The following is a 144,179-nucleotide window of genomic DNA, read 5'->3' as shown; positions in this document are numbered from 1 at the left end:
AGCGAGTTTAACTTGTTGCATTTAGGCTACTGTGCATAAGTTTAAATTGTTGCTTTTCCTTTTTATCTAATTATGTATAAAGAAAATTTGAACTTGCACGAGAAGGGAAATATTCACAGTGTTACAACTGTAATAAAAATCTACAATTGGCAGTATTTAAACATCCCCCAAAAATGTCAATTTTCCATTTTTTTTACAAAGAACCAAACTATACAGTTAATGAACTGAAACGAAAGAGCGATGGTTGATGATGGTAGATGGAGTGAGTCTCAATGAGTTTCAATGAGCAAAAAAAAAAAAAAAAAAAAGATTAAGGAGTCTGATAAGCGAAATTCAAACTTGTAATATCACATACTTCTGAAGATTTTTAGAAACATTAAATTTGAATTATTTAGACACAAATGTGTCTTTATAGATAAGATATATGGGCTAGTAGTCACAAGGGCTAGGGCTAGGGCTAGGCTATATCTCAGTATGGTTTTGAGACAAAAGTCCAATTACATAAATTCTGGTTATCTTTTTTTGGATGTTTGGTACCTTGTCTTAATTTATAGGGCTTTTTTGTGTGAATTCTGTCCTCAAATTAAAATAAACACAATAAAACCAGTGCATTCAGACGAGAGTCAACTACGAGTTCATTTAAAGGGATAGTTCACCCAAAAATGAAAATTCTGTCATTATTACTCTCCCTCATGTTCCAAACCTGTAAGACTTTCATTCATCTTCAGATTAAATTAGGCTAAACCGCTCAATTCATATGGATTAGTTTTAGTATCTCTATGAACTATCTGAAGTGACAAACTGGTAGTTGCGTAGCTGTCACTGGATGGACAGAAAGCTCTCAGATTTCATTAAAAAGATCTTCATTTGTGTTCCGAAGATGAACGAAATTTTGGGTTTGGAACGACATGATGTAGGCCTAAATGATGACAGAATTTACATTTTTGGGTGAACTATCCCTTTAAGGTTGGGACAAGTTGAATATGTTTTATTGTAATATTATACAAAAAGTAGGCCTAAATGAACCCTTTCACGCATAGTGGTCACTACAGTGGACAGCTATTCAAAAAGCATTTTTTTGCAAATGCATGGATTTTTATGGCAAAGTTGCACATCAACATACAGTGGACTCTTGTGCATCATCCTATACATTGCCACCAAGTGGCAAGCCTTTGTGTTTCGATGTTTTCCCCCTCCAAACCAGGAGACCACTCAAGTGGACATCTGAAAATCTCTTTGAAAAATTTGTAAAATGAAAAATAAAAAATCAAATCTTGTTTTTCATGCCCTAAGAGCAATAAAAACACATAGGAAAAAATCCTGACTGAGGTTATCATAATTCATGCATGAAAGGGTTAAAAATCACTTTTACATTATTTTCCAAAATCCTTTAAAATATCGTCATTTGACAGTGAGCACCACGTGGTGGCTTTATCCACAAAATAAATGTAAAACTATGAAAGTGACCCCCAAATTTTCTCACTTTCAAGAAGATGTTAAGGTCTATATATATAAAGCCTTGTCTACCCCCTGTAACAAAAAGACTAGGCTACTAAAACTTTGAATGTATGTTCACTTTGTGATGTTTTTGTATAATCTTTTTTTAATATTATTATTTTATGTTTTGTGGGGAGGATTGTTATATAAAAAGACGGAATAATAGCTGTTCGCCTATTCCTTACGACGCCACAAGAGGACACCGTACACACATTCATCAGCGAAACGAAGCAAACTGTTCTGGTTACGTGGCCATAGTGACGTCGACAGAGTTGACGTTTCACAAACATGGCGTCGCAGCAGAATGAAGTGGATGAGCTGTTCGATGTTAAAAATGCCTTTTACATCGGCAGTTATCAACACTGCATTAACGAAGCCCAAAAAGTAAAGGTGAGTGCTCTGAAAATATTCTCCATGGCACGAAAGCATTTCTTACTGAAACGCTTAACGTTATAGATTCTAGAGTAACGTTATGTCTGTTAGCCTTCGGCTAATTCATTATAGTTGCTCTATATTTAAACAAGACTGTAATTAACAAATGACAACCAACCACGTGCAAATGTCTTATATTTCTTTTAGACATCAGGGCCAGAAAAGGATGCAGAGAAGAACATTTTCCTGTACAGAGCATATATTGCTCAGGTAAGTTCTGTTTAGCATCAGTCTGTTGTGCTATATATGCTAACTTATATATATATATATATATATATATATATATACAGTATGTGGTGCCAACATATGTTGGTTTGATGTTGATGAGAATAAACTAATCGAAGTCAAACACCAACCCATGTTAAAAATAAGATTGATTTGCATTTATATTTCGATATATATATGTATGTATGTATGTGTGTGTGTGTGTGTGTATATATATTCACATATACTTATGTTTTTGATTTGGTGCTGTTAATTTTGAGTTGTAACTAAATGATGATTTGTGTTGTCTTCTCAGAGGAAGTATGGTGTGGTTCTGGATGAAATAAAGCCCAGCGCCTCTGAGGAGATGCAGGCTGTTAGGATGTTTGCAGAGTACCTGTCCGATGTAGGCAAGAGGTTTGTGCAGTAAAACTATCACATTTTTATTTATTGTTTCAAGCTATATATAACAAAAAACCTAGATACATACAGGTTTGCCATTTGGTCTATCAATCAAAGGTTTAGGCTAGTTCACCCAAAAATGAAAATTATATCATTAATTTTCTCATGTTGTTCCAAATGCGTAAAGCCATTCGTCCATCTTCGGTAGATTATTTTAATAAAATCTGAGAGCTTTCTGTCCCATTGACAGCCTATGCAACTACAACTTTCAAGCCCCAGAAAGGTAGTAAAGACATTATTAAAGTAATCCATGTGACTACAGTGGTTTAACCTCAATTTTATTAAGTGACGCAAGTGCTTTGTTTGCGAGAAAAAAACCCTGCCACTTTATTTACTTACCACGATGCATGGTTGTTGTGTTGACGTGAGAGCAGACGTTGGCGTGAACTAGAGCCCGACCGATATATCGGCGGGCCGATATTATCGGCCGATATTAGGCATTTTCCAAACTATCGGTATCGACATTTATAATGGCCGATAAATGAATATTTAAAAAATAAAATAAAAGCGGACGAAACACCCTTCAACCATGTTATGAGTGTTGGCGCTGCATAGTTTGTCCACCAGAGGGCACTATACAAGGAAGACTGCTAACATCAATGAGCTTGGAAATCACAACGAACTTATTCTGCCTAAATAAAGTAATGATTACTGTGTTTATAACTAGCATATCTGTAGTTCCAGTCTCTGCATTGTAAAATGTAAGTTAGGCACGCGAGGAGTGAACATTTAGACATAGAGAAAAAGTATCAAACATAGCCTGTGCATAAAAGTTAGCTTTTCTTTTACACGTGTGTGAAATCCATGTGTGCGTTGCTGACTTCGTTTAGCCGCAGCATTAACGAGTCACATAATGTATTTAGTGCATCACTAAGTAGTAGATTTTAGAAGGCAGGCAGCAAATGATGATTGAAAATGGTTTGTTGTAGCTTGATGGAATAGATGGATAGAATTAAAAGAGTGCAGGTAAAGGGATAAGCAAGTTGACATTGTAATTATAAGGTAGCTTATAACATTGACATTTGGCAGACGCTTTTATCAAAAGCGACTTGCATTGCATTTCAAGGTACACATTTACAATCTTATCAGTTCTTCACACACACATTATTACATAATTGAATTATTACTGTCAATATTGATAATAATAGTTGACTTTTTTTTGTTCAAAGGACTTTAAGTTTCATATCTTAAGTTTGTATTTTTATACATTATATTTATCAGAACTTTAATATATTCTGTTCTGTTGTGACAATAAAACAAACAAGTTTATTTTTAAACTGCATTATCATATTATTTTAGTAAGGCTGAGGACTCTTAAATAACGACAAATAACTAATGTTAGGGAAATCTGTTCATGTTTTGTCACGCGTTTCTGGATTTTTTTTTAAAATATATATCGGCCGATATATCGGAATATCGGATTTTTTAATCACCAAATATTTGTATCAGTATCAGCCTTAAAAATCCTTTATCGGTCGGGCTCTAGCGTGAATGCGTGTTGGAGATTGATATTTTTAAAATAAAGTGTTATTTCAACAAAAAAGTTTTTTTTGTGTGTGTAAACCAAGCACTTGCATCGCTTTATAAACTTTATGCTGGGTACACACCAAAAGATAATCGGGCTGATTTTGGGCCGATTTCCCCCCTTCCAACAATCTTAGCAATGTCCCGATTATCTTGATGGTTCAAAAGATTATTTTATCAGATTTTCCCTTGGTGTGAGGTGTGTTAAGATTGTCCGAACCTGCTTGGAAGAACGTCGGAGCCGCCCCGATCGCGAATCGTAAATATTCAACATGTTTAATATTTACGATCAGAAATCCTGATTTGTGGGGGGAACCCCGAGGACAAACGCGCGCGTTCTGGAGATTATCATGTGAAACGAAACAATATCCAATCAGAAAGCGAGATGATGGAAGACACGGTCATTCTCACACACACACACTTGCAGGAAGCTGAGTGTTAAGGGTTCAGTGAGGTTCTATAGAGGGATTAAATAACTTTTTCTAAAGAGACAATAAATCCAATAAAGAATAAATAAAGACAATAAAGAATGAATATATTTCTGTATAAAAGGTTATATATAATGGTGGCTACAATGTTTTTTTTTCACGTGAATTTTCTGTGAAAATCATTCCAAACACTATCATCGCAATTTCTTCCTGCATATCATCCGCCATGCTTATTCTGAAGTCTCGCGAGATTTCCTGTGTTCACAGTCGAGACTCTGGTTGAAAATCTGTTTGTGTGTGGTGTGCTGTCTTTGTCACATAATGGCTCACCACACACTGTAGGAGCAAAATGCTTAAATCTAGGATTTTTTGTCTTCATGTTTGTGGTCTATCGCATTTTGAAAATCTTATAAGATGTAAAAAATCTTTTGGTGTGTACACAGCATTAGGTTAAAACACTGGAGTCCCATCGATTATTTTAATTATGTCTTTTCTACCCTTCTGGGGCTTGTAAGTGAAAGACAAAAATCTCTCGGATTTCATTTAATAAAAAGATCTTCATTTAAGTTCCAAAGATGAACAAAAGACTTGCGTGTTTAGGGCAACATGAGTGTGTGTAATTAATAACAGAATATTCATTTTTTGGTGAACTATCCCCATAAATGATTAGGCATGAAGTGAACTATACCATACAATGCTTTTCTTAGGGATGCAATAGTGGCAGAACTGGACAAAAAGATGGCTAAGAGTGTTGATGTTTCCAACACCACCTTCCTGCTGATGGCGGCTTCCATCTATCTGCATGAGATGAACACAGATGCTGCGTTACGTACCCTGCACCAGGGAGAGAGTCTGGAGTGGTGAGGCCAGAGATTTCATTAATAGTTTATGAGTGGGATTACAAATGTATAAGTTGCTCACTGTCTATTTGTATTTCTCTTATAGCATGGCCATGACTGTCCAGGTACTTCTGAAGTTGGACAGAGTTGATATGGCAAGGTATTGTTTATTGTATTGTTTATTCATTCATTTATTTTTGGGTTTATGTGTGCGCACGCGTGAATGCTTAGCTATTTGCATGTTTTATTAAAAATACCTGCTAAATATTATTTGACAATATATTATATAGCCTAACTTCTGACTTTAAACCACAGATATGTAAGGTTTTTGAATTTAAAATATCCAAAAATCACTAGAACAATGTTATATATTTTGTTGACTTGTATACTTACAGTATACCAAATGTTTCCAGCAATGTATTTATCAAATAAATATACAATTTTAACCAGTGTAACATCCTGTATCATTGCGTCAGTGATGTCATATCTAGGGGTGTGCCGGTTTCAGAATTGGTGATGACGGTTATGACGTGAGTCAGATGTGACGGTTCATAACATAACGTTGCGACGTTCGTCTGTTATAGGACAACTTAGTTTGAATAAATGAGCAGACACTGATTAGATACTTGATCGCCTATTAAACAAATAAAATTAATATCTCATCATCCGCACCAACGTTTTTTTTTCAAAGTCGCACCCGCCCGCCATCCGCTGATTGTTTTGCGGTCTATGGACGATGCAATGCTCTGCTGATGCGAGCCGCAAGAAAGCCCTTGTCTGTTCTAGAAAGGATGCAGCAAAGATATTTAATGCTAATGTATGAGGCATAGGCCTACGCTGAGTTTCATTCATTTACGATGAGATGCGCTCTAGTTCACAATGCAATGTAAGTGAATGCGGCGCGCCCGCGCCTGCATGCTGCGGTTATTATATTGTCTACTATGTTTGCTTTTTATTTATTAAATACATGCAATTGGTTGATGAAACATTTATTAAAATTAAGATACAATTTGTACAAAACGAAATTCGCTTTAAAGAAAGGCTCTTAACAATGCAATGCAAGTGAATGCGGCGCGCCGTCGCCTCAATGCACGGTTATTATAATGTCTGTTATATTTGTTTTTTTATTTATTAAATACATGCAATTGGTTGATGAAACGTTTATTAAAATTAAAATACAATTTGTACAAAACGAAATTCGCTTTAAAGAAAGGCTTTCTACAAAGCAAAACTTAATGAAGTGGTAAAAACCATGTCTGATGATTTACAAAACAAAACTTCATTAAGTGGTAAAAACCATGTCTCCCGAAATATTGCGCATCTTATGATCCTATCTTTTATTACAATTGTTTTTTGAGCTAAAATGTAATACACATCATATATATATATATATATATATATACACACTGTATATGTTTCTTTTATCAAACATGTTTGGGGCCAGTCAAGGGCTAATTAAACTGCACGATCACGGTAATGATACATTTTTTATTATTGCAAATGTTTATTGCTAATGTTTATTATTGCAAATGTTTTTCATTTGTTTAATAAATCTCATAATGAGATTTTATTTTATGTTTTATTTCTGTTTCAAATGATTGGCGGTCGGTCAGGGGGTACTTGGCAAAGAATCAAATACAGTTGGAAACGACATAGATCACTAATAACACAGACTGTTAACAATTGTTTTTAATTAGTATTTAAACATTCTCTATGATAAAAATGTTTGTAAAAAATATTTTAATAACACGGTTTTGGCGGTTATAGAGTTCTAATGATGGTGTTCAACTATAACCGTCGGTCTCACGGTTATATACTAACCGTCACACCCCTAGTCATATCTGGTTTTACTTCCGTAGAAACCATGGAAGATGATTTAATATATTATGTAGGGGTGGGAATCTTTTACCATCTCACGATTCGATTCGATTCCGATTCTTGAGGCCACGATTCGATTCAAAATCGATTTTCGATTCAAAAAGATTTTCGATTCAAAACAATTCGATTTTTTTCATAATGATTTCTAATCAGGTTTCTGATCATGATCTACTCTCATCTGCTTTGCTATACAGAATGACAAACGGAGACATTAAAGTGTCTTTTATTAAGTTCAATTCTCAGGGAAGTGCCTTTTATCAAAAACATTGAAAAAATATTTTTACTTGGTACTTTTAAAGCAAAGTATTTATGATGACCCACAACGAACTTACTTCCAATACTTCCTATATTAATTGTATTAATAAAACAAATGGAAGTGATTTGGCAAGTCAACTGTAAGGTTACATTTGCCAGCATATGTCCCAACATTGCTGAGAACCAACAGGAAAATAAATGTGTGCCTGTACTAGCAGCGTACTTGTAGTAAATTAATACAAACTTCAGCATATTCTGAATCTCTAGCATTTAATAATAGACTTCTAACCAACATCCTCTTGTTATTTCCAATGAGCAATATAATCCTTCAGACAAAAAAACATTTTGCTGTAGCAAATTCACAAACAGTTTTCGTTCAAAAATATAGAATTATGTACCAGAAGCTATCATAACGTATAATGCTTGTGGACTTATGCATATTCTGAATAATTAGTAACATACAAAGTCGCTCTTGACTAATACACAACTAAATAATAAAGAGTTATGACTTGAAATGTTTGCTGTATACCACAATCAAAAATAGCAAAGAAAGTGAATGAACATTCTGCAGAGAGTAACTTACAGTCAAAATGTAACTATTTGTGACTGGCATTGCACATATTGCATACAGATCAGATCGGTTTACACAGCATATTGATGTGAAAACTAAACAATACAGAAATTAGCTCTCATACAAAAAAAATACTAAATAGATCACAATGAAATTGCCAATGTTCCATACGTTAGCTTTTAACGAAGACATTCTCTGGTGCCGTTCGGATTTGGCGCTCAGCCATCATGCGTCTGTTATGTGCGCGTCTCTGATGTGCACGCCACAGACTGTCCGCGCACTGCACGTCCGCTTCAGAGTTCCGCCTTTTGCGTTCCTTCAATGTTACGTTATTAGAATTTTTTTAATTTTTTTTTTATTTTTTTTAGAAAATCGATTTTTGACATTTGTGAATCGATTCAGAATCGTCCACGTCCCGAATCGCGATTCATCTAAGAATCGATTTTTTTTCCCACCCCTAATATTATGTATGTTATTAGACAGGTGAGCAACTGTTTGGATAACTTTATCGACAGAAAACAAATCATCTTTAAATAGCTCAACACTTTTAGTCTTATTGTTTGAATCTCTTGTTTTCTTGACTTACTGCGAGTAACATGTTTGTACCCAAAAAATAAATCAGTCAACATTATTCTGTCAAGTGGCTAACGTAGCATAATCAGACAGAACTTTATTTGTAGTAACAGTAATCCATCATTTTCTCCACCAGACAATGTTTTAAAATGAATTGCATGCCATTTAGCAGCACAAGTCATCCAGCTTTTATTAATATGATACCGATCTAACGCACATATAATGTTATAACATAACATTCAACACACTCAAACATATTTTTGGTATGATTGTTTTGACCAAGTAAAACAGCGCTGTGTTACCCCACAATTTTTATTCGTCAAATAAAGTGACCTATACGAGTAGTAATTCAGCAAAACTTTAATACATTAGCTCATCCATGAACAGGATTTTGCATTCCATCGACTGTGGAGGTGAAGACGACAACTCCCATGATTCCACGCTCATACGTCAAGCTATGCCTTTGATATTGTTTCGAATAAGCGACCTCTAGCGGTGAAAACTTGCATACTGTGCCTTTAATGCCTTTAAATATGTTATTTTCATGGATATGTTGTGTTCACAGAAAGGAGCTAAAGAAGATGCAAGACCAAGATGAAGATGCCACTTTGACTCAGCTTGCTACAGCCTGGGTCAACCTTGCCATGGTGAGTATACAAGTCAATGTGAAATTCAAATAATTGACTTTCTTAATGGGCATTCCTTGGTGGACTGCCAATTTTTTTTCATTAAACTTTCTTTCATCAAAATGTAATAACTTTCCTCTGAAATAATTTTGCAGACTCTTGGGTAAAGTCAACTAATTGCCAAATTGAAATTTAAGCATTATTTTAGCTGATTTTATCTATCTAATCTCTAAAATCTATGATTTTCTTTATTTTTCCCACCAGATGGTCTTGCATGCATTGGATTTTTAATAAATTTGCTATATTTTTGTGTAAACATAAATTAATATTTTGTGTAGACAATTGCTGCATAATTTAGAGGTGATTATGAGGTGAACATGGTTTAGTACCATAAAAGATTTTGCCTCAAAATATTAAAGTAAATATTATTAAAACAAAATATTGTGCATTCATTTCATTAAAAAAATTATTACTTATTGTCTTCAATCTGTTTTGACTGCCGAGGTTCAATAGCCTTAATCATGAATAAATACATTCATGCATGCTATCCAAATACACCCATTTACTGTACATTTTTGCATTTAGACATATGCATTGTTGTAGCGAGCTGAAACATTTGAGATGATTTTGTTTTCTTTAAAATCTCTCTGCATGCTTATTGCCTATTCAGTGTTTGCTGGTTTTGCTGAATGATGTTTTTTCCTAGTCGACTGGGAATTAAATGTCTTTCTCCTTCTTCTGCCAACAGGGGGGAGAGAAACTGCAGGATGCGTTCTACATCTTCCAGGAAATGTCAGACAAGTACTCGCCCACACTGCTGCTGCTGAACGGTCAGGCTGCCAGTCACATGGCTCAGAATAAGTGGGATGAGGCTGAGTCAGTACTACAGGATGCTCTGGACAAAGTAAGAGCCTGGGTTTCAGCACAGCAAATGCCAGGAAGTTTTGTCTCCCAGTGCAAACAAAAGTTTAACTTTGGTCCTGAGAGTCTGCATAGCGAAAATACATTTGACAAGTATAGATTGATGGTTAGACTTTATTTCCATGGTCCACTTTAGACATTCTACGAACTAGAAGTAACTTTGCAACTACATGTCAACTAACTCAGAGCATTAGTAGACTGTTAGGTTAGGGTAAGTAGAATATGTTGACATGTAGTTGTAAAGATACTTAGCAGATATTAAGCAGACAGTCTACTAATACTCTATTGAGAGTCAGGGTGTGTTTACACTTGCCATGTTTGGTTTGATTAAAACAAACCCTGGTGCGATTGCTCTGTTAGTGCGGTTCATTTGAATAAGTGTGAACGCTGCCATCTGAACCCTAGTGGCATCAAACAAGCGGATCGAGACCTCTGAAAAGATGGGTCTCGGTCCGCTTCCAAACCAACTCTGGTGTGGTTTGAATGAAATATGAACACAACACAGACCAAAGACATGTAAACGAACCACAATCAGGACATGATGTCACAAGATGGGACCCTAAAAAGGACAGAATGCTCAAGCAAACCTGTTTTTTCTCATCATTGTCACTGTTGCCCATCACAGTTCAGTACAGGCATCAGAACCGTGTCTCCTCACAGCAGATCTTCATTTGTGTGACGGAGGGATTCCTGCCGCTGTTTTGACTCCTTTACACATTTCACAAGCTCTTCACAAGCTCTCAGCTGGTCAAAATACATTTTGGATGTCCGGTAAGTTTCGTCACAAAATAGGCAATACGTCATAAAAGCCGGTTAATTAGGTTGTGAACGTCCCTATGCTTTTAGGTTCTGTATCTTTAGGTTTGGTGTTAAAATGCCAATATGAACGCTAAGCGGACCAGGACTACCTTCTTTTTTGGTCAGGAGTCAGGACCAAATGAATCAAGTGAACCGAACTACAAGTGTGGACACACCCTTAGTTGACATGTAGTTGCAAAATTACTTTTAGTTAGAAGAATGTCTAAAGTGGACCATCAAAATAAAGTGATACCAGATTGACTTCTTCGCTGAATTCAAGACAACTTTCATGCTGACCAAACATCACAAACTCAATTCTGCTTTATTTTTCCATTAGTCAAGTCACATTTATTTATATAGTGCTTCATCAATTATAAAACACATTCATTTTCAGCTGTCAAGCAGCTCTACAGAAGATAATAGTGTCAGTATTCAAGCTCAATTCAGTTCAATAACAGTGTCAATGTTGCAAAGTTGCTGTCATTATCCAGCTCAATTCAATTCAAATTGTCTTCTCATCTATCAGTGCAGTTACATCGATAATATTATTGAATATACATTTTCTTATAAATCCCATTAGTCTCTTATGCTGACCTATACAAGGTTGTAAATTGGATGCCATGGAGGGAAAACAAGCATTTCCAGTTAAAAACTTCAATCACTGTTAGGCCTAGTCCACACGGACACGGGTATTTTTATAACCGGAGTTTTTCCTCCTGCGTTTAAAAAAAAAATCCCGTCTACACATGCTCGGTTTAAAAGAAATCTCCACCTACATGAAAACGCAAAAAACACGCTATCACGCGCTGTCAAGAGCATGCCACACCAGCAGGCGGCGATTGTAAAGCCACGTTGGCCAATCAGAAGCCTGAATCAGAAGCAAAAACCCCGGTTTTACGACAACACTGCAACCGGCGTTTCTGAAAATCCTCACCCTGGCAGGGGTTTTCAAAAATGTTCGGTTTCAGTGACCTGATACTGCGTTTCCGTGTGACGAACGGCCGAACTGCGTAAAAAAAAAGTCACGGTTATAAAAATACCCGTGTCCGTGTGGACAAGGCCTTAAAGTCCCCCTGTGGTGAATCAAGTTTTTCATTTTGTTTGTCTATGTGGTGTTTTTAATATACTTTAAGACAAACCATGGGCAAATTCATCACCATTGCTGTGTATTTTCTCCTTAAAACTGCAGTGAAAAGTCTTTAAAAGTGCGGTTTGAAATCGCAGGTCTTTCTTACGTCACACCCTCACACTTCTTACGTCACAAACTACTTTGAACCAATCACGTGAACGTACGGACAGGCTTCAGCATATCAATAACTATGCTTTGAAGCAGGGGAGACTCAAGTATATTTTTCTGTTGATATGAAAAATCATGTACATTTAGCAATATATTGGGTGAATTATGTATGTGATGATGTTATGATGAACTATATGCCTTCCACTGACTTTCTAAGTATTTCAAAGCGTTTCTAAGATACTGATTTTTAGAAGTCAGCTCTCTGATTCAATAGCAACACATTATTAGCGGTTTGATAATGTAGTCAATCAAAAGGCTAATCATGGCTAATAATTACCATAACGTGTCCAGATCAGTCAGTGGTCCAGGTTTAACTGCAGAGAAATGTAATGATCTGTCCTTTATCCTCTATAGGACAGCAGCCACCCGGAGACACTCATCAACCTCATTGTGTTGACACAGCATTTGGGCAAACCTCCTGAGGTAAGCTCCATAAATGTAAATGTTAACATGTCAAGATTTTTTTTTTAAATTGCGGTCTTCAATGTATCTGAGTTTCATTTTACACCCTTGAGAAATCAACACAGATACTTATATTGTCTTTGTATTTCTGCACAGGTGACAAATCGATATTTGTCTCAACTGAAAGATGCACACAAATCACATCCTTTTATTAAGGATTATCTTGCTAAGGTAAGGTTATTTAGTGTGTTCTGTTTTTCTATTTTGAAAAATGTATTGTGAGAGCATTATCTAAGTAACTGTGAAAAATAACTACTAAGTTTAATGTAAACTCAATTGTTTCCACAGGAGAATGAATTTGACAGACTTGCCATGCAATATGCACCCAGCGCCTGAAAGAAGAATGGTTTCTATTTATGTCTCCTACGCAGCAACACAATGTTATTTCTCCTCTTCTTTTTTTCAAACTCATTTTGACACTCTACAAACATTCCTGTATCGTGGTTAAATAAAAATGTTTATCTTACATGGTGATGTTTCCTTATTGAATATTCATGTTGTGTTAAAAATAAAAGAAGAGGTGTAAACGGCTTTCATAACACATCAGTTCACCCTATTGATTGCCTGTTCATAGAAAGGGTATATAGTCAGCTGCAAATATGGCTTGACCCCAAAAAAATTCTAACAGAAGTTTTCTCAGTGGTTTACAGTAGTATCAGATGTACTTAAAAACATACTAAAAGTTTACCAAAGTTTGACTCCAAGAAAGGCCCCATTTTCAAAATGGCGGCCATCAGGACCCTTAAAATGACCATTACTCCTTTGTATTCCTCCTAGACCAGGAATACTGGTGCCTGATACATGTCTCGGCCATGTAATATTCTAATTAACATATTTGCATGATAGATAAGTGATTACAAGTACAATTATATATTAAAGCAACTGGTTACAAGCATATTTATGCAAAAAAATAAGTAAAATTTCCCTTAAGGCGAGACACTACAGGTGAATAGGGTAAAATTTTTAACTAGCAGATATCACCATGAAACTTTCCCAGTTGATTGTCTACATTAAGATGAAAAAAAAAAGTATTACAAGTTTTCTGTAATTTAATGTTTAAATATGCAAATTATGCATTATCTAATTAAATATGCGCTTATTTGCATATATATATAAAAAAAACGAAATCTGAGTATTGGATAAAGCCAGGTTCAAAATAATTTGTTCATTGTGTTCACACATTAGATGGGGAAAAAAATGACGGTGTATGTGATGACAGGGTGCAGGGTGCTCCAGCAATCGCGGAGCAGCGGGATGATTTAGAACGCCAACTTTTGTTGAATTTATGAGAAATCTACAGACGCAAACAGACAAAGTGTAGTAAAATAAAGACCTAAATGTGTATTTCAGACTCTTTTTCACCACAAGTCTGAAAGAAGACATGTTATTGAAGACAAATATCCCAAAATCTCAAAATTGACCAGTGAAAAAAAAAAACCCGATGCTTTTGCCTGCCGTGTCTCGCCTTAAGTAATTGCATATTTCTCCTTTCTCATATCGTTTTGCCTAGTGTTGGTGGTTTCTGTGGTTCATAACCATTCTTTTGATTCCAATAAATAATAAATTCATTAGAACTGTGTGGTACTGTCAAATTAGTCAAAACAGGGCTGCCACGTGAAGGCATGTGCTGATTGTCTGAACCTGTATAGAATCACACCAATTCATTGGCTGATGGCGCGGGCGCCTCCTCAGTGGCACCAACTTGAGAGCGGAATGACGTGGACAAAACTTCGGTGACATAACCAGGTCTAGGCCATAGAAACACCTTCACAAGACCTGGGGCAAACTCCATACAAGGCTCACTCACAGACAGAGCCTGCAGATCCCCCACGTGTTTGAGAGAGGCCAACGCTAACAAAAGTGCCACCTTGAGAGTAAGAATCCGTTCCGGAGCTGACTCCAAGGGTTCAAAGGAAGGCTCTAATAGCCCCTCCAGAACAACTGATAAATCCCAGGTGGGGACACTAATAGGATGTGCAGGCCTCAAGTGTCTAACTCCACGCTTAAACGAGGAGACCAGACAGTGTTTACCTAAGGGGACCTCGTCTGACTCCCGATAGGCAGCGATAGCTGACATAAACTCTCAAGGTAGTTGCAGCCACTCCAGCCACAAATTTATCTTGCAGGAATTCCAGCACTGAACCGACCGGGCAGCTGACAGGGTCCACTGCATGAGCCGAACACCAAGACTCAAAAACCTTGCACTTAGAGAAATACAGCAGTCTAGTAGAAGGCGCACAAGCGTTATCAATGGTCTCCCAAACATCAGCGGGAAGACCAGACGCCACTGTCGCTAGCGATTGCCTCTTATCGCCTACAGCCTCCATATGTCACAGTGTCTGGTTTGTGTTCCCTGGGTGTCCACTAGAGGTCCTCTTCCCCACGGTGTCATCCACATTATGAACTGCATTCCCCACAATCCTTGTCTGTACTCATCACTGTTCATTGCACCCAGCTGTTCCCCATCATGATTGTTAGTTTCTGTGTGTATAAATACCCTGCCTGTCACGGGGACACACAGGAAAATAGGTAGATCCAAATGCAGTATGGCAGTAGGTGTTTATTAAAGTGTAATCCATCTCGTAGTCATCCAGGCAAGGTTCAAAGTCCATGTTAGCAATCCAAATACAAATAAACAAAACAAGAAATAGGCAAGGAACACAGAACTCTGAAGTGTGGTGACCATATACAAGGACTCCGTCACAAACACTAAACAGGCAGAAATTTATACACACAGAAACTAACATTCATGATGGGGAACAGCTGGGTGCAATGAACAGTGATGAGTACAGACAAGGATTGTGGGGAATGCATTTCATAATGTGGATGACACCGTGGGGAAGAGGACCTCTAGTGGACACCCAGGGAACACAAACCAGACACTGTGACACCATATCTCGGGTCAAGGATGCCAATTCCTGCCCTGGAGCTGAGACAGCAGATCTCTCCTGATAGGAATCTGCCAAGGGGACTCCTCCACCAGGGAGCTCAGTTCAGAGAACCACGTCTGGGATGGCCAGAATAGAGCTACCAGAAGGAGGCGGATCCCACACTCCCTCACTCTGCAAAGGACTGCAGGGATTCGCCTGACCGGAGGGAATACATACAGTCTCAACTCCAGCCACGGATGAGCGAGGGCATCTATCCACAGAGGTGTCGGATGAGCTGAGACAGGGAAAACCATAGGGGGCACTGTGTCGAGCCCTGCGACGCAAAGAGGTCCGCCTCGCCAAACATGCTCCAAATTAGAGCCACTGTTTAGCAGTGCAACATCCATTCCCCCAACTTGAGCTTCTGTCTCGACAGAAAGTCCGCTGCGATGTTCAGGTCCCCTGGAACGTGAACTGCTCTCAGCGAAAGAAACCTGTCTTGAGCCCAAAGGAGGAGGCGGTGTGCATGCCTGTTGAGGGTGCGCGACCAAGAGCCCCCCTGGCGATTTACATGGGACAACACTGCCATGTTGTCCGTCCTGACAATGACATGAGTCCATCAGGGCCGGGAGAAATTGATCCAGGGCCAGAGAGACAGCTTGCAACTTGAGGCAATTTGTGTGCCACGAGAGAAGCTCGCCTGTCCAAACATCGTACGCCGGTCTGCCCTCGAAGACCGCACCCCAACAAGTCAAAGAGGCGTCCGTCGTGACAACCTGCCAATGGCAAACTACACCCATCTTGACCCCCTGAAGTAAAAAGGGGGAGTCTTTCCACCTCCAAAGAGTGTGAAGGCAACTGCGCGACACTCTCAGCAGGCGGAAGGCAGACCAAGAAGGGCGGATGCCCCTGAGTTTCATCCAGCACAGGAATGGTCTCATATGAGGGAGACCCAAGGGCAGCACAGGAGAGGCTGCTGCCATGAGCCCCAGAAGCCTGTGACATATACCCACCGCTACATGATGGCCGAGCCTGAAACGGGCCAAGCACGCATGGAGACTGGAAACTCGAGCAGGGGCCAGACGGGCCTGCATCGAGAGAGAATCAAGTTGGACACCCAGGAAAGTGGTCTGCTGAGAAGGAGTTAAGACATTCTTCTGAGCATTCAACCTGAGACCAAGAGACCGGAGGTGGTGGAGAATGACGTCCCTGTGACGAAACACCAACTCTCTGGAATGAGCAAGAATGAGCTAGTCGTCTAGTAATTTAGTACACGGATGCCCTGGAGCCTCAAGGGGGCCAGAGCTGCATCCATGCACTTGGAGAATGTCCATGGAGCCAAAGCTGGACCAAATGGAAGGACCCGATACTGATACGCCTTTCTCCCAAAGGTGTATCTAACCTGAGGTTTAGTATAATGCCACCTTTATACTCAAAAACATCTATAGAGGATGTATTACATATGTATTTCCTTATTCAAATTGAAATGAGTGACCATTTTAGAGGGTTCACACACAGGTGTCTGTTCGGGCTAATTCAGAGTTGTTTATGATCAAAGTTATACAACTCCAATTTAAGTTACTTTTGGGTGCAATCACTTTTACATTGAATGTCAAGTCTGTGTTTTAGCAAAAAAAGGGTATGTGTCCAAAAACACGTACTGAGTAGGAGTTACATGACATAGGCTAAATCGTTTACATCTCTGGTTCACCCCAAACAAAGATAAAACCTTACAGTTATCTCACAAAATCATGTATTCCATAAGTATGTAATCATGTCAGTGCAATTTAGACAAGTCCAGTGGATTCATAGACCCAGAAAACATGGGGTTAGACACCAAGATTACTTGGCTAGGTCAAATAATGAAGGAGTTAGGATATTTTAAAGGCTTCCTGCCCATCTTGGACGCCATCTTGAAAATGACACCTTTCTAGTGGTCAAACTTTGGTAAACTTTTAGTATGTTATTAAGGACACCTAATACTACAAAAAACAGCTGCGAAACCTTTTGTTAGAATTTTTTTAGGGTTAGGTGTTTTTTTCCCCATATATGCAGCCGCCTAATATATAAATATGGGGTAACATTTTTTGGTACAGTACAGCCGTGGCCAAAAGTATTAAAATAATTTGGTGTTTTGCAAAGTTTGCTGCTTCAGTATTTGTACATTAGTTTCTGTGGTATACTGGAAAAAAAAGCATTTCATACATTTTAAAGGCTTTTGTTTGCAATAATATTCAATATATATGCAAATAGTCAGTCAATATTACAGTGTTGACCCTTGTTCATAACACCTACAGTGTTGACTTCCTTCTTCAGAATCAGATATCAGATTCTGGAACAAATCCTGACTGATGGCAATCCACTGACTTGCTTGTCAACTCGCCTTTTGAGGATTGACGACAGGCTTTCTATGGGCTCTCCCGGGGAGTTGCCTGGCCACAGTTTCAACATTTTAATGTAATGATCTCAAAGCCACTTCATTATGATTCTTGGCTTGTGACATGGTGCCCCATCATGCTGGAAAATGCATGGGTCATGACCAAAGTGCTCCTGGATTGTTGGGAGGACGTTTTGATGCCATTCTTGATTGCTGGGAGTGTTTTTGGGCCGAATTGTGAGAGAGCCACTCCTTTGAATGAAAGGCAACCCCACACATGGATGGTCTCAGGATGCTTCACTGTTGGCACGACACAGGGCTCATAGTAGTGTTATCAATTTTCCAATTGTCCCAAACAGTCGGAAGGGGGCTTCATCATAGAAACTATGTAAACAATATGCAAACCATAACAATATGCAAAATAAGTGTGACCTTATTTGTAGGCAGAACTGAAAGTGTTATAGGACACAATGCTGACTCAGTTTATCACAATGAGGAGGAAATAACATCTTGTCTTTTTTTATTTATCTAATTTTTGAAGGAAAATCTCTCATATTACAATTTTGTCCAATGTAATCGGATTCCAAAATAGCAAGTTGCCCAAAAATAATTTCCTCTGTTTTGCTGACGTCCAAATCTGTTTCAGACCTCATTCATCACTGATGAAACAAACAATAGTGGTGTCATCAGTAAATTTGATGATGTGGTTGCTGAAGTGGAGACACATTCATAGGTGAATAGTGAGAAGCTATTATTTAGAGCTGAGGCAGCATCTCTGTGCAGTGCAGGTGCTCTGAAATAAATGACCATCTTTTTAGTTTTAGGACTCAGGTTAAAAACAATGCATTTTTATAGTAGTTATTATATTTCAATGAATGTGAATGCAAAATACTTCTCATTTTAGGGTTTGGATGTACAGTGGGGTCCAAACATCCGAGACACAAACACAGCTTAACCCAGTAAAGAGACAAATATGAACAATCACAACCATAAGTCAGAACTGAAGTTCAGTCAATTAACAGCAGGGATTAAAACAAAGTTTCATTCTGAGCAAAAACTGTATATTTTTTTTCCATTCCATTCAAGTGTTCTGAGGTCTTGTTTCCAAGAGGTTGCCGGTTAACTAAATAAAGTACACCAAAAATAACAGTATCGAATAAATCACTGCTGATTTTTTTCTTTCTTTTCATATCTTTGCCTTTGAAGGCTGAGTTTTAAGATTCATTGTCATACAGTATATTAACATATAGAGTAATGCTTATGAAAGAAAGTCACAGAATTTCATTTGGTCTCTGGTTTTTTGACTTTACAGAGGTTATGTACCTCCAGATAAGCAGCTAAAAAGGGAACCGGTGAAGATTTAGCCTATATCAACATTATCCCACAAGTGTTTCTGATTGAGCTTAACTTGTATTGAACCTGGCAGGGTTATTATAACTGAGGCCAAATCTAAAACCATAGAAAAACCTTGAAACAAAAAACGTAAAAAAAAACGTATACAAATGACAAAAACACTCAACAAATTTACTAAACCTTTAAATTAAATCAAAATGAAAATGTAAAGATCTAATTCAAAATAATAAAAAATAATACTGTAGTATCTCGATGATGCTAAAATAACACTAGAACCTGGAAAGACACGTGTCTGTAAGACGAGAATAACTAAATGTCAGGTTATTCTCACCGCGTGGGTCATATTTTAAGTGCTCCTGTGATTATGTTTCCCATATTGACCACCTGGAGGCTGCCTGATAAAAAGTCAAGTGCCCAGTTTCAGATAGATTTACTGAGCTCCGGAAGTTTTAAGGCCGGTTTTGACGTATTTATAATGTTGAAGGTGGAGCTGTAGACAATAAATCAGTACACACATCCCAGAATATGTATGAACAGCTCAAGGGCTGTTTGCAAGGCTGGAGAAGCAGTGTCATGCATTGATTTGTTAGTTCAGTACTGCTGAGTGTCTAAGGGTTCATGAATGATGCGGTCAGTAGAGGACATTACTATTTGTAGTAGTTACATGCTACAGAAGTAAAACTGCAGAAGTAACCACAGTTTGACAGTAGTTACAGTAGTCTGTTTGAAACAGACTGAAACCTCTATGAAAGCTTATTTCCGCCACAGAATAAAAAAATAAAAAAGGTAATTGCTAATTTTTGCAATTTTTTCATTTAGTAGTAAGAACAACAGAAAATCTGCATTAATAGACACAGTTTTAGGTAATAGTGGCCCACAGCTGATTAGCAGAATATTTTGTATTGGCGGTTTAGTTGATTCTTTCTTTTGGGAGACAATAACTTTATTTTTAGTTACAACTTTGCAGAACATTTACATTCACTAACAGCTTTATTACACACTGCATGAAAGGGAATATTCGAAAAACCATAATAGGGGCACTTTAAGTGAACTTAAAACAATCTTCACCAAACCCATTATAATAAATCTCTCATTTACCTGTGCCTTTTAATACACTCACCTAAAGGATTATTAGGAACACCATACTAATACTGTGTTTGACCCCCTTTCGCCTTCAGAACTGCCTTAATTCTACGTGGCATTGATTCAACAAGGTGCTGAAAGCATTCTTTAGAAATGCTGGCCCATATTGATAGGATAGCATCTTGCAGTTGATGGAGATTTGTGGGATGCACATCCAGGGCACGAAGCTCCCGTTCCACCACATCCCAAAGATGCTCTATTGGGTTGAGATTTGGTGACGGTGGGGGACATTTTAGTACAGTGAACTCATTGTCATGTTCAAGAAACCAATTTGAAATGATTCAAGCTTTGTGACATGGTGCATTATCCTGCTGGAAGTAGCCATCAGATGATGGGTACATGGTGGTCATAAAGGGATGGACATGGTCAGAAACAATGCTCAGGTAGGCCGTGGCATTTAAACGATGCCCAATTGGCACTAAGGGGCCTAAAGTGTGTCAAGAAAACTTCCCCCACACCATTACACCACCACCAGCCTGCACAGTGGTAACAAGGCATGATGGATCCATGTTCTCATTCTGTTTACGCCAAATTCTGACTCTACCATCTGAATGTCTCAACAGAAATCGAGACTCATCAGACCAGGCAACATTTTTCCAGTCGTCAACTGTCCAATTTTGGTGAGCTTGTGCAAATTGTAGCCTCTTTTTCCTATTTGTAGTGGAGATGAGTGGTACCCGGTGGGGTCTTCTGCTGTTGTAGCCCATCCACCTCAAGTTTGTGCGTGTTGTGGCTTCACAAATGCTTTTGTAACCCAGACTCAAATTAGTCAAATTAGGAATTTTTTTTTTTTTTTTGCATATGCACCCTTCCAGTTAAACTGTTTATGTGAAAAAAAGATAGTGATAAAAGAAAATTGAGACAAATAAAATGCTTTATTAATCATATTAGTAATATGCAAATTACTGCAGTAAAAAAATATCCAATTAGAGCAGCAATGCTGACTCCGCCCACTGTGAGACGCGGTGGAAACTGATAGAGAGCTGAAACGGAGAAACGCATGTGATCAAAGCTCCAGAAATTTGAAATAAACGATCTAATTTTGAGCAAATATTTAGTATACAACTACTAAACAAAGCATATAAAAGTTATTTTAAGTTGAATTAAGTGTCAATTTGAGAAGTATTGTGAAAGAGCTTACCTGTTATGGCCTTGCTGATCCTGAACGTCGAGCCAAAGTTAGTTGAGTCATCGCTATACTGTAGTTCGTGGTGTAATCTGGAGAAAATATTAACAGAACACTGTTTCTTCCTGAACTCTAATGGACTCAGGTATATTTTTCTGAACTGAGTTTGTTGAATGGACTGAGGGGTGTTAAATCTTTATTTTTGCAGTTTTGTGACCTTGTTTACAATTTGTTTTGTATATCTCTTTAAGAGAAGTGTTATTCGGTATATTGTTCATTTTTTGGGGTAAATTCATGTCAATTTGTTACTCTAATTGAATCATTTGACTCAAAACATTGATTTGAGTGTATTTGAAACAACTGGTTTAAACCACAGTAAAACCAGGAAATTAGGACCTTAAATCAAAACTAACCTTATTAACCTAAACAAATAGTCATAATTGAATTAGAGAAATCAAGAAATTTTAACCTCAGCCGGAAAATAAGAAAGAGGGAATTTATCAACCAGAGAGTCATAGTAGCAGTTAATGTAGTAGTAGAGATTGTAGTAGTAGTTGTGGTTGTAGTTGTAGCAGTTATTGTAGAAGTAGAGATTGTAGTAGTAGTTGTGGTTGTTGAAGTAGTAGTTGTAGTAATAGACGTTGTAGTAGTTTTAGTAGTCACTCCTTACCGCTGATTGATTTCTTTATATTTGTTTTATTTATATCTGTTATTTGTTTTCATATACTGACTTATACATGTTTATGTATGTATGTTTATTTGCATATATATCTTCCTTTTTTTTTTTTCCTCTATCTCTTGTTCTTCAAAGTATGTACTGTGACACGTCCACCCAGTTACCTTTACATGCACACATGCACACACGCACACACACAAACGCACGCATCTGTCAGTTCCTGACTGTATTGGTTTTGTTTTGCTTGTTTGTTTGTTTGTTTATTTGTTTTCCCTGTTTGTGATCCCAATTTATGTACATATTGCATATTCTAATAAAAAAACAAAAAAAACAAAAAAAAAAACCCAGAGAGTCAAGAAAGAAAAAGCTTTGTTGACAAATTTATTTGTTTTCTTTTGGGTTTATCAATTTATTTCAAATCAGAACTTGATCAGGGTTAACCATATTGTATATTTTTTTTTCCCCTTTTGTCAAAAGTTTGACATTTCATTTGGTTTACCTTTGTCATTTATTATCTACTGTTCATTTCATTCATTACATCAATACAAAGAAAAAAATCATAATAGCTAATACAACAAAAAATAAAAAAAAACTCAAACTTGTGTGTTGTGTTTGCTTTGCCTCTTTCGAGCTTGGTATCTTCTGATTGGCCCATTGATCTGGCTCAGTGTATCGAACCCAATTGAAGTTGCTACCTGTTGGCATTCAGTTAATATTATTGTGTATACTTATGACAAGTGGGTGTTACAAATAAAGTGGCGAGCCACCAGCCAGGAGGCAAAGAGAAACACACACATTAACTTCTATTTTTGATTCTAAAATTTCCCTCTCAAGACAAATAAGTGTAAAGTAAAATGGAAGTTATAGAGGAAAAGGGGGTAAGTTCCTAATGCAATCTTAATTAGTGGCATAACTGGAACTGAAGTGGATGAAGAAATACTGGACTTTGTAAAGCAGTATGGGTCAATTAACAGAATCATCCCATTAAGTGATCCTTGCCTAGAATCGCAGAGGTCCTTGATAGTTGAGTTCAACTCTGGATTAGCGGTCCAAACCCTTCAGACAATGCTTCCATATGTCCAGCATGCAAAGAATAATCCTGATGTCTCTTTCCATGTGTCAGCTTTATCGAGTGTCTACGTCAAGAGGCTTGGACGAAACACAACCCAAACTTACCTAAACGAGCTGAAAGAGCTGGCAAGTCGCAGTGGAGAGAATTTCGAGGATGTCTTGATGGGCATGTTGGCTCATATTCACGAGAGCGTGGTACAAAAACCATGTCCTGTACCCGTTCTTTCTGAAGATGACGACACCTTACCTGCTCATTCAGCAAATCCCCTCTTGACTGTTGGCCCAGCTGCATCACCTTCAATTTACATTCAGCTTCTTGATTCTGCTTTCGCGCCCATTGAGGATGGCGATGAGTTATTCGCCAAGTTCCTGAACATATTCCAGAACCCAGGAGAAAAACCATCTGCTTGCAACGATTGCATGTTGCGTTACAGACCACTATGCGCCGTGGTGGAGTCCTTGGCTCTGAAGTTGACAAGCATCTACTCAAGCAGTTTTGCAGAGGATGTTGGGAAAATTCTTTGATTCTAGAGTTACAATTAGAGCAGAAAAAGCATTCACCCCCATCTTTTGCAGAGCTAATGACTTTATTACGAACCGAGGAGAGCAAGCATGCTTCCAAAAGTGTACGAATGAAACAACACCTGGGAAGTGTTAAGCAGCGTGCCGTGATACAGTCTCAAACAGCCACTAGAGATGATGTGATTTAATTCTGTTACTGCTCAGTTAGCAAGTCCGATAACAGAACTCCAAAATCAGCTTGCATTATTAACTTCAAAGCAGTCTAAAGACAAACCAAACCCCAAGTCGAACATGTTCAAATCCTCAAGTAAATAGAGTGCCATCAGTCCTAAAGGAAAAACCAAAGTTCCAGACACATCCCAGACAGCTAGACCAAAACCAGGCTATTGTTTTAGGTGCGGAGAGAATGGGCACATTGTCAGTTCTTGTTACAATGACCCGAATCCAGCCTTGGTGTCAGAGAAGCGAGATGAGCTTGCAAAGAGACAGCGTGAATGGGACTTGCGGAATGAAAGTTCTAAGCCACATTTAAACTGACCGCAGTTCCTGTTGCGGGACGAATGGGAACTGGGATTGAATCAAAGTGTCCCAAGCCTTTTAGGGCACTGTCAGCCCATGCACAAGCAAGGTCACGACAATCTGTCTTACCCAAGGGGTTAATTGGAGCGAAATGCACTGCGCAAGTTGATGTTGGAGGAGTAATGTGTGACTGCTTACTTGACACTGGTTCACAGGTCACAACCATCACAAAATCCTTTTACAATGAGAACCTGTATGATCAGCCAATTCATTCCTTAAATGATCTTTTGGAAGTTGAGGGTGCAAATGGTCAAAACATTCCTTACCTTGGCTATGTTAAGCTGACCATCACTTTTCCCAAGGACTTTGTGGGAGTTGACACAGAGGTACTTATGCTTTGGTTGTCCCTGATCTCCCCTCTACTTCTCAGCCTTCAGTGTTGATTGGGACAAACACCTTGGACAACCTGTACAAAGACTTTTCACAGCAAGGAACTAAATACTTTTCTCCTACCTATGGATATAAGCAAGTGCTAAAGATTTTGGAATTGCGCCAGAAGCAGAATGTAGAAGGGAATGTTAGACTAGTGCGGCTATCTGAAAACTAGTGCTGTCAAACGATTAAAATATTTAATCGCGATTAATCGCATTAATGTCATAGTTAACTCGCGATTAATCGCAATTAATCGCACATTTTTTATCTATTCTAAATGTCTCTTGATTTCTTTTTGTCCCATTATTTTTTCTCATTTTAATGCTCTTATCAACATGGAAAAGTGGATCGGCTTGCTTTGAGCAAATGTTTCTTTTTGAAATCAACATTGGCATACTGTAGTGTTCAATTTCACACTAACATTCTCACTTGGAGCAAATAATCTCTCACACAATGTAACACTGTCCATCAATAAAAGGGTGAAAGAAATACTGACGAGGTCCTAATATTGACGAGGGGGTGGAGAATTCGCATCAGCGAATCAGTGTGCTTGGCCATCAAGTAGTAGGCCATTTCAGACTGGACGTGCTGCAATGATAGCTCAGTTCACAATGACAAAACACACAGATCACTTTGGTCTTGTCAACTGAAACATTTTGGCCACTTTTTTAAAATTAAACTTTCCATTCAGAATCTTATTGGCATCCATTTCGGCGTCTCGCGCTCATCATTCATCCACTCAAAACATAATGTTAAAGGGGGTCGCACACTGGACGAGAAGCGAAGCGCAGCGCCTCGTATTTAAAATTCGAACACATTATTCTCTATGAGTGTACACACACCTTTTATTGCTGGCCATAAACTGAGAAAGTACGCGTCCGATGTGCGATACAAGTTGTCCATAGACGCGGCTTCTCGTCCACTCTTTGGCCGGCTCGCAAGCCCAAACAAGTGTGTGCGGCGTGCCTGTTGTTTTGTTTCCGGTCTAGCTAGATCCGGTGGTGTTGTACTAACGTTACTAGTTGTTGCAAAAGCATGTCAAAAAAAAAAAAAAAAAAAAACTACAAAGTTTGCTAGGCGTTAATCGCGCGATAAAAAAATTGACGCCGTTAAAATGGGTTTGCGTTAACGCCGTTAATAACGCGTTTAACTGACAGCCCTACTGAAAACCTTTCTCAAGTGATACCTGCTGGACAAAGTGCAGTTCTTTGTGGAAAGGCTTATGTTGCTGGATCTCATTTAGATAAATGGGTAGTTGTAGAACATCCATCCTTTTCCCCTCTGCCTTGTGGCCTGATCGCTAAGACATGACTGTCCACGCTTGAAGACGAGAGACGTTGCCACTTACCTGTTGTAGTCGCCAACCCTACCGCACATGACATCACAATTCCTCCTAGATGTGTTTTGGCTGAATTAAAAGCGGTTCAGTCTGTGTATTCAGAGGAGCGTGATGACCATGATAGTAAAACAAGCTCCATTCCAAAGTCCATTCCTGAGTTTAATTTTGGTGATTCTCCCATCTCACCAGAATGGAAGAGTAGGCTTACCAAACGGCTTCAAGGAATGCCAGAAGTGTTTTCCTTACATTCCCAGGACTTTGGATGCACCGATAAGGTCAAGCATCAAATAAATCTTGCAGATGAAACGCCCTTCAAACATCGGGCGAGGCCGAGGCCAGCATTTATCCCCTATAAAGTTACCATAAACTTTGCAGGTTTATCCCTGACCTGTTTTCATGCCTGCTTGATGCAACTGGGTATAGGTGGTTAGCTGCATTCTCGACCTACAATTTCAAATTACAGTACAGGTCAGGAAAGCAGAATATTGATGCAGACGGGCTGTCTCGTCGACCCCACGCAAAGCTTCCGGCTGATGATGTCTCCCTGAAAGAACAAGCCCGAATTCTTGATTTCACTGAACAGCTTACCATGAATTCTGGTAAACAAGAAATTAGTGATGATGTGGTAAAAGCCATCTGTGACAGTCGTCTTATTCAATGGCCGGAGTGTCCAAATGACTTACCTGCTTCCTTTGTCAGTTCTTTGGCAATGCAGGAAACTGCTGTACCTGATGCTTATGCACAGGAGGATCAATGCGGAGGTCTACCGACCATTTCACATCTTTCTCCTTCTGAAATTCAAAATGCACAGTTAGCCGATCCTTGTATCCGAGAGGTTATTGCACAGCTTCGAACTGGAGAAACTCCTCCTAATACCCTACGGACTGCTCTTCCCAGATTACCTTACCTCCTTAGAGAGAAAGACCGCCTGGAGTTTCACGACGGAATCCTATACAGAAGAAGGAACTTTGCTGAGAAAACTGCATACCAACTGGTCCTACCCGAAAAATTGAGCACAAAGTCAAGACTTGTGGACGGTGCATACGAAGGAAGACCTCACCTGAAAAGGCTGCACCCCTTGTGAACATTTCAACTACTCGGCCCTTGCAACTTGTGTGCATAGATTTTCTATCTCTAGAGCCTGACCGTAGTAATACCAAAGATGTGTTAGTAATCACTGACCACTTTACTAAATATGCACTTGCCATTCCAACTCCTAACCAGAAGGCCAAAACTGTTGCGAAGTGCCTGTGGGAGCAGTTCATTTGCCATTATGGTTACCCAGAGCGCCTTCATAGCGATCAAGGCCCTGATTTTGAATCCCATCTAATCAAGGAGTTGTGCGAAGTAGCAGGAGTGCGAAAGGTCAGGACAACCCCATACCACCCGAGGGGAAACCCTGTTGAAAGATTCAATAGGACGTTGTTAAGCATGCTTGGAACTTCAGAGAACACAAAGAAAAGTTGCTGGAAAGAGTACGTAAAACCCCTTGTACATGCTTACAATTGTACTCGCAATGAGACCACAGGGTTCAGCCCTTACGAGTTGATGTTCGGGCGGCAGGCCTGGCTTCCGGTGGATCTAGCTTTTGGATTACCTTTGAAGAGTGAGGGAGAAATGACACATTCACAATATGTGAAGAACCTCAAGTCACATCTTGAAGAAAGTTTCCGTATTGCGAGTGAAAATTCCAAGAAAATGGCTGAAAGGAATAAAACCCGCTATGACAGATGTGTGAAAGCTTCAACATTGCACAAGGGAGATCATGTTTTAGTCAGAAGTGTTCGACTGAGGGGAAAGAACAAACTTGCTGACAAATGGGAAGGAGTAGTTTATGTAGTCATTGACCAACATGGGGATTTGCCAGTGTATAAAGTGTGCCCTGAAACTAAAACAGGACCCATCCGGACATTACATCGGGACTTGTTACTCCCTTGTGGAGCTCTTCCATCTGAAATTCAAGAATGTGAGATCCAGAGTCCAGTTCCCAAGCGTAGAACTCGCAGTGAGACAGCCTGTAGACGTTCTGAGGAAACAGAGGAAATCCCTGACTCTGAGGAAGAGGAACGTTATTGTGTAATGCCTCAACTTAATATTGTGAAGGAATCTTTTGTAGTTCACACTCCTGAAGTGGCTCACCCAAACAGGGAAAGCTCTGTTCCTTTATCTGATGCAAGCTTAGAGGTCCACCTTGGAGTTCAGAATGGCATACCTGAAAGGGGATTTCAGGTCATTGATGAAATATCTGTGACTGAACCTGTGAATTCTAGAACTGACTTACCTGAAAATCCTGAGATCCAACCTGAAAGAGAAAGGGATGCTGATATGAGTTGTTCACCTACCTTGGAGCTGCAGAATCCGAATCATAATGGAGAATCAACCATCCTGGAATCCAGTTCAGCTGAAAAAAAGCTAATTGATGAAGAAACAAATGATGCAGACGAGGATGAAATTAAATTGAGAAGGTCTGTCCGTCATAGAGATAAACCCAAAATTCTGACCTACCCTGAACTGGGGAATCCTCTGGTGACAATAGTTCAATCCCTTCTTCAAGGTCTAAATGTTGCTCTCTCAGAGTCCTTACAGGATTTCTCTCAAGTAGGAAACCCCATAACTCGGGGTTATGCAGCTGTTGGTGATGTGCAAAGGGACTTGCATACTTCTAGGAGGGGAGGGTGTAACCCAGACTCAAATTAGTCAAATTAGGAAAAAAATATTTTTTTTTTGAATATGCACCCTTCCAGTTAAACTGTTTATGTGAAAAAAAGATAGTGATAAAAGAAAATTGAGACAAATAAAATGCTTTATTAATCATATTAGTAATATGCAAATTACTGCAGTAAAAATAACAGTTGAAAATATCCAATTAGAGTTGGAATCTGCACTGCAGATGTAGATTTTCCAATTGAGTGTGATCAGCAGCAATGCTGACTCCGCCCACTGTGAGATGCGGTGGAAACTGATAGAGAGCTGAAACGGAGAAACGCATGTGATCAAAGCTCCAGAAATTTGAGATAAATGATCTAATTTTGAGCAAATATTTAGTATACAACTACTAAACAAAGCATATAAAAGTTATTTTAAAGGTCCCATGACATGCTACTTTTTGTAGGCTTTAATATAGGCCTTAGTGGTCCTTAGTACTGTATCTGAAATCTCTTTCCAAAAATTTAGCCTCGGTGCAGAATTATAGCCACTACAAGCCAGTCCCAGAATGAGCTTCCTTCAGACGGGCCGTTTCGGTGACTGTAGCTTTAAATGCTAATGAGGAGGAGAAAGGCGGCGCAAGGTGGAGGGTGGGTGTGGCCTTGACCATCTTGCGCAACGGTACCATGCATGTTTTATTATGCTGGATATATTGCAATGGCACGAAGACACGCAGTCGTTCAAGCATTTCAGTTTGACCCAGAATCTGATCCAGATGGAGAAGCAACGGATGAAGAAGTTGCAACTCAGCGGCTCCAGCAGGACGTTTCCGAATGGTTAGTTTAAAATATTTTGTCTGGATACGGTACTTTATTCGGATGGTTTACAGTTATTATCATGTAGCTAACGCGAACCTACTGTTGCCTTTTCATGAGAGATCTGTAACGTCTGTAATTTATCTTATTACAATTACATCAAGCTCTGCGATCTTGAAATGCGGATATCGCGCGCGCCATATAACCAACAGGAAAACGGTTATCCAAATAACAAAGAAATGTACAAAACTCGCGTTACAGTGTGTGTAACTTGATGCTGTCTACCTTTACATTAGCGTGAGTGACTGCATAGCTGCATAGCTAATGTGACAGCCACATTCTACGTGTAAGAAGCTAGGTAACCATAAACAGTAAAGCAACAACACACTTATATATCATTTGTTGACTTACTGTGTTGACTGTGTGTACCCTTCGGTGTTCATTTGTACATCCAATTATTGAGCAATTATTATGCTTCGCTCAAAAGCCATGATGTGTCTCGTGGACAAACTAAAATCGCGCGTGCGTTCTACTTCCTAGCTCATTTTCTCATGGGCGAGAAATATTCTCTGGGCGGGCAAAGCAGAGAAAGGGGAGGTAACATTTCTCCTTATAACGTCATAAGGAGGAGATTCAAGATCAGCCCGGTTGAGCTTCCATTTTCTCAAAGGCAGAGAAAAATAGCAAAAGCTCGATTTACACCGTATACAGGCTAGGGGAACTCATATTAATGTTAAAAAACCTCAGAAAGTGGAAATTTCATGTCATGGGACCTTTAAGTTGAATTAAGTGTCAATTTGAGAAGTATTGTGAAAGAGCTTACCTGTTATGGCCTTGTTGATCCTGAACGTCGAGCCAAAGTTAGTTGAGTCATCGCTATAGTTCGTGGTGTAATCTGGAGAAAATATTAACAGAACACTGTTAATTCAGAGGAATCGGTGAGTTGTGGATTTATTTTCATATATGTGATGAATTACAACGGTGTGTTGTATTTCTATGTGTGTTAAAATTAATACTTATGACAAGTGGGTGTTACACTTTGCTGTATACCTCGGTTGTAACGAGTGGTTATTTCAGTCAAAGTTGCTCTTCTATCAGCTTGAATCAGTCGGCCCATTCTCCTCTGACCTCTAGCATCAACAAGGCATTTTCGCCCACAGGACTGCCGCATACTGGATGTTTTTCCCTTTTCACACCATTCTTTGTAAACCCTAGAAATGGTTGTGTGTGAAAATCCCAGTAACTGAGCAGATTGTGAAATACTCAGACTGGCCCGTCTGGCACCAACAACCATGCCACGCTCAAAATTGCTTAAATCACCTTTCTTTCCCATTCTGACATTCAGTTTGGAGTTCAGGAGATTGTCTTGACCAGGACCACACCCCTAAATGCATTGAAGCAACTGCCATGTGATTGGTTGATTAGATAATTGCATTAATGAGAAATTGAACAGGTGTTCCTAATAATCCTTTAGGTGAGTGTATATCAGGGCTCAGTTTTTTCTATTGGCTCAGTTTTTTCTATTGGCCCAGTTTTTTCTATTGGCCCAATTTTTTCTATTGGCCCAGTCAGACCATTTTTACTTGCCCTGTCCAAATGCACAAAAAAAGTAATTGTTTTCATTGTTTTTATTTTGACCCATGTAACCTTGCAAACAGTGCTTTAAGATTTTTAGGTCTAACAGGAAGGATATAGAAATTGAATAAAGTTATCAAACATTTCACAGTCTTCACTGCATAAATTATAAGTTAAATATAGATTAATCCTGTCATAGATTTTTCCCTAAACCTAACTAAGTCCTATCTCATCTGATCTAAGTCTACCTGGGCCTATAATATTTATACTCTAGCACGTCTACACATCGACGTCGGCTGAGTATAACCCTATACCCTAGCGCGTCTACACATCGAAGTCGGCTGGGTGCTAATCCTATACTCTAGCACGTCTACACATCGACATCGGCTGAGTCTAATCCTATACTCTAGCGCGTCTACACATCGACGTCGGCTGAGTCTAATCCTATACTCTAGCGCAGGGGTTCTCAACCTTTTGCAAGCTGGGCCCCTCAAAAGCTGGTTCATTGCAGTTGGGGCCCCAGTGACCCACCCGCCAATTTATGCTTTATTATTGTTATTATTACTAGGCCTAATAGTAGGCATCATCTGCATTTTTTACAGAAGCTTGCAGGTAGGTGATGTTTTGTGAGACCTGAGCCTGCTTTGCCTTGCAAATATCCTCAATTCTTGGCTCAATGTTTGATAAACATAGCCTCAAATCATCCTTGATTTGTGCACGATTGCGGTATTTCATTTTGAGTGTAGTCATTTTTGAGAATCCTGCCTCACACAAATATGTCGACGCGAAAGGAAGGAGAATCTTCAAGGCGACGTCACAGACGTCACAGACACCAGTAAAAGTTGCTGGATTTGTCGCTTTTGACAAAAAAAAAAAAAAAGTCGCCAGGAGGATGATTTGTTTGTGTTATAATCAGTGCTTGAAGTGGGGGGAAAAGGTGGCGGTACTCTCTTTGCATTGGCAAATCATGACATTTTTACAGTGAAAAACAAAACTTGGAGATATTGCTGTTACAACAATTTATTGTTATTTATTTATTAACAACATAAATGTATTTAAACATGTTTGTGTGTGCGTGGCTGCGTGCGTGCGTGTGAGCATTTCACAAAAACTAAAAGAAAAATTTAACTGTAGCCTATATTCTGACTAGATTATTCGTTTTTTATATATAAAACTAAATACGACCTCATGTTTTATACGTTTGCAGCCTCTGAAACTTCCGTCCGTCATAAAAATTAATTCGTTTTTTTTTTTTTTTTTTGCATTTTTCGCATCCGTAGCAAATATTTTGAGGGGTGTTTTTGACAATTGAGAGCCACCAAATGACGAATATGAAAAAACGAATACGACAGTTTCGGACTCAGTCAGGGTGCAAGGACCTTAAACTTTTGAGGCTTGCGCAGCTTCTCGAGGAGAAATCAAACAAATGAGCGCCGTTTTTTTAAAGTCTATGAGCGCAGCACACACAAATAAACTAAATTGACATACTGCAGTTAAATTTCAAAATGTGGTGTTTTTATATTAATAACATTTGAATACAGTTCAGCAACATACATCACACGACCTGACGACCAAGAGAGCTGACAATTGACCATCACTTAATTTACCATCACGATTGAAAATGTGACACTGATTTCATTTGACAGTTCAACAAACAAGTTAATAATATTAAGTCACTTACATTTTAGACGAAATAATAACTGTTTTGGTCTATTTTAGCAGCGAAAATAGATCCGATACATCCAAACAAAGATCACAGCATAGCGCATCTCAATCGTGTTTTGAATGATTCAGTGTTTTGAACGAATCGGTTGAGTCAAAGATTCAATGACCCATTCACAAACATCTCTCATTCTTGATGAATCGGCCGTTTGAACGAATCGTTTGAATGAATGACTCAATGACTCGCTTAATAAAACCGCTTATCACCTGCATTTGCGCTCAGTATCGACAAACCAATCAAATTTGTTCAAAACTTTTTTTTTTAAATCAGTCCAAACACATTTTAAATTTTATTCAGGAGTTATGTATATACAAAACTATAACTTTTTATGACAGTAGTTTAGTGATAAAAAAAAAATTGCAAATTTTTTTTTTCTGTTTTTTTTTTACTCCCATCCTGTAGCCCCACCGGTTGAGAACCACTGCTCTAGCGCGTGCTAATCCTATACTCTAGCACGTCTACACATCGACGTCGGCTGGGTGCTAATCCTGTACTCTAGCGCGTCTACACATCGACGTCGGCTGAGTCTAATCCTGTACTCTTGCGCTTCTACACATCGACGTCAGCTGAGTATAACCCTATACTCTATCGCGTCTACACACATCAACGTCGGCTGGGTACTAATACCTGTTCCCGTAACTAGCTTACTTCCTGCGCAGGAATAATCGACAAACAGACCTTAGCAAATGTCCTTTAAATGCTTTAATCACGGCCGGAGGATCTCTCGAGCAGTCCTCAGAGAATTTCCCCCAAGAAGAAGCAAGGCCGGAGTATCTCAGACAAATTCCATTGAGAATCCCACCAGCTAAAAGAATACAACAGTTTTTTATAGAATAGGGAGGTATGGCAGAATTATATGAATTTGATTGGTTCTTCATATGCAAACCCTTCTGTTACTAGGTAAAGCAAACTTTGTTTTAATGATTACTTCATTGTTAATCACAAGGTTCAAATTTAGTCATCTGTCTAGTTTCAATTCTCAAATGTGTTATTTTTACACTCACACAACCAAAGTAAAAGGGGTATGGCAACACAACATACAACATTCAAAAACACAGGACAGAACGTTTTAGTACATTGTGTTTCAAAGTGTTATCATGTTAGGCCTGAAAAAGGAAGTAAGGTTAGATGTTAGAAACATGGTTGGTCCACCACAAATCCTTATTAAAGCTACAGAATTTATTCAGTCAAGAGCTGTGAGCGATTTTCTCTGTCTTTTGTTCTTTGACTAACATTAATGACAGACATCACTGCAGCAGGTTTATTAGGCTGCTGTCACTTTAAGACCTGCCACACATAGTGGATCTGTGGATCTTTATGTACATTTAAGACTTTATTTAACTCATTTAAGACTGTGCTTGGGAGGATATTTGATAAAACTGACATTTTTGCATAATTTTGTGTTTTCGTCCATGAAACTGAAAAAATGAATCACGTGCATTAACGCATTAATTTTGACAGCACTAAAACACGACATTTGTGAGTTTAAAAGTCAGAATTGTGAGATATAAACTCGCAATTCTGACTTTTTTTTTCTTCCCTTTTTAAAACTTTTTTTACTGTTTATCTTGCAATTCTGACAAACACGTAACTGCGAGTTAGGCCTATAAAGAAAATAAGTCAGTCTTAGAATTGGACTTTATAACTTGTAATTGCGATTTTAGCCTATATCTCACAATTATTAGAAAAGAAGTCAGAATTGCGAGTTTATATCTCGCAATTTTAACATTATAACTTGCTTGTTTATATCATGCAATTCTGAGAAAAAAAGTCTGAATTGTGAGATGTAAACTGGCACGGCCGTAGTGTCGCGCGGCCTTCAAATTCTCATATTTCACGGAAATCATTTTGTTCGTCTAGTATGATGTCACAGGTGATTCATGAAGTTTGTAAGACACCAAGTGTGTGGACTGGAAGCTGATATGACAACTGATTTTGCTTAACAAGGTAGGTTTAGATTTACTTTATATTTACATTTAATCATTTAGCAGCACTTTTATCCAAAGCGACTTACAAATGAAGAGAGCAATGAAGTAGTCAAATCAATTATTAGGGCAACAATATGCAAATGTCGTGACCAGTCTCAGCTAGACCAGCATAGCACACATATCAAGGATTTTTTTAATATAATAGATATAGAATAGTAAGTGTTAGTATTATTACGTCAAATGTTGCCAATAGTAGATATTTGGAGACGACTAAAGACAGCAGTTTGGTAGTTCTAACTCACCCCAGTAGTTAGTAGTTGTGACGTAGACACCTCACCCCTCCATGACACCCTGAAGGACCTACCTGAGAGGTAAGACTTGAACCACTGGAATGCTGTTCCTGAGATGCCTGTCATCTTGATGACAGGAACAGGAGGATCTGGTGGATAACTGTAACTGTAACTATATAAATAAATAACCAAGAGCAGGGCAATCTCAGTTGAGTGTCCGCTTTTAAAACCAGACTGGTAGTTGTCCAGGAGGTTGTTCTGTGTAAGAAAGGCTGTGTAAGTAAGGCCCGGTCAAGTGTTTTAGCAATGAATGGAAGAAAGGATACCGGTCTGTAATTTTCTAGAAGTGCTGGATGTAGAGTGGGTTTCTTAAGCAGTGGGGTTATCTGAGCCTGCTTAAATGCTGTGGGAAATGTACCAGTGTGAAGAGAGGTGTTGATGATGTGAGGTAGTGTGGGTACTGAAAAAGAAATGGCTTGAAGGAGATGAGTGGGTATAGGATCCAATGGTGGCAGAATCTGTCTAAATAAAATGTTAGAGTGGAGAAAAAATTGTCAGTTGCATTAGGGGGAGGAAGTGTGGATGAGACCAAAGAGGATAGGCGGGAGGGTGAGAGTGAACGTAGGTTACGCCGAAAGGTGACTTGTGGAGGAGTGTGAATTGTCCCCTGAGCCAGGTTGAGGTTTAGAGTGAGGAGGGAGTGATCCGAGGTGTGCCGTGTAGTGACGTGTAAATAAGGTCCAGTTGTTTACCTGATTTGTGAATAGCCACAGTAGATACTCGCCTGAGGTCAAACTAGGCAAGCAGAGAATGGAAAAAAGCAGCCAGAGCTTTTTCTATGTGGATGTTGAAGTCTCCAATAATTACAAGAGGAATACTATCCTCAGGGAAGTATTAGAGTAACTCATCCAACTACTCCAAGAAATTGCCATGGTGACCTGGGGGACGATAAATTATTACAAAATGGATTTTAATAGGGCTGGTGATAGTAATTGCATGGGATTCAAATTAGCTATTGTCACACAGAGATGGTAAATGATTAAATTTCCATTCATTGGAGTTGAGCAGACCAGAACCCCCACCCCTTCAAGTTAGGCGAGGGGTGTGTGAAAAAGTGAAATTTGTGGAGTGTGTTGCAGGTGTGGCAGTGTCCTCAGGTCTGATCCAGGGTTGAGACCTGAATGACTAGAAATAGATGTAATGAAGTCTGCTTTGTTTACAACAGACTCGCAGTTCCAGAGACCAATTGAAAAAGAAAGTAATGTACTAGAAGACAGAAGGTTGGCTTAGAGAATAAGATATTCTGTTTAATATGAAATGTAAAAAAAAAAAAAGAAGAAATATTGAAAACTAGAAAAAAATCCACCTTATTGGGCGCCGACTTTAAAAAAAGAAAGAAAAATAAAGTATAGGCCTACTATATCCTCTCATCATTTACTCACCGTCATTCTGTCCCAGATTTATGACTTACTTTCGCCTGTGGAAAAACAAACAGAGTTGATGCCTCTTGCGAAACAATACTAGGCTATGCTATAGGACACACTTATTCTAATCTCACATTTAGGATGGATAGTATGCACATTAGGATGCAGAGCCCTGCTGTCTGGAAAACGCCTGCTGACAGCCACCACAGTAAGTGGGCTTTCCATGGTACTTGCCCTTCTCAAAATATTCAAGAGGGCAGTGTGCTGTTGTCCCTGGATGAAAGAGTATGTCATTTCTATTAGGTCTTCTTCCCACTGTACTCTGACTGAAATGGCATATCATTTTAGGGTATGTTTACACAACAAGGTTGTAGACCTCCGTGAAGTTGGCACCCCATAAAACGAAATCATTTCCAAAACTAGGCCATTCGTTTGTGCTGCGTTTGTGCTGATTTGTGCCGCAAAAACCAACGTTTGTGCTGGTTTTGTGTTTGAGATATTGAACATTATTTTTTGGGTTGCGTGACGTCACTCTCCACCCCATGTCCTTCAAATCGCTCCAAACCGGTGTCATTCGTTTGTGCTCGGTTTGTGCCGTTAAAACAAACACTGTATCTGTTTTCCTTTCGCAGATATAACAAATTTAATTCGGGAGCTGTGACGTCACTCTCCACCCCACCTCATCTAAATCGCTTCAAACCGGTGTCGTTCGTTTGTGCTCGATTTGTGCTGGTTTGTGCCGTTGAAAGAAACAGCCGCAGCTGTCAGTGTTCTTCGTTAGATATGGGAATGTTTTATTTTAGATTTGTGCTATTGACATTTGGTCTTTATAATCACCAATGCACTACGATATGTAATGTATAGGCTACTGTCACTACTCTGGCTGTAAGCTACGTGTGACTGATGCTTAATTTTGTATTAAAATAAATTAAAATAACCAATAAAAAAAAATTATTAAAAAAATTGTGTAGTGTCTTAAGTTTTCTGAATAGGCCTACTTTTGACAGCTTACAGTGCCTGTTTGTGCTGTACAAAAGTTTCGTTTGTGCTGCTTCGGTTTTTTAGATATTAAAATCTATTCATCTATTATAATCTATAAAATCTAAAATATTAAAAATTTGGTCATTCTGAGGGCACTCAGACAAAACCAGCACAAACGGGGGGCGGGGGGGTTCTTTCGTTTTGAATCGACCAAACATTCAGTGATTAATATTTTAAAACCCGATGCAGCATAATAGATTATAGGCTAATTAATAGATTTTAATATCTAAAAAACCGAAGCAGCACAAACAAAACTTTTTACAGCACAAACAGGCACTGTAAGCTGTCAAAAGTAGGCCTATTCAGAAAACTTAAGACACTACACAATTTTTTTAATAATTTTTTTTTATTGGTTATTTTAATTTATTTTAATACAAAATTAAGCATCAGTCACACGTAGCTTACAGCCAGAGTAGTGACAGTAGCCTATACATTACATATCGTAGTGCATTGGTGATTATAAAGACCAAATGTCAATAGCACAAATCTAAAATAAAACATTCCCATATCTAACGAAGAACACTGACAGCTGCGGCCCTGTGCAAGCACAAACGAACCGGACAGGTTTGTAGACGAGATGGATGGAGAGCGCGGCTTGCTTGCGTGACGTTACTACTCCTCCAAAGATTTTGTGATGTCTAAAGAATGGAATAATTTATGATGGTTCTTTCTACGGCACAAAACAGCACAAATCGAGCACAAACAAAAAGCACCGGTTTGGGGCGATTTGGACGGCATGGGGTGGAGAGTGACGTCACTGTCCCGAATCCAATGTGTTATTTCTAAGGAGGGGAAAAAGATACAATGTTCATCGTAACGGCACAAACCGGCACAAATCGAGCACAAACGAGCGGCACAGTTTTGCAACGATTTGGACCATATGGGGTGGACAGTTATGTAACTGCACTTAAAAAGTTTATTTTTTTATGTTTAAGAGGGGATCGTAGTTGCACTGTTTCTTTCAACGGCACAAACCAGCACAAATCGAGCACAAACGAACGACACCGGTTTGAAGCGATTTAGATGAGGTGGGGTGGAGAGTGACGTCACAGCTCCCGAATTAAATTTGTTATATCTGCGAAAGGAAAACAGATACAGTGTTTGTTTTAACGGCACAAACCAGCACAAACCGAGCACAAACGAATGACACCGGTTTGGAGCGATTTGAAGGACATGGGGTGGAGAGTGACGTCACGCAACCCAAAAAATAATGTTCAATATCTCAAACACGAAACCAGCACAAACGTTGGTTTTTGCGGCACAAATCAGCACAAACGCAGCACAAACGAATGGCCTAGTTTTGGAAATGATTTCGTTTTATGGGGTGCCAACTTCACGGAGGTACGATACCTGGCCTACTAAAAAAAATGTAAAAGTTTTTCCTTCGTTTTTTTGAAAAGTTTTGCGTACAGACAACAACTTTGTCAAAACGAGTAAAAGTATGTAAAAACTTGCACTTAGAAACACGTTTTTAAAAGCTTGCGTTTTCAGGCACCCTAAAAGGGCATTGACGTGCAAATGAATGGCAAAACGCATAAAAAAGTTTTCCACCCCTTAGTTTTATTTATCATCATGATCCACCTTTTTTGTCCACTTTATCTCTGGTATAACTAAAACTTTTGTCTACAAACATCTTTGTCAGTCATTTTGTTCATGAGATTAACATAGCTGGTTATGAAAAAAAAAACATCATTACTGTTAGACTCATTTGTGTGTATTAATGTGTAAAAATGTAATGTTTTTAACAATATTTAGAAGCATGATCATATTACAGGTTTGAATTTTGCTAGTCCTGGTTCCCTCTCTTTTTTGGATCTTTGCTTAGGCTACTAATGTAGGCGATCTATTTCGTTTACTTAAAGTGGCTGGTGAAAGTGGTTGTGTTATCTCTCACTGCCACATGAGGGCAGTAGATCTCCCTTTCATGACACTAAAGTCATATCATTAAAGATTTCACAACAAAAGACGTATACCATGAGGGGACATTTTTATACTAAAAGGCATTTTACCATCTAAAAAAGTATTACTATTAATCAGACATCAGAAGGCATGTGGTAGATTGTGTACAAAAGTTTTGATTATGTTGATAGATTTAGAGGCCTTTGAGATTAATGTATCAAATACTGTATGATAGGGTTAAAGCACTTATTCAAAAATTCAGATTCTAAATGTGATTTTGTGTGTTTCAGAAAAAGATACTTATTTTTAACTGCTTTTATAGCAAACTGTTTTGGATTGACCTGGAAGACATTCTTTGAGCCTTTAGGTATGTGAGATTATATTTCTGAATATATATATATATATATATATTGTTGAGATGTGAGTGGAAAAGCTCAGTTGGTCGTCAAACACTACCGCCAGGTTCTTTGCTGTCCTGGATGATGTTAGTGTTGTAGACCCCAGTTGCATAGTGATGTTGTCAGGGATTACAAAGAGCTCTGTCTTCGCAAGGTCGAGCTGCAGGTGACGCTCCTTCATCCAAACAGAGATGTCTGAAAGGCAGGCAGAGAAACGTGTTGAGACAGTCTGGTAATCAGGTTTTTTTTTTTTTTTTTTTTTTTTTTTTTTTAAAAGATAGAGCTGTGTTTCATCTGCATAGCAGTGAAGCCACGTTCCTTTATAATTATGCCCAGCAAGGTTGTGTAGATGGAAAAAAGAAGAGGAGCGAGCACTGAACCTTGAGGCACCCCGGTGATTAGCTGATGTGACTCAGACACTCCTTCTCTCCATGAAACCGTGAAAGATCTGCAAAGTGAAGTTTGACTGAAGCCACTGAAGTGCAGTAAGTTTAATATTATTGCATCCTTTTTGAAACTCCAAAAGTTTAATCCCTATTAAGTTTAAATGCGTGGAAAAGAGTGACCAGCATATTATTCAAAAGTTCTCTATTTGTGTTCCACAGAAGAAAGAAAGTCATACAGGTTTGGAATGACATGAGGGTGAATAGATGGTGACAGAATGTTGTTTGGGTGAACTATCCCTTTAATTGTTGCTGACGGATTAGGGATGCAGTCCTAATTAGTGGATGAATAACTTCAAAGCAAAGTTCAAAGTGATAGTCGCTTACCCTCTTTATCGGATAATCCAGTCTCCAAACATCAAATAAACAACACTATACTTCAGGCCACAAAGTGTCTGATAATGCCTTCACTCAGAATATCCGCTTTATCTCTTTCTGCTATATTACCTGACAAATATGCTGTTTTATGTTATCAGTTGTTTATAATGTATGTTCCTTTATCCAAGAATCCAAACCCATATGAAAACATACACTGTAAAAAAAAGATTTTATTTTATTTTAATTTTACTGGAAAAGACTGTAAAAATGCTACAGTAAAAACCTGTTAATTAGTTAACAGTAAGTTTCATTACTGTATACAGGGAAAAACAGTAATTTAGATAACCTTTCTTTAATGTTTTTTTCCCCCAGTAAAATACCATTAAATGTACAGTTTTGGAAGTAAAAAAATTATCCATCTTATAATTTACACTAAATTGGCATTTCCACCATTCCTTGTGTGATATTTGATGCTTTTTTAATTGTAATAATTAGATTTATTCTTAGTTATGTGCATTAGGTTGTTACATCTTATGTTGTTTAATGTTTTGCACAATTAGTGTTGTGTGTTTTATTTGTGTGTTCAGTATGACACTCTGAACCTTCTATATATTAGTATTTACTTCAACTTGTGGAAAAGCTTGTGATGAACTTTGATTCATCATGTGGTTTTCTCTACCCTCTGTGTTATTATGGAGGTTGTCAGTATATGGTAAAAACACTTATTACACGGCTCTGTGGAATACTTGATTCTGATTGGTCAATCGTGCCATCCAGCCGTATGCCGACAACAACCGGTAAAAGCACAGGCTCATCCGGGATACTGTCACTGAAGTCGGCGCTTTACACTTGCTAGGAATGTTTTTTCCTTGTGAAAGTTTTGCGTTTGGTGAGATGATAAAATATTGAAACTCAAAATCAGTGTTTTGTTATTTAATTATGTCACCCGGTATCACGGACTCGCTCTCGTTTCATACAAACGCAGCTGCTGCCATTTTGCGACGATTGTTTTGTACGCTGTAATAGATATATAAGATAACAACAACAACATTTAAAAGTTTAATCTCATATCAATGTCTCTTATCCCCATAATTATTTATGTGGTGAAATGTTGTGTAATAAGTGGTATGACTGAACCGTATCTTTTAAATGTCTGTCTAGTTTGAACTTGCCGCTTGCTAGCAACTGCTCTCTCAGTGGAAGGTTTGTGTTTAAAGAGCTAATTAAATATTTTGACTCAGATCAATATTTCATGTCTAATTATTTACTTATGTGGCAAGTAGCCGTGTAATAAGCAGCATAATGTACTTCCAGCCGATTGTTATCTCAGAATAAACCCCTTCAGGCTGGTGCAAGACAGTCCTGATCACCCTGTCAGGGTTTATTCTGAGATAACAACCGGCTGGATGTACATAATGCCTTACAAAACAGATTTTAGTAGCAGCGTGGCCCTGCTAATTCAGCAGAAAAGGGCTTTTGGATTTACCGTTTTTAATTTATCTAATGTAAATTACAGTTTTAAATTGAAATTTACAGGTTGTTCTGTAAATATGTGTACTGTATTTTTTTTTTACATAATTATTCTGGCAACCATGTTTTTTTTTGAGTAAAGACAATAACACTTTATTTTAGTGTCCTTGTTACAAGTTACACGTTACACATGTACTTACTATAGTAATAGCAGTAAATTAGGCATAATTGCATGCAACTAACCCTATAGTATATACATGTTATTTATTCTTATTGCTCTGTGTACTTAAATGTATACTTGCACTGTAACACGGATACCTTAAAATAAAGTGTAACCCTTTATTTTAAGGTGTCTTTGTTTCAGTGTAATTATACACCTACATGCACTTTCTATAGAGTTAGAGTTGGAATCAGGGTTTGGTTTAGGGTCAGTTGCATGTAATTATGCATTATTCATAGTTATAATTATAGTAACGTGTAACAAGGTAGGAAGGACACTATAACATAAAATGTTACTGGAAAGCCTAATTTTTTTTTTTATCACAATTTAGATTAAATGTCTGGGTAACACTTTATTTTACAGTGTCTTTGTTACATATGTTACATGTACTTACCATAGTAATAACAGTAAATGATGCATAATTACATGCAACTAACCCTCAACCAAATCCTAATCCTACCCTAACCCTATAGTAAGTACATGTAGATACTTAATATTACTCAGTACTTAAATATATAATTACACTGTAACAATGACACCTTAAAATAAAGTGTAACCAATGTCTGTATTAAAAATGCCTGCATGTAATTATAGCTGTTATTGATTCTGTATTTACATCTGTAATTACACTGTTGACCTTCCCTTCACCTCAACCAACCTTAAACCTACCCATACCCGGTCCCTAACCATACCCTTATCCCACCTCAACAGCAGCAAAAGTATTTTACAATACAACATCAACACAAGAAATACATTGTATCAATTTTTTTTTTTGATGTAAGAGTATTTAAATAAAGACACCTTCTTTTATTAGTTTGTACAATTGCAATATTCTTAAGTTATGTGCTTATATTGCACCCCAAAATGTTGAAATGTACTGCGCAGCTAAAGAGGAAAATGGGACAAGTGTGTGCTAAAACTATAGTCTATCTGTAGTTGATTATAAGAAAGGTGCAGGGTTTAAACTGACTAAACGAGTCTGGCACACGTCACCAGAGAGAAGTCTGTCGTTTCACTGGAAGATCCAGTTATGGCATTTTGATTAAGTAAACCAAGGCGGGACAACCTGCCACTCACATGAGATCGACCAATAGCAAACCACAACCATCCAGTTACCCAATTAATTCCCCATGGACAAAATCCAGTCCCGCCCATTTTTATTTCATTTTTTTTCTTATTCCAGAGGCCGTTTCAGTAGGAAATACGTCACAATATTTGTGACTAAGAAGGGAAGTTTCTCTGGTCTAGCTGCTTTGTTGAGTCTGTCAGTGCAGGCAGAGAATTACAGAGCCCAAGAGAGACCATCATTCAGAATCCATCTCACACAGCCTCACAATGCCCGAATTAACGCAGAGCCAGAGTTGCATTGTGCCGTGCACTTCATGACCTTCAGTGCTGTGTAATCATGTAGAATAAAGCACAGTTCTCACTGTTTCATGTTACTGTGACCTGGTTTAGCCTCAATAAACATTTGCACATTTCATCAAAACTTTCACCATTTTGAGTTATTTTCAGCATGCGTTATAGCTACGCTGTCTTCATATGTAACTGTTTTTAATGGTGCTGGTAAATTTTAGATTCTAGGCACTATTTTCTAGAGAATGATTATCTATACATGATCTATCTTTTATAATACTGATATGCATGTGCCTCAGTGTCATGTTTTATGGGGACTTTCCATAGACATAATGATTTTTATACTGTATTCTCTCATAACCTATCAACCACAGAAAACGTTCTGCATTTTTACATTAAAAATAAATAAATAAATAAATAAATAAAAATTATGATTTTTAGGCTGTTTCCCACATAGGACAAAAAAAGAATTTCCACTCGACATTCCCAAAAAGGTTATGGGAGGTTTTGTCAGGTTTGGTTTTACTTCTGAATACAAATTTGAACAAATTTACAAACACACATTTTTAGATAATGTATTCACATTTTGTATCCACATCTGACAAAACATTTTTGAATATCCTTGTGACATGATGCTTTTGACCTGTAACAATAACTGTTTGTATTTACAAGCAATAACAATGTGAACACATTGGTTTTTCTAACAGCAACAAAATTTTTTGTTATATATGACTATGTTTTCTTGAGTACTGCACAAACACACTCTCTTTGGAACAATAGTGAAGTACATCACTGATCACCCTTACACTGAATAGCACAGGGATGAGAAATCACAGTCACATGATAAAGGGGGCGGGGCTCTCGTAGCCACGAGCCAATAGGAGCGCACGTCAACCCGAGCTCTGTAGATCAGGGAATAGAGCATGAATAACGGTACTCCACAATATTTACTGAAATGTTTCATCGCCTCACCAACGTCGGGCATCCATGGCGCATATAATTAAACCATTAAACAGCCAATACTGGCCTTTTCGCGTGTAGATTGATTCGAGTACTTCAACGCTACGAGCTATTTATTCGGTCTTAAGATGGCCTGGATCTGGAAGGTAAGTCGAGCAGCTGATTGTTTGCCTCGCTTTATATTCAGTAATGTATGAAAGCGCATTAATGTGCTGCTCAGATTATATTATTCGCATTGTTGCTATTTTAAAATCTGAAGTGTGCAGCGAGAAACGTTTTGTTGATGCAAATATCTCGGTGCTTTTTATTGAATGGAACTGAAACATTGTTCAAGTGCGACGACACGTGTGATGTTCCAGTTCACTGCTTACACTTTACAACCACATTTACTTGATGTATGCTGGTTTATGCAATGATGAGACTTAATGTATCCGAAAACACCAATGACTGTCTAATTCTGCAAAGACCATTGTTGTAAGAGGCATCAAATGCAACAAAGTTTCCCCGTTACATGCACTTTATTACAACCAGTGATGTAAAGCCACGCTTTTTATATCGTCTCCTGGAGGTTTTACAACCTTCTATTCTAAAACAAATGAAGACATTCATGGATTATGAGATCATGTTTTGTTAGGGTGAATCATTTTGTCCATTGTGATTTGAAAAAGGACAGTAAAAGCTTCCAGACCGAATCTCTGTTCTTGATTTGTCAGTCTGAAGAAAAAGATTTAAAAAAAAATCACAAAAAAAATCTTTACTTTGTAAAAAAAAAATGTTCTTTGCAAACTGTTAAACTTTAATAAGTTAGTTATTTAATACCAAACAAATGATGATATTCCTTTAAAAAAGAGAAAAGAACATTAATTCAGCTAACGGCTGAAATAAACTACACAACTTTTGCCTGGAGTCTGGACACATCGATGAAACCATACAAAAAAATCGGAATTTTCTGCAGTCGAAGCTGACAGATTTAGCAGAAAAGCATGTGATTTTTTTTTTAATCTTCAGACTATAATTCCACAGTCTGAAAACATTATTATTTTGAGCCGATTTTAGAGCACATTGTCCTGAAATCAAATACTTTCCTACTATATAGTAAAAAACAGTACGCAAAAAGATTCTGAAGTGTGCATTCGATAGACTCTACTATCCCATGAGGCAACGGGAGAGGATTTATGAATGGCGGTGAAGCGACGCAACTGATGCTAGGTCACGTGACAGTAACAACATGGCGGATGAAGTACGTCAGAAATTAATTACTACCAGAGAATGTCTAATAGGAAGAGAATTGGCACTCTCTGCTTACTTCCGGTTTCTGGACTGGCTGCAGTAACACGTCTCTGTCCATGCGGGGGCGCTCGCAGGCGAGTGCAGAATGAATGGAGGTCTATGGCGAAAAACCCTCAAAATCCACTTTTCTCAGGATATAATTTTTTGTCTAGTAATTTGAATGTTGTATTGAGATGCAAAGAAATTACACATTGCTGGGTGTTAGATTTTTTAGAGTCACTTATTTGGTTTAAAAAGTCTTTTAAAATTTCAATGACGTCAGAATGCTGACGTCATTAGCAGAATGCTAGCGTGTTATGGGCAACAACAACTCAACTTGTAAGAAATCGAAAAGAAATAAGTACTCGTTCATTCAACTTTCGACCTATGACACATGTTGAACTTGCAAAACCTACAATAAAATCTGAGATTTCTCAACGGCAATCGGGTGAAAGAGACACATTTAGCCGTCTAGCCCCATAGACTCCCATTCATTCTGCACTCGCCCGCGATCACCTCCAGTGGAATTCTAATGGAACTGCAACCAAGATCGATACAATGGGGCTAATAGGAAGTGCCAAGGCTCTCCGTAGACGGGCTCTGTTACTACCCATATTCATACTATAATGTACTTTGTAACGGTCGTTAAGTAATTAAAATAAAAATTTTGTACCAACTCAGACAGTTCGTGGGTTTGTTGTGTTGGGAACGGCAGTGTGTGATCCTCTGTGATCCTCTGTCGTTTAGTTTACGATGCCCAGTTTTTCTCTGTAACCATTTACAAAGTCGGCAATGATGCCTAGTGTTTTAAAATCTGCTTAGTTCATAAAAGTTGTGTATTCCAGCCTTAAATCCCAACATTGTCACACTTCTAATTCTCTTTTTTATAACCATCTTGTAAAACTTAAAAAAAAATGAAACACTAGTTTTGTTCAGCTAGTATTAAAGCAGAATGTTTTACCATCGTAACAAACAAAGACAACCTTTCATAAGTTTAATTTGTGATAACAAAACATTGCTTTGTTTGAGCATCCCAACCGGCCTGACAACAGTATCATTGACCCATGTTAGGGGCGGAGCTATCTGTGTGTCTGACCAATTGCAGATGAGAGTTGTCTTAAGGAAACTTGTTGGAAAGCAATAATTGTCTTGCGTTTCTTTTTGGTGACACTAGGGGCGCAGAAAATTAATTTTTAGAGAGCCAGCTGTGTAAAATTGTGCAGACTATGCATAGTAATTTTTTGGATTTTGTGATTATTCACAGTGAATGCAAAGCCGTGATTAACAGTTTGAAAGAAGCAGTGATGTCTTGCATGCAAAGGGTTGTTTGCACAGAGCAAGCATGTTCAATAAGTAACGATTTCGGTTTAAATTACAATGTTTTATGCCATTGGTGGAAGCTGAAGACATATAATCAGGAGATTGGTGTGCCTCAGTTGACTGTACTGTCTGATAAAGAGGTGCTTCTGTCAGCGCTTTATCGTCACCCTTAATCTATACGTCTGCATCAGACAGCATTCAGTAAACAGAGAAGAGAGACAGATTAACTATTTAAAGCTGCTCATATAAAATGTATGTTCCTGCTTATGTAGATGTGAAGTGCTGGAGTTCTGTAGGAGCACACTGCTGTACTTCTGGACAGTTTGGACGGTTTTGTGATGGTAATGTAACCTTCAAGAGCTGGTCAGAGTGCAGTGTGCCACTGAGAGCCTCTTTGTAATCGCTGAGAATCAGTGTCGTCCACCTCACATGGCTGCAGTGGTCAGCTCTGCACGTCTGCACAAAAGACCTGCCATCGTGACCTTAAGGAGCAATTTCTACTTTATCTAACCAATTAATTTAGTTTTGTTGGTGTAACTTTAACTTAATATATTTAGCTTGATTCAATAACGATTTTACTGACACATTTGGTCCAGAACAACATATGGTCTCACCCTAGGGTGCGAAATCGTAAAAGCTAGATATGTTCCATCTATCTCTCGTAGGGCTGCTTCGCTGCAATATACTATGAAAGAGGAACTTGGCTCTGTTCCGCTAAGTAACTGCCTAAGAGATTAATTTCTGTACAGGTCAGTCTGTCCTTTGGACTCAGATCTGGCTCTTTTGCAGTCTGTCTTTTCAAAAAGTGATCTCTCAACAACTTTACTTTTCCTTGGGCAAAAATATTATACTCAGAGTGTGACTTACATTTTATTTAGAAATATTAGAAGTGATTTTAACATGTTATGTTTCTTTATTAATCCTCATTATGGATGAACTATTAGTATTTCTCATTTATTTTTTGATCGTCTGCTGCTGAGAAAATAAAATAGATTTTACCATCTGACTGGATCTCCTCCTTGCATCAGTTGTGATAGTTTTTCAGTGCACATTACATTAACACTGGTGTTTTTAAGCCAAAAAAAAAAAAAATAGACTATAATAATACGTAGAATAATTATTACTGTCCATACTTTCAATATTACTATTGAAATACAAATATTTCCTAATATGTATATTAATTATTTTATTTTACACTCTTAAAAATAAAGGTTCTTTATTGGCATCTATGGTTCCATGAAGAACTTCCATTTAACATTTTTATTGCATAAAAGGTTAGTTATAGTGGAAAAACTGTAGATCAATAAAATGTAATTCACACTGAGGGGCTGTTTACACGACACGTAAAAATGTAAAACTTTTTATGCGTTTTGGCCATTCATTTACATGACAACAGCGTTTCGGCTGCCTGAAAACACAAACTTTTGAAAACAGTTTAATAGTGCAAGTTTGAAAATGGTCTCTGTGTAAACAACAAAAACACGAAACGTATTACATGTTCAGTCTATAGCGTTTATCACCATCTACTGGCCTGGCAGCAGAATACAGCGTTTTTAGACGTTTTCACGGATCCATGTGAATGGGGATCGTTTTGACAATGGCCTGTACGCGGAAAACTCAAAGGAAGAACTTCTCAGTTTTAAGCATATCGCTGTCGTATAAACGTACCCCAAGACAACCAATTGTTCTTTTAAGAAGTGTTCACAGAATGTTTTTTTGGGGAACCAAAAATGGTTATTCTATGGAATCACTGAAAAACAAAAAACAACACAAAAAAAAATGTTATTTCGACAGTCTGCTTTAGACATTCTACTAAGTATAAGTAACTTTGCAACTACATGTCAACTACCATTCATTAGAGTATTAGTAGATTGTCTAAAACTTTATTTTGATGCTCCCAAACAGACATTCTACTGACTATAACTTTGCAACTACATAAGCTTGTCAACTTCTACTAACACAAATCCTAACACCTAACTGTCTAATACTATAGTTGACAAAGTTACTTAGTCAGTAGAATGTCTAGTGGACCATCGAAATAAAGTGTAACCAAACCCCTTTTGGAACATTTGTTTTCAAGAGTGTACTTAGCCCTGTATAGCCTAGTTTCTTCTATTTTCTTTCAGCTTTTATTTTGGTGGAAAACACTATCATGAACTGCACAGGTGTAAATGAACACACTGGCACGCTTCACTCTGAAACATGCAGCAAAACAGACTATATTTATTCAACTGAATTAAGTATAATAAACTACAGCCTTTTGTGATTTGATTATTACACTAAGCCATATCGTGATTTCAATTTTAGTTTTTGTGTATATTTTCTGTTTATTATGAAACTGTTATCGTGCAAATGATGTAGGTGATTAATGGGAAACACTGGTGTAGCAAATCCATATTAGATTATTTTCTTAGTGTTTATTCTGACTAATTTGCTTGTAATGACCCACTGATCTTAATCAAAAGATTATGTAGACACAAAAATTGTAATGTGTTTCAAATAGGAAGGATGTCTTGTATGGATCTATCTCTAAACACAATGTTTATCTACTCTGAATAATGTATGCTGCTAGACATGAGTTGTTTTAGGCTTAAACAAAATCAAACTTGTGGTTGCAAACATGTTAAACATTTCAGAAAGTATTAAAGACCCAAAGAATCTCAAGTCCAAAGATTATCAGTAAGATGATGAGAAACAGCCAGTTTGGATGGGATTACACTCAATTCTATTAGGCTAATTTTAAGAGGTTTAACTTGTTTAAGTTGTGCAACAGCCAGAAATAAGCATTGTACTGACCTACACAAGACCAGAGAAATGCAATTTCAGTAAAAACTGTAATATCGTGCAATATTTTTATTTGAAAAATTATTTAGGACGATTCTAAGGGCCCACAGACTTTTGGGGCCCCCAGAGATCGATTTTTATAAATGGAATGGGTGCGATATTCTTTCATAGGGCCCAAAATTGCTAGCAGAGAGTCAGAGTCACATGATCCTTCAGAAATTATCAATACTTTTTTTTTTTAGGATTCTTTGAGAGTTAAATAGAATCTTTACTGTAACTTTGGATCATTTTAATGCTTAAATTGATTAATTTCTTAAATCTTTAAAACTACATAGTTCACCCAAAATGAAAATGTACTCACTTTCATGTTGTCCCAAACCTAAATGCTGTAATATTTTCAGTGGTACACAAAAAAGGCATTTTTAAAAGAACCATTACATAGTTCTTTCCCATGCAGGCTCCATAAATTACAAAAAAAAAAAAAAAAAAAAGACTTTGTGTGCTCTATTAAAATTGATCTGAAGCCAAATGATAGATTTGTGTGATAACCTGAAATTTTATGGTTGTTATTCATGGAAAATAATGTATATTTCAATTATAATTAAATATATTTTTCTCTTTTTTTTATACCTATGATAACATCATACTGTCTTCACCAAAATGTTTGGCCCGTGCAACACTTCAAAGCACTTGTTTAGCCGTTTATCAAAAACAAGCTTAAAAGGTTGCAGGTAAAACGGATTAGCAAGCACTTTACACATTAACCTTCCAAGAAGATGGTTTACCCTTTATTAAGTCCACTTTGGTCCTTCTTTCATTCAGATGTCCAACGAGAACTCTCTGTTGTCTGGATGTGTTTAGTTCTGTAATGGTAGCTCGGCTTTGTTTGTGAGGTGGAGAAAAACAGCTAGGCCAGGAAGTGAATGACATCTCATTTGACTGGTAATCTGGCTTGGAATGGTAACAGTGTTGATGTGGGTAAGTAGCTTAGCAGGAATGTGAGGAGGCCAGGGAGAGATATTGTAGGCATCTGCTTGTGTGGCTTTTTGAGGATTTACACTTCTGATCCATGCGCACACAACAGATGTGAATCCAGACCGAATTTCGTTTACCTTCTTTAATAAAGTTTCATATGTAATGGATAATTTTGGATTGTGATATGCAAATCTGGTGTCATCGTTTAGTGTTGACATTGCAGCTCACTTTTATTGTTTAATAAGATGCAAATCAAATATTAATTTAATAAAAATGAGATTTTAAATATTTCTTCTCCTCCGTGGCTTGACTCAGTTAATCAGCACAGAATTAATCAACCCCATAATATGCAGTGAATGACGCAGATCAGTTATTATTGCTGTTATTATTGTACTGTATTTTTCCATCCACATAATTATAAACAGTATGTGATGAATTATGGTGACATCTTGGACCGTCAACCCAAGTGTCACGTTTGATTTAGATGAATTTGTAAACAGTTTTACTCAATGTCCCTACATGCCTATGATTTGAACAAGGAGTCTTTCAGATAAAAGACAGGCAATGAAAGGCTTTTGGATACCAACAATTTTTTCATTTATGCTAAATCAATGTTTTCTCAAAATCTGGAAGTTTATAAAGCTATTTTGATGAAGTTCATTTTGCCTCAACATTTATTGTAGTAAGTGGTGTAATTAAGTAATCAAGTCTTCTGACTCATAAGACAAGCATCAATGGATCAAAATAAAAAAATACTTTTGATTAACCGGCGAAATACTGGAAGTGACGTATTCCACAGACAAGAATCCATAAACCACATTATTAGACCGTTTTCAAAGGCTGCATGAATCGATATATTAAAACCATTTAGTAAAATCAATTTCTTTTGTCTCAGAGCGTCTCCGTTCACAGTAAGTGCTGCTCCACACAAATTCAGTCTCTGCATGTGCTGTTTGTTTGGGTTCTCAATAACTTGCATTTGGAAACGCATAAGTCTATGTGTTTCATAGTAAAGTGTGGCACTGTTACATGCATGAAGCGCCTCTCAGCAGCTTGGTTATCAAACTCCTTCTCTGCATATGCTGTGAGTTTGGGTTGCTTATGACGTTCATCTGGGAATGCAGTGTGCGCCATTTAATCATATTTGTACGGTAACTATAAACCTACGCCAACACAGGAGAATACATCAATAATATGTTTCTAAATATGCAAACTGTTGTTCATCGTGATTTCAACCCTCACTCTGAGTTTGCATGTTTTGATGTCCACATGTTCTTGTCCAAGAAATTACAGTGGCTGTTGCATTTTTATCGTAAAGAAGTGGCCAAATATTAAAGATTAAGTGGATGTTTGAATTAAATGTTGGTTGGCCAATATTAAACAGGGATTTGATCATGCTCTAAATTGTAACAGCAACAATCACAGTTGGCACCCTCTGCAGGCATTTGTTATAATATGTAATGTACATAAGTTGATTATGTTTGTATTATTTATTATTATATTATGTATTTTAAGTGTTGTTCAATAAAATCATATGATTACTTGCTTTTTATACTTTATCTGAACCTATTATTATTTCCTCATTGTAATTATACGTATGTTGGCCTTTTTTAAGTCATTTTAATGGTTATTGTTCACTTTGGTCTATTTTTACTACCACTAAAAATATCCGTTTCCTCGATTAATTATCAAAATAATCGACCGTTAGTGACAGCCCTATTTCATTAATTTAATTCTTTTCACAATACATATTAGGCGCGTTTCCATTACAGATTTGCGCAAAACTTTTGCGATTTTTTTAAAAATTTCGACAAAAAACTATTTCGAAATGACGGCGTTTCCATAAACCGATGTTATGCAGCTAAAACTTCATTTTTTCCTCTCGCGATAAGTAAAATCATTCCAAACGGACGTTGGTAGGTTTATGTACTAATCCCAGCCATTATTATTAATTGAAGGAGATGTATGTGTGTTTTCAAAGCATTAATGGTAAGGGCCGACCCTTATTATACTTGTGAGCGGCACATATGGTGTTTCTGGGTGTTTCTCCCTCATATCTGCTTCGAGGTCTTGATTGTGGCATTTATTTGAGGTTTAAAATCCATTATTCCTGTAATTCTTTTGTCTTTTATGAATTTAATAAAAGAACTCTGTCTCGTATTCTGTCCAAACACACCGCGTCGTCTACGTCAGCTGACCTGTAAATGAGCAAAAACTGTTTCCATTGCAGTTTTGCGAAATATTTCTTTTTCGAATTGCCTGAAAAACCTCCTCATGCGAGCGGAAAAACTTTTTTGCGATAAATGCGAGTTTTTGCGAAATTGACGTGTTTCCATTGGGCGTATTTTCAATTCGCAATTTCAGTTTGCGCGATTTGAAGGGTAATGGAAACGCGGCTATTGTTTCAAAGCAGCTTTACAGAAAATGTGTTACTTATTCAGTCTCATGTGGTTCCTGTTGAGACGTTGATGTGCCTTTAAAAAAAAATTGATATACGTTCGAGCTTTGTCTGTGAGCTTTGTACTTTTATATTTCTTTCACTGCTATCTGTTCCTGACACAAACGTGTTGTACGGCTTCAGAAGACTTGGAATATTAGTGAGTCATATGGACTACTTTAATTTAGTTATTCATTTAGCAAATGCATTTATCCATAGCAACTTCATTGGGCCTTTAAAATTTCTCATCTTGTTTGTCAGTCCATCATGACCTTTTATTTGTTGATTATGCTCACCTGTTTCTAGTTTGGTTCTTTTTTATCCTGTATATTTTGCCCTGGGTAGCATGGTGGCTCAGTAAGGGTTCCACTGTTGCCTCAGAGCAAAGAAGGTCCCCGGTTCGAGTCCTGGCTGAGTCAGACGGACTTTCTGTGTGGAGTTTGTCTGCCAATCCAGAAACAGTTCTGAAAGTTCCGATCAGAACCGATTTTTAGAAATCACATCATGGTGTTAAACATATTACCTAATGCATTAAAGTTTAAATCTCTTCAGGTACTAAATGTTTTATAGAATATGAGGGAACCTGTCCTTGAGTCCTCAATGAAAGGAGTCTTTTTGGAAGAAAACTATGTGTAATTCTATATTCACAGGGTTAGAAATCTTCATTGACTAGACTGACATCTAATACCCGGACCTTGACAGAGAAAAATGCCAGTTTTGTGTTTGAATTTAACAGTTTGAATTTGAAGTACGTATGCCTAGGTGTTTGTTACTGTGCTGTAGCTCAAGCTCCTAAGTGACATGGCACTATTTTTCAAAGGAATAGTTTGAAATGTCTATTTAAGCAGTGACACCATGTGAATTTTCCAGAACAAATCCAGATGTTGTGGTGTTCAAGCACTAATCTCACCCTCAGAGAATAAATAGATTTACTAACTTGACTTTTCAATCTTTTAGAAGTAAGAAAATAGAAGATTGGCTGGAGCCATTCTTAGTTGATACTCAACCCTCTATTTCACATGTAATATTTAAAAAATATATTTGATTCACTTATCTTGGATAAAATGAGTCTTGACATTTTTACATTTTTGTGAGGGTCATTATGTTGCTAGAAGGCTACATAGTGTGACAATGGGAAGCTAAAATGTTTAAAATGTCTTGTTCACTCAAATTTTCTATATTTCTCGTCATGGAAAAAGTCATAGATTTCAAAACCTGCACTAAAAAGCATTTGAAGCATTTGATATCGCATTGCACTTTGTCAGATATCATACAGTGTTTTCAGTATTGGCTTAGTATCTCTCTGACAGTGTAACTATTTCCTGAACCAGATGGTCATTGCCGGGGACCTGCCTCGAGTACACGGCGTCCTAGATCTAAAAATGTCACGATAATTTCACAAGGCAGCAACTGAGCTGATATATGTGTCCGGGCAAAGTTCCAGGTCATACCAAAACACAAAGCCTAGGAAGTACATCAGTGAACGTGAACCTTTTTTTGTGTGACCGTCACCAGGAATAATGGTGCTCAATTGTTTTAAGTGCAGGGTGTCAGAGAACAGCTCAGTGCTCACATTAATCACACACAGAGCTGACAGACATTGTCTTGGCCTTGGAAAGCACAGCACAGAAATCACTGACTGTGTCGGCTGTAGTAAGTTATAAGGTGACTGAGATTGTTGTAGGTGGTGGATTGACTAAACATCTAACAGAACAAGACATAAAAAGGCTATAGCAAACACTTTCGGATTTCCAATTTGTTTTGTCAAATTTAGACTAAACCCTGAAAATGTCATAGACTGCCAAATGTTTTGTCAGGCAAACTAACATGTGATTCTTATGGTCTAAATTTACTCAAATATTAGCTAAAATGTTATTTAATATGACTAAATCAACCTGACTTCATTAGGCTACACAACCAAAAGTTGCTTTTAAATAAATGCATGAAATAGATAAATTAATAAGCCAATAAATAAATTACACTAATTTGTGAGGACAACCACACATGGAATAATTGTTGCAGAAATTGGGGGAAAAAAAGAAGTTAAAATGCAGTGAATTATATTTAGGGTAAAATGGTGCTTTGCAGGCTGATTCAATCGGGAAATATGTCAATGACTTTTTGCTGCGTATGAAAATGACCATTCAGCCTATATCATTTTACATCACTTTCTTGACACTCAAGGGTGCTGTTGCTTACTAGTGACACAAAAACACAAGATGTGAATTTAAATCGCAGATGCACGCAGATTTCCCCCCATAACGCTCGTCTAAACGCAGAATAAAAAGTGATCACTTTTGCGTTTTCTCTTCAGATCGTTTCCGTGTAAACATAGCCTAAGTTTCTGTTAATAAAACAAGTGGTTACTCTTTATTTTGATGGTCCCCTTTAGATATTCTGTTGACTATACATACCATTGCACCTACATGTCAACTAACTCTTCTTAAGAGTATTAGGTGAGTAGACTTTTAGGGGTAGGATTAGTGTTAGTAGAATAAGGGGTTTAAGGGTTAGTAGAATACGGGGTTAAGAGTTAGTAGAATAAGTTGACATGCCATTGCAAAGATACTTAGTCAGTAGATTGTCTGTTGAGGGAGCAACAAATAAAGAGTTAGCGGATATTAAGCAGACAGTACACTAATACTCTAATAAGTTAACACAACTACTAATAAGTTGCAAAGTGACATGTAGTTGCAAAGTTACTTAAAGTCAACAGAATGTCTAAAGGGGGCCATCATAAAGTGATACCAAACAAGTTTGAAAACAAACATAATTATAGTAGATATTCCAGTGGAAATATCTTTGCCAAATCTACACTGTGGTGGAAATTCACCAATAAAATTAAAGTCAGGCCACTCAATTGGAAAAAAAAATTAATAACATTTATTTTTCTTAAATCAAGATCCAGGGTAGTCTCTCTTACAACCGAAACATATCTCTCTACAAAATGAGCTCTAAGCAAAATAGAGTATTTATTCAGTAAAATCATACATATTTATTTATCATTGAACAAAGTTGATTGGATAAGCAAATTAACAGATTCTCATAAGGCCTCCTCCTACTTACTTTTATCATATATGTACTCTCTACGGTTCACTTTCATCTACATTGGTCTTCCTCAACATCCCATAATATGCCCACCTAACATACTGTACATAAATATTTTTTAATAGAAAACATTTTACTCCCTAGACTGTTCCCAGGCCTACTGACCTTGACTACAGAAAGAAGCAATATTCACAAGTTGTTTCTCGCAACATTTGCAATAAAACTTGAAACGAGAGAGATAAAAAAAAAGAGATAAAAGAGGCAATATATCTGAGTCTTCTACCAAGAGTGTGATGGAAGGAGGGGGCTTGTGTTCGGTAGTTATCTTGCATTTGAGTGCCTCAGATTATTTACATCATCTCCATACTTATCAGTCAGAATATAAACCTTACACGCATGCCTTATCCTCCGATGGGCAGCGACCTTCAGTTTATCCCCTTACATTCTTACGGTAAGCGACTAAAACACTGTATTATTCATGCCAGGCCAGTAGTTGGCGATGTCAATTTGTAAAGAAACAAATGCTCTTTGAAACTTTTTCAAAAGTTTGCGTTTTCAGGCCCCCAAACCGCTGTTGATGTGTAAATTAACATCCAAAATGCATAAAAAGTTTTCCATTTTTAGTTGAAAACGGTGTTGTGTAAATGGGTTAACATTCTCTAAACTTTGTCCTTCTCCTCTAATCCCTCTGTCGAAAACATAATATATTGAGTAGAGTGTCTGTTTTCAAAACATACAATAAAAAAATATTGATTTACACACACATATATATATATATGTCAAAAACTAAATGCATCTTTCATGATTAAAAGTTATGCAAGCAAATCTCGATAACACTTTAGTTTACAGTGTCCTTGTTACATGTTTTATTTAGTTTATGTTGTAATTACTATAAATTGTGCATAATTACACACAACTAACCCTAAACCAAACCCTATTCCTAACCCTAACCCTATAGTAAGTACTTAGTCCAGTAGGTACCACTTTCTATGATGCTTGTATTTATAATGCATTATAATTGTACATTATAATACATGCATAATTCCTTAAAAACACCTTATAATAAGTTGTCTTATCTGATAAATAATCATACAACAGTTACAATACATTATAATACTTACCTCTTTGTGGTTATAACTTTTAAGAGTACAATGGATTATAACACCAGATGAAGCCTGCATTTATGATGCATCATAAGGGTATTCATAATGCGTTATAATGCATAATAAACAACCTCATACACAACATTCACAACACAACATTTAGAGCGTGCATGGAAGACATACAAAATGGATATATGACGCCACTGTTGCAACAGGACAACTAAACTTTTGAAAGAGCATCTCAAGGTTTTTGCCTGGGAATACTGTCTTACCAGGAACAGCCATCACACATTATTGTAACCTAACAAGTCCACACTATAATCGGAATTTTGAATAAGTTTATTTTTAGGCATCTCTTTTATAGGGATTATGCTTTGACGTCAAATACTGTGATGACCCATGACTATGAAACGGTAACAAAATGAGTTATAGTTTATAGTGTTTGATATTTTGAAAGCGTAAAGCCACATACTCTAGTCTTTCTCAATTTCACTTCCCCCAATGAAGTTTTAATTCGGCTGATTGGTGGAGAATTTGTGACAGACTGGCTCAGAGCTCTATAGTGATGTGTCATGTCACCAGGATTACATCTTCAGTGACCTCGTTTATGAAAGCCCTTTAAATGCTAAACAGTTCATGGGTGTCATAGTGAGCTGAGCATTCAGTCTATGAAAGAATGTGATATGAAAAATTGAATAAAGGAAGAAAAATGCATTGGATGACTTCAGTATGTAGGGGTTTGTCACTTTTTACAAGGCTTACATTGGTATAGTTTATTGAATTTATATTGTTTAAAGGTAACATCACTGTTAACAGTATTGCGAATGCAATGTTACCATTAAACACACAATACAGTGTAAAATAAAATAACATTTCTAAACTTTTAATATAGACTGTCTTTTCTTTTATAGTTTGGCCTCCTGGGGTTTTAAAAGGGGTTTAGTGGTCCAAGACACTCTCTTTGATGCAGTCACTGTAGGCAATGTGGTTATAAATAAAAGTATTCATGTATTAATTTTCGTCTTTTGTTGTTTAAAGCACTGGATCACAGTGAACTTAATTAGTTTTTTTGTTTTTTTCTTTATAAAGTGATCTAAAACAAATAATTAACAAAAGGAATAAGTATGACACAGCTGTATATCTAGAACACATACCGTCCTCAAAAACTGAGTGACCGTGTGATAAAGATATTACTGAGAGAGCCACCAATAAACCAATGACATCTCTGTAGAAGACAATTGTTGCTGGATCAGAGGATCTGTATGACATCTAGAATGCATGTAGGAGAAGGGTTCATGGTCTGATGAGACCATAATGTGCTGACCATAATCAGACTAAATATCGAGGATGCTTGTGGAATTCTGCGAGAGTCTTAAACTACAGAAAAATACAATTTGGACAAATTTGCAACTTCATGCAACCTGACTAAGCAGTTGAACAGTTTTGCAAAGAAAAATGGCCAGGACTCGAAGGTTGGAAGATATTCCCGGTGTTTCTGCTGTAATTATGACAAATTATATATATATATATATATATATATTAGTGCTGTCAATCGATTAAAAAAAATAACTTGATTAATCCAAAAAGAATTCTGTGATTAATCGCGATTAATCGCAATTAAAAACACTTACATTTTTATAGGTTTATATTTAGTTTATATATTTTATGGTGTAATAATTTCACAGTTAATCTCCAAATTAATGTAGAGACAACATAAAGACAGTATATTTTAAATACTTGTTTAATGGCATCTTTTTATGAATGAAGCTCAGTATCTGATGCTAATACAGCTATTGATGTCTGGATAAAAAAGACATTTTTTCCCCCAATTGGTCAGTGTAATTGAAAGCTATCAATTTTTTAACATTTATTAGGCTTCAAAAAATATAACAACTTTACATTTAAGTGAGCTTCAAACAATCCTCACATAAACCCATACTAAGTGTTATACCTGTGCCCTTCCTACCTGTCTAACATAATACAGAACAATATAAAGAAATTGAATAAAATGATCAAACAGTCTGCATGGCATAAATTAGAGATTAAATATAGAATTATCTTTATTAAAGCTGCAAAAGTTCTTTAGTCAAGAGCAGTGAGTCATTTTCACTGTTACCTTTGTTCTTTGATTAACTTTACTGACAGACAGCATTATTGGCTGCTGTCACTTTAAAACCAGCCGCTGACGCCGATCTCACACGCGCCATTCTCTCACAACTCTTTACGTTCATTTAAGACTTTATTTAACTAATTTAAGATTGCTCTTATGTTTTGAGGATACTCGACAAAACTGACATTTTGGCATAGTTGTGTGTGTTTTTGAATAAGAGTGGATCATATAATGTAAAGCTAGCCAAAGGAAGACAGAAATTAATGGATGCTGCGTTAATTGCATTAAATAATTTAATGCGTTAAACTGGACAAAAATGTATTGCATGCGTTAACGTTGACAGCTCTAATATATATATATATATATATATATATATATATATATATATATATATATATATATATATATATATATATATATATATATATATATCCAGGTCTATAATAGAACTGGAAGTATTGATTTATTAAATTAACTATGATTTTGTGATTGCAGAAATATCAATAACTGTATGTTCTTCAATAAGAACAATAGTTAAAAAGAAACATATTTGTGTGATTTTATGTATTTTATTTAGCATTTTAATTTAGATTTAAATAAATTACTAACAATGTATTAATTTAAATAATTTTAAGGCCTTCCTGTAGCCTTCGTGTTATGAACCACTGGTGTAAAAAAAAAACCCAAATGAAATCCTTTGTGGTTAAAAATATGAAAAAGTAAATAAAAAAAATAATAATAATCATATACACCTTTTTTGTGCCTCAATGCAATGTGTTGGAGCCGACCAGCTGATTTTTCAATTATTACAGAACACACCACATTAGGCCATTAATTACACAAATACACTATGTTTTCAAATTTGCTAATTTAATTTACGTGAAAAGCGGCATTTCCATCTCACCACTTCCAGGGAAGTTGGCATTAAATAGGAAGTTATAGTCATTGTCTCCTTTATTAAATTTAATACATTTATAGTGCACAGACAAAATACTCAGGGGCTCTTGAGGAGGGCGAGGAACTGGAGAGATACAAAAAGAGTCCAGGGCAAACCACTCAGTCTATGGGGGTGTGGAGTGTGAGTGTGAGGAGCCAGGAGCAGGAGAAGCCAGGTCGTGATCCAGGGAGGGAGGAGCCATGGTGGAGACTTGATGGATGAAACCCTTGGGACGACCGTCGGAGATATAGCTAATGTTGATGGAGACCCAGGCGGAGCTGACGAGCCGCAGAGCTCACACGACACCAATGGTACTGGAGACCGAGGTGGAGATGAGCGTCTGAGGAGTAACCAGGGAGCCAGAGGACTGAGGTGGAGCCGGTGGGAAGGCAGAGCCAGATGGAGCCGAAGGCGCAGGCAGAACGACGCATGACCCGGTGGAGCTGTAAGGCCGATGGTTTCCGGTGAAGCCGAGTAAGGGAGGAGCCAAGGTGGAGCCGATGTGTCAACAGGCCGAGGTGGAGCGATGGGTTCAGAGGCTGGAGGTGGAGCCAGGGTATCCTCTTGGCTAGGCATAGCTGGTTACTTGGAGCACTGCGGCAGATCCGCACAAGATGTTTTAGGAGATGCAGAGAGGCTAGAGGGAAACAGCGGAGACGGGATGAGGAACTGGCAGTTAGAGGAGGCAGGAGAGGGAGGCTGGGTGGGCATTCTGGGGCATCAGGAAACACTGGAAATGCTGGAGAATCAGGAAAATTAGGACTAGGCAGGACCATAGGAAATAGGGATTCACGGGGATTACCTCCTCAAACTAGTCCATAAAATCCTTTAAATAGCTTCCAAATGTCTTATCCATCACGTCCACCGTGGCGGGGTATTGGGCGGGGCTTCCTTCCATCCCTTCAAACTCCACTAATACTCCCTCAATGATCCACGGTGTTGCCGGCTCGCGCACCTGGTCAAACACTTCGAGGGGCTCAGGCTCCGGGGCAATGTCTCCACCCGTCCTCTCCGTGGTCTGGGATCCTCAATAATGGCAGGCCGGTCTCCTGGTCTGCGATGGGCTCATGCAACATCTCTATAGTTTCACTCGCTAGTGGTGGATGGCTGGTCTCTGGCAGTGCTGGAGTGGGGCTGGTGATGATGTAATCTTCAGCGGGGCTGATGGTGTATGCCAAACCGCACTTCACAAGCACCCACTCCACGTACTCAAGGAAATTCCCTCGTGGACCCACACCATGCAGGCTTGCCTTTGTCTTCGTGTTGAGGCTTGAATGGTAGAAGACACTCAGCAATTGGTCAGGGTTGGTTGGCCGATCGAGAAACGCATGGGTGTGAGTCTCGAGGAAATTCTTCTCCTGTCTATTAAGTCCATTTTACAGTTTGATCCGTCTTTCTGTCTCGTGTTAGTTGCAATAAGGAATCGCAAGGCTTTTACTCGGAGAACAATGAGAAAACAACTAAACTCAAGTGGAAGCGAGGACGGACAGAGAATAAGGGAGAACTCAGAGTATTAAATCATTGACCAAACAAAGGGAACTAATGAGATGATTAATTAACACCAAGTGAACTGAATGGCTAATGAAAACAACAATCAAAGGAACAAACTAGAAACTGTGTCAGATGACAAGGAAGACAGACAAACAAACATGTTAAGTATGTTTTACAAGAAAAAAAACTATTTCATTCTTTCTACTTTAAACATTTCATGTTTGATTCAATGTGTTGCTGTTTCTTTGCAATTATTTGTAATGTGAAAAGTTAAGTTTTTGTACGGTTACGTTTTTAATTGTGTGCTCTGTGAAAGTAAACGCCAAAGTTGAGGGCCTTTAACACAATCTTGCAATAAGTTTCATCATTCTACTTTATTCAGCTCCACATGACTCTTTTACTAAAAATGACAAACTTAAATAGCAAAAGTAAACATAGATATTCTTCTCTTTTGTCTCAGATGGAATAAAAACTGAACACTGCTTGTGTTCTCTGGTTAGCAAAGCATGACATACAGGCAGAGCAGGGTTCCCTCTGCTGATCACTGTCAGTACAGCACTCGGGCATTTACTGCACTGTACGCAGCTTTAGAACTGTATTTCAGGGCAGATTTCTCAATACTTAGGTCACTTTTTCAAATCTCTTCACACAGTTAACACAACAGCAGTCTATGTGGGCTAAACTGTGACGATTTTCCATTGCAAATATCGGCAGTGTCCTACTGTGCTACTATTTCTGACATCTATTGTTGTCCAACATATAGGCAAAACAGACACAGTAAAAAGCAGATACCTATTAGTAATGGTGGGCTAAAGACCTACTTTAGTTGTTCTAGTGCGCTGTATTCAAAGTCTTAATATTCACTTTCATTGCATAAAAAAGCAGGATGTCTGGCTTTCTTGGATCCTGAACATCCTCCCTAACTTCTCATTTTGTGGTCCAGAAGAAAGTAAATCTAATAGGTTTGTAATGAAATGAGAGTGTGTATTCGATCAATCTCTGTAATGCAATCACTTCATTAGAAGACGAGTTTTTGTTTGCGAGTTGTGCCATCTCATTTCCTTTGAGGGCTAGTAAGGATTCTTGAGAACTAGCTGGGGACTGGAGGAGAGGATAGTTCAAAAACACTCACTAAATATTTCGAGAATCTATTAATTGAAATTGGACTTCAATGGCTCACTCTGCCGTGGGTGTGGAAACAGTCTGCCGGGTAAACATCTTTGCATTGAAAATGTAATTTCCATGCTTGCTATCGCATTTCTTGCTATCACTGTGAAGAGCTCTGGAAATAGATTCTGTGCAAAGCTTGTGCTCTTTCTTTGTCTAGATATCTAACGTAACACCATGAACCTACTCGAGCAGCTAATTTAATTTAAAATCAACTGTTAGTCAGATGTATTCCATGAATACATTAAAAGAAAAGGATGTGATTAAAAATGGCAAATGACAATAATATAAAAAGTACAAAATGCATCCAACAGGCTTAGACTTTTTATTAATTATGAGCAGAGCAAAGCTGTAAAAGTGTAGAACCTAAACAAAGTAATAAATATACCTAATTAGTTCACCTTTCATTCTCATTATAGCGGCTTTATTAGAAAGATTTGGACTTGTCGTACATAAATATTTCACTATTTCTCCAACACATGATAAAAGAAATATAAATGCACCCGTCAGAATTCCTCTCATGCATTATTAGCATGCACCTCAGCATGCCGTCCATGTTTTTGCTCCTCCAGATGTGTTTAATTTCCCACCGTATATCTGGGAGGAATCCAATTTCTCTCTCTCTCTCTCTCTCTCTCTCTCTCTCTCTCTCTCTCTCTCTCTCTCTCTCTCTCTCTCTCTCTCTCTCTCTCGCTCACTCTCCTTCTCACACATACTTACTAGGCTGACAGGATGATTCTAGTCAGTGTATGGGATTGCTGTGCCGCCTAGTGCTCGGCCTGTGAACGAAGATCAATACTAGGTGAAATGAGTCTGGTCGTGGCTCTAGAAATAGCCCTCAGCAGAGAGATGTTCTACAGAGAAAGCTTTGTTAGCCACAGTGTCAGCTGCAATCTCCAGCACTGTAAAACTCCCTGTCAGACCCAGTCGTAAAGACACTTCATAAAAAGAAACCATACCGAGAGTCCAGCCCTGTAGAGGAACCTTGAATTTTATGGTGTCTCTTCATACTTGGGTGATTGGATATCCCTAGAAATAAGGAATTATTTCTTTAAGGGTGTATTTATACTTCTATAGGTCAACATTTCATGTAAATTTACACATTCACACTAAAGCTGCGCGATTAATCGTTAAAAGATGGCGGTCTCGATTCAAACACCCACTTGATCTCATTCCTAAATGACAACGATTCGCATGTGTCTATTAAACCTTTGACAAAATCACACCGGAACATTCAAATCTGAGTTGGCGCTGCTGCTGATCCAGAGAAAGCAGTTGTCATGTATGAAACCACTTCACAAACAGTCTTTTCAACCACACAGTTACGTTATTTCAGTGTTACAAAAATTCATATTATCACAGAAGTATTGGGATAAAAGTTTATAGTTCGGATATAATCCCTGATATCTACAGAAACAATCAAGATGGAGCAAATCACCTTTTATCGTGGAGCTTCAAATAACAATTGTATTGACTACATTATTACACAATTAGGTGGCGACAAGTGGCTGTTAAAAGAATACATTTGTCATTGAATCATTCATTCAAGAGATTTGTTTAAAAATGCTGATTTATCCAGTATTTATGAGTGAGTCATTGAATCATTCATTTGAATAATTTGGTTATTAATAAGAGTGAATGGGGATGGGGGATGTGCTTTTTTGACTTAAGCAACCAACCACTTAGAAACCGTCCAAAGCACCCTAGCAAACACCTAGCAATGCCTTATAGGGATGGGCGTATCGATACTAAGACGTCGAGTAGCCTATCGAAAGTATCGATACTCAAATAAAAATATCGATAGGCCACCTCAGTGTTTTTTTTTTTTTACCAGTGATTTTGTTTATTTGACAAGAAATCTAAGACAATGTGCATTGAATTGAATGAATAACCTATGTTAGTGAATAATTGGGTAGTAGAACCACTCCCCTGCTCATCTGAACTGAACACACGCAAATGCTGCAAGTCAGAACCAATCAATCACAGAGAGCGTTCACACACTGCCGACAATGCATTCAAACAGGGCTGCGTTTCCCAGAACAATGCTTAACAGAAGACGGAAAAACATATGTTTGAGCTATTTCACAATAAACAAATTGTAAAAAGTTAGTTTTGATTGATAGATTCACTTCATGCATTAAGTGTTCAGTCCAAAGGTATGCGGGTTTGAATATATATGTGCGCAGGCGTGCAGTCCTTCTTTACAAATCAACCCTCAATAAACTACTTGTCTGGCCTTAAAAAATTATAATACAGAAATTCACTATATTCTTCTCCTCTTGTATAACTAATGTCTGTAATAGCTCTCTAGCCTTGGTAGCATTCAGGATTTTTTCTATTAATGATCACTCAGTTGTCCATAATTTGATCATATTGATCCCTTTTATTTTGAGTATCATAATAGTCCTATGATGGCGCTGTTATCCCTCCTCTCTCTCTCTCTCTCTCTCTCTCTCATCTCTTTCTGTTTGTTCCTGCTTTTGAATAATTCCTCTCCACCGAAATGGGTGAGATTGTGCAGAACACAAGGCCTGTGCAATGATTATCCTGATGGATAGTACAACGATGAGATGAGTCATATGCTGTTGCTGATTGAAGTTCTTCGACTTACTCCCTTCTCCCATGAGCCTTTTCCCGAATCTGACACATCACTTTGCCAAGATTTGTGGCCACAGATTCAAATCAAGGTGGAGGGATATTTTCCTTTTATTCCCCCTTGCCATGAGAACAGATGAGATGAGTGGTCAAGCAAATGTTTTTTTTTTCATCTCCTTTCTCTCTCTGTTGGTTGAGTATTGAAGTGCTTTAGGGGGTACATCTGTTTTGCTCTATGACTCCGGATGCTTGGAAGATTGTCAAAACCAAACCAAATCAAATCAAATATATATAAATGCAGAAATCTAGTTCTATGCAAGGTGCATTAAACAGGGATATTGGAAAGTGTTTTAAAATGGTGTTCTTTTTCAAAACACTTTAGTGAGAAATAAATATACACAAATATTTAGATTCTATCCAAGGTGCATCCTTTCCTTTGAATCTTTACTGTTCATCTCAATGACACGACGTGAATGTGAGACCATTGATAATGATGTAACATTCAAGCAATCTATGCAATGCCATTTTTTTTTAGTCTGAGCTTTAAATGGTCATTTTTAGAAATCAACTCTTCATGTTTGATGTCTTCCTGTGAAGTGCAAACCCAAACACCCTCCCTGAGATGTTTGATGTGTCAGATTTGAGCCCCACTGGCTCAGAAAGATTTGCTGACAGCCACCTTATTATTCCAGACACGATTCTATTCTAGATGGCAAATTTCAGGGCCATCAAACTACATCAAAGAACATAGACATCCACACCTTAGCAGTGAAAGAAGGGGCTTTTTGCTTTTATATGTCCCTATTGCATGGAGATGCATCCGTTTCATTGCTTTACACACTAGTTGCTTGAGGCATGATGCAAAGATAAGTACTTAAACCAATAATTCAATAAATTTTAATCCTATTTAAAGATGCAGTCGTATCTAGTGTTGTTTGGTGAATTTTATCTGGGAAAACCAAGTCATTTCAGTAGGAATCCACTGTATCTGGAATTGTCCATGAAAGATTTCACCATGCAGATTTTGCTTGGTGATCGGGTTCAGTTGGTCATGAAAATTTGCAATATTGACAGGCTACTTTGGTTTGAAATGGACTTGTGAGCTGTGCTTCATACATCGCTACACTATTGACAATAGACAATGAATGGACCTTTTTTGTCCTCAGAATGTTGCTAATTAAACGTTCAAATGTCATTTCGCTTTTACTTCATAGGGTTCTTAAAAGTTTAATTACTAAACTTTTATTGTATAAGATGTTTAGACAGTGTTATTTCAAAGAGAAATGATTCAACCCTGTTCATATTACATAATATGTCATGTCTAGCATAGGAATGTCCATAATATTCCAAGTACTTGTCAAGAAACTGTATGCATTCAGTCTAATCGAGATTAATTTTTCTCAGAGTTTTAAACATTTCCCATATGCATTATGTCCGCGGGCACATCATTACGCAGAGACAGCTTTGAAAGTTCTCCATCTTTCACTGTGAAAAGAGAACAGAGAATGTAAATGTGTCATATCAGATAAATGTAAAGGAGGATAATATTCCGTTTTAATGGGCAAAAACTGAACAATTCATTGGCTTGAATTGTCTTCTGTGATCAGTCGAGTGCAAAACAGAGAAAAGAGCTTTAGTTTCTGTCAAGTTTAATCCTCTTTAAGGAATACAGACAGATTTCTGCAGTACTTCTGACCTCTGTTTGCAAGGGTTGAATTTTTGCACTGCTTAGACCATTAGGACATGCACTGAGAAATAAGAGCTTTGTTCTATTAAGATATTATTGATTTGACTTATTATCATTTCACTTGTTTCGTTGTATGGTTGTATAAAGTATTATCTAACATATAAATAAATGTGCATAATAAATAGGTTGTTTTAAATACATTCTTTCTCACCTCTAGGGTATTGAACTTTTCGATGAAATATTCAGCAGTTAATATAATACAACTTTATATTTTTATTAGAATAATCTGATATGAATTGATACAGTATTTAATTTGTATGATCAACAACATAATATTTAGATGTATCCTACATTTTGCATGCAACCCTTTTACCGCATGGCTTTCTCCCTAATTAAAAAGTTAAACATTGACTATACATTACTCCTTTTAACCCTATCATTATTTGTCTTTAATTTGTGGAAAATATATCCCATCATTTACCAACCAACATTTCATCTCAAAAGCTTTGTTGCCATCCATTTTTTTAAAATTTCATTAAAACAGTAACATTTATATCATATATTTAGAGGGAGATACAGATGAATATCATCAGCCTAAAGATGATAGGATTTATTGTGTTTTGGACAAACGTGAGCCAATGGAAGCATATATAAAGAAAATAAACTGGGCCCAACATATGGCCTTGTGGAACACCTCAAGTAATAGATTCAGGGGAATAGGAAACCATTTCCCAATTCTACAGAGAAAGTTATTACATTAAAATAGGAGGGAAACCAATCAAGAAGTTCCTTAAATTCCTGCCCATTGTCATGAATTTACCAGCAAAATTGTATGAGCTATGGTGTCAAATGCACAGTAAGATCAAAAAGAAGTAGAACTGCACACTTTCCTAATTCATCAGCCAGCAACAGGTTGTGACACACTTCAAGAGGGGCTGACTCTGTGCTGTGATGTGCTCTGAACCCAGATTGCAGTTTATCACAAATCCCATTTCCATAAATAAAAAAAAGATGATGATAATCAACCTTTTTTGGGTTTTTGATAAAAAAAACCCAGCTAATAATCTATTTGATTTGAATTCTTGAATTCTATTTAATTGAATTCTTAAACAAGAATCTTGAGACGCCAAGCACTTCTTTTCAAAAAGAAAAACCACGACTTTCTGACTGTGACTATGACTAATTTGCCTGAATGTTTCATTGCTTCATTTTGCCCATGAATCAGAAAAGCTAAATGATCGTGTTTTCTGTTCTTCTTTCCCTCCTCACAGAAGAAGTCAGTGATAGTGACCAGTCTGATTGTGGTGGTGTCTCTGTTTTTGGTGGTGATTAATTACTCAGAGAAACCCTACTTCCTGCTGCAGCCTGTTTTCGGCCAAAGCTTCAGTAGAAACTGGATGTTCTCACGGCCACCGCATAAAGCCTTCAAACCCCACCGCGGCTACCTCAGCGTCCCCAACCAGGAGGTGAGACTAGAGCACACTTAAAATATTTAATGATTTGTCCTTGCTTTACACTTTTGAGCTGCATTATATTTCAAATGGTACAAACTGGCTTGTCTTGCAGTCAAAGCTGCATAAAAATACTGTACATTTCACTTATTTCGCCAATTATTAAACAATTATTAATAAATTACTAGCAGGTTACGAGTTACTCATGCTGAGAGTTTTCATAGGTGATTATTAAAATACTCTTAAAGCCTTTTTACACTTAAAATAAAAGGTTTACAAAAATATATGTTTTTTAGTGCTAATGAGTTTGTTGTAAAGGCTGAATTCTAGTACTAGCATAAATATTTACGAGGATGTTAACAATAGTTTTAGTCTATTTTGCCTCAAGATGTTTTCAAGGATCTGTGGTTGATGAAAGAATCTGCAGAAGTGAAGTTTTGCCAAGTCCTCTATCCCATATCCAAGGTCATTGAAGAGTTTTCCCCACACACAGGCTTTGACTCATAACTGGCAAGTTCATGTAGTTTCAACTGCTCAGGTGATTTATTGGCACAATTAGCGCTGAGAGGCAGGCTTGTTCTCCTACTTACAAAAGTAGAAAAATACTAAAGAAATTAGAGGACAAGTTTATAATTTGAATTTATTGTTCCAGTCTGGTCTCTTAAAAGCATCCAGCTTTTTGAAAGCAATTTAGTATAGATGAAATGCATCAGGAGGGTTGGAATTATTTAGTTGTTTGTGCTTTTGTGCTGCTTTATGCACAGAAACAGGGGCAGAGAAGGTCCTAATGCTAATGCTGTGTTTGTATACTTCTGTCAAGGTTACAAAGTGCTGCTACGACAGCCATGCCTGAATGAAAGATCTTTTAGTTGCTGAGCAGCTTCTCTAACCTCCAACTAATTGAGCTCTTTCACAAGTCACAAAACTCTCCACACCAAAAAAACCCTGTTTATTTTAGACCATAGGAAACCAGAATGAAAATAATATTAATAACTAAAGCTGCTTGAAATCTACACCACTCTAATTTTAAAGACACCAGTGATTTCACCACAGATTGCTACAAGGCAATTTTGAAACGCTTCAGTGAATCAAATCTTAGTGAAATGGGCTTTATTATAGAATGTTTGTTTTTTTTATCCTTGACTGCTCTAAATAAAACTAATAATCTTGAAAACTTCTGAATGTTGATAGTTTTTAAAGGTCACAACTACTTTTTTTATTGTTACTGGTGTAGTGAACAATTCGCTCTGCCTGTCTTTTTGTGTGTGTAATAATGTGTGTTTTATAATGTGTTTGCATGTACATTAGACGTGTCGATATACGTTAATACTATATTACGGTAATGACCATGCACTGCATTGTTATCGTGGGCACTTCAAAATACAGTGAAATACAGAATTATTCTGATTTTCAGAATGCATTTTAAGAATACTTTTTCATCAACCGGTTAAAATGTACAACACAGTGTGTATGCTGCGTCAAAGAGGCATCTGCAATCTGATGTAAACAAGCCCAACATGGATGAGAAGGAGTGAAGGAGAAAAGCACATTCCCTCTCTGACAGCAGATGGCGCTGGTAGAACAGCAGAAATGCAGCCGTTACCCCGGCAACCCCGTAAACAAAGCATCTGCGCTACTTTCTGTTTCTGAACAGTATTTAAATGTTTTAAACAGACATTGACAATGTTTATCACAGCACCAAATACTTAATGCATTAAGTAAGGGATAATGCACATCCAGCCGGTTGTTCTCTCAGAATAAACCATCGACAGGGTGAAGAGGACCCCGACGCAAAGCGGAGGCTCACCTGCAGGCTTGCTTGCCACTTAAGTAAATAATTAGAGACAAAATATTGATCTGAGTTTAAATATTTTATTAGGTCTTTAAAAGCAAAGCTTCCGCGAAGTTGCTAGTATGGCAAGTTCAAACTAGACGGACATTTAAGAGATACGGTATACAGTCTTAGCACTTATTACACAGCATTAAGAAATTATGGAGATAAGAGATATTGATTTCAGATATTGATTTCATAAAATCGTACCTGTTTGTATTTTATAATCCAACAGTGTACAAAACAATAGTCACAAAATGTCAGCAGCTGCGTTTGTATGAAACAAGAGAGAGTGAGTCCTCGATACTGGGTGGCATAATTAAATAACTGTACACAAAATATTGATTCAACTGAATTTTAATATTTTATTAGCTCACCAAATGCAAAACTTTCACGAAGAAAACCGTTCCTAGCAAGCGAATAGCGCGGCTGACTTCAGTAACCTGGATGAGCCTGTGTTATCTGTTTTTAGCGGTTGTTATCTGGGAATAACATACCGCTGGATGGCGCGATTGACCAATCAGAATCATGTATTCCACAGAGCCGTGTAATGACTAACATTAACTAATGAGACCTTATTGTAAAGTGTTACCTATTGTTAAGTAATCAGATTACTTTTTTCAAGTATCAAACAGTTGATGGACCCCATTGACCTCCATAGTATTTTATTTCCTACTATGGAAGTCAGTGGCTACTGTCAACTGTTTGGTTACCAACATTCTTTAAAATATCATCTTTTGTGTTTAACAGAATAAAAAAAAACTTAAAAACAACTAATTTAGGCTTGTAACAACTTGAGGATGAGTAAGTGATGCCAGAGTTTTCATTTGTGGATAAACTATCTCTTTAACCAATGTCTTTGCTGCTGACCTTCAATGATCCAATTCAAACATACTAATAGTACAAATGACTTTAGATTTTAATTAAAACATCCCATTCTTCTTCTATCCAGAATGGCAGCACAGAGGTTTGTAAATTTGGATTTCCTTCAGGCTGGCGCTTATTCATTTCATTTTTTGTGCGAAAGGATCTTTACATTAGCCAAAAAACAAACAAGCAAGCCCAGCCCAGGTGAGAAAAAGTAACGCAAAAGTTACGTAATGCATTACTTTTCATAAAAAGTAACTAATACAATTAGTTACTTTTTTAGGGAGCAATGCAATTTTATACTGCATTACTTTTCAAAGTAACTTTCCCCAACACTGATCATGATAATACTGTATAGTGTGATAAAAGCTTCAGCAATTATCGCAACATGAAAACCATCACAACCCTAATATATATATATATATATATATATATATATATATATATATATATATATATATATATATATATACACTCACCTAAAGGATTATTAGGAACACCATACTAATACTGTGTTTGACCCCCTTTCGCCTTCAGAACTGCCTTAATTCTACGTGGCATTGATTCAACAAGGTGCTGAAAGCATTCTTTAGAAATGTTGGCCCATATTGATAGGGTAGCATCTTGCAGTTGATGGAGATTTATGGGATGCACATCCAGGGCACGAAGCTCCCGTTCCACCACATCCCAAAGATGCTCTATTGGGTTGAGATCTGGTGACTGTGGGGGCCATTTTAGTACAGTGAACTCATTGTCATGTTCAAGAAACCAATTTGAAATGATTCGAGCTTTGTGACATGGTGCATTATCCTGCTGGAAGTAGCCATCAGAGGATGGGTACATGGTGGTCATAAAGGGATGGACATGGTCAGAAACAATGCTCAGGTAGGCCGTGGCATTTAAACGATGTCCAATTGGCACTAAGGGGCCTAAAGTGTGCCAAGAAAACATCCCCCACACCATTACACCACCACCACCAGCCTGCACAGTGGTAACAAGGCATGATGGATCCATGTTCTCATTCTGTTTACGCCAAATTCTGACTCTACCATCTGAATGTCTCAACAGAAATCGAGACTCATCAGACCAGGCAACATTTTTCCAGTCTTCAACTGTCCAATTTTGGTGAGCTTGTGCAAATTGTAGCCTCTTTTTCCTATTTGTAGTGGAGATGAGTGGTACCCGGTGCGGTCTTCTGCTGTTGTAGCCCATCCGCCTCAAGGTTGTGCGTGTTGTGGCTTCACAAATGCTTTGCTGCATACCTCGGTTGTAACGAGTGGTTATTTCAGTCAAAGTTGCTCTTCTATCAGCTTGAATCAGTCGGCCCATTCTCCTCTGACCTCTAGCATCAACAAGGCATTTTCGCCCACAGGACTGCCGCATACTGGATGTTTTTCCATTTTCACACCATTCTTTGTAAACCCTAGAAATGGTTGTGTGTGAAAATCCCAGTAACTGAGCAGATTGTGAAATACTCAGACCGGCCCGTCTGGCACCAACAACCATGCCACGCTCAAAATTGCTTAAATCACCTTTCTTTCCCATTCTGACATTCAGTTTGGAGTTCAGGAGATTGTCTTGACCAGGACCACACCCCTAAATGCATTGAAGCAACTGCCATGTGATTGGTTGATTAGATAATTGCATTAATGAGAAATTGAACAGGTGTTCCTAATAATCCTTTAGGTGAGTGTGTGTATATATATATATATATATATATATATATATATATATATATATATATATATATATATATATATAGTATCTCACAAAAGTGAGTACACCCCTCACATTTCAGCAACCATTTTAGTATCTCAAGGGACAATACTATAGAAATGAACCTTGGATATATTTTAGAGTAGTCAATGTGCTGCTTGTTTAGCAGTATATATTTACAGTCCTCTGAAAATAACTCAACATACAGCCATTATTGTCAAAATAGCTGGCAACAAAAGTGAGTACACCCTAAGTGAACATGTCAAAACTGTGTCCAAAGTGTGACCATTGTTATCTAGCACTGCCTTAATCCCCCTAGGCATGGAGTTCACCAGAGCTGCACTCCTCTTCCACTCCTCCATAATGACATCACGGAGCTAGTTGTTAGACACATGGCGGTTCTCCACCTTCCGCTTGAGGACGCCCCACAGGTGCTCAGTAGGGTTCAGGTCTGGAGACATACTTGGCCACTCCATCACCTTCACCTTCAGCTTCCTCAGCAAGGCAGTTGTCATCTTGGCAGTGTGTTTTGGGTCGTTCTCATGCCGTTCGGCCCAGTTTCTGAAGGGAGGGCATCATGTTCTGCTCCAGAATGTCACAGTACATGTTGGAATCCATGTTTCCCTCAATGAAGCGCAGCTCCCCAGTACCAGCAGCACTCATGCAGCCCCAGACCATGATGCTACCACCACCATGCTCGACTGAAGGCAAGACACAATTTTCTTGGTACTCCTAACCAGGGCATCGCCACACATGCTGGACACCATCTGAGCCAAACAAGTTTATCTTAGTCTCATCAGACCACAGGACATGGTTCCAGTAATTCATGCTCTTGGACAGGTTGCTTTCAGCTTTCTTGTGAGCCAGCTTCAGAAGGGGGACGACGGCCATGCAAACCAACTTGTTGCAGTGTGCGGTGTATGGTCTGAGCACTGACAAGCTGACCTTCCGCTTCTGCGACCTCTAAAGCAATGCTGGCGGCACTCATGCGTCTGTTTTTGAAGCCAGCTTCTGCACCTGACGCACAGCACGAGGACTCAACTTTGATTGACCCTTACGAGGCCTGTTCCAAGTGGAACCCGTCTTGGAAAACCTCTGTGTGACCCTGGCCTGTACTGTAACTCAGTTTCAGGGTGTTACCAATCTTCTTATAGCCTAGGCCATCTTTGTGGAGAGCAACAATTCTAATTTTCAAATCCTTAGAGAGTTCTTTGCCATGAGGTGCCATGTTGATCATCTAGTGGTCAGTATGAGAGAATTGTACTCAAAGCACAAATTTTAACTGCTCTAATACAAGAAACACACACACACACACACACACACACACACACACACACACACACACACACACACACACACACACACATATATATATGTAGAGATAGTGAAGCTAAACATTTCTTGATCTTTTGTTCTTTTAGTACTATAGTACTTTTTGTACTACTGTAGCCCCCCTTTTTTTTACATTTACAAAACTGGCACCCCAACAGACACATCAAAAATACATATTCAGGGCATTCCTTCACCGACACGTTCATTTGCTATAATTCTTGCATCCTTATGATTTTTTGCATTTTTTGGTACTCATAAATAAAACTTAGAAACCGGCTGTATGTTTTGGTCTGAAATGATGGAGTGTGGGCGATGTAGTCGAGCATCTCACATTCACAATGGAGCAAGCTTACCTGTCAGATCAGTGTCTGTCTGTCAGCTCAAAGCGAGATGAATGCCTCTCATCTTCCTGCTGATGTTCTTGTCAATACTTTGCTCTGAACTTCTGCCATACAGTGAAATAGATTGGGTGGGTAAGTTTGTTCCAGCACTCTTATCATTATTCATTGAAATCAAGGCATCTGCTGTAGTATTCATCTAGCACTAGGATAGAATTTCATATTAAGTGTGCAACCCTCAACTCAAATTCCACTTTTATTATTTAATGTTATACTTTCTACTTCCTGTAATATTTCGGCGATAACATATTCTGGATATTGGCAAAAAACAGGATTTCATTAATTCTGCGTTTAAATTTTTCAAACCTTTCCACTTCACAGTTTCAAAGCTTTATGAAATGTGCAAAATGTGTCTGTTTTAATACTTATTGGAGCAGACTGTTTGAGGAGGTATTTCAATTTCCCCCGTGTTTGATGTGCCAATAGTTTCTTTTTATATTTCTCTTTTAATTATTTGCTACTGTACATTAAACTTTGATCATGACTGTGTCTGACAGACTATGTCTGTCTCTTGGCTTATTAAACATTTCTTGGCTTAAGTTAAAATGGACTTTCTGACATCAACTGGAGCAGAGCACATTTTTAAGATGATATTTAGCTGTTGATTAAATTCCTGTAGTTCTAAAGGGATATCAAAATTGTCACAATTTATGCTAAATCTTTATTTTTGGGCGAACTGTCCCTTTAATACTCTTCAGGATTTTTGATTTTACTCTTTGGGCATCATCATTTAGGTTTGGTTTAACTTTAACTCTTTTCCCACCATTGACCATTGAAAGCAATCCATGTTTTCACTGCTATACGGTATTGGGCGGATAGAAGTTTCTTAAACACAAATATGCTAACATGATCACCAAAAATTCAACAGTATATATTTACTGTTTACATATTCATGCAACAAAATATTCAGGGGGACATATTGCTGGTGATGGCTGGCAACTTTAAAAAGCTGGGAGGGAAAGAGTTCAAATTACTAGTGATGCTGAAAACCGTTAATAATAATCAAATTTATTTACTAATCAACACTCAAATTAAAATGGAATATGAATTGTATGTAGTTTCACATCAACTTTTTAATTAAATAATTATGTTTCTACTTAAAGGCATTGTTGAAAAAAAATGGTGTCTGCAATAAAATCGGGTTTTTATGACATATTTATTCAAACATGCATTAAATAATGAAGACAACAGGTTAAGTAATACATATGTAATAAAGTGCATATATTTAGCAAAATGCTCCTTTTTAGATTTTCTTACTAGATTTAGAACTCTATTTTTTCTAGCAACTATACAGTTTATGGTCAGTAAATGTGACATTACGTGACATAGTTTGCAAGCATTTTTATTGACATCTTTCTCTTTCAAGCAGTTGAAACACTTTATAGGTGTAAACACAAGTATAGGACACAATACATTTACACCAGTTGTACAGTTTCATTCAATATACCTTCTGATGTTCATTCACGTTATTTTGTGTTATAGCAAAGAGGACTATTCGCTTAGACTATCGTCTAAACTGAGGCGCTACAGCGATCTGTCACGCCACATTAAAGAACGTCAAAACGTTTATTGGGCCTCATAATATGGAGTAAATTTGGAGTAATTTTTTGCACGTAAAATGGACCTTCCCGAAAACTCTCCTACGAATTTGCAAGCGCTTCGTAAACATCAGATTTGATATTTAAATGTGTGTATGTTAATGAATTCCAATCATTCGGAAATAGGGCGGGTGTGAACGCTCATTCGCAATTAGCATAATCCCCATCTATGAATTACAAAAACTTAATTCACGTGTCCACGCCGTGGAATCTTCAGGATTCCCTTCTCAGGTTTGGCTCCAGTATATTGCATCATGCTAAAGAGACTAATTGGCCAAATGCCTAACAATAAACTTTCAATTAACGTGTGTCTGCCAAAGCATTTTTAGCCAGCTAAAAAAAAAGTCAGGCGCTCTTCTCAAAACGGCCAGCTGGTGGTGATACAGAATATGCCAGTCAGTAATGTGTCACTAGTATCCCATTTTGAAGAATATTACTGAATATAAAAATGCAGTAACCAGCAATAATAACTCCATTGTTATTCAGTTGTTGTACGAGTAGGATGATTGGTCAGTGAGGTATTAGCCCAGCCCCTCCTCCACTGTGATTGGACGGCTGGATGAAAAGTGACAGTGACGAGCACTAGTTGAACAGTTTTCAACTCAGCTACAACAAAAAACAAACAAAAAAAACAGGGCAAACAAACTTGTGAAATATTATTATGGTACATAGTGCATCAAAATTCAGTGTCATCAGAAAAAAAAATGTTCTAATGTTTTATCCACCATTTACATGTGGTAGGGAGCAGGTGTAAATTTCTTTCAGACCAATACCTATTTTAAAAAAACAAACTTTTTCATGAATCCAAAAATTTATGTCAGAACGGCTTTACAAATGATTTACACACAAAATTAGTTTTGCACGTGTTTCATGAATGAGGCCCATTGTTTGAATTTCATGATAAAATTGCTAGAATATGGAAGCTCAGACTATGTTTACTATCAAAAGTAACAAAAATATTGACTTTTTTCATCTTTAGAAAGAAAGCACAGTCCCTCAAAAAATACATTTTTCAAATATTGTTTGTTTGCATGTTCATGCAGTCCTTGACAAAGTGAAGTCGCATATGCAGCATTTTCTTCTTGTTTTTCCTCATCTCAGCTTTAATGAAAAAATGCTGTCTTATTTTCTCTGGGCTGTTGGGCTAATGTGGTGTATCATTCACTTTCTTTCGCGAGTTCCACAATAGCAGCGCCAATGAACATTAACGTATTCTAACATCCGAACCGTCTTCACAGCTGCCCAGAGCCTAACCATATCAATTTGCATTTCAAGCAACTTTGCTTTTCTAGCCCTTAGAAACACACATGAACCACAAGTAACTGATCTGGCTCAACAGGGACCCGGTCCACAATGGCCGATCTGCCACGCAAACAACACAATCACTGTTCTAAAAGGAACCCAGACTTCAGAGCGCTTTTTTTCAATCTGTCTCACAAAGCCGTAGGGAGCGAGTGAATGCTTTTAGCTCTTGGAAAGATGTCCAACATCAGTACATCTCTTTCCTACCCGCAGGTAACATAAGGCCAAGTGTCAGCAAAATTTGAGTGGTGTGTCCCATGAATCATTCATGGTGTCCCATGAGGTCAGAAAGGTTAAGATTGTGGCCCTCTGTCAGGTCGTGTGCTTTCAGACAGGTTGCTGTGTAAGCTGACAGTAACTCCGCAATAATCGTTCTCACACGTTCTTGCGTGCATTTCATCTGAATGATGGACTTAAGGAAGACCAGGGGTGACTGCGACAGAGGACACTTGCACAAGGGATGACCCTTTTTCTGACAAGACATTTTGTATAAAACATTGTTCAGTACTTTGCTTCTGCTGTCTAAAATTAATATGCTTTCGAATTTAAAGTTACTGTCGGATCCAGTAGCCTCAGCACTGAATCCTCTTTTATTTTCAGTCTCTCTAAAAAGCCTATGTCGAACTTAGAGTTGTTTTAAAAAATAAAAATCGGCAGTAAAACAAAGCAAACAAATGAACAGATTCTTACTGACACGATCTGGTTTTAACGAACTTCAACTTAAAAATAAAGTTCAAGGCTAAAGAGGCAATGATGCAGAAGTGGGTGTTGATCTTCTGCAGAGGCGGTCTTTCGGTGCACTATGACGTCACACTGAGACAAAATCCGAAATGAGTTGTTTTCAATAAAAGCTGTTTTTGGACTTACAAGGACGTTTTGAGTTCTGAAAGTTACAGGATATTTTTTATAGTATAGTGACCTCTTATACGTCAAAAAATCAAGGAAAATTTGATTTCTCAGTTCATCACCCCTTTAATCTGTCAAGGGCAACTGTAACACCAGTTGTGAAAATAAACCACACCCTAACCTTAACCCTATAGTAAGTACCTCAACCAAATCCTACCCTAACTCTATAGTAAGTACATGTAGTTAATTATTAATATTACTCAGTACTTAAATGTATAATTGCATTGCAACACGGACACCTTAAAAAGGACACTGGAAAATAAAGTGTTACCGTAACACCTTAAAATTGTAACGTTCTGGGGAGGATAAGCAACACGCACGAACTAGACTTTAATGATGAACACAGAAGTAACACAACACATTACATAAGACAATAACCAATAGAGGACAACATTTAACAGGGAGTATATATGTAGGAAATAACAAGGAACTAAAAAAACGACCCAGCTGATAATTATAAGTAACCATATTTATTATATTGGTATAACAACCAAACCAAGGAAACTGAAACTAAACAGTGCAAGGAAACAGGAACTAAGGGAAACAGAACAGGATATCAAAATAAGAGTCCATAGAACTAAACATAATCGTGACAAAAATAAAGTGTATATTAGAAATCTTCTCTATTAGAAATACAAAGGGATTTACAGCATAGTGATGCAGGTAGAGAGTTTCTCAAGGTGTCCATCAGTTGAAACCTATGAAAGCATTCATATCAAAGTACCCTTTGAAGTGGTTTGGGATCAGCAATGATTATTCTCCCTTTGTAGTCCCGTACTTTGGCATCATGCGTGCCATTTGGAAAGTAGTGTTAGTCTACTGTCTGGGTTGAGCCTGTTTTTGGTAACTATTCTTTTTTGTCCCTTTCTATTCTATTTTTGTCCTTGTTTGCAGGAAACCCAGGGTGTTTGATTGAGTATGCCATTAGTGTATATTATCAGCACATGATTATGTTCCTATACATGACTTAATCTTATCAGAGACAATAAATGTGCCTCCACTGACATTTATTTTGACAGAAATATGCGACTTGCCCTTTAACAATGAGCGATGTTTAGGGCTGATAGCCATGCCAAGGACATAGTGCTATACTCTTGAAAACGGGGTTCTGCCGGCAGAGGACGTTTTATCCAACCTTTTGTGCAAAATATTACCTTCACATATGCACATCAAGATCACTTTTTTGGCCTAAGTGGTGGAACAGAATCCCATGGAGGCCCCTGTTTGGCACAAATAGATATGTAATTTTCTTTATGAATAATTTATAGAATAGTTCTGAAGCATCTTGATGAATTTCAGGGTTAGATGTAATCCCGTAAGATTTATTATTATAGTTGTACGTTATCACTTAGTATGACTTTATGCTGTTCTAGATTTTATTGTGTGTTCATATTGTCTTTAATGCTTATTTTGAAGCCCTTTCTTCAAGGATGTATGTAAAATACTCTATTCATGTAAGATATAACAACATGTGAGATTACTAGAATCAACGGCAGATCCTAGAAAGTAAAAAAGAGTAAAACCCAATAAAATAATTATACCCCTTAAATTAATGATGAAGATCTGATTCAACAGTCAAGCAGTCATAAGATCAATATGCTTTTGTTAACTGAAGCAAACATTTGATCTCAAATTGACATAAGCATTTGTCTTCAGCAGTTCTCTCATTAAAGATTCATTTGCTTAACATTTTTACACAATTCCGTCAGAATATTGCTGAGAAAATATGCACATTTTTACTCTAAACAAGATGTTTACTAATTAAACATGGATATACAATGTATTAAGCCTTCTAAAGGAAAGTGGAAAGTGGAATTACATTTTGAAAATAAATATGCCTTTCCAAGCAGTGAAAACTAAATTGATGCTTCACCATATAAACCAACTGAACTAAATTAGCAAAAGTAATTTTCTTAGCTAGTAATTGCCCATTCATCATAGTTTATCTTTATTTTCACTTTTTTATGCCTTTTAGTTTTGGCAAATATTGTTTATGCTTTTTAGTCTTGGCAAATAGAGCTTATGGGAAATAAAGGTTATCCAGCAGTCCTGTTGCCAGTAATTTATGCATCATCTCTTCTGCATCTTGTCACAGAGATGTGTTTGTTTTGACAGGTGAATCCAGACTAGTTTTTGGTTTTATTATGTTTACTGGAGTTAGGCTACTGAGTGGGGGAGACAACGTTAATTCTGTGCTTAAAATGCCACACACATACAAAAAAATAACATAAAATTGAAGAGTTATCAAGGCTTGCAGTGGTCTGAAGTATTGTATTCCATCTCTTGAATACCAAATGGAAAATGAATTATTTCTCTCTCTCTCCCCCTTCTCTCTCTTTCTCATTTGTCTATCAGCATTGTATGTATAAGTGTGCATTGAATATTGCAGTAATTACAGTAACACGTGCCATTTCTTCCGAACAAAATTAAATGAGTATGTAAATGAATACATTTGATTCAAATAGGGTTCCAGGCATGACACGTGTGCATATTTTTAAAAGCCCATTATTCAGTCTCTTAGTAAAATGTATGTGTTTGTGTATCCATCCTTAATTGAGGATCCCACAATGCAAACCATTTGTTTGTGTCTTCCAGCAATGTTGGATAGATTAGATTAAGATTGGGTAGATTTAGTTACTTGTTACTTAAATCTCCCATGAAATCCTGCACAAGAAGATTTCTGTAATGTTTTGATTTAAAAAAAAATGCAAAGAGGAACATATTCCCTAAACCGCATCAAAACAAAGTGGCAGTCTAAAAAACAAAGTCAGTTTTAAGTGCATTAATTAACACTGCTTTTATTACATATTAATAAACTACAATAAACTACCCAACACCGTTACCCAACTGACAAATCTAGGACAAATATGCAAATGTCTTTAATCAGCTGGACTATTTTTATGATAAAAGCTCTGGTCTGTGTGGCGAGCAGGACGAGGCCGAGAGCCGTGAGATAACGGCGCGAGGCCTGTGGCGTGATTGATAATGAGCGACACCTCTCGTATCTCTCATGGAGGAGCGGAAGCATGAAGGAGGAGCGACGACAGTGAAGATCGAGAGAGGAACAGGCCTGGACTTGTGTGTGTTGTGTTTTATGTTTTATTATATGTGACAGCAGTCGTCCGTGAGGGGCTGCTGTCTTTTACTTTCGTTTTGTATTTGTTTATTTTATTGTAAAATTGTGTGTGGACGTAACACACCTCCTTCCCACAACATCTAACTGCGCTACAGTCTGCTTTGTAACTGTAACGGTCACCAGCTGGAGTGCCCTTGAGAGCCACCAGAGGGCACTCCACATCAGACTATTGTCATTCCCTCACAAACTACATTTCCCACAACTCACTGCCTGGACTCTTCATCCATTATCACATTCACCTGTGTGTCATTATCTTGTTTAACTCACCCCATATAAGCCTGGTATTCTCATTCATTAGAAGTCTTGTTTAGTGTTGCACTGCAATTCCGAGCATTCTGGTTTCATGTCTCTTGGTTTTTGGATTTCTTGCCTGTTCCGTGGATTACTCTTTTGTCCATGTTCCCTGCCTTGTTGTGTTTGTTTGTATGGACTGCCTGCCTGTGTTTGACCTTGCCTGTACTTTGGATTACATCTTTGGATTACCCTGTTCAATAAATACTGCATTTGGATCCTCAACCTTCGTGTCTCAGAGCAGTTCGTAACAATAACAGACTTACTTAGTCATTGCTATTTGCATTTGATGTCTCTCTCTCTCTCTCTTTGTTATGACCTTGTTTTCAGTCTGGTTTAACATATCCAGAGGTGCTGAACTCTGCATGAGGCTTTAGATCAAAAGTGCTAATGCATGAAGCCTAGTCATAAAACAAAACAATGAAGTGATAGCATAAACATTACACATAAACTATGCTATTCACTTATCAACATGTTTTATTGTAACTGTCAAAACAAGCTTGTGTAATGTGCATAATCTCCTTTACTGTTGATATTTTTAGCATAATATTTTATTAGGTGCACAATAAGTAAGCTTATATTTTACATGCTAACCTATTGCTTAATATACTGTATATTGCTGCACAAGACTTCCCATTGTAGATGAAAATATGATGTTGAATAGCAGTGCATATTAATTCATCTGTTATACAACAAATCACACTCCTGTGTGTTTTTCAATGTGCGCATATATTATTTGTTATTCTGCCCAGATTGGCAAATGAAATCTAGGCACAGTCCAGATGCTCCAGAACGGTTTAATGACTACTAACTATGATGTGACAGTGTATTCCTGCTCCAACCAACCAATTAATATGTGCACATCAGTGCGAGTTGTGAGTCCAGCAGCAGGTTGAGACAGACTGGGTTTAGAAGAACAAGTGAGAGTCTATGGCTGCACTGAAATGTTCCTCAATCTCCCCAAAATGGTTTTGTGCTGGTTGTGTTCCAGACGTGCTACTGAATAAAAGATCCTTGAATTTGATGCAGGCTGACTGGTAACTATTGGAGAGAGTCCAAAAAGGATTTAATGTGGCAACTTGGATTTAAGTTTAGAATGTGTGTGTTTTTTTAATTCAATTTCAATTCAAGGTTTTAAACTGAATTGAGATGCACATTTTTAATTCACATTGAATTTAAAAATATAGAATGGAAAAAAATTGCTTTGTGACACTTTTGCTAGTTTAACGACGGTCTAAAAGGGTTGTTCCTATTCTCTTAATGAGTAATGGGTGTGTTTTGGGCACCAGCGTGCAATAAACCAATCAGAGTCTCATCTCCCATTCCCTTTAAAAGCCAGTTGCGCTCGCGCCATGGCGGATTCGCTATTTACATGGTGGAATTTGCAAGCGGTAAAACTGAACGCTTCTCTAGCGAGGAAACAGATCTGCTCGTGCGCAAAGTTAAAGCACAAGCAGAACATCTACTTGACAGGCCGGATTCCACCATATCTTTATGTACACAATAATAATCTTTTACATTTTAATCATAAATTTTAATCATATTTAAAAATGTTTGTGCTCTGCTGCACGTCCCTGTGTGTGTAATAAGCAGAGTATAAGCGCGTTGTGGACCCACCTATAGGCACACATTAATAATGCGCCCTTTAAATAACAAAAAAAATTAAAATACAGTAGCGCAGTTACCTCAAAATAGTAACGCACCAACAGTGTGCCTGAACACACCACGTTTCAGACCAGCGCATGGGCGCACAAATGGACGCAAATGCATTTGCTATTTAAACAACATGAAACTAGCAAAAAACACTTGCGTCGCGCCTGGCGCTGCATTAGTTTAGTTTTTTCAGTTATTCATACAACCTCTGATGCACAAACACATCATCAGTGTTGTTTCGTGGCGTCATTGAGTGTTTCGGGTCTTTCAACAGACACTTCAGGCGACCTGACCGAGGTTGATCAAACATCTGTCTGTGTCCAATTGGCATTTTGCGGTCCCACGCGTTACCCCTTTTCAACCATAGATGCCCACTCTGAAGCCTCCATGCTGTTGCTGATGGCTCTTCCCCTGCTTGCACCAGTTATTCCCAGCAGTCCAAAAGACTTGTTGAGGGAATAACCTGCAAATCCTCGGCAACCCACCTCCACTGGCATGCACCTGGTTTTCCACCCATTACAGCGGCAGGCCTCCATGCAGCAGTCCCTCATAGTTCTCCTTCTTTCTCTCCTGCGCCTCTTCCATTCTCTCCTCCCAAGGCACAGTTAGCTCCAGTAGGATAAGCTGTTTCATAGACCAGACATCATCCTGGTCTGGGGGTCATCACCCTGTCTCGTGCTGTGTAGAGTAAGCCAACAGGGTTGTTTTTTCCTCATGGGCTGCTCTCCCTCCTTCATGAATGCAATCACCCTGGCTGTAGTGTTGGTGCATCTGCTCTCGTGATCCCCTTACTGATTGCCTCAGCTATGGTCTTGAGGACTCGATCGTGTCTTCAGCGATAACAGCCATCGCTCAGGGCCCAGGAGCAGCTGCTCAAGATATGCATAAGAGGGCCTGTCCTGGAACACAGGGGGCATATTATTAGTTTACTTTGAATCTGGGTTAATTTGAAGTGCTCAATTTTTTTTAACAAAACCCTATGATACCCTTGAGTGTTAAAAGCCTTCTTGACTTCTTGCTTATTTTTGTAAGGAACACTAAAATATTAATGTTTAAGATAACGTTTTTGGCTGCAGCATAGCTTTCCTTCAGTTTTCTGTTATAATGGAGACTGGTGGGTTTAATCAGACTTAAGTGTTGTGTGATATGCTTCCTAATGCAAGCCAGCACTGAGTGTAAACTTATGCAGCAACCAATCCAATCCTAACCTGCATGTCTTTGGAATTTTGGGAAATTCCCACGTGGATACAGGGAGAACATGCAAACTCCACACAGCTGTCTCAGTTGGGACTCAAACCGGTGACCTTCTTGCTGTGAGGCAACAGTTCTCTCCACTGAGCCACCATAGACAAGAGAGACAATAACTTTCAAAATAAAAGACACAAGGTGGGAATCAAAACAAAGCTCAGAAAAACAAAATTGTTTGGGCATAGTGAAATTGTGTATATTGATAAGAGAAGGGGGCTGAGCACTGAACCCTGAGGTACCCCAGTGGTTAGTTGACGTGATTTAGACAGTCCTACAATAAACCTTGGCTTTCTCATGAGGCACTACTCAAGTTAGCTCCGGTCATCTTTCTACCTCACAGACCTGAAGTTGACTGTTCTTGAACATGACTGGCTTTTCTAAATAGGGGTCATGCTCTAATACCTACTGTATATAGTGATGCAGGAAAACAGGTTTGGCAGTATTTTATTTTTCTTTAATTTACTTTAATTATTATATTAGTCAATGCAGTATGGCTTTAGCCAATATATTCGTTTGGGATCGTTTGGTTTTGGTTTATTCACACTGCCGGTGATTTTCCGGAATCTGTACGTTCACACATACCGTAAAGATTCCGTAAAGACATGTGACATTGATGTGATGTGTAATGTCTCTGCAGCGTCTTAAGTTTGCTTATGATCTGCGATTTCTCTCCCCGCTTGTGCATATTCTTTTCTGATTCAATCATAAATTAGTGCATCACATATCATTTCAATGTTACTAGGTCCCCATCCCGGAATCGATGCCGGACTCAATTATGGGACGTGTTTGTGTTCACACAGAAGGCACTCTGGAAATCGTATGCCAGTTTTCCGGGATCAACACGCTGTATGAAAGGGGCTTTAGAAAATCGACTTGTGGATCTTCTTTACTTTAATATCCATACATTTCTGTGGTCTGATGATACACATAATCTCATTTCCATTTTTGGAAGCCAAATGTCTATCATTTGCCAAGCACTAAGAGTGTCTGAAGGCTTACTGCTGTTTTTTTTTCTTCTCTCACTGTCACAGTGATTCAGTGTTTGTCTTATCAGTTCTTTGTTCCCAATAGAATAATGTGAGTAATGTTACATTTAAGGAGGCGTAACTCAAATTACTTCCTAATTGTTACTGATCTGCTGGTCAGCCATAAACTATTGATCGGCCCCTGCCACCATTATCCTGTCTTGAGCAATAGTAAATTGTTCTCAGATTTGCAGATCAGCCAAGCAGGGCAAACATGCTCTAATTTGTTAGGGCAATCTCATGGCACTCAGCATCCCTTTGGTATTCTAGGTGGATAAATAGAAAGACCAGGGTGATAGATTTAATGCCATGGTGTTGATGATTAGTCATTACACTGCTGGTTAGAAGGGGTAAATGTTTAAGGCTCCTGTCAAAAGGCTTGTTTGACTTGCAGCTCTGCGCAGACCGATCAGCGTCTGACTTGAAGCGGTGCAAGCCGGTTAGAAATTTTGTCTGACTTGAGACGACGCTGACACCATGTCACTGTGACGTATGGCATCAAAGTATCGCAAGAGCGATTCAAGAGCAGTCGGCTGACTCAGCCGGCGCAGCTTCTCAAGAGCGGCTCACAAGCTCTAATGACGACACAACTGTTCCACTATTGGCCGAATCCACCGCATGACAACGATCACGTGTTTCGTGTTTATTCTGACACCTTCAGTTCCACTAATGCTTACAAATGTTTTTTTTATAACAGTAAAATCTCTTTTCATGTCGCAATGCTATATCATCATAATGAAACTGATAAAACAACGTAGACCGCACTTCATTTGTATTTAAATAGTATAGGCTTATGTTGAACTTTATTCTTGTACAAACACATGCTGTATTAAGCAGTACTTAAAGTATTGAATGAAAACGTCTCTGAAAAGTCTTTGAATTTGACAAATATTGAATTTATTTCACTTCAGCTGTGGTAAAGTATGCAAACACAGCGCGAGCGTCACTACGGGAAGCAGAAAGTGTCCGACTTCACGTCTCCGTTTTCAGCTCTTCACTGACTGCAAGCGTCAACTCTCGCTAATCGGTTACATCCAGCCTCAGTCAAAGTCAAAGTCGAGCACACCTATTGTATGCATTTCACACTCTGTATACTCTCATTTTTAGTATATTTAAGCAGACTACGCAGATGTTATCTTTTACTGTGGTTCTCAATTCAGGCTAAGTACCACTTTAATCAAATCAGATCTAAAATGTAATTTGTACGAATATGTAAATGTTTTAATAGTGAATTTTCATTTAATCTCATGCATATTGAGATTTTTTTTCCCTCACATGCTTTTTTCCCTCATTTTCTGTACTTTCGTCCAGTATGCTGCTTCATAGATGGTCACTCCAGCGCTCCATCATATCATGTATCACGATTGGTTGTGGTTTTGTTTAATATTGTCCATGTTTTCATGTCTTTTGTTTTGAAGTTTTCCTATTGTCATGTTCCTGTTTTTGTCATGTGTTTCCCTTGCTCCTTATGTGAAAAAAAAAAAAAAAAGTGGTGGATCTTTCCACCATAAAATGGATGGTCATCCAGTGGTATGCATGACACTAACAAGAACCGAATATAGCAGCAACATTCACAATAATGCCACACTTGGCTGCACTTGAAAGCACACAGCATCACCTCAACGTCATGTACCCACAGAGCCACTCAATAGATTTAGTTGTAAGACCGAGATTTAGGTGAACAATTCAATGGGAAGGTATATCTCATTATTTCTGAAAAAAGCCTTTTGTACTTTATTCTTTTTTTAAAGCCTTATATTGGCATAGATTTTTTTGTTGTGAGACCTTTTTGATATGTTTGTCAAACTATTTTCTCAACTATTTTCAAACTATTTTTACAAAACATGCATAATTTATATATATATATATATATATATATATATATATATATATATATATATATATATAAAATCTAAATGATCAAACTTACTGTACAGACATTTTTAATGTTAAAAAAGACAGATGGTCAAACTTTTATATTGTTTTAGTAAAAAAGTTCAAGTTCAAGTTAAATTTTATTTATATAGCTCATTTACAACAGCCAGTAGAAATCTAAAATCTATTCTCTGGTGAACTAGAGATCTGAGAATAGAAGAGATGTGATCATATTTACGACGCTTATGAAGTAGTCTGGCCGCAGCGTTTTGTACTTCTATTTTATTTAATTTTTTTAATTTATATAGCGCTTTTAACAATGTAGATTGTTCTAGAGCAGCTTTACATTGATAATAGGAATTAAAGTAAAGTGTTTTGGCTTTATAGCAGCTCTAGAATAAAGTTATTGTCCAGCTAAAGTTAGTTTGATTGATTCACTTCCGTCGCAACGATCATTAGTTATTAACTTAACTTGTGCTAACACGACACCGTTTTAACAGAAAACTCTTAAGTTCTTTCTGCGCAAACTTCAAAAACGCGAACCAGTGAGAACGCCGATGGCCGATGTATTACGAGTTCAGTCTATAGGTATGTGCGTTTGAATATATGTGCGCAGGCATGTAGTCCTTCCCTACAAATCAACCCTCAACATACTACTTGTCTGACCTTAAAATTAATAATACAGAATTGTATCGCTTCCACGTAGCCACGCGAACCGGAATTATCCCGACAACGCTTTATCTGTAGAGAGGTAAAGGGAGGGGAGGGAGGCCTTCACAGGGAAGAACCTAGTTGACATTTCAGGACTGCGCTGTCGTCACGTAGTAGCTGAAGACGAGCACTTTGAGACTTGGATTATACCACAATATAAAGAATTGCATTAATCTAGCCGAGACGTAACAAACAACCATTTCCAGAGTTTTCGGAGTGAGAAAGCCTTTGATTTTAGACAATAGATGAAGCTGATAGAAGCTGGAACCGATTACGGAGGAAATATGGTAGTCAAATTTTAAAGGCTGGTCTACAAGAACACCTAAGTTCCGCACCCTTGAGGATTTAAAAACGAGTGTAAATCAGGGCTTATACACTGAGGATTTTCATTTGGGCCGAAAATAATAACCTCAGTCTTGTCTTCATTTAGGAAGAGGACATTTTGGGCTGGCCATGATTTAACCTCCTCTGAGCATCACAGAAGAGATGTAATCGCTACAGGGTTGTTTCTTTTAATTGGTGTATAAATTAGTGTCATCCGCATACAAATGAAAGGAACCTTTGGTTTAGACTGATTGAATTCAATTAAGTTAGAAAAATAAGCATCTTTCGCAGACTTGGCAGCATTCTGGTAAGACGTTAGAGAGTCTTTGAACATTTGGAAAGAGACATGCAGCCTGTCCCTTTTCCATTTGTTCTGCCTTTCTACAAATTTGTCTTTGGTGATGGGTGTCAGAATTTTGCCACAGTTCATATTTTGGTTTGCACTTGTGAGGCTTAAGGGGAGCAGTCACATTTGATACCTTAAAGGTGCATTGTGTATTATTTAGGAGGATCTGTTGACAGAAATGCAGCATCATATACATAACTATGTTTTCAGTGGTGTATAAAGACCTTACATAATGAACCGTTATGTTTTTATTACCTTAGAATTAGCCGTTTCTATGTACATACACCGCGGGTCCCCTTACATTGAAATAGCCATTTTGCGCCAACATGTTTCTACAGTAGCCCTAAACGAACAAACTACTACAGAGCGCGTTTCGTCACTAGCCGCGTTTCCATTACCCTTCAAATTGCGCAAATTGAAATTGCAAATTGAAAATACGCCCAATGGAAACACGTCAATTTCGCAAAAACTCTCATTTATCGCAAAAAAGTTTTTACGCTCGCATGAGGAGGTTTTTCAGGCAATTCGAAAAAGGAATATTTCCCAAAACTGCAATGGAAACAGTTTTTGCGCATTTACAGTCACCTGACTTTAGAAGGCGCGGTGTGTTTGGACAGAATACGAGACAGGGTTCTTTATTAAATTCATAAAAGACAAAAGAATGACAGAAATACTGGATTCTAAACCTCAAAGAAATGCCACAATCAAGACCTCGAAGCAGAAATGAGTGAGAAAACCCCAGAAACACCTCATATGTGCCGCTCACAGTATAAGGGTCTTTCCTTGCCATTAATGCTTGGATAACACGCCTAAGTTTCCTTCCATTAATAATAATAATGTCTAGTGCGGTACGTGGCTGTGATATATATAAACCTACCAACATCCGTTGCCATGGTTTTTGGAATGACTTATCGCGAGAGGAAAAAAATGACGTTTTAGTCGCATAACATCGGTTAATGGAAACGGCGTCATTTCGCAATAGTTTTTTATCGATATTTAGAAAAAAATCGCAAAAGTTTTGCGCAAATCTGTAATGGAAACGCGCCTACTGTGTTGTTCTTCGTACAAAGAAGCTAGCTTAAGTCAGCGAATAAAACACTGACTCAATGATGAACAAGTAACAATAATTTTCGCAATAACATATCGTTTTACTGAATAATTAAGTAAACATACTTTCTTAATGTATCTTTGTAAAGAAACCTCATTGCTTAACTGGCTACTCTCTGCTGTCTCAGACAACGACATATTTTCCTGTCAGCCACCGTAACTTCTGTTGGTTGCAATTCGTAACCTCACCACTAGATGCCGCTAAGAATCACACACTGCACCTTTAAGTCAGGCCAAATATAAAAGGATATTTAAAAATCATGCGTGGCGTGTCCGTTTTTATTTCGGCTCCCATATTAACAGGTTAGAGCTTGCACACTGCCTGCGTGACAAACGCGTGCATGCTAGAAATAGAACCGACGCCTATTTTTCACGCGACACGCAAGCGTGTTGGAAGCGTTTCCAGGCAAAATAGAATAGGAAAAGATGTTTATATGTCATTTTGACACGAATACATATTAATAAATAACATTTTGATGTTTGAAAGTCTCTAGGTTTTGACATAAATGCAGATATAAATGTAATTTAAAAAAATAATATCGATTTTCAAATATTGCACCTGTCAATACAGAACGAAATATTCTGTAGCCTATTTTGTGTCAGTACTGCCGACGTTGTCTTTGCTGCTATATTTATGTTTAACATGAAGTATAGGCCTTCCACAACTCTCTCCCCATATGTCAAATATATCACCAATGAGGCTTATCATATGTCACCTATAGCAGCAGCAGCGCCGCGTCAGACACGTTTCTGGTGTGCAAAGACATGGAAAACGCCACGCTCACGCCACGCAGCCAGTGTGTCACCGGCCTTAGTAACAAAAAAGTAACGTCTCTTTTTCAAGATACTGTAAGTTTAAAAAATAATTTTACTGTATGTTTTGATCAATTTAATGCGTAAGCTTAGCAAAAAAAAGTAATGTGTCTTTTTCAAGATACTGTAAGTTTAAAAATAACTTTACTGTAAGTTTTGATCAATTTAATAAGCTTAGCAAAAAAAGTAACGTGTCTTTTTCAAGATACTGTAAGTTTAAAAAATAACTTTACTGTAAGTTTTGATCAATTTAATGCATATGTAAGCTCAGCAAAAAAAAGTAACGTCTCTTTTTCAAGATACTGTAAGTTTAAAAATAACTTTACTGTAAGTTTTGATCAATTTAATAAGCTTAGCAAAAAAAGTAATGTGTCTTTTTCAAGATACTGTAAGTTTAAAAATAACTTTACTGTAAGTTTTGATCAATTTAATGCATATGTAAGCTCAGCTAAAAAAAAGTAACGTCTCTTTTTCAAGATACTGTAAAGATAATTTTGTAAAATTCAGATAAGCCTTACAGATCTTTATTGGAAAGGGTTTAAACAAGTTTTTCATGCTTGTTCAGTGAACCATAAACATTTATTGCACATGCACCTTTGGAACAGTCCTTAAGACACTAACAGTTTACAGGCGGTAGACAGTTAAGGTCACAGCTGTAACTTAGGACACTAAAGAGACCTTTCTACTGACTCTGAAAAACACCAGGAAAAATATGCAGAGGATCCGTGATCACCTGTGTGAAATCTTAGAAAAAGAATCATGGTTTTCACCAAATTATATATATATTGATATACAGTGAGGAAAATAAGTATTTGAACACCCTGCTATTTTGCAAGTTCTCCCACTTGGAAATCATGGAGGGGTCTGAAATTGTCATCATAGGTGCATGTCCACTGTGAGAGACATAAAAAAAAAAAAAATCCAGAAATCACAATATATGATTTTTTAACTATTTATTTGTATGATACAGCTGCAAATAAGTAATTGAACACCTGTCTATCAGCTAGAATTCTGACCCTCAAAGACCTGTTAGTCTGCCTTTAAAATGTCCACCTCCACTCCATTTATTATCCTAAATTAGATGCACCTGTTTGAGGTCGTTAGCTGCATAAAGACACCTGTCCACCCCATACAATCAGTAAGAATCCAACTACTAACATGGCCAAGACCAAAGAGCTGTCCAAAGACACTAGAGACAAAATTGTACACCTCCACAAGGCTGGAAAGGGCTACGGGGAAATTGCCAAGCAGCTTGGTGAAAAAAGGTCCACTGTTGGAGCAATCATTAGAAAATGGAAGAAGCTAAACATGACTGTCAATCTCCCTCGGACTGGGGCTCCATGCAAGATCTCACCTCGTGGGGTCTCAATGATCCTAAGAAAGGTGAGAAATCAGCCCAGAACTACACGGGAGGAGCTGGTCAATGACCTGAAAAGAGCTGGGACCACCGTTTCCAAGGTTACTGTTGGTAATACACTAAGACGTCATGGTTTGAAATCATGCATGGCACGGAAGGTTCCCCTGCTTAAACCAGCACATGTCAAGGCCCGTCTTAAGTTTGCCAATGACCATTTGGATGATCCAGAGGAGTCATGGGAGAAAGTCATGTGGTCAGATGAGACCAAAATAAAACTTTTTGGTCATAATTCCACTAAACGTGTTTGGAGGAAGAAGAATGATGAGTACCATCCCAAGAACACCATCCCTAATGTGAAGCATGGGGGTGGTAGCATCATGCTTTGGGGGTGTTTTTCTGCACATGGGACAGGGCGACTGCACTGTATTAAGGAGAGGATGACCGGGGCCATGTATTGCGAGATTTTGGGGAACAACCTCCTTCCCTCAGTTAGAGCATTGAAGATGGGTCGAGGCTGGGTCTTCCAACATGACAATGACCCGAAGCACACAGCCAGGATAACCAAGGAGTGGCTCTGTAAGAAGCATATCAAGGTTCTGGCGTGGCCTAGCCAGTCTCCAGACCTAAACCCAATAGAGAATCTTTGGAGGGAGCTCAAACTCCGTGTTTCTCAGCGACAGCCCAGAAACCTGACTGATCTAGAGAAGATCTGTGTGGAGGAGTGGGCCAAAATCCCTCCTGCAGTGTGTGCAAACCTGGTGAAAAACTACAGGAAACGTTTGACCTCTGTAATTGCAAACAAAGGCTACTGTACCTAATATTAACATTGATTTTCTCAGGTGTTCAAATACTTATTTGCAGCTGTATCATACAAATAAATAGTTAAAAAACCATACATTGTGATTTCTGGATTTTTTTTTTTTAGATTATGTCTCTCACAGTGGACATGCACCTACGATGACAATTTCAGACCCCTCCATGATTTCTAAGTGGGAGAACTTGCAAAATAGCAGGGTGTTCAAATACTTATTTTCCTCACTGTATAATTATTTTGTATTATTTAGTAAAATAGACTATGAAAGCCTGCGATGCATGATTTAAATGAACCTCTAAGGCTAATTAACCCCATTTCTCTTCTTTTCTTTTAGCCGTTGAAGCTGCACTGTGAGGTTTGCAGTATAGTGTCCAGCTCTGGCCAGATGTTGGGGCGTGAGGCAGGGACTGAGATCGACCAGTCCTCCTGCATATGGAGAATGAACAACGCACCCAGCCGGGGCTTTGAGAGGGACGTGGGCCGCAGGACAGACCTGAGAGTGGTGTCTCACACTAGTGTTCCTCTGCTAATCCAGAAGCCCCAGCATTTCTTCGGCCAGGGGAACGAGACGGTCTATGTGGTCTGGGGACCCTTGCGCAACATGAGGCAGGATGGCAAGGGCATCGTGTACAACATGCTGCAGCAAGCGGTGGAAAACTACCCACAGGCTCGCATCTACGTCACCACAGAAGAGCGCATGAATTACTGCGACACGGTTTTCAAAAAGGAGACAGGCAAAGACAGGTGAGAGTTTTGTAACCACCTCATGTAGTCGGCGACATGTTTGTGATGCACTGTGCGAATGGAGGAGGTAATAAATCTGGCGCGGATTCTAAACATTAAGCATCTTTGGCCACGTTCACACAGCAGCAGAGTCCTGTATTTGAGTCCTTAATACGGTTACATTCACACACAGACCAGTTAACTATGTACAGGAGTGACAACCTCATTCTAACTCGCACACATACATTTTCAGGACTCGCATTCTCTGAAAACTTGCTCTGTGTTAACAGAACTGGACTAGACAACTATTATCCGTCACGTCATACAGTGCGAGAGAGATGCTCTGTCTACCTTGTGTTGCTGGTTTTCATGTGTGGTTTTGCTTTTAGGATCTTACTGAAGGTTTTAGATCCAGTCTCTGTTCTCCACTGGAGCGTCTCCTGTCAGTTTTGTGTTCTATGCGCGACTCAAATGCTCTGTTATAAAAGCTGCTGTCGGTTAATGAAGATTTGAAAACAGAAAGTATTCGAGAGGTTACTGTAAGTTGCTGTGTGAATGGGACATTTTGAAACACATGTGTAAGTAAATGCGGTTGTCAATGCCAAGCACTGACAGCTTAAACATAGCCTTAAAACTTATTACATAACTGTACATTAACCCAGGAGGTTAACCTACTGTCAGTTTTAGTTTCTTATTTAGAGCATCATTTAATCAATTTCCATATTAATAATAATAATAATAATAATAAATAAAAAAACATTAAAGGTATAGTTCACCCAAAAATGTTAATATTGTCAGCATTTACTCACCCTCATGGCTGTTGAAGCCTAAAAGTTTATGTGTAATAAATTCTATATTGAATCAAATCAAATATTATTTTTTTCTAAAGCTACTTTTTGTAATGTCTATTTGATGCTTCTCTCATTTAACACAGTAATGACTTTAAATGATCTTTAGGGGGTAATTTCTCAGCCAGATTTGATGTGTGATTAATTTGCGATTAATTAGATTAATTAATCACCGCATCGTGTAATTAATTAGATTTTTTTTTTAAATTAACGCTTGACAGCCTTGATATTTATTATCATTTTATTTATTAAATTGAATTATACATTTTTTTTATCCATGTGAAACCAACATGAATACAAAGATTACATTTTCTAAAAACTTCTTTATCATGGACACTCTCTTGACCCATAACCAAAAGTGTTTTTACTTTAAAAAGTCAGTTCATAAATTGGCTTAAGAGCCTTGTTTGAAACTAAAAAAAAAAAAGTCTTCTTTTTTTTTATAGGACTTACTGGCAGACATGGATAAATTGATTGAGACAAAATTATGCACCAACATGAATCCCGGAATACCAGTGATTTAATTTGACCGTTTCACGTCTGAAACCAATGTGTTCTTTGTCCTCTTTAGATACGCAATAACTGTAAAATCTGTAGCCTTCTCTAAAATGCCACTTCAGTAGCTCAGTGTTCTCAGGAAGGCAGAGTAGGTAAAAATCTTCCTTGTGTTGTCGTCAACATCCCCGCGGTACCAAAGGTGAGATGCCGTCAGAAGAAATCAATGGATTCTCAAGGTTATTTGAGTTCTGAAGAGCACTCGCTGTGTGCTAATGAGTCTGGCACACTGTGCACTCGTAGCGCAGGAATTAATCAGCTGTTGATATTACTCATTACAGTCATCAGACCATAACATAACACCCTCATGAATGTTTCATTTGAAGTTGAGCGCTCACAAAGTCAGCAGGTTCACTGTTACTCTCTAAAAAGTCCCAAAAAAATCTCTATTTCATGGAGAGGCTTAGATTGCATTTGATCAGTCTGACTGAAATGCTGAGATAGTTCTGCCTTTCAAGAGTAATCCCCACATGATAGTCCTAATGCTGTTGTGTTATAGCACAGATAAGAGATATTCCTAAGGAGGGCTGGAGAGGATTATCCTTTATCCTACATCAATTCCTTTAGCGGAAAAGCAAGCAGATAGTGATGTCTCTAACAGCATGCTGAGGTTTATACATCCGGTAGGTGAGATGCGGCCATTTACCGCATAGAGAAGAGCAACTTATAGCGTGAGTGTGAGTGAATACGTGGCCATGAGCAGATGTGTGTGTAATGTCACTAATAAATCAGCCTTAATAGAGCAGATCGGCATGTCAGGAAACAGTTGGCAGCCAAGCTTTTGTTTCGAATCACATTTTAGGAGCAACCTCGCTCGCAGACAACACCTGCGACTGGACGGTGTAGTAGAGAGGCAGCGAATTAACGCTAATAAAGTCTAAATTCACAGAAGACTGCGGAAGAATTCAAAAGAAGAACTTGTTATATCAGATACTGAGAGTTAAACAGTTAAAAAGTCAAACATGAATCCCACTTTATATTAGGTGTCTTTAATAACTACTATGTACTTGCATAAAATAATGTTATATTTTGCACTTATTGTGTTCATGTTGTATTGTAAAACACTTGCTGGTATTGAGGTGGGATGCGGGTAAGGTTAGGGACCAGTTTCACGCTCTGGTTAGGTTCTCCTGGGAACTTCAATATAGAGTAGGGTATGGACGTGAGAGATTGCAACCTGTCACTTCACACTTCTGAATCCTTTTGAGGTCTACTCAGACGGTAATGGATTTAATGGCTGTTCGGTTTTGGGGGGAGTGTGAAATGAACACTATTGATTGTCTTTTTGGTGTGTCAGTATATGTCTTTACTGGATTCATTTCAGCACATACAGACTGATGTCAGATTTAGGATTGTGTTTTAGGGGTCAATGACATGATGCTAATCTTTAAAAAAAAAAAAAAAGTTTTTAAAAGAGGTCTCTTATGCTCACCAAGGCTCAAGGCTCACCAAAAATACGGTTACACTTTACAATAAGGTTTCATTTGTTAACATTAGTTTATGTATTAACTAACATGAACTAACCATGAGCAAGACATTTGTTACTGTATTTGTTAATCATAGATTTAACATTAGTTAAGTCAAATACAGTTGTTCATTGTTTGTTTATGTTAGTTCACAGTGCATTAACTAATGTTAACAAATACAACTTTTGATTTTAAAAATATATTAGTAAGTGTTGAAATTAACATTAATAAACGCTGTAGAAGTGCAGTAGAGTGTTACAGTAAATATTGTGAAATAATATTACAATTCAAAATAGCTAATTTCTATTTTATTTTCTATGCTACTTGTTTATTTTTCTTTTCTTTTATTTTTCTCTGATGGCAAAGCTGAATTTTCAGCAGCCATTACTCGTTTTAAGTGTCAAATGTTTAATGTACGTCCCCACCAAGTTTTGCCAAAGTCAATATTGTCCCTACTACTTTTTGAAAGCAATTGAAAAAATAGCATTAAGTCTTACAACGCCTCTTCAATCCATCTTTCTTCATAATTTAATTCATGCATGCAACACAAAATACATTTGTGCCGCCCAGACAAGCCTGATCTATAAACCTTTCCACTCACATATCGGGATTTATAGCTACTTATTTTTTTTTGTGAAACCATGATACTTTTTTTCTTTCAGGATTCTATGATGAATAGAAAGTTCAAAAGAACAGCATTTATTCAAAATAGATATCTTCTGTAACATTCCAAATGCCTTAATGCCTTTTGATCAATTTAATGCATCTTTGCTAAAAAAAAAAAAATCTTACTGACCCCAAACCTCTGAACAGTAGTGTAATTCTTAGGAAAATAAAATACAAAGCTGTGTTTATGCTAATTAATATTTGAAAAACTTTTGTCCATGGAATAAAATTCATGAGTTCCAGTCAACATAGAGGGGAAAACCCCTCAAAATTATCCTCCTGGCTGTGCGTCTGTAACGATAACAATAATGCAAGGGAGAATATGGAATATGGACCCTAATCCTGTGCAGGAGTTTATTCTTCACAATAAAAAACTTAAACAATGCACACATATGCTGAAATTCCATGCATGTAGAAAAGCGAAACTAGTCACTCTGTACTTGAAAACAAGAAAGAAAGGTAATAGTCCAAACAGAGAAAACAGGTTTACTTCGCATTAGAGTCTTTTTTACAACAGAGGTATCCCCAGTAACAAGGACCAGGAACTGTTACAGTGGCCAGACAGAATGCAAATGCAGAAACTGGGCTTGAATAGTGAGTTAACACCTGGTATTAAGATGCGTTTTGAGTGAGTCAATGAGTGAGGCAGTGCAGTGGTGAGTAAGGACCCGGTGCAGTAGTGACCAGTGTTGGGGAAAGTTAATTAAAATTAATGCATTACAATATTGCATTACTCAAAAAAAGAAACTAATTGCGTTACTTAGTTTGTATAGAAAGTAATGCGTTACATTACTTTTGTGTTACTTTTTCTCACCTTGGCTGGGCTTGCTTGTTTGTTTTCTAATAACAACAAAAATAGTTCTGTTTTTGGCAAATGTAAAGGTCCTTTCACACCAAAAATGAAGTGAATACTGAATGTTTTTGTGCAAGTGAGATGAGTAAATGCATGTTCACATTTAGTCTAGAACTAAAATAACTAGTGTTACTTATTTGAAAAAGTAACTTAGATATTTTGTTGTAAATTGAAAAAGTAATGCATTACTTTACTAGTTACTTGAAAAAGTAATCTGATTACGTAACTCAAGTTACTTGTAATGAGTTTCCCCCAACACTGGTTGTGACAGCGTCAAGGTCAACAAATCTGTTAAAATATTAGATCAAGTCAAGATTAGTTCAGGTCACATGGCAATTTTAGAGTCAGTACATTTAATGGTGTAAATGTTTTAAACTGTATAGAACCAAAATAAATACAAAGAGTGCTATTATAGGAACTTGACATGTGTTTTAAACTAGATTTTAAAACGTTTTTATACATCTTCTTTATCATGGATACTTTTATCTGGCATTGCCCTTCATGCATAGATAGACTAATGATTCTCTCACATGATTTTTGATGGAAAACTAGAAAAGTGACACCAAGCACAAACTCAGAACACCCTAGCAACTGCAAAGCAACATGCTAAAAGCCTCTCAAAACCCCTTTGCAACAACACCCTGGCAACCACCCATAAGACCCTAGCATCATTGTGTCAAGTTTTGGACTTAAGAAAATGAAGTAAAACTCTAGTAAAACACTGATGGTTTGCTCTTGCATTATATGCTTTGGACATTTGTGTGCTTTATTATTAATCTCTCTTTATTATTAATATCAGTTTTCACATTGCTCAGCACCTAATTCCAGTTTTGAATGCAAAAAAAAAAAAAAAAAAAAACAGTTTTGAATGCCTGTCAAACACTGAATGAAATCCCTAGAGTACATCCGAACATCCATTTCTGTCTCATTAGTCCATTGTGAACCATCAATCAGGCCAACAGTGTGAACCAGCAGCAGGGAAAGCGAGTGACAGACACTCTATTATTTTGAGTGTCAGACATCCACCCATCTGATTGTGAGCATTAGTGGCATTTCAGATATGTGTGATGGCAGCTCTAATGTTTCACATGATGAAAGAAAGCTTAAGGATTCCAGGAGAATGATTGCACTCAGTTTGAGAAATTGCGATCTCTCCTGATACTTTACTGTTCTAAGTGGAAGCAATCTGAGGCTGACTGTCAGTTCTAACAGTAGACATTACAAAAAGTGCTATTGTAAAATCACTGTTTAATCAGATTTAACACAGGAAGTAAACTGCCCAGCTCATTGGGAAAACGTGGCGACATTTTTGCAAAATGATATATCATTGCTGCTTGCACAAATGTCCTGTGAGCATTGCTAAGAGATGAATACAGATGAATGTGAATCTTGTAACATTTTACTATGTTAGACCACAAACTGTGGTCCTCCGTCGGAGACCACATCCACAGGAAGACCATGGATCCAGAAGACGTGGTCCACCATCTCCTGGGCTGTCTCCTTGGGGGAAGGGAGCTTGTGTCCCCCTGCCCCCGCTCAACATCCTAGGAAAGGGACCCCACCACCACGTTCCTGTAGAGAATGGTTTCCGCCTCCCCCCCCCAGGATCCTCGAACAGGCTAAAGTGGGCATCTGGCTTAACATTTTTGGAGTTCTGTCGATACAAGAGGTAGAAGTTAAACCACCCAAAGAAGAGTGCCCAGCAGGTCTGGCAAGCTTTCAACCTCTTGGCCGAAAGGACATACTCTAAGTTCTTGTAATCCATCTAGCCAAAGGGAACAGGTCTGTGCTGAGCAGGGCTCAGACAGCGAAAGAAGAAGGCACAGGGTGCACCTTCCCATCTCTGGGTGACAGCTGGAATAGAACTAGGGCCTGGAATATAGCTTGGGCGCTGTTGAGCCCGAAAGGTAGGACCCGGTATACAAAGTGTCCCATTGGGGTGTTAAAGGCTTCCACTCATGCCCTTCAAGTAAATGGTTCAAATGGTAGGCAAATCCTGTAACAAATTAGAACTCAGAAATCCCTGACCAACCATGTGAGGATTGTGCTGCCCCAGCCACGGGTGCCCCAGGACCACCGGAGCACTCGGGGAATCTAACAGGTACAGCTCAATCACCTCATCGTGATTGCCCAAAATGATCAGACTTACAGAGGGAGTAGAAGGGTGATGGAGGGGATGAGAAGGCCATTGAGGGAACGGACAGAGATGGGAAGGGAAGAGGGATGGCTGTAATTCCCCATTGCACAGCAATGGAAACATCTAAAAAGTTCCCATCGATCAGGTCAAACAGGAGTGGAAAGTGCCTTTATACTGGAAAGAGACAATGAGAAGGGAACGTGAAGTGGGGGAATTGAGAAAAGAGTGGCACCCACTAGGATCCCCTGGTTTACTGATGCTTGAATTTTTTCGCTAGGGGTGGCATAAAGTTGCCCAACAGCATTGTGACCGACTTATAGGGAGTATTCCAAGGCGCATAAAAGATGCGATTGGAAATCAGGGTTATTCCACAAAATATTGATTTCTGAACTCTTACTAAGTTTAAAAAAAATTGTAATGTTTTCTTTGCATTATTCAAGGTCTGAAAACATTTTACTCAAACAGATAAAAATAATAAATCCAGAGATACTTCTAATTTTGCAGTGGTCTCAATTTTTTCCAGAGCTGTATTTAGCCATTTATAGTCACCTATATTTATAAGTGAATACACAGTGTTTACTTGAATACAAAAATATTTTTAATATGCTTCCTAGCTTTTTCTTTAAGCGAGAAATATCTGATCTTTCTTCCTCTCTGCTTTCATTATCCTTTATTTCTACCCTTTTCACCTTTACTTGTTTCCTCCCAGACAATGTGTAAACTTGTGTGCAATCTCTGTATCTAAACAGTACCTGCAGTGCGTTGGGCCAAGCTGAATCTTCCAGACTGAGTTCTTTTATCTTAAATGTCGCACATTTACCGGTTCACTGTCATGCTGTGTGTGGGGGTGACCTGGTAAACTATGTGCAGATAACAGAGGACAGTCCTCCTAAATCACACTGTCACATTACCTTGTTGCCATGATAGTCCTGTTGACCTGTGTCAAGTCACTGCAGATATTACTGATAATCAGAGACTCAATTTTGTGGATCGTTCACTTTGCTTGCCACCATTTTACCTGTTACAGCTTTTTAATTGCTTTATTACAAGTTTATTACACTGTAATACTTAGTTGTACTTTCTGGGAGTGTCTATAAAATATGCATCTGGGTGGCTATTTTATTATGAACAGTAATTGATATCATTTGTTCAAAATGACTGACTTAAAGCTCCTTAATGAAGAGAAATTGCACATTCAGTGGATATGTACTGGTCTATGGGATTTTTATAGTTACCAAGCAATGTAGAAACTTGCCGTATTAGTATTAATTTACCTTCACAAAATGCTAACCGTTAGTCCTATCAGAATTTGAAGTCTGAACTGTCCATTTTATATCATCATTTAACAAGGCAGGTTTAAATGCTACATTTAATTGCCTAGAAAGACTCTTGTTCTCATCAACATTTGTCAAGTAGTCACAATTTTGCCTCTGGAAATCATTGGTCGGCTTCCACTCTATGCCTAATTGAATCAGACCCTTTTACCCGCTATATTAATGAGTGCACCTGCACATCACACAATATAACATGACAGTATAATGTCATTAGAGATGATTAGATCTTCTGACTGTTTGGTATGAAATAATTAGGCTAAATACACTTTATGTTCAAACACACTGAATGGACTTTAAACGTAGCCATGATGAGCAAGTTGCCAAGATGCCACTCTAAAAAAACAAAAGCATATCTGAAAGACTGTAGACACCATGTTGTAAGGCCGTGTGTCCACCAAAGCGTTTTTAGCCAGCTGAAAACGCTAGACGCTTTGCTGAAAACGCCTAGCTGTGGGCGCTTGAGAGCGTTTTTTTTTTTCAGTTGAGACGCTTCGTTGCTATGATACAGAATATCCGCAGCACAGTTTACTTGTACGCAGATAATTTGTTTCATACTAAAAAAAATTTTTTCGTCCAATTTGTTCGGTTAGCTCTGCTGGTTGATGTCGTTGTACAGAAAGAATGTTGTGACAGTTGGTCGGTGTGGTATTTGTCCCGCCCCTCCTCCACTGTGATTGGACGGCTGTGTAAAAGTGACAGTGATGAGCGCTGCGTTTTACCCAAAGTTGAACATTCTTCAACTCTCGGCGACCTGTAAAAACCTGAACGTGAAAAAAACGTTCAGCGCCTCGTTACGCTCATGGCGTTTTAAAAACGCGGCGCTCCCATTGAAAACAATTGAAAAAACACGCCAGCCGCGTGAAAAAACGCTTTGGTGGACACACGGCCTAAGAGTCAATGGTGCTCTTTTAGGTCATAATGACTCAAAGTGTACACATAGTAGTTTTAATTGGAACTGGATGCTTGGAGGCATTTTAAAAATTATACTATAAATAGTCCTTTCAGGCTTTGCTTGACTTATTTACTTGGATGGAGGATGAGAATAAAATGCAGCTGGATTAGGAGCATTCAGAAATGTGCTGCATTAAATCAGGCTTCATTCTTTGAATGCTGTTTAATACAGCCGAGATGATAAGCCATATACCGTCATTCTAATCTTGATAATTCCTTTCTGGTTAATTAGATTTTTCTTTTGGTTATTGCAATGTGACTCATGCTGTTTTTGAAAATCTTACACCATGTTGTTGCATTTTTAAGACAACATGTTAAGTTAAAATTAGTACTACTTTTAAAAATGAGTTCTGGTCTATTCCATTGTGCTCCATTCATCTATCACAGGAAGTTACACATATGAAGCACACAAAGACAAATATATCACTAGAACAGTCTTTAATTCACAACTCAGCGAATCACAGGAGAAACAAACCACTACGCGTTAAGACAAATAACTGAACAGAACAGGGAGTATAAATACACAGGAGCTAACGAAATTATTAATGAGACAACAGGTGAACAGAATAATCAATCAAGGGAACAAACAGGTACACACTAGGAAACTAAATTAAACATAATATACTAGCAGTTTTGCACTTAGCATGGCCTTATTAGCCCCTGGTGGTAGTTGCAAATGCATCACCCATTGACGGCCATTCAGAACGTCTCGGTTATGTATGTAACCCTCGTTCCCTGAAGGAGGGAACGGAGACGTAGTAGACGTGTCGACTGATTGGGATCACGCATAGGGAGCCTGTCATCTTCGAGTATTGTAAAAACGAGCCAATGCACATTGGCGTGCGTGAATTGCATCACACGTTCCGCCCCACAGCGTGGGTATAAATACAGAAGTGGATGCACACACCAGTTGTTTTTCGCTGACGAGCCGAGCGGTGCCCGGAGTCAGCGGTGGTCCAGCAATAGTGGCGACGTGACTACATCTCCGTTCCCTCCTTCAGGGAACGAGGGTTACATACGTAACCGAGACGTTCCCTTTCAGTCGCTCACATTCTACGTTTTTTCGATGTTGGCTCATTTTTACAATACTCAAAGATGACAGGCTCCCTAAGCTTGATCCCGATCAGTTGACACGTCGACTACGTCGAACGTGAGCGGCTGAAAGGGAACTAGCTTTATGTTGTTGTGACAAAATACTTTTTTTTTTTATGTAATTGTTCTGCTCCAATATAAACCTCTTTGGGTGAACCCGAAACCGGGTTACAGTGATTGTACACTCTTAAAAATAAAGGATCTTTATTGCCATCTATGGTTTCATGAAGACCCTTTTACATCAATGGAACCATGCATAAAGGGTTTTTTTGAGCCCGATCTCACGGGAAAACGTACAAATTCTACGAGGTGGCTTATTCGTACGAATTCATACGACCTGACTCGTACGAATTAGTACGATTTTTGCAAAATCGTACATATTTTACGAATTGGCCAATTCGTATGAATTCATACGAATGACCTACCCCTGACCCCGCCCCTAAACCTACCCATCACGTGGGTTTAGACAAATCGTACAAATTCGTACGAGTTAGGTCGTACGAATTAGTACGAATTAGCCAACTTTTTATCATTCGTACGAATTCGTACGAATTGGTCGTGAGATAGCGTTGGTTTTTTTATAGTGGAAAAGGGTTCTTTAGATTTATTAAAATATTCTTAAATTTAAGAAAAATAAATGCTTATTCTAAGAACTGTTCATTGAAAGATTATTTAGGGAACACAGATTGGTTCTTCTGGCTCTATGGCTATCACCATGAAAATCAATTTTTTGACCTTTTATTTTTAAGAGTGTAGGGCTACTTTAGGATTGAGAAGTTAAGTAGTACTCAGCAAGTATAAAATATGTTTTTTAATTTATTTGGAAAATATGTCCTTTTTTATAGGCTCATTAGAATATGACAGTTCCATTGATGAAAAAAGTAATCAAAGGTAATAGAGTAATTAACACATTTCGACTCCTCTGAATCCTGATGCGTATATTTCTAGTTGATTTATTAAATGTATAGGAAATGTATAGGAAAGGCTCTGTGTGAATATGTCGCACTGCACCTTGGTTTAAAATACCTTTAGAAGTCTGAAATTTACCATGTCAACAGCATTGACCCCTATTCCAACTCTAATCCCTTATTTCATACTGAAGGCACAAAGGTATTTATTTTGATTAGTTCTCCAGCTTACTGTTTTCATTCTGAATGCTCACAGAGGATTTTTGAGATGTGCTTATCTTTTCATTTATTTGTTATTTTGCTCGGCTGCACAAAGTCGCTCTGCATAATTTTAATAAATATATTCTATATTGACTTACCTAGCACCTATCTGACATATAACATGCTTATGGTATTAGGAAATCCATTTCCTCTTTTTTTAGCAGCCACTGTAATTTCAGCTCTTTATAGAATTTGGCTGAATGTCAGCAAAATAGCAGAAATGACCTACCATTATCCAGAGAGTGTTTCCTGAGGCACCGCCGTTTGTGTATTCTTGGGAAAGTTCTGTTGAATCAACCTAGTGTTGGGATAGATGGCTTTATAGTCCATGAATCCAAACGCTGCCGGAAAACTCTATGAATAGGACGAGGGAATAAAAGTCCTAATGCATGCAATAGGCCTCATCATTCATAGGCTATTATCACAGATCCTGGAGCCTTTGAAAGAGACATTACCGAGATGGGATGTGAGCAGAATTCAAATATTGAAATTTTTCATTCTCTTGCTCACTCATATTCTTTCCCTGCAGCAAATGCAGCTATGCCTAGATTAGATTTGTAGTTCAAAAAAGTCAATTTAGCCCTTGAAGATTGATTTTAGATTTAAAAAAAAGTCAATTATGGCTGTCTCTGTAACGCTTTTTTATTTGTTTTGATGTGTAAATGATAGAAAGAAGACATTTTGCTTGCGTTTAACATAAAAAACTGTGCATGCTTTTGGTAACAAAAACAGGTATAACAGCCTGCAGTGTGATAGATTATCTAAAACTGTTTAAATAGCATTTTACTTATTTTATACCTAGAAAACCTAAAGGAAACAGTGACTTGTTATATGAAATTTGCATTTATATACAGTATGCAATTTTAACTGTTATGCATCAGCTACTCACAAGCAAAAATTAATGAACTGAAGTGTAATTTTTCCTTGTTTATTCAAGTGCAAATAAATTAATTACAAAGAGATGAACCAGACTAGTAATACAAAAGCTGCTAAGTTAGATATAATTATTTCATTTGCCAGATGTTTCTTTAAATTACGAGATATACTGAGTATATAAATTCATAAAATACATAGTATGAGTTTATAATATCAATCTTTAATCAATTTTAATCTATTTACAATATGAATCTCTATCTGTAAACAAAGAGATATCTATAATAATAAGCATAATAAGCATCATTGACATCTTTAGTATGCCTTGATGCAAAAATCTGCACACGTTTATGAAATGAATCTGCTTAACTTCACAGTAAATCAAATCCAGAATTTTTTCTCCCTGCTTTAAATGCACAAGATGAGCTGCAACTGATGTTAAAGACATTAGATCTATTTCCAACCATGAGAGATGATAAAATCATGCAATGCTGTTTCTCTGAGCTGATAGAGATCAGAGCATAAGGCTTTAGCTTGTTATAGATTCATGAATATTTTTGCAGATGAAATCTGTTCCGTAAGCAGTCTAAAGTAGAAAAACTGAGTAGGGTGATAAATTAGTTAATGCATCAACTCGTCACATTAGATATTTTGGAATTCTCCATTTTTCATGTATGCACAGAAACTTAGTCAATTGCAGTATTATTTGAGCTCACCTTATTCGTGCACTTATTTCCTTTGAGGCCATTCATTCACTGCTAAGACTGAGCGATTATGACTCATAAAGAGTTCTAGCTCTTGAAACTTTATGGAGCATTATTTACAGAATGCATAAACAAAACTTATGTCTGCCTAGATTTCCTTTGAGAATTTGTTGAGCGTTCAAAGCATCCAGGAATATGCCATTGCATGAAGCATGATGTTTTGATGAATGTATCTCCTGCATGAAAACATCCCTTATGGCTAACTTAGCTGTTTTTGCAAAGTGGGCCAAGACATCCATCAGGATTTACTCAAGCGGCTACATATGTGGCATTGCAATCTCTCAAGATGACAAAGGCTTGACCTATGAATATTAATGAAGTTATGCTTAATATTTAAATGTGTTGATCAGAGATCAGGTCCGTAGTAAAGTATTTGCTATGTCCAGGTTAAAACTGCAATGTGAACAATGTAATAACAACATACAATTATTAAAGTAATAATTTCAACATCAATATTGTGTAATTATAATGTTCTCATTACAGTGATTTGAGGCAGGAATCATATTTGCTGACCAATTAAATTGCCCAACTTGACATTTGATTGAATTTTGTAAGCGAATGTATAAATGCATGAATTATTGAGCACGACTGCTTGAAAAATAACCTTTTTGCAAAAAAAATTGTGGAGTTCAGGGTTTTAACCTGCCCTGATACAATGTTTTGGGTAACACTTTACAGTAAGGTCCATTTGTTAACATGTTAATGCATTAGTTAATATGAGCTAACAATGATCAGTATATTTTTTACACCTTTGTTAATGTTGGTTAATAAAATGTCCATATTCATGTTAATTCACAGTGCATTAACTAATTTTAACAGATTTGATTTTAAAAACATATTGAGCTTGGCATTAACTAAGATTAATGCTATAAAAGTATTGTTCATTGTTAGTTCATGTTAACTAAGGTAGCTAACTAAACAAATTAAACCTTATTGTAAAGTGTTACCAGTTTTTGTTTTAATGAATCAGAATTGTAGCTCGACATCACAGAATGTCTATCTGATTTCACTTTAAAGCACACAAACAAGCAACAGAGAAGCAGAGAGCGTGTCTAAGAGCCGTGCACGGCACAGAACACTGTCGCTTTCCGTCACGGATGACGACTGTAACGATCACTCAGCAAAACATAAAACTGGACAGAGATTGCTTCTCAAAACACACACTAACAAACTGAAACTCCTGCCAGGCGATTGGAGATGCTTCTGTTGTTGATGTATTCAGTTGGCCAAGGCAAATAGTCTATCCTGCCACTCTTGTAAATGGCAACTATGGCTGTAATGGTTATTTTGGAAAATAAATGTTTGATTCTTGCTTTCAGCAAGTCGTGATCTAATTTCCTTTTTCTCTCAACACATTTCCAGTCCACTTTCTGCTACACTCAAATCAATAAATAAATAAATGATAATTAACCCTACTTAAATTTAATTAAAGAAAGTTTTTCCACACAATTTAATTTATTTCATTCAGATTAAGTCAGCTCCATTGGTTCAACACACTTTAGTTGGATTAGGTCAATATTTAGTTGGATTATGTCAATGCGATTAGGTTAATGCATAGTAAGATCAAATTAATTGTATTAGGTTTGTCGAACTAAGCCTGTAATAATCTGCGCTACTTTAATTCATTTTTATTTTAGTTCACTGTAAATGATTGCTGGTTTAAAAAGTAACCATGTAACCTGTAACCTGGTTGCCTTAATATTCTGAGTTCACTGAAACTAAAGATTTGAGTTAATACAAGGAAAGAGATTAGTTTAATCAACAGAAACTCAAAATATGTTATCCGAACAACATTAGTGAATATAAGTTGATTTGACAAAAGAAAAAAAAATGTTGTGATGAATCATGTGCTATAATTGATTTAGTATTATTCACATTTAACAGACGTTTTTGTCCAAAGCGACTTACAAATGAGAACTGTAGAAGCAATTAAATCAACAAGAGGGCAACATATGAATGTGCTGTGCCAAATCCAAAATTAATAAAACAACTTATTTTATTTATTTTTTATACATTTTCTTACGTTTACGTTACGTTTCTTACGCTTATGTGTGTGTGTGTGTGTGTGTGTGTGTGTGTGTGTGTGTGTGTGTGTGTGTGTGTGTGTGTGTGTGTGTGACCCTGGACCACAAAACCAGTCACAAGTCGCACGGGTATATTTGTGGCAATAGCCAACAATACATTGTATGGGTCAAAATTATCATTTTTTTTATGCCAAAAAACATTAGGATATCAAGTAAAGATCATGTTCCGTGAAGATATTTTGTACATTTCCTACCGTGAATATATAAAAAAATCATTTTTGTGAGTGGATGCAGCAAAATGACATAAATGCGACAACTTTAAAGGCGATTTTCTCAATGTTTCGATTTTTTTTGCACCCTCAGATTCTAGATTTTCAAATAGTTGTATCTCGGCCAAATATTGTCCTATCCTAACAAACCATACATCAGTTGAAAGCTTATTTATTCAGTTTTGTGAGATATATATATATATATATATATATATTTATTCATTTATTTATTTATTTAAATTTTTTGTTTTGTTTACAAGTACAAATACAAGTGCATCAATAACAAGTGGCAAAATAAAAATCTGCCTATCTTGGCATACGTAATATTTCTGTCATTTCAAACCTTTTATAGATGGGTTTCCGTTTCTCGAATTACCCATTATCCTCTGCGGCGCGCCGCCATGTTGTGTGTCAAAGCTGTCAGTAAGCCACTGGGAGACATGGCTCATTCAGGAAATGGACATTGCCAAGTATCTCATCCACACCGTTAGTGCGTGACGAATTAAGAGGAAGAAAGTCTCTGGAAGCATACAATTATTTTGTTAGAATGTGCGAGTTAAAGTTTTATGTGGTCGCATTTGTGCGAGTGCATGGTCATGTACTACTCAGTTAAATTCACGCATGAATTCTCCTGCATTGAACTTGTTTTAGTGCCCGCCAAAGTCTTATTTGATCGGTGAGTAATGTAGATGAACTGGGCGCATGTTTAACTGAAAGAACGAGCAGAGAGAGAGACGGTCGCGCGCGCGCACTCCCTCTCTCTTCGGAGCCAGGCGAACGTGTAAACAAGACTTCACCGTCTCCAAACTAAGCGCTGTCTTGCTCTTTCTCCCTCGTGGAAAAGTTAGTCTGGAGCCCTGTATTGACGGTTCACATCGCTGTAGCCAGGCGGCTGATATCTGCACAGCCCTTATTATACGGTACATTTAGACTCAGTGTCAAGACAACACCATCTGCGTAAAAAAACAACAACAACAAACACAACGCTCCGAACTAATTTAGTGTAGGAGAGAGATGGAGAGCAGAGGCACGGAGCGATGTGCTCCAGGTGTAACGTTAGCCTCTGCCTCGACCAGCTGATGTGGCCACAGAGAAAGTGATGAAGGTGGACAATCGTCAGAGTGTGCTTCTGCCCAGCCAACACCTCTCAAGGGCTGTGTCGATAGTAGCCGCCTGGGTACAGCGATTTGACAGCCGATGAGAGCTAACGTTAGCGCATTTAGCTAGCCCATCTTGGAAATGATTAGATAAAGTGTCACATCTCCAGAGCACAAAACCTCTAAATGTTCACAAGAGCAGCACTGAACATTAACTCCAGCCAAACAGAGAATAATCGTATGATTTTCATGTTCAGAATAATGCCGATTAAGGATATTATCATGCTCCGTAACACAAACGCTTGACCCACTTGACACACAAGATGGCGCCGTAAGGAGTTGCAGGAGAAATGTGACGTCATCGTAAATCTATCTATTGCTCACACACAGGAATGAGTTCAGCAATGACTGAGGTAAAAAGTTTAAATAAAGAAGTGACAAACTTTCTTTATACTGGCATGACTGAAACCATATACGGCACCATTAGCTGCTGGTGGATAAATTGAAGTTGTGCTGACCAGGTAAAACCACTTAAGAACAGGAGCTGGTGCACTTACCAAAGGCCCATCATTTACTAGCAACTGCTGACAGCCTCGGGGTTATTAATAGATCTTGCCGAATTGAAAGTAAACACAACCTTAGCTTGGAGGAACTGTCTGTCTTCTTTAATGTGTAATAATGGCTGTACTTAGTTTCTTCACAGAGATAAATTGGCACAGACTAAGAGCGCTAGGCAACTCTACCATTCTGGCTAAATGAAAAATTCATCCCAGGGAAAGAAATAGTTTAAAACATCTTAGGGAAGCACTGTTCAGCTGTGTTAGTCAGCAGAACCGCACCATAAAAAATGAGCTGTTTAGATAAATCAATTAGGTAAAGAATAGCAGTGCATCTCCATTTCCGCAAGTTGTTAAGCTATTCTATCTCATTTGTGGCTTCGTATAATGTTGTGCAAGTCTTGTGGCTATATATTCCAAATAGTGTTGTTTGAAGGTTTATTCCAGTGTCTTTCCTCATAAACTGCCATTGTAAGTGCATTACCGTAAAGATGATTTTTGGTTGCATTTACTAATGCATGAAAGACAATTCGAAATAATTTTCTATAGCACAGATGAGCTTATATTTATATTTAGCTATAACAATTTTGTCCTCCAAAAATAAAAATTGCACATTTACTTTCAGAAAAGTAAGTTGAACTCTAGTTCTCATTGAATGTTTCTAATGCAAGTCAGCACTGTCAGATTTGTTTTTAGCATAACCAAGTTTTAAAAATATGCTTTTTGCAGTATAACAAAATAAACAATGTTCTGTGATGAAACTCTTGACGGTGCAGGCTGATAGGTCCTTAACTCAATCGACTTGCAACCACATCATTCTCTGTAGGGCACAGATGATTGGTTCCTGCTGTATCAATAGCCAATGAATTCGCTGTTCAACCTTCAAATGCTCGGTTAGCATTTGCCTTAACAGTGCAGCGCGCTTCAGAAACCCTCCACCTTCCCCAGCTCCACCTGTATAGATCTGCTATAGGTAATTAATGTACACTATATTGTACAGCAGCAGCAGGTCTTACTTTTTCGACAGTCATGCTCAAGATGAAAAGAGCTGCATGAACATTCTTCAAATTTTCTTCTTTTGCGTTCCACTTATAAAAGAAAAGCATATGGGTTTTCATTTTTTGGTGAACTATTCCTCTAGGTTTCTAAGCAGAGAAGCCGTCATTAAGGGTTGTTACAGTATATTCAGCTGAACAATGTCTCAGAAACTATGAATGGCAATGTAATGGTGCACAGAGCAGAGGAAGGTAGATGGCTGGGAATTAATGCCTGCACTTTGAAAGCAGGTCTGCTCTTTCTGATGAAACCGGTGTTCTTTACAAAGCGCCTGGGAAATGGATTTTTCCACAGGTGCCAATAGCTTCTCTAAATGGCCACGTGCTCTAATATGTCTTGATGATTGACCACTTTCCTGAGCCCTGCAGGGGAGAGTTTCACAGGCTCAAGCTGCAGGGAATATAAGCGTCAGAACTGTGTGATGGAGGTACTGAGGCTGTGGAGGTGCTTTTATAAGGCAAGGGAGCATGTGTGTTTATAAAGTGTGATGGGACTTTATTTACGTCAAACTCATCTCTGATTTGGGGATTTCATTTCACACAAACTAATAATTTCTTACCTGTTAAGCTCTTTTCGGTTCTTTGTTGACCAGCTTCTATGTTGTTAGTCATTTTGGGACTATCTATCTACTCCCAGATTATGTTCTACACACAGGTGCTTCATTTCCCTTTTTGAAAGAGATATTAGCTTTTGGGGACCTATAATGTGGATTATTTGAATGAAGATCTCTCCAATGGATGTTTTATCAACCACTTCTTTTGGAATAAAGACATTTACCCATGGGTAAAATAGGGTCATTTGAGTACTGACATCATGATTTTATGTTGCAGGATTCAGTCGGGGTCGTACCTGAGCACCGGCTGGTTCACGCTCATTCTGGCCATGGACATGTGCAAGGAGATCCGAGTCTACGGCATGATCAATGACACATACTGCAAGTAAGACTGACATGCAATCTATCACTTGACAGTGGTCTTTAAAGCAGTTTCGCTTGTTTTCAGAGTGTAATAGGACAGCAGGTCTGTGAGTTACAAACCCCCTGTCATAATAAAAACATACACACCAATATCTTTGCTTCAAAATTTTAAAGGGGTCATGAGGTGGATTTTTTTAAAATTATCTTATGTTCAATAGATTCACTTAGCAGGTTTTTGCACAAAAAACAATAAAATATATTTTTAACTGGGGCGGCAGTGGCTCAGTGGTTCATGTAGGTTGTCTACAAACCAAAAGGTTGGTGGTTCAATCCCCGGTTCCACCTGACCAAGTGTCGAGGTGTCCATGAGCAAGACACCTAACCCCAGCTGCTCCCTACGAGCTGGATGGCGCCTTGCATGGCTGACACCGCCGTCGGTGTATGAATGAGTGAGTGATTGGGTGAATGTGAGGCTATGTAAAGCGCTTTGGTGGCCATAGGTCTGTGAAAGCGCTATATAAATGCAGTCCATTTACCATTTACCATTTTAACTCTCATTCTGACCCTTTCTGAAATGATCTGTTTCAAGTGGGTGGCTCCTTTAAAGAGTTAGTTCACCCAAAAATAAAAATTCATTAACACAAATGAAGATCTTTTTAATGAAATCTAGAGCTTTCTGTCCCTCCATTGACAGCATACGCGACTACCCTTTTTAAACCCCAGAAAGATTGTGAAGACATTATTAAAGTAATCCATGTGACTCCAGTGGTTTATTCTCAATTGTATGAAGGTTTGGTGGTATGGGTAGTTTTAAGGGTGGGTTAAGGGGTAAGGGAAGGTCAACAATGTAATTATGGATGTATGAATTACAGCTGTACATGCAGGTATTTTTTTAACTATACAATGTAAAAATGTATGGACACAATAAGTACATTGTATTGCTGCATAGTAGTTAAAAACACTTAATATAAAGTGGGACCAAAGTTTCTTTGCAACTTTCCAACTCTTCCCCAAATGTCACAAACAAATAAGGTCAACCATTTTTTGACCTTGGTTATATAAAGGCTTTTTGTACTGTGGAGGACATTTTAAACTATGAAAATGCAGGATATTGTAATGGTACAATGGTAAGACCTTAAATGTCAAAAATTTGATTTCTCATGTCATGACCCCCTTTAAGACCATTGTAACGTTGCAATATGTTTTAGCTTACCTTGAACACCAAAACAAAGTCTGAACACATTATTTAGTACTATTTATTTATTTACTGCAATCATTTTTGGTGTCAAAATATTCCTTCTGTTTTTCTGTTTTCTGACACATTGCCTTGCATGTCTCCTCAGTCCTGATATTGTTATTCAATAGTTCTTTATCAGCATATAAGCCCTTTTATCATGAATCTCTCACTATGATTCCATTTTGATGATAGTGTCCTTAACAACCTCACAACCCCCCTACTGCAGACAGACATTAGCAAAGCACGCAATAATGTGATTAGAGTGTTTGTAAAGTAGCTATTATAGTCTGTTTTCCCAACCATTTATTCATTCCGCTCTCCCTTTCAAAACAATGAGCAATTTTCATTCCACAGCAACTCCCAGTCACCTGTAAAGACTGGCAAATGAGAAAACAGTGGCTACAACAAAGTCATTTTGATGAAAGGCAGTTCAGCTGGGAAGTATCTATTTTAGCATAATGTGCTGAGCTGTTGTTGCAATTGACTTCGCTGGATCTCTTGTAATTAAAATTCAACAGGTGCTACTGGGAGAGAAAAATTTAATCTAATTGAGAGCAAAAAAAAAGTCTTCAGAGCTACCGTTTCTCAGTGGGAATTCTCCTTATGGACTCCTCTTTGAATAAAAAAAGGAGCAATTGGTTAAAGCTTCCGCAAAATCAAAACTGCTACTGTACTTCATAGACTTTATTGTGCATGATTCATCACTGCATTCCAGGGAAAAATGTTTTTTCATCTTTTTTTCCTAATGTTTTTTTTTTCAGTTTCACTCAGAGATATGTGAAGCTGAAATAAAATACGGTTACACTTTTTTTTCCCGATGGTCCACTTTAGACATTCTACTAAATAACTTGTCAACTACATGTCAACTAACTTTAGAGTATTAGTAGGCTGTTAGGTCAGGGTTCGGGTTAGTAGAATACACTGACTTGTAGGGCCCTATCTTGCACCCAGCGCAATTGACTTTGTACACCGACGCATGTATCATTCCTATTTTGCACCCGACGCACAGCGGACTTTTCCCTCGACAGACGCACGTCGGTAAATTAGGGATTGAACTTGCGCTCCCGGGGGCGGTTCAGCGAAAAGAGGAGGCGTGTTCCGGCGCAAACGTTCCCTGGTGCTATTTTGCAGTTCCAGAAAACAATTCCGCCACAGACCAGGAAAAACGATGTCGCTCTGATTGGTTTATTTCACGTTACGCCCAAACCACACCTATGAGTAATGTAGCCACTTTAGACCAACCCACTTTAGATTTGCGTCGAGAACCCCGAGATCCGCCCACAAAGTTACTTGCGTTTCGCGTTTGATACTTGCGTTTCAGATCGTTAAAATAGGGCGCGTAGTTTCTGTAACGTGAGTTGGCTGTAGAGAAGGGCGCACGACGAAGGGAATCCGGAAGAACAGTTTATTAATCCACAAAACTCAGGAGATACATTAAATTTCCACACAAACTAAAACACAAACAATACTGGACAAAGGAACCTTGGAAACACAGGCTTATATACATGGTCAGTGATAAGCATGAAACAGAACAGTTGTGATAGAACCAATTAACAACCAGGGAAACTAACGAAAACACAGAACACAACACACAAAATGGGAACATAGAAAACAAAACCAAAACTGATCAAACACGTAAAGGCCGTTCACACTGAGCACGACGCAATAAAGCTAAGCGAATCACAGATAAACGGAACATTCACACTAAATGCAAAACGATTGATTGTCTTCAGCTGATTCACGCCTGAACAATAGGTGGCGCTGACCGAGAATACATTTTCCTCATGTAAGCATCTCGTAGGTTTTCCTGTTTGGTTTTAACCTGCACAACATACAACAGTAAATTAAGATGAGTAAAGTTTGGTACTACACAGAAACCATCATTGAGTGCCTGTAAAAACTTCCGAATTTCATAAATCCTGCAATTTATTTGGCTTTACGTTTCATCTGTAGAAATGTTTCTCTTATAGTTGTTTATATACGGAACTCAGAACGAGGAAATGAACACAACGTCGTCATTCGGAAGGGCAGGAGTTATGAGCACATAATACGATTGACAGCTCTAGAGTGAATGAGCTCTTTGACTCATAACAGACACGGACAGAAGAAAACACCATTTCGAGCTCTTCAGATCATATAATTCGGTGGAAAATGAATAGAAAATGATAATCTGTAGAAAGAACATGTGAGCATATATCTGTTCTTAGACACCAATGATTAAAATAACTGAACATCCATTCTCTTCTCTCTTCTGGAATACTTTTCTTTAAAAAAACAGCTTTTTACAAGCTTTTTAACAAGTGTTAAAAACACTTTTTTGCAACAGTAGCGGTGCGGGTAAGCTCAAATCTAATTGGACGGCTTGTTTCATCAAGGGCCACGGGGAAAAAAATCGACACTCTGGTCGGAAAATAGTCGTGCTTTGTCACGCTGTGATTGATCGCGCCCGTTGTGAAAAGCTCCATAGCCATCTATTGTTTTGATTCAAGAGCGCCATCGCAAAGTACATTTGTGTTGCTATACCACGCTTAGTTAGCCTGGCAAGCCAGACCTACATCAAGATGTTAGGTCTGGCAACTCACCATAGACACGGCTCAATCCGAGGGGCGGGATAAACGGCTGTCTTTCAAATTCCCTCTGCACGCAATAGGACAGCGCTACAACCAACCAGAGCGTTTTCCCAACAGCGGAGCTAACGTTAGTTGATAGATTCAACTTTTGAATCTGGCCGGCAAAACTACGGACACATCTTCCTTTTTTAAGAATGACTTAATTGCCGTTCTTTGCTCTTTTCTCAAAGAAAAACTTAACTCCAAGTCCTCCAGAGTCGCGGCCAAAGCCGATTCGAAAGACTGTTCTCCAGCAGCCGCCATTCTTTGTTTTCAAGTAGCAGGGAACCGTCACAACACTGTCGTCGTTATGTTAAGCCCGCCCCGCCTACTCTATACACGATGTGATTGGCCTGACCCAATTTAGGTTTTTACAGCTCCGAAAGTTAACGGAGAGTTGCTAGACTACCCTGGCTGCAAAATAAATTTTGCTGCCGCTAGATTTCTAGGCTAACGCTTAGTGTGAAAGACTCTTACAGTGGCAAAGTTACTTATAGTCAGTAGAACGTCGAAAGTGGACCATCGAAATAAAGAGTAACTTAAAATAGTTGTTAAGGCCTTTTAAAATATAGGATAGTGAAAATGGCACTTTAATTGTCATGAAATAACAAAATAAGACTTTCTTCCATTCTTTTCTTTTTTACTTTAGATCAGAAGGCTACCGGAAGGTCCCGTACCACTACTATGAAGCAGGAAGTCGTGACGAATGTGCTGAATACCTCTTGCACGAGAGTGCTCCTTACGGCGGGCACCGTTTCATCACAGAGAAGGCTGTTTTTGCCAAGTGGGCAAAGACGCACCCCATTAAGTTTTTCAGTCCGGAATGGCAGCTGTCATGACCAAGACTCCCATTATTTCAGAATATTCCTTAACACTACGGCCTTGTTGGCTTTTTCCCCCCTCCATCTTAAAGTAACACACATGAAACTTGTCATGCAGTGGCTAAACGAATCATTCGAATGCGATTTCAAATGGTAGCTGTCCAAGTGAAGTAAGTGTCCCATCGTGACCATGAGGAGAGGTCTCTAATGAACCTGGTGTTAATCCTGGTGTGATCAGATAGTGGATTTAGCATGTTCTCATGTTGTTCACAATCAAGTAGTATATATTTCTTTCAGAGTACATACACTTATTGCAGAAAGGATGGGCTCAGTAGAAAATCACGTCCTTGTTTTATCTTTAATCACCTCACATTAGGGCTGGCCGATATACCAAATTATATATAAAAATTAGAAAATTATTTTTCAGCCTTTTGATGATATTCTCTATTCATTTCTATTCATATATGTGCTCTGAAATGGCTTAGGGGTCATCCACTCAAATCATGTTTTGCATTTAAAAACGTGAAACGCAGGGCGGTGGAATAAAAAAATGGGACTTTTAAATTGAAATTGTTAAATTGTTTTTAGAATATCGTGTCACGTGCGAGACGCTGCAAAATACGAACACGCCAAACGCCCTGGAAACGTGTATGAACAGCCCTTTTCAAGGGAGATTTGTTTTATTATTATTTTTCAGTTATATCAAACAATTTCAACAGCGATTGTAGCCAATTAGACTCAAAATAAATTTTTATTCATCTGAACCAATTTATCTACATATATTTTTTTATAGACAGCCATTGCTGCAATTTGATTCAAATGATTAATGCAAGTAAAATACAGTAAAAATCTGTTCAAATTTTTTCACCAAATAAACCCAAAGAAGAACGATATTTAACCATATATCTAAAACAAATAGCAAACAAACTGCAGAATCAGAATTTTTTATCAACCGATTTACAGAAACTTATGAACTCTAATGAAGTTTTTGCAACTAAAGTCTAAATCAAATATGCTATTAAAACATTTCTGTATAAACACTTTCATACTCTTTCATATGACACAGTCTTTAGGAAACTTAATGGCTAAATTAAAAGCACATTCAATTATGAATGTATTGTGAAAATTTGATATATCTCTCAGCCCTAGTTTATTTTCGTCTCATGGACAAGTACTGAACTGAAACCAATCTTAGGGCATTTTTTTTGCCCCTGTCAAACATTTTACTTCAGTTCAAAACCCATAAAAACCATTAGCCTCAAATCCTAAAAATTCCCAAAGTGACTCGCATAACCTCCTTTAAACCGCTTAATAGGTCATTCAGAACTTATTATCTCCTGTTTTTACTTGTACAAATGAATACCTGAGTAGAATCCAGGTGGTCGTTGATCTGAGACAGTAGAATATAAAGTGATATTCTGTTGTTATGTGCCATGACAAGAAAGCAGCCATTGCTTACGATATGTAGGTCTACTGTCGACAAAAGACACGAGGAACGATTCAGAGTGAGTGAATGTGGATGTCAAGACTGTGCCTGTATGAAGTGTAGCATTTCTGTGCAACTCAGCAACCTATCCTTCATTTTTATGCCTTATTTGCTTATTTAAAAATGACACTCCTGTCCACCACCTATCAGAATCCTGAATTCCCGAGAGATGAAGGTACACTGTCCCTGTTGTCAGATCAGCAGGTTAATTTGATCAGCGACTGTAGCTAAGTGTCGTAGCATCATATAAACCAGCAGACAATGCAGCGCCCTTGGGGATCACCTACTGCTTTGAGATTCCCTCTGAGCTTGTCGTTGTGTGTTTTCCCCATCAAACACAGCATGCACTCTTTTTTTGCATGTATCAAGAACATTCATCGTCGCCGGTACTGTACGTAACAAGTTTTCGTATCAGCTTGTGATTCTGACATCTTCTGGCAGCTCAGCCCGGACAGCCTTTGTTCTTATGCACCAATCTGTGCATGTTTGACCAGCACTGCAACAACGCCTAAGCACCACCACAGTTTTTCCCTGGATGCACTAGCTCTGTGAAGAGAGAATTATATATGGCATGAGAATATGAGACTGACACACAGAACGGAAAGGAGGTGCCACTGCTGGAACACACTGATGAGAAACTACTCACACCTCTGGCCAACCTGTTCATTAAAACAATTGATGCCAGCTCAATTTCTCAGAGTGCTGACCTGGGATCATCAGTCTGTATTGATTTTGTTCACCATGTGGTATATAAAAAAAGAGCTGGTCAACAAACGGCACTTTCACTCTTCGATGTATTTTTGACTTTAGCTTCTGGTGTTCATGCCTCAGTTATTACTTGATGTTCTCATGATATACACTACATGACTGAAAGTATGTGGATGCACTGCAAAAATCATTGTTTATCAGTATTTTTGTCTTGTTTCCCCTTAAAAAATATCTAAAACATAAACAAAATACATTTGCTGGAGCTAAATAATGTAAGATAGTTTGCTTATTTTAATATTGTTTTTACCCCATTGTTTGTTCATAAACATCTTTAAAAATGTCTTTTTTGCATACAGAGACAACGTTGTCAAAACAATTCCCATTCAAATGGATCAGACTAAAAAAACGACTAAAATCATTGCATTATTCACAACAGGCCAGTAGGTGGCGATGTTGCCTATAGGCACTTATAAACGCAAAATACACATGCACATGACGTCACTGTTTTCAAAAAATTCTATTTTTTGTAGTTTACACAGAGACATAACGTTATCATTTTTCAAAAACTTGCACTTTGAACTTTGAAAAGTTAACGTTTTTATGCCCCCAAAACGGTGTTGTCGCATAAAAAGTTTTCCGTTTTTAGTTGAAAACGGTGTCGTGCAAATTTATAATTGAAGCAAGGGGGAAAAATGTTCTAATTGTGAAATAATAACAATATTTTATCGTTAATATTTTGTCGTTACAAATTTTTGCCGTTAAAATTGTATGTAAACATTATTTTTCTATTACATTTGGACAATAATAATTATTATTTATCATTTATATTTTCTGAAAAGTCTAAATGTAGTATGCAGTTTCATTTCTTAAGCTAATTTTCACTACTGTTCAAAATTTTGGGGTCAATAAGATTTTATTTTTTTATTTTTATTTTTTGGAAAGAAATTAATACTTTCGTTCAGCAAGGACATTTAATCGATCAAAGGTGACAGTTAAGACTTTTACATTGTAACGAAAATCTTATTTTAAATAAACCAAAGAATCCTAAAAAAAAAAAAAAAAATCATGGTTTTCACAAAAATATGACGCAACAAAAATGTTTTCAACATTGATAATAAATATTTCTTGAGCAGCAAATCCTCATATTAGAATGATTCAGAAGGATCATGTGACACTGAAGACTGGAGTAATGAAGCTGAAAATTCAGATTTAATCACTGGAATAAATTACATTTTAAGATATATTACAATAGAAAACAGGTATTTTAAACTGTAATAGTATTACACACTATAAGAGTCTTCAGAAACATTTAAAAAATCTTACAGACCCCAAACGATATGATGTTCAAGTATTTTCAATGGAAAACAAGACAAAAATACTCATTGGGAGAATTATTTTTGCAGTACAGATGTTGAACATACCCGAAATGTGCTTGTTTCAAAGCCATTGGCATTAATAGAGAGGTGGTCCACTCTGTGCTTTACCAACTTCCACTCTGGAAAGGCTTTCCGCCAGATGTTGGAATCAGGATGCAGGAATGTACTTCTATTTCAGAAGCGGAGCATCTGTGAGGTCAGTAGCTGATGCTGGACGACGGGGTCTGGCTCACTCAGCTTTCCAAATTAATTCCAAAGGTGTTCAGTGGGATTCATGCCACACTTTGTGAAGGCCTGTCAAGTTTTTTCATTGACCTTTCTTTGCTCATAGTGACTTTGTTATACTGAAACAGAAAAGGTTTTAGAAGATTACATGATTGTATTCTTGATTGTATTAACTTCTCAGTAATGGGCAACACCTGTTAACTGGAAGTGCATGTCCATATGCCTGTGGCCATGTTGTGTATATCAGAGCTTGGATAAGTAGAGGTCATGAGTCTTTGAGCTCGGTTATCTCAGTCTCATGATCTGCCTGATGCAGTCGATGCCTTTCCACAAATCTGCAGCAGCTTTAGCGGTGTAGCACAAGCTTGTGAATGTTGACTTGTCACCCAGATGCCCGACTGAGTCAAAATTCAGCACTTTTTGCGTTATTTTTGTTTGTGTGAAAAACCTCCCCGCAATACTGACTTTAGCATTGAGCTTATCTCGTCAGGTCGTTTCTTTATCAAATGTCGCAAGTGCTTTTCTTGAACCTTTTGAAAGTGTGTACTTGAGGTTGGACACTTGATCACTTTTCTCTGCAGCATAAAGTGTCCTTTTTATCTTTCATTTAGTTGTGTTTTTGCTGCATTTCTGTTTTTCATGTTCTCACATAATTAAGGTTTTGGCCATTCACTGCAATCAGAAATGTTTCCTGAGTGTTTTCTATCCATTGTTAGTGCAATCTACTAAGAGTTAAATATACAGTGCTTTCCAAAAGTAACAATCCCACTAAAAAGGAAACAATTGCCTTTCAATTGCCCTCCAACTGTGAATCATTACAATAATTTCCACATTTACGGTAAAAAACAATTTAGAATCATCATTTAGATTTCCGACAGACAAAATTAACAATGCGCATTACATTTAAGTTATGAGAATGTAAAGCAAATTTCATAGATGAGGAGAATATCCCAATATAACAAGCTATTACTTAAGCATTTAATTTTTACAGTGGTGTTAGTACATGTAAAACCCGCCGCCATCTTTCTAAGTTAGATTGCTAAGGTGTTTTGACAGATTTTTAGCATATGGTTGCATGCTAATCTAAGCCAAAAGATCCCACTGACAAGTTTTTTTTAAATACAATTTAGGGATTTTTTGCAAATGTTTCATCATCTGATGGGTAAAAATCATAAGATCATTTAATACGTACTTACTACTTACACTGTAAAAACGTCAACCCATTAAAATGGAAAACTTTACATTTGAATTGCTGCCTTGAATTTTTACGTAAAATCAAAGTGGTGCCAAAGTCACAACCTGTAGTGAATTTAATTAATGATAAAGAAAGCCACATCTAAATCAACTCTAAAATTGACATATTATTGGGCAAAGATATCTTCATATTGTCTTGTGTAAGAAGGTAGTGCAAACAAATGCATGAAAGAAATAGCATAACCGTGACCTAGCAGCAATATGAGAAAAGATAGGTGAATTTAAAAGCAAATTATAGTTAGAAAAATAGTTATAACACTTATAATTAAACCCATCACGCTTACAGTGAAGTCAAGTCGTGATAGCATCCTGCTGTGGTTCTGCTTTTCCAAAGCAAGGACTTGGCATCTTGTTAAAAAAATAAATAAATCTAAATATCTTTTAGCTTGAATGATCAGGCACAAGGCCGTTTTAACAATGGCGTGACCTGGAGGTGAATTTCCTACAATGGCCCGTCAAAACCCTGATCTCAGTTCAATTGTGCATCTGGTGCTATTTGAAAATCACAGACTAACCTGAAATATCAATCTGTCTGGGGAAAATGGGACAAAATTACACCTTAATACAACTGTGAAAAGCGGTACATGCCACAAAAGACTTCTATAAAGCTATCATTGCTTCAAGCTCTGTGATATCCTCACACGAATACACAGTTTTTCTTTTTATTAAAAATGTAACTCAGTTTAATTTGGAACTCAGAATAATGAGAGAAATAATTAAGCATCTGAAAACCTTTGCAAAGCACTGTATCATCTTGTGTTGTGATATTGAGTGTTTTATGAACCTTGCCTTGAAAGTGTTTCACAGTATTGGTCTGTAAAAATTAATCTTGTTATCTGTGTTAACTATGTTGTGGTGTGTACAAAAGATGTCTGTTTCTCATTGCAAAAGAGACCAAATGGATTCAAACTGTTTGGACGTAGTCCTCTGCTATTATATAATTATGTTATATTTATTTAGTTTATTTACAGGTCAGTCTACTGTCTTTTGGTGAGTTATTTTCACAATCAAATAGGGAGCATTTAGATTGACTTACTGATTCTTCATGCTCATTTATGAGTATACCAGTTGAAGTTAGGTGTAATTCGCTTGTCTTGACACCTCCTGTTCATTCCTGCTGTCTGAGAATGTGTGAATATCATCATAGCATTAGAGGGGATTGTTTTATAGACTTTACTTAACTTGGTTGGGTTACTTAATCTTGATTGGAAAAGAGACAACGTAAAGATTGATTATATATATATATATATATATATATATATATATATATATAGGGCGTTTTTTTAATGTTTTTAAAAAAAAAGTCTGTTATGCTCACCAATGCTCCATTTATGTGATAAAAAATACAGTAAAAATGGTAATATTGTGGACAATGATTACAATTTAAAATAACTTTTTTTAATATATGTATATGTGTATATATATATATATATATATATATATATATATATATATATATATATATATATATATATGAAGAGTTCAGATGCAAAAGCCTCTAAGTGACATCTGAAATTTTCTTCTCGAATGATCATTTTTATCAAGCTCGTATATTTAAGTTCAGTAATTTCACTTAAATGACCATTCATAGGTAATTTGCATTGCCATTTAAGTAAAATTACTGAATTTAAATATACGAGCTTGATAAAAATGATAATTCGAGAAGAAAATGTATATATATATATATATATATATATATATATATATATATTAAACATTTAATTTATTCCTGTGATGCCAATCTTTCTGATTTGCTGCTCAATTATTAATAATGATTCTTATTATTATTCATGTTTTTGCTGCATAATATCTTTGAGGGAATCGTGATACTTTTTTGACGAAAAGATAGTTCAGTGAACAGCATTTATTTGAAATATAAAACTTTTTTAACATTATAAATGTCTTTACTGTCACTTCTGTTCAATTTAAAGGAACACTCCACCGTTTTTTTGAAATAGGGCTTATTCACCTTCTTTCCCACATTTAGATAGGTGGGCAAATGCATTTTTGTCTCAGTGCATGCATTGTTTTAGTTTGACAGGGTCGGCACTAGCTTAGCTTAGCATAATGAATGGAATCCTTTGTTGCCAGCTAGCATGTCCTGAGTAAAAGTGATGTAAAAAATTAAAAAACACACCTAATTACTTCTTGTGGCCTGCGTATTCACAACAAGAACAAATAGCGATGCAGATTAACACTAGGCGATTTCCTATGCAGATATTGACTTGGGACTATATTAGGGGGAAGCACAGGCGAAGCACTGCTACTTGGGCGCAGAGATATCACGCCCAAGTAGCAGTGCTTCACCCGTGCTTCCCCCTAATATAGTCCTCAATATATAAGTCAATATCTACCTAGGAAATCGTCTAGTGTTAATCTGCATCGCTATTTGTACTCGTTGTGAATACGCAGTAATTAGGTGTTTTTTTTATTTTTTATATTACTTTTACTCAGGACATGCTAGCTGGCAACAAAGGATTCCATTCATTATGCTAAGCTAAGATAGCGCCAACCCTGTCAAACTAAAACAATGCATGCACTGAGACAAAAATGCATTTGCCCACCTATCTAAATGTGGGAAAGAAGGTGAATAAGCCCTATTTCAAAAAACGGTGGAGTGTTCCTTTAATGTGTCTTTGCTGAATAAAAGTATTAATGTGTATATATATATATATATATATATATATATATATATATATATATATCCCAAACTTTTGACTAGTAGTGTATAACACTTTCCACAAAAATGTTAACCAACAAAATCATTGATTATAAAAATAAATGTTTCTTGAGCAGCAAATCTTCATATTAGAATGATTTCTGAAGGATAATGTGACACTGAAGACTGGAGTAATGATGCTGAAAATTCAGCTTTGATCACAGGAATAAATGACATTTTAAAATGTATTAAAATAGTAAACAGTTATTTTAAACTGTAATAATATTTCACAATATTACTGTTTTTACTATATTCTTGATTAAATAAATGCAGCCTTGGTGAGCACAAGACAGTCCATGTTGGAAAATGACAGAGCACAGATTATTAGTTATTAGTGACATGTATTAATGAAGCCTTTGCAGAATTGATGGTTTCCTGCTCTGTTGTTTCCAGACGAGGTTCCATTTGAGAAGTGGAAGTGATTATGGACAATGGTTACATTCCTCATTAAAATCTAAATGAACCATGGGACAGTGAGGGGAATTGAGCTTTAATACCCCATCAACCCCAGCTTGCATATCTCCTCATTTCAACATATCTGTCATTTTCACACTCTTTATATGTGCTGTAACTCTACAAATCCTGTAAGGACTGTAAGGATAAATGCCAGTGAGCACCTCTATGCCAATGATATTCACTCGACATTCTGTAGTTCATCTGAAACTTTGTTGAAGCAGGTCAGATAACTTTTTTTTTTTCTTTTTTTTTTTAATCAAATGCACATTTTCCTGCAAAATAATTTCTCCTGGAATGTGCTGATGCCCTTCATTGAACAGATGGCATTGCCATGTGTACTGTGCTCCCATCTAGGCTCTGCTCGTGCTCAAAGCCACAGTTTCACTGCTGTTCTGTGGAATTACAATGACTGTAGGAAAAACTAGGTGTAAGGAAACACCCGTGGAGTATCAGCTGTTCTGCTTCCCTTTGTTGCATTATAAAATAATTGTTTTCTAAGTTTTAAATCCATATTGTTGTTAACCCTACTGAAAAAAAAAGAAAAGAAAAAAAAAACTGCTAAGCTATAGTTTTCTGGTTTTGTATTGGCATTTGTTAGATCAGACTGAGAGACCAAATGCCAGCTAAGATCAGAAACCATCTTAGGTTTAATTTAAGCCCTTTTCAGCAGCACATATTATTATGAGGCTGTAATTATATTTTTGGAAAATAATACATTATTTTCCCTACCAATTACAGTGGGGAAATCAGTGGTCCATCACACTCTTGTTATGGAGTTAAAATTGTTTGCTGTTGTGGAAGCTGATTTTTCCGTGTTGTTTAATATTATCACATTGTCTTCTTTAACGTCTTATACTATGTATGCTGCTTTTTTCTTTTCCTCTCCTCATCATTGTCTGTTACGCTGCAATGTTTGTTTTTTTAAAGAAAAAAAATGTTACGCATTGACAAAATGTTGGCTTTTTAAGCAATGTGATTGTCTCACTCATTTTTGTACTTGCTGTCTGGCTGTTTATAATAAATGACTAAATTAAAAATGTGACTTTTGTGTTTGGGTGTCCTATGAAATGTGCATATTAACATTGCATTCTGAAACTCTTTAATTAATGGGTCAAGTCAGGGTTCTGTCACTTTGGTCTGGTTTATTCTGAGGGGCCGTTAACATGACACTGTTTTAAACTGAAAGCTTTTTTTTGCGTTTTGGCCGTTGAAAACGTGTTTCAAAGTGCACGTTTTTGAATGATACCGTTATTGTCAAAACCGTGAATTTGTTAAAAAATGTGTGTAGTCCGTAGTGTTTCTTTACAAAGTGACATCGCCAACTACTGGCCTGGCAGCAGAATACAGCATTTTTAAACGTTTTCGCGGATCCTTGTGAACGGGGATCGTTTTGACAACGTTGTCGTCTGTACGGCAAAAATGCAAAAGAAAAACGTTTCCGTTTTTAGTACATCGTTGTCGTGTAATTGTACCTTTAGTTTGGTGACAGAGTCCTGACACTCCTATTGTCTTGTCTTTGTGTGGGCATGCAGTTCTGAGTTCGCTCGAGCTGTACGCTCTTACGTCTGTGTGTGTTGTACGTGCAGACCATGGTGTTCGAATTTGTTCGGGTTTGGACATGTTCATGTCATGGCTTTGTTTTGTTTGTTTCTATGTGCCACACACTCCGGTTAACCCCGCTCTTCTGATTACCTATTGGTTTATTTGCCCCACCTTCTCTCCCTTGTTTACCTCCTGATTTCCTTCCCTATTTATTCTTCCCATCTGCCATGTTTTTCCCTTACTGAGTGTTTTTTATTTATTATTATTTCAATAAAAGCCCATAACTCGTTACTCTGCCTCCTTGATCCATCGCCTCATCCCTTCCTGACACAATCACATGATGTGATTTTTTTTTTTTTTTTTTCTGACAGTGGGTCTATTAACTTATTCAAAGAAAATTATGGAAAAACTCTTCAATAAAAGGACTTTTAATTACAATTATTTTAGATATTTTGGGTGGCCTAAAGTAAAAATTGTCAGGGTGATACAACTGCCTCGATATCATAATGAAGAAAAAAAAAAGCATCATTAAAAAAATAAGCTTCTTGACCGCTTATTGACATTTGAAAATGTTTGTCCACCACATAAAAGTCATGTGGTGCAACCAACATGCAGACAAAAAAGATTAACTTGATATATAAGAATAACTTGACCTTTTCATGACAAGGCAAGGTTAGTTCAAGCTGTAAAATGTCATTGTGGTGCAACTCCACAAAAATGATATTTATTAATAATTCATGATGTTCTGCAGGAGATAATACAGCATCTGCTGGTAATATATATAGAGAGAGTGGCATATATATGCCATTACAAACATGCTATTACATTGTATTTGATGTTTTCACCCCCCCAAAAAAACTATAAACCTAAAACTATTCTCAAAACTATATGAAACCAACCAAGTGTTTTCTTCATTGTGGACACTCTTATTTGAATTTGGCCATAATAGATCATTAACAATGAATCTTAATACTAACAAATAGCTGCACATAAGTAACATCAGTGTTGTTGAGCAGGCGAAGAAAACATTGACTTTTAGAAGGCGAGTTTCTGAAAAAAATAATGCTTTGATTCAAGGTTTCCCTTACAGGGGACTTGAATAACATCAGCTGTCTTTTTCTCTGCCACAACCCAATTAACTACTACTCTCTGCCTCCTGCAACAGATTGCTTCAAAGATACCGTGTAGCAGACGCTGTACAATCGCATTCGCCTGCAGAATGTTTACAATAAACGAGTTCCTCCCCATTAAAGTTTTTATATCTTTTCATTGACTTCAGCCTGAGATAAAAAGCATTTTTTGTTTTCCCATTTAAAGGTAGAACAACATGAGCCAAATGGAGAAACGATAAGCAGGTTGAAATATAGACTCTCGGAGCCAAAGCCTTTGGGTTCAGTGCTGCTGGTGGTCTGTTCATAGTTGATAAACGGCCTGAGCTTTTACCTGCAGCTGGTAGGAGAGTGAATCCATATACAGATGCTGGCAATGATGACCACATGCAGGGTTTATGAGAAATATGTATTGTAAATATGCCATATTATTAGGGATGTCCCGATCAGGTTTTTTTGCCCTCGAGTCCGAGTCCGAGTCATTTGATTTTAAGTATCTGCCGATACCGAGTCCCGATCCGATACTTCTATAATGCAAAAAAAAAAAAGAATAAAGAAGAGCGAAAAAAACAGATCCAGGATGTTCCTTATTTTTTATTTAATTCACCTTATTTTAACATTCAACAACTCTGTTAACAAACAGAGCACTTCTGTGAGGTAGCTTGAACAATCAAGTAATAAATAAATTCTTCACTTTTGGACTTTAGTGCAACAGTAAATATTAAAAAAAGTCTAATATATAAACAAATAGCACCTCAACTTAAAATATCCGGTAGGCATGTAAAAAAATAAAAAATAAAAGTGCCACAGTGTTTGCAAAGCCAGTAATGTGCTTTTAGGAACTGCACTCCTAACTCTTACGCCGGTTTCACACTGCACTGTTAGCAGAGCGTGCAGCGCATATTTTGTTCGCCGCCCATGTTAACAGATTAAACCAGGCTTTAGAGCATTCACACCGCACGCAGAGGTGGCGCGGCAGCGCGTCAGGAGCAGAGCAGGAGTGCCGTGATCGTTTCGACGCCGAGTCTATTTTTGCTGCGCCGCTTTTGCTGAATTAAAGTGGCAATGCATTGATCATGGCCAAAATACACCGCAGTTTTATCCAAAAAGTGCATTGATGATATCTATTGTGTTTTAAACAGTCAATCAAATGACCAACAGCAATTTAAAAAGAAAACAAATGTCCAAAAACAAACTTGTTGCCATAACAATAAAAACAAAGATGAACCAAAAGTTATATTAAATGAAATTATTAATAAAATAAGCTTCTTGACAAGTCTTTTCTCTGAAATGTATTTGAAAACGAAAAAAAGCAATGCCAACTTATCCATTATAGACTCTGTCTGTACACAACCCGCGGTTCAGCCGCGCGTGACAACGCTGCCAGTATGAAAGCAAAACGCGCGTGTCCTGCTCCTGCTCACCATACCCACTGCTCCTGCGCTGCTTACACTCTAATAACGCGTGCAGTGTGAAACCGCCGTAACTCTGTGTCACCGCATAATAGAGGTGTTAAAAAATAATGAGAATATAAATACATATATATCCGAGTCCTGATCGGGAGGTAACGTCCGATTCCGATCGAGTCTGAAAACACGCGATCGGGCCCGATTTCCGATCACGTGATCGGATCGGGACATCCCTACATATTATGCTTCTGCTAGAAGGGAGTCTTCCCAGAGCAAAATGTAATTGCTCTGAGGTCGCTCTTTCATAGCTCAGGAGGCTTAATGGAGTTTCTCCCTTTCTCTTATGAAATTGAGATGAGATTAATTAAATCTTTGTCTCATGAGAAACATCTAAGAAAGAAGTAAAATCTATTAATTTGCTGCCCATTTAATCTCATTGTCTAAGAGAATCAATTCTAATTTGTGATGTGCCACTCAGACTTTCTGCATATCTAAATTTATTGCTTATTTCCGAGATTCTCAGAAAGTATTACTGAGATTGTTCGATTAGTTTTTTTTTTTTTTTTTTTTTTTTTAAGTTTTGGTAGTATAAACACAGATTTCACACATCTAAGAATAATGACATGGTATTTTTTACTGATGTAACTGATATTTTAATCAGATTTCTTAGCTTAAATTAATTGTCATTAACCTTAATGTGACAGAAGTTAAACATATTTCTGCATGAGTGCCAATTTAAATGATGGAGGCTATTAAGTGGTGGAGTTCTAATCACACTAATACCTTTTTTCCACAATATCAATCAGCTCAGCTCTTACTGAAGTCAAAGACCAAAGCGCCTCCAATCAAATTTTAATGAGGAACACGCTGGCAGACTGAGACTTGCTGGAGAATGGGCAACGGTTCAAAGAAACACTCGGATAACATCACGTTTCATCATGGGGACATTTCAAGCTACAAGAAATGTGTCACTTTTTCTTGGAGTCATAGATAGATAAAGTTTGCTTTGAGCAAAATAATAAAGTGTCATCAGCTGTAAAATTTCAAATGTCAGTTAATGTCTGATGAGCAGGTCTGAGAGAACTGCTAACCCTTACAAAAAAAGTATAGTTCAAGTTAATTTTATTAAAGGTGGGGTATGTGATTCTCTTTTTTGTCCATTTTTTCAAAATCACTTGAAATCCTATTCCTAACCCACTTACAGCCACTGAGTTAGAAGCACTGAAATGAAAATTAAGCAATTTAATCATCTGTGGAACGGGCAGGACTCGAAAAACTTTTTCATTTCCAAGACCACCTAGAATCATTGGACAGTAAGTTCGTCAATCAAACAGTCGTACCATACCCCCATCCAGAGTGCGAATTACCCCACCATAATTGGGGGGTACTGCCCCTTCACTTCTTCTATGACCATCATGGTCCACTACCATATCAATCCCCACCGTGATCGCCAAGTGCAACATGTGTTGTGCAACACACATACAAGGTCTAAACATGCGACAAACTGATAATCAAACTGATAATCAGTAGGCTACAGAATATCTCATTGTTATTATATATCCAAAAGAAAACTGTTTTGATCAACTCCCAAAAGTTAGAAGTTAAGTGCACTGAAATACCATTCTAATTACTAGTAAAAGTAATACCTTTACAAGAAGCCTATTGCCTATTTCAGGGTTTTCCCTGGCTCAAAATGAGGCGGAGGTGGTAAAATCATAATAATGTATTTTAATAATAAGATAATTAAATTTGTATTTTTTTTTAGATCATCATATAGCCTAATGTGTTTCCCACATTTTTTTGTTGGTGTAGGTTGGTACCTCTAGGGGGGTCCGGGGGTCTCTTCAAGCTTAAATTGTCAATGTTTCATTACATCACTGTTTGAAAACACTCAGAATAATTTTTTGTACCTTTATAAAGGGCATTTTCCCCTAATTTTATTAAATGTATGCTCCATCTTTCATTTCAAATTCTTAAATTTGATAAATATATTCAATTAAAATAATTAGACACTAGGCTGTTACCAATAAAATTAAATAATTTACATTGAAAAATTATAACTATAATTAGATTATTTTAAATATTTTTGAATATACAAATAAGGAATGTTGAAAAGAATGATACTTTATGAAAGTAGCGTTTTGTCATTCAGCGCTGACACTTGCTTGGGAAGTTGAAGTCGTTCTCTATCTCCGTTGCTTCTAGCCACGGTGGTTAAAAATGGTACAGTCCTCAATAGGGGTGTCTGAAATCGCTTTACATTAAAATGTTCCTACAGTGAAAATAGGAGTTGACTTGTATTGTAACTGTAATTATATTTTTTCACAATATCAGAAAAATTATCTGACCCCCCCTTTTAAGTGATAATCTATTATTTTACGGTGTGTATTTCAGATTATTTACCTTATTTTTTATTATTCTCAGGTTAGGCAAGTAAGTTGAGTCTGACCTAAATTATAAACACTTTAAAATACTTGCAATTGGACAGAAAACGTCTCCGTGGTCTGCATGTTCTGGCTCAGAGTCATAAATCGGTGCATTTGATGTCACTTTACTTATAAGTTACAACAAAGAAGCACCACTAATAAAGAACTGCAGTTGAGGAACTGATAAAACAGCTCCTGTTTACCACCATCAGCCTACAAGCCTAAAAGTAATTCCCTAACAGGGATTGTCGTGAAGAACTAATTATTAAGGAACAAACATAAAGGGAAACAAGTTGTAGTTGCTTTTTTCTTTTTGTGTCATGTGGATTAGGGCAAAATGTCTACAAGGCTTGCTGTGTATAAGCTAGCCATTGCATAAGAGCTGGGAGTCTCACAGCTCCTGTAGTGTAGTCACCCCTGAAACTAGATTCCAGCTCCATCATGCCTCGGGGAGCAATTTAATTAAAGCTCCGCTCCAAGCATAGGACAATCATTCGCTCTAACCAAACCGAGAGAGGAACAAGTGTAAAAAAGAAGAATATCTTACTGGACATTGCTCTTGCTTTGGACATGGTATAGTTCAAACATATGAAAAGCAAGAAATAAGTCTGATGGAGTTTAGGGGAAATGCCAAAAGAGTGTCCACAAAATAAAATATGGAAATGTGAGTCTGCCAACGAGTCACGCTTCCACCATGTTCTCGCACCCCCAGTTCCTTCTCGTTCGCTGGAATACACATCACCTTCACCTGTTGTAAGACCTCAGTACCATGAGTGGTGCCTCCTAATCTTCTTCAGCAGCGTGTTTCCTGTAATAAAAGGGACTCTAGTATTCATCCATTTTCCTGCGTTACTGTGCTGTCTCTTACCTTGGTCATTGCTGTCAACAGGCCTCGAAAATCAATAAAGTGAATGAATATCAAGACAAAAGAAGCCTTTAAATTACCAGAAATGATCTCAACATATAATAAACTTCTATTTTTTTGCTATATATATATATACATCTAATATAATATACATCTTAGCCATTTTTATGCCACAGAGAAATCTGCAGAAATACAGTGAAGACTTGCCAAATGAGCTCATTACAGCAGCTAAAGAATGGCTACACATGTCATTTCAGCATGACTCGCCTCTGGATGATTGCATTCCTGATGATAATGAGCATCTTCATACATTTCTTTTTTTACTCCACGACAAATTTAAGACTTCAGTGCATTTTCCTCATCAGCCAGAGCTCTTGCCGCAGTAGAGCTGAGACCTTGACTCAAGGCTTTCGCTGGCTCTTTGTCCTATATATAATTAGCAAGCACGCCCAATCCACCTCGTTCATTACCCAAACACCGGTGACAAATGGGAGGGAGGCCTATTTTCACTCCGGTATCTGTTCCCTGCAGAAATATGGCACTGCTGAGGTGATGGACGATACTGTGTCGCTGAACATTAGAGAACTCAACAGAGCTAGTCTTTACATTTTGTTAATGAAATACTCTGTTTTAGATTGTCTTCATCATTCCCCTTTAGGCCTGTCACGATCATGAATTTTGTGCTGATGATTGTCATATAAAGAATTTTAATTCGGATTTTGATATAATATATACCTATGATATAATATAAATTCAAATTATAATAAAATAGACCCATTATTTACTTTAATGCTGTGAAAATGTATATTTATACAGAAACTACATTTCCCAGCATCCCTCCTGTCCCTCACCTGCACTTACTCGGCCATCACCCGCACCTGTTCCCCATCAGCAGTCCAATCTGCACAAAGGATAAGAGCACATAATGAAACTGTTTGGAACGCACTTGGCGAAGAGAGCAATGAAAATGCCCTCATTAGCTTCACATGGAATGTTACCACAACAAAGTTAGGCATTGACAACAGGAATATCTTATTATTGTTTTATCTTATAAGTTTTTATAATATGCTTTATATCTGTTCTTAACTTTATAATTTAAGCATTAAACGCATAAAGCAGAAGAAGGGATTCTGTTGTTCACTTTCGTTTGGAACGCCTCTACAAATGGCAACCCCTTTCCAAAGTGCCCTTCAATGGTGTAAAAATGCTGTTTGGAATTTGCCCCTGTTCTCCAATACGGATTATGCACTACTTACCCGCTCTACTTAGCTGTGATACATCTCCTTGTGAAACTCCAGCGATCTCCTTGTGATACTCCAACAATCTCCTGTAAGCTATTGTTTGGAACATTCTACTCACCTGTCTAATCGCCATACTCTGAAAAGAGGTGTGTTCTCTCTCTCTGAGAGACTCTGTCTTTCAGTATTCATCTGCTCCTTACTCTGACTGATTCATTACTCACCTGCTTAAATGTACATGTCGTCTGTCAATAAATACCTGTTTGGGTTGAACTAACTCTCTGTAGTCTGGTATATCCTGACTACAATATACTATTACATAATAAAATGTGATCTGAATAAACCCCAAACCTTAATTTTTCCTTAAAGACATTTGACGATCTTTGTATACTTTATTACAGTTCTATCATGACAGTTCTAGGTGGAGCTGGGGAAGGTGGAGGGCCTCTTGAATGTTAAGCAGCAAGCTCACTGGCTGCAGATGGGAACAGGAACCAATCAGCTTGTGCCATGTAGAGAACAATGTGATTGCAAGCGAATTGAGTTAAAGGGATATTTTTTACCCAAAAATGAAAATTCTGTCTTAATTTACTCCTTACATCAAGTTGTTCCAAATATGAATTTCTTTCTTCTGCTGAACACAAAAGAAGATATTTTGAAGCCTAGTACGTTAATTAATATTTTACTTGGAATTATATGTAATATAAAATAAAATTGATAATAAAATAAGCCAATATGATTTACTTTAATGCTGTGAAAATGATTATTTATACAATTAATTATAATATAATTGTCACTGTGTCACAGGCTCCTGCTTCACACGCACCCAGTGCTCACTCTCACCAGAATTCTATAAGAGCACACACTTCTCAGTCACTCATCTTCTGGTTTCCAATGTGGATTACTGACTACTCTCCTGGATGCCCAGTTATACTCCTGAGATCTTCCTCCAGAGTTCTCCCAATTCTCCCCGCTCCACTATTCACCTGTTCCAACCATCCAAGTGTGTGCTCTCCAGTCTGCTCCTCTCACCAATCAACGTCTCATCCCAAGCTACCTTGTAAAAGGAAAGGACTTCATTTACTATTCATCAGTCATCAATAACTCTGAATTCGCCATTACTCACCTCCTTCATTTGTGCATTCCATCTGTTCAATAAATACCTGTTTGGGTTTGACTATAATCCTGTCTGAGTCTGGTATTCCAATATAATATAATATAATATAATATAATATAATATAATATAATATAATATAATATAATATAATATAATATAATATAATATAATATAATATAATATAATATAATATAATATAATATAATATAATATAATATAATATAATATAATATAATATAATATAATATAATATAATATAATATAATATAATATAATATAATAATATAATGCAGTCTGATTAAACCCACAAACCTTCACTTTGTATTACAGTTTTTCTGAATTGCTAAAACACTAAACCCTATTCTCTAAACCAAATTCTCAATAGCCTAAACCAATTTGTTGAATAAATCACTCTTTCTGTAAAACCTTTAACAAGGTCAGTAAGTTAGACACCATTTGCAAATCTTATTCACTCTTTTTGCTAAACTTTTAACACATTCTCTCTCACTAAAACACACATCGCTCTGTGTGTCTAATGAATGATCTGTAGAGTTTATATTTTGACTGGATGTAAGATGTGAAAGCATTATTGGGCACAAATAAAATGGTTTTGAGACAATTAATTTATTTAATTATTTTTTTGCCAGAAGAGTCAGATGTTTTCTGAATGTAGTTTGAAGATTTGGTTTTGTATTTAAGGTTTTGAGAAATTGGGTGATGGTTTCGAGAATTTTTTTTTTATTTGGCAAAATGTGATTGAAATTTAAACTGCACAATTATACTCAAATAATTGATTAATGCACACGATTTACAATAGCAACAGGCAAATTCCCCTCATGTTTCTGCTTATGATCTCCAGTTTCTAAGCCAGTATCATATAAAAAGGAATATTCTAGATATGTTGATTTTGAAATATAATGTAAGACCCATTACAGGAGCAGGAGTACTTTTAGCTCTGAAAAAGGTAAAGGATAATTTGCATTTCTGTGAAAATCATCAAGTTTCACAAGGATCCCAATTAGCTATATTCACTATGCGGGAGTTCAGCAGTGTTTTTAGGTCCAGGTGAGAACACATCACCGACAAAATCACTGGTAGTTTCACATCATTATTTCACATCATTATTCTGGCTCTTAGTTTAATGCTTTAGTACAAGAAGATATGGACAAATATCTTTATATGATCTTTCAAGCTAGCTCTTTTCTAGAAATGTGAACCCTTCCCTTTAATAGGCCATAAAAAGGTCCATCAATGATTATTTGACATAATTGGGCCTTATTATCTGTAATATTCTCTATAATACCACAAAAAGGTTAAAGCTTTTAACATGTCTCCCGTGGATGTCTACATGCTTGTTGTTGCAAAGAGGCTTTTTGAATATTCTGACACATTTGAGGTCTTTATAGAGATCCAAGCACACGCTGTGCTTTACAAGGCTCACATCTCTCTGTTTCATGGGAACACATTTCTTGATTACCTTTTCAAGGAAAGCTCCTTAGCGATGGCCATTCCTGTAATGAAAAGATTGTATGAAACAAAAATAATAGCCTGTGTCTCACGTTTCTCATTTAGATTTTATTGCCTTGGTGCCCCCCTAACCTCCTCCGGCTCGACCCTGGTGCCATTTATTACTTTCCTGTTTTATGTTCTTCTTGAACTTTAATTTGGTTCTCTTTATATTTCACAGCTCAAACCATCTGTCTGTTGATGACTTGTCAAAAATCTGTTTTGCTGTCTCAAACACCTGTCTCTTGATTATTTGTAAGGAAGGATTACTTGTAAGGAAGCTACGAATGTGTGAGGCACAAAACTAATCTTATTGGGAATATTGGTCTATATTTGACTTTGTTTTAAACTGAATATCTGAACAGGTTTGAAAAGCAAATAATAATGCCAAATATCTGTCTCCTCTAAAATTGAATGTGTACATTTTAAATAGCACCGAATGATAGAGCTGTACCTCTTCTATCCTTGTATGACTTTAAATAATGTTTTTGGGAAGCATTTCATTTTCACCAAGATATTTTCTATTCTAGTGTTTTAAAATCTGTTCATATGTTCTGTAGTGTATTCCATCCTTAACTGACAATATTGTCTATAAACTGTAAGTCACTCAAAACTTCTTGTTTACTGTACTTGCATATCAACAATTACAGTCAATTATTAGTCAATTACAGGCCGATCTCAAATCTACCCTTTCTGTCAAGAATACTAGAAAAGGCAGTATCTTCACAACTATGTTTCTTTTTAGAAAGAAATGGTATCTGTGAGGATTTCCTATCAGGATTTAGACCGTATCATAGTACCGAGACAGCTCTCATTAGAGTCACAAAGGATTTGCTCTTATCATCCGATCGTGGTTGTATCTCTCTATTAGTGTTACTCGATCTTAGTTCTGTATTTGATACCATCGACCACAACATTCTTTTGAATAGACTCGAAAATTATGTTGACATTAGTGGAATTGCATTAACATGGTTTAAATCATACTTTATCTGACCGTTATCAGTTTGTAGCAGTAAATGAAAAGATGTCATATCGATCACAAGTTCAGTATGGTGTACCACAAGGCTCAGTACTAGGACCGTTGATTTTCTCCCTGTACATGCTATTCTTGGGAGATATCATTAGGAAGCATGGCATTAGTTTTCGCTGTTATGCTGATGATACTCAGCTCTATATTTCTTTGCGCCCTGACGAAACTTACCAATTCACAAAATTGATGGAATGCATAGTTGATATAAAAAATTATAGTAATTTCCTACTACTTAATTCTGAAAAAACAGAGTTTCTAATTATTGGGCAAAAAACCTCTGCACATCTTAAACCTAGAATACTCTCTAGCAATTGATGGCTGCTCTGTCAAGTCTTCGTTGTCGGTTAGGAACCTGGGTGTGCTCTTTGATACCAATCTTTCATTTGAAAGCCACATTTCTAGCATCTGTAAAACAGCATTCTTCCATCTTAAAAATATATCTAAATTACGACATATGCTCTCAATGACAAATGCATCAGTTATTTCATACGTTCATGACCTCAAGGCTAGATTATTGTAATGCTCTTACTGTGTGGTTGCCCTGCACACTTAATAAACAAACTCCAGCTGGTCCAAAACGCAGAAGCTAAAGTTCTTACTAGAACCAGGAAGTATGACCATATTAGCCCGGTTCTGTTAACAGTGCATTGGCTTCCTATTAAACATTGTATACATTTTAATATCTTACTGATTACTTACAAAGCACAAAATGGTTTAGCTCCCCAATACTTGAGCGAACTCTTAAAGCATTATAGTCCTTCACGTCTATTGCGATCTCAAAATACTGGCCAGTCGATAATATCTAGAATATAAAAATCAACTGCAGGTGGTATATCTTTTTCCTATTTAGCACCTAAACTTTGGAATAGTCTTCTTAGCATTGTTCAAGAAGCAGTTACACTCTGTCAGTTGAAATATAGACTAAAACACATCTCTTTAACCTGGCATACACATTATCAATTTCAATATCAGTTAAATGATTGTTAGGCTGCATAAATTAGGTCAGCCCGAACCAGGAACACTTCCTATAACACCCAATGTATTTGTTACATCATAAGAAGAATGGCATCTTATATTAGTATCTCTGTTTATCCCGAGGTTATCGTAGTCAGCCGGATCCGGGCAAAACCACAACGCATCCCTGAAGTGTCAGCAGAGATTGTGTCAACTAGACTCTCCCCTGTGAAGACCTCATCGACACAACAGCCATCGGCACTTGATCCTCAACAAACCCGTCTCCATACCGGTGTGATGACTCTGATCTTCAACCAGGTGGAACTGGATAAATATTCTGAATGTTCTGATCCAAGCTGACTTCTGACCTGTAATGCTGCCTGAATCATAATCATACACTGTTCGTTCGTTGGCCAGAGGAGGACTGGTCCCCCGACTGAGCCTGGTTTCTCCCAAGGTTTTTTTCAGCATTCTGTCACCTGATGGAGTTTTGGTTCCTTTCCACTGTCGCCTTTGTAAACTTTGGCTTTTGGCTTGCTTAGTTGGGGACACTTAATATTCAACAATATTATTGATCTGCCTGCATTGACACCATTTAGAACTGAACTGAGCTGGACGATGTCATCACTGTCTTCTCCAGAGAGGCTGTATATATGTAAATTAATTTAAGTTCAGTAACAGTAACAGAAATGAACCATCACTGAACTTACTTAAGCTGGACTATGACACCATTTTCTTCTAGATCTGATACAGCCGAAACTAACTTTGTTGCATTATTTTCCTGTTATCACTGTAAAGCTGCTTTGAAACAATCTGCATTGTAAAAAGTGCTATATAAATAAAGTTGACTTGACTATTACTACTAGTTTGTTCAATGGAGGCGAGAAACACTGCTTTTCAAATTTCGCTTTTAGACAAGTTATGACTGAGACTTTCGGATAAAATTCACAATATCTGCAATGAGCATAAAACTCACGCAGAGCATATCTTTGTTTTTTGTGCTGTCTGCCATTTACCTCAGCTGGACAAGCATCCAACTGCATTGCATGTGTCGCTAAGCCTTGTTGTTTCACAACTTCTCAAAGGGACTTATATAGTGTTATATATGGGCATGATCTTGATGAAATACCAAATCAGTCGATCCGCCTCTCCCTAGCACTCGGTCTCTCTCTCTCTCTCTCTGTGGCTGTCATAGCAACATCCACACGTGCCTTTTGGCAGCAAATGTAATGAGGTGAGCACACACAGTGTGTGCACGGTGTGTGGTTTGGCAGACTCATTCGGCATAGTGGTTCTTACAGAAATTAACATCAGCGAGGATCTAAAGCGAACTGTCTTGCACACACCTCTTCATTCTAGCATCACACAGTGTCGGAGGACCAGTCTGACCTTCCTCTTTTAAATAAGCTCTGAGAACACAGAAGAAGCCTTTTTGCTGAGGCTTTTTTTTTCATCTAAATTGGTGTACAGAACACTGACTGAAGTTGAAGTTCAGCTGAAGCAGGTAACTGCTTAAGGGAAAAAAGATGTTCTATCAGTAGAACTCTGGAATATAGGTAGTCTCTCAGAGTCAGACTTTTGGCTGGCGGCATAAAGTCTGATCCACTTAAGCTGGTCAAGAACTTTCCAATAAGACAGGAACAGATCAGGGTTGGAAATGGTGGGGTGCGCAAGTCCTGGGAGTTAATGTCAAGCGAGCTTTGAGTGGTAACAGTTTATCAGATAATAAATTGAATACCTGGATGCTAATCTTCAACATGGTTGAATTCATTCTGTAGAGAACTTACAAAAAGAAATCATGGAAATTGTGTGACAGAAATTTATTTATGAAACTACCTCTCTATTTCTATAGTCTCAACCAACAGTTACTGACTGTCATTGGGTTAAACTCATTAAAAATAGAAGGACCTATTGTGTAAATTTGTAATGATTTTATATCCGTTTAAAAAAACAAGCTACATTTATGCTTGTTATAACACAAAAGGAGGCAACACAGGTAAGTGCTGAAACACAGTATCTTTATTTGCAGGATCTGGAAGCGATAGCAAGAGAGATTAAATGGTGATAACTGCAGTCAGATAGTTTGTGGATGACTTATAATGGGTACCTTGGTATGTTGCAGAAGCTGATGGCAGAACGAATCTCAGCTGACAGGTAGAGGCTGATTACAGAAGACAGGTGACAGATGACAGGTACGGAACGATGGCGGTAGCAGGGAAGTAGATCGGGAAGTAGATCAGGTAGGGAGTCAGGTAAGTGTCCATAGAACAGACGTGAGTGACGAAGTGAGGATGGTGACTGCTGATATAGTGCGTGTGATGAGTGGATGCAGGTGCAGTGAATCAGTACTTTGGTGATTGTGATCGAATGGGTGGAGCTGGGTCATATGGTGTGACTGATCCTGTGACAATCCTGTTCGACTTCAGACAGTGCTGTGCAGACCGATCGGCGGCTGACTTGAAGCAGTGCATGCCGGTTAGAAATGTTGTCTGACTTGAGACAGCGCTGATGCAACGTGACTGTGAGGTATGCCATCAAAGTACCACGAAAGCGATTCGAGAGAATTAAGCCAGCACAGCTTCTCAACAGCGGCTACACAAGCTCTGATGACGACACAGCTTCATGATTAGCTGATTAGTTTAATGTGTGGTTTATACTGTAAAAATGTAACAAATTGCTATGAGACAGACTGGGAGAACTATTTATAAGAGCATTTATTTGATTTATGTGAAAATTGGGGTTAGGGTGGACGTTCATGCTTACTTTTTGTCTTTGTACATTTCAGTACGAATCACATCGTAAAAATTCATATGAAATCAACACCTTGTAAAATAGTTAAATTTTCCTATGACACTCCAAATGAAAAGCATGTTACAGTACACTCAAAAGAGTTGTGCAACTGCCAAATCAAAGTCAGTGAGAGATTCATTCGGCATCAAGATGTCGTCCTCACTCACATGAAAGTGTTGGGGTTAAGGTTAAACGCCAAGAAGAGTGTGCTTTCTCTAGCACAGAGGACCACTTTTTTAGGTGTGGTACAGGATTCGGTTTAGAAAGCAAGCACGTCTTTCCCCTGTGCGCATCGAATAGATCCTGTCTGCTGTAAACAGAATAAAGCTGACCAGTCACTAACTGTAAAGCAGTTTCTGTCAGGACCACTATTGGTTACGGGACCACTGGAAATACGATTGACAACTAGCATACAGTTTGGATTGGTGGTATGGTTCCGTTCTGGGCGAAAACTCCCTGCGTATCCATGCAATCTAGCGTGGATAAGAGGGCAGCAATAACCCTATAGCAATAACGAGAGTAGGAGCTGGGGATGGAGGAGGGTAATTAGCTCCTAAAAACACGATAGCTGCTGATAATACTGAAGGAGCTTATATATTTATACAGTGATAGGCATCGTATTCTATTAGGTAGACGTGGATCATCTGAGAGTCAGCTGATGCAAGGTTGACTAACGTGACCTGCCAGAACTGATGCTACGCTTGATTTCAGAGACACTACTGGGTTTGATTAGAGCGTCCAATGTGATTCCATTTGTCCTGTTGTACATGAGACCCCTACAGTGGTGGCTCAGGACCAGGGGGTTCTCTCTGAGGGGCAAACCATTTTGCATGATCAAGGTCACGCGGTGCTGCTTACGTGCCTTGGTTATGTAGAAGAAACCCTGGTTCCGATCCCAAGGTCCCGTGCTGGGAGCTCCTTGTCGTCGCAAGATGCTAACGACGGATACTTTCCTCACGGGTTGGGGAGCCATTCTAGAAGGTCACACAACTCAAGGTCTGTGGTGGGGGCATCATGTCTCATGGCACATCAACCAGCTGGAGATGATGGCTGTCTGTCTTGCTTACAAGAATTTCCTCCCAGATCTCAGGAGCCACCATGTGCTTGGTCAAACAACACATTGGTGGTCGTCTACATAAATCACCAGGGGGGTTTGCACTTACATCCACTTGCGCATCAAATCCCCCTGTGGTCCCAGGGGAAGCTGCTTTCACTCAGGGCAACTTACATCCTTGGGTGCCAAAATCAGGGAGCAGACATCCTGTCGAGGCAGAAGCTGAGGCCTGGAGAATGGAGGCTCCACCACATTGAGAGATACCCACAGATATGGGGGGTGTTCGGCAAGGCAGAAGTGGATCTGTTTGCGTCTCAAGAGACGTCTCACTGTCCACTCTGGTTCTCCCGTGGCCCGTGGTTCTCTGGTTCTCTTGTGTCTCTCCTCAATGGCTCTCCTTGGGAGATTCCGATCAGTAGAGACCTTCTGTCCCAGGCAGGGGGTTCAATACTTCACCTCCACCCAGAACTGTGAAAGCGGTGGGCTTGGCCTCTGAGGGGGCCCATCTCATAGATTACAGTCTTTCAACTGAGGTTGTTGAGACCATTCTTCACTCCAGAGTTCCTTCCACAAGGAAATTGTATGCCTTGAAGTGGAGAGTGTTCACTTCCTGGTGCAATGGTCGTCAGCTGGACCCAGTTAACTGCCCTGTTAGTGCAGTGCTGGAGTTCCTGCAAGAGTGATTCACTGCAGGGTTATCCCCATCCAAGGTTTATGTTGCGGCCATAGCTGCTTACCACTTTCCTTTGGGTGGAATGTCCTTAGGGAGAAACCCATTGGTAACACATTTCCTCCGTGGCACAGTGAGGCTGAGGCCTGCGGTATGCACTAGGGTGCTGGCTTGGGATTTGGCCATGGTTCTCCAAGGCCTGTCCTTGTCTCCCTTCGAGCCTATTAAGGAAGGTTCCAGTCAAGTGTCTGATTCTCAAGACTTTGTTCCTCTTAGCTATCAATCGACAGAAAACTCAATGAAGTTGGGAAATACCCTGAATTATAAGATGGAACAGGTGAGAACTAATTAATTAATAGCCATAGCAACAAATGAAGAGCAGGACAATGGGACAAAGGAAAACAGGTAACCAAAGAAAATACAAACTAAAGTTCATGAAATTGAAAACAAACAGGCAGACCGTGACATGCACCTTTAGAGAAAATATATATTTTTTAAAGGTG

General features: G+C 37.7%; 3 protein-coding genes across 6 annotated transcripts in view; all 3 read left to right on the top strand.

Annotated features, from left to right (window-relative positions):
- Positions 1 to 588, top strand: part of slc25a24l (solute carrier family 25 member 24, like) — a 9,578-nt gene extending 8,990 nt beyond the window's left edge. For both annotated transcript variants that reach the window (XM_084120742.1, XM_084120743.1), the window contains exon 10: positions 1 to 588. This exon is cut by the window's left edge and continues 631 nt beyond it. The gene's annotated coding sequence lies outside the window, so the exon portion shown is untranslated.
- Positions 589 to 1,740: 1,152 nt separating this feature from the next.
- Positions 1,741 to 13,233, top strand: cope (COPI coat complex subunit epsilon). Its single transcript, XM_084119693.1, has 10 exons — positions 1,741 to 1,887; positions 2,077 to 2,139; positions 2,450 to 2,550; positions 5,255 to 5,407; positions 5,493 to 5,546; positions 9,229 to 9,310; positions 10,038 to 10,193; positions 12,660 to 12,728; positions 12,864 to 12,938; positions 13,056 to 13,233. The coding sequence occupies exons 1-10, from the start codon at positions 1,786 to 1,788 to the stop codon at positions 13,101 to 13,103; spliced, it is 903 nt and encodes a 300-aa protein (XP_083975819.1). The 5' UTR covers positions 1,741 to 1,785; the 3' UTR covers positions 13,104 to 13,233.
- Positions 13,234 to 44,595: 31,362 nt separating this feature from the next.
- Positions 44,596 to 139,443, top strand: st6galnac3 (ST6 (alpha-N-acetyl-neuraminyl-2,3-beta-galactosyl-1,3)-N-acetylgalactosaminide alpha-2,6-sialyltransferase 3). Of its 3 annotated transcripts, none has more exons than XM_084120174.1 (5): positions 44,596 to 44,847; positions 68,896 to 69,090; positions 94,060 to 94,469; positions 112,990 to 113,097; positions 117,571 to 120,982. In XM_084120174.1, exons 1-5 carry the CDS (start codon positions 44,830 to 44,832, stop codon positions 117,758 to 117,760), a joined length of 921 nt encoding a protein of 306 aa, XP_083976300.1. In that variant the 5' UTR covers positions 44,596 to 44,829; the 3' UTR covers positions 117,761 to 120,982. The 3 variants fall into 3 exon arrangements, with proteins under 3 accessions (XP_083976300.1, XP_083976302.1, XP_083976301.1); XM_084120176.1 differs by lacking the exon at positions 117,571 to 120,982 and adding an exon at positions 139,307 to 139,443 and having other exon boundaries at positions 44,627 to 44,847; XM_084120175.1 differs by lacking the exon at positions 117,571 to 120,982 and adding an exon at positions 135,363 to 135,737 and having other exon boundaries at positions 44,627 to 44,847.
- Positions 139,444 to 144,179: the final 4,736 nt, after the last annotated feature.

Source organism: Abramis brama, assembly GCF_963993115.1.
Source record: "Abramis brama genome assembly, chromosome: 7".
NCBI classification, from domain to species: Eukaryota; Metazoa; Chordata; class Actinopteri; order Cypriniformes; family Leuciscidae; genus Abramis; species Abramis brama.
This window is presented reverse-complemented; position numbering and strand designations above follow the sequence as displayed.

What these genes read in the sequence shown, in the direction of transcription:
- cope (XM_084119693.1), top strand. Translation starts at nt 1,786, where the DNA reads ATGGCGTCGCAGCAGAATGAAGTGGATGAGCTGTTCGATGTTAAAAAT. An exon ending in GACAGAGTTGATATGGCAAG is followed by an intron (nt 5,547 to 9,228) that starts GTATTGTTTATT and finishes TTGTGTTCACAG; the next exon opens with AAAGGAGCTAAAGAAGATGC. An exon ending in TACAGGATGCTCTGGACAAA is followed by an intron (nt 10,194 to 12,659) that starts GTAAGAGCCTGG and finishes TATCCTCTATAG; the next exon opens with GACAGCAGCCACCCGGAGAC.
- st6galnac3 (XM_084120174.1), top strand. An exon ending in AAGGAGACAGGCAAAGACAG is followed by an intron (nt 94,470 to 112,989) that starts GTGAGAGTTTTG and finishes TTTATGTTGCAG; the next exon opens with GATTCAGTCGGGGTCGTACC. An exon ending in ATCAATGACACATACTGCAA is followed by an intron (nt 113,098 to 117,570) that starts GTAAGACTGACA and finishes TTTTTACTTTAG; the next exon opens with ATCAGAAGGCTACCGGAAGG.